Raw genomic sequence first — 144,179 nt, forward strand, 5'->3', positions numbered from 1 at the left:
GCTGCTGGCACATTTTGGAAATGGAGGCTGTCTGACGAGGCACAGCGCTCCAGATCTCTTACTTACCAATGGCATAAAGGGCTTAAAATGTTATAATGGGACCTCCGGTGTCCACCAAAGCAGTTCATAGGAGAGACTGTAGGATTTCACAGTTTCTCCTCCTTCCTGAAGCAGTACCCCTGGGTTATTGCACTTATTAAATTAGGAGCTGTAAAGCAACTGGGTAAATAATAAATTGCTAGAAGGAAATAAAAAAAATGCCACCCATTTCAGTTATTAGTCCAGATGAGTGAATTAGGTGTTGAAACAGCAGCTTTGAAGTTCGACTCATTAAATCACACACCAATTCAGCACTTATTAGGTCTCCAGTCAGATATATAAAAACATCGGGAAGATAGGTTTGCTGTTAGCAATAGCCATTACTTTTTCTGCTGTGAGCAGCCTGCGAGTCTCATGCTGTTTACTGAGTTGTGAGAGAAGAATTTAAAGCACCAGCTCCTGGTGCCATGTGAGAGTTTGGGAGTTGTGGGATTTGTTTCTGAAGAAGGAGTTTGGAAAGTGGGTGATAACTACACAAGCATTGATAAAGAGTCAGGAAGGCATAGAAAATGAGCTGGGAGGAGACTTTCTGGTCTATCTGTCTGTCCCAGAGGAGGATCAACCAGGATGCTCACATGCCATCAGCCACCACTGCAGTGTCTACCTGAAGAAGTTGAGCTCTTCAACTCCGCAACACAGACCCACACTTCAGAGGCTTCCCCCCATATCTCAATCCATCCATCCGTCCATCCTGGATATCCTCTTCCTCAGGCATCTCCTACATACCTTCCCCATAACCCTTATCTCCTCCCCACACTCGCCTCCTGCCAGCTGGCACTGTCTGAGTGATGGGCCAGCAGCTGGGATGCTCACATGCCATCAGCCACCAGCTGGGCGATACATGCCCCAGACCAAAAGGCACTGGGATAGAGCTTGTCAAAAAGTAACAAAAGACGTTCCTTGAGCACAATACTTACCTTAAAACACTGCCTGATTTTTATTTAGCCTGACTTCTTTAGTGAATTTGCATCCTAATGGGTTAAATTAAAATTGGAGATCTCCACTGGAGCTTAGTGTTCAGACATGGCAATGTTGGCACTATGTATTGAAAAGTCCTAAGTGAAGTCTTCAAAGTTATGAGATTAAAAGAATAATACATTTTGCATTCTTCATATTTGCCTTATGTTAGGAAATATAAGGTCATGATTTCCAGCTTTTTTCACAGCCACAATATTTAGAAATCTATTTTTAAAGTGAAAATTTGGATTCTCAGTTAATAACCTGATTCCAGGAGCAAAAAGCTGTAAGTGAAATACGGTGCAGGACTGAACAATCCAGAAGTAGCAATGGCAAGTGTGTGCCTGGGAATTCCCAGTGCTCACACAGTTATAGGACCAAAGGTTTAACCAAATGTTCGGACCACGAACCCAACCCTCTCTCTGGGAGTTTAGTATTTCATCTCCTAACCCAAATATTTCAGCTGGCACATTGCATTTCTTTAGGACTGAAGCAACTGGGCATATCTATGGCCTAAGCTGCCTTTCAACTTGTAGCTAAAACAGGGAGAGACCTTCTGAGATAAATAATACATAGAATATACTCTCACCCACAGCCACCTCTTGCTGAAACCATGTCCTTTCTGTAGTTGATCTGTAATTCAAGGAAGAATAAAGCTGACTCATCTCACGGACTTTTTTTTTGAGGTTTAAAGTGGTTGCTGGTTAAAGGTGTGCCATAAAGGCAAGTTACTTGCGTCCTTTCAACACTGTGGCTTGGAGAGGGCAGTGGCAGTAGGATGTGGTTGACTCACAGACCCCCAAGCTCCCGAGCACCGGAGTGCAGAAGCAACGTCTGGCTGGTGTTGCCTTCACCATAGCTTCTGAGCACCTGGAAGGCTTTAACCCGTTCTTCACACATTGATGTACACACTTAGGATCATAGGATAATTCAGGTTGGAAGAGAATTGAGAGCAGGGTCAGCTAGGAGGTCAGACCAGGTTACTCTGGCCTTTATCAAGTCTGGGCTTGAAAACTTTGCTTATGCTCCCTTTAGAAAAGTCAGGGCCACATTCCTAAGGGATGTGACCAGGTCTCACAGGAAGGCAGTGACAGAGTCACGAATTTCGCATGGGTGTTAATCCCTCTTGGCAAGGACACAGGGGCCACAGTTCCAAGTTTTCCTCCATAACCCAGAGGATATGGTTGCTTGCATCTTTCTAATGATGAAAGCCAAGGCTTTCACTTAATCATCTGGATCCAGGAGCTGTGGTTTTACAAAGAAGTGCATGTTATGAGACACCTGATTAAAATGAAAAGCACAAGCTGACACCGTGGACTTACCCCGACAGCTTCCTGCATCTCTTGATTTTATGCCGACCCCCTTTTGGGCAGGAAAGGCTGTGAGGGGGCACTGGTGACTCCAGCAGGACACAAAGTTTGTTATTAGGTGATTTTTTTATTTGTCTTGCTAACCATCCAAGAAATGTCTGTAAGGAGAATGAAGTCATGCTTCGCCTGCCAGTGCTCCCCACGAGTGATCTGCTGCAATAATCAGCAGAGTCTGTTATATTGGGCATTATTTTCCCAGTTTTTGCCCACTGCACAGGTCCCAGTAGCTGCATGCCTGATGCTGGTGGGATTTAGGCTGCCGGCATGCAGCATTGCAGGCATGCCCTGACCCTTCTCATGCACAGTAGTGTCATGAGCCACGGGAGAAGGCACAAAGCCCAACCCTTCCTGATGCCCCATGATGGCTGCATCCCTGGGGGTGCCCTCCATCCCTGCACCATGCATGCTAACCCCATGCCTCTGCCTGACCCCTTGCTGGCTAAGACCTCCACCGCCATCTCTTCTCCTTCCCTTCCTCCCCTGTTCCGCTCAGCACACAGCAGCCTCCTCCTGTTGTCATAACAACAAGCATCAGCCCGTGGCAGCCATGCCAGCCCTTCCAGCAAAAACACCTCCTCATGGGAGAAAGCACCGGCTCCCGGCCCCAACCATCTGGCTGCGGTGGGGAAGAGGCCGAGCTCACCCCCAGGCAGAGGGATGGGGGGCTGCCTCACCCCACCCACACATTTTGCCTCGGGTTGTGTTTCCCCAGCACTCGGTGTTGGACACAGAGACACACATAACGAGCTGTCCCCGAGCCGGTCTCTGCAGCACAGCCTCACCTCATGCGTTGGCTTGCTGACACTGCCTCGCTCCCTCTGCGCTTGGCCACATCCTTCCCTCTCTCTGTCCGAGCCACAGCAAGGGGGTGTGGGGCAGATGCAGAAAGGGCCGTGTTCCTGCCCAGCACCCCACGGTGAGGCAGCATGTACATCTGCAGTGCACATCTGTGACCTGCCCCAGCAATCCCTCCTCCCCGTCAGCTCACCAGAGTCCCAATATTCCCAGAGCCGAGTCCCCTGACCCTCTCAGCCCTCAGGTCTCCTTTCCTGCCTGTATGACACAACCCCAATATGTGGCACCCTGAGGCATAGGCAGGATCAAACAAGACCAGCTCAGTGCAGATTAAGGAGTCCCATAGGCTCCCTGTGGCTTAGGACATGCTTCTCTGAGGGGGACCAGGACCACAGGCACAGCCAGAGCTGCTCCTGAAGGCACCAGGGGCACTGGGCATCCATCCTGTGTTCTGGAAAATCCATCAAATCCAAGGCCTCAAAGGCATTTCTCCTTTTGGAAGCCTGTGGCCAGCAACAGATTAAAGCCACTCAAGACCAGCCTGTTCAGAGCAAGGGGATGCTGCTACACCCAGAGATATGTAGGAAACAGAGCACTAAGATAAAGCAACGAAGATCTGAGGTTTACCTACTCCTTATTCATTCCTCACAAGCTTTGTGTGAGTTCCATTCAACCCAGACCCTCCATGCCAGGACCGAAGACCAACACCCTCCTTAGTGGCTCTCAGCCTCTCTTTCCCAGCTCTTTTCCAGCAAACTCTGCCAGCTCCGCCCCTGAGGGGAGCGTTCACAGCCCTTTGCACTGATGTTGGTGTGGAAAAGCAAAACCAGAAACCAACCAAAAACTTTCTGGCAGGGCTGGATCTTGGTGTGGACAGTTGCCTGTGCCCACCTCCACCCCGTCTCAGCTTCAGTCCTGCTGCATCTCCCTGGAGGCATTACTTCATCCCCGTCCCCACTCCTTTCCCCTCTGTTACTCCTCCCACGCCGGCAGCTCCCTTTGGTGCAGCTCTGTGCAAGACTGCGGAGTGACTGAAAGCAGGTAAACTGATTTTTTTTTTTTTTTTACCAAAGCCATCCAGCTCACTCTCCACACAAGCTCATCAGCTCTTCCCAGTAGTGATGCTGGGCTACATCTTCCATCACGGTGCAGCTAAAACCCACCCCTCAGCTGGGTAATCTGGCTCCTTCTTCAGCCAAGAGCCCTATGAGAGGTCAAGGAGTGAAGATTTCTGAAGGTGCTTTTATGCCTGTGATGCACATAAAGGCCTGGTTATAACAGGGATTCATCTTCCCAGGTTCTCAAGTCAAGCTCCCGAACTGCTGGGAGGCTGAGGCTGAACCTGGGGAGAAGGAAAGACCATTTCACCATGAGACTCGGGTATTTCAAAAGAACAGCAGAAATTTTAGCCTCCCAGAGAGAGGCACTGGTTTGAACTTCCTGCAGCATTGTCACAACCTTCCCCGCTTCTCACGGCTATCGGTAACTGCGTTTCCCAGGGGGTAACCAGCCTGTAACATCAGCCAAAGGATTCTTAATATTTTGATACTACGTTTGGCTTCCCAGGGGAGGAAATGTCTGGTCTCTGTGTCTAGAAAACAAAGACTCTTTAGGGGGAAGGAATTTCTTGGGACATCTGATTAATTGGAGCCACTCTGGAGATTCGTGTAAACCAAATTGGTTCCAGGTTTGGGAGATTAGCAGGGTTTAGCTGCAGTGTTCTCCAGACAGCTCTGGCCGCCTTTAAAGCGTCTCTGTTTTTAAGCATTGGAGAAACTATTTTTTTAAAACGAAAAATCATTCCTCCATTCAGTGGCTAAAGCACACACTGGAGGGACTGGCAGTGTATCTGGAACAAACGTCACCATCCCGCGGCCTCCGGCCAAGACTTGTTGCCTTCAACCACCATAAAGGAAAATACAAGGTGTTATTAGGGTAGTAAAGGACCCAGTCTTCCCCAAGCCCTGACTCTCACACATCTCCCTCGGCCCACAGAGGCTCTTTGGATGCATGGACCAAAATGCTAGATCCACTTCTACTGCACCTAGCAGACTCTTGGAGAAGGGACAACAGCAAGAGTTGAGCAGATGGATGCAGAGCATAGCACCCACCACCTGAAGCTTTCTAAGCCTTTCCAACTCAGGAGAACCCCTGGGGAGATGTTACCCAAAGTTGTGCATCTTTAGGCCTTGCTGTTGCGTATACTTTAACCACCGGAGTTTTCTCATAGCCTTACGAGGAGGCCACGATAGCTGTCTGTGGTTGGGGAAACTGAGGCACAGAGCAGGGACCTGCTCCCCCAGCTGAGTGCTGGGGACTGGTACACTCCTTCCTCCTGAGTGAGGAATAAATTAAAAAACAGTAATTGCTGCAAAGCCAGCCAGATCTCGGAGAGGAGGAAGGCAGAGGTTTGCACTCTGCCACCAACACCTCTCCCTCCTCTTCATGCAGAAATGTGGCTTTTGTGAGACTAAATGGAGACCAGATGAGCTTCCCCACCCTTTCCCTCATCTCTCTCATCCAGCACAGCCACCGTGCTCAGAAACCAGTGCCGGAGAAGCCAACTATTCAGGCTATGGGCTCTGATGTTTGGACAGGGAGCAGCTGGTTCTGCTGGCTGATGCAGCCCCAGCTGCATGGTCACAGACAGAAATCGGGTAGAGATTTCCTTCCTTGACCTGTTTTGCAAAGCCTCCCTCCACCAGCCCCCCTGCTTTAGTCTCTGAACTTGTCTGCAAACGTCCATCAAAAGCTGGTCAGACCGCTGGAGGCGATGGGGTGAAGATGAGCAGGTGGGAAGTTGCCCGGAAGGATTTACTGACACATAAAGGGAACGGATGGGCTGAGGGCAGCCTGCTTCATTGGAAGGACAATTAGCAGGGGGAAATTACAGGCTTTCCTTTTTTTTTCTTTTTTTTTTTTTTGTCTAATGGTCATGCTCATTTGCAGGTTCCCTCTCTGCTCCACAATACCCTCTTTAGGGTTGCTTTCCCTCGGCTGGCCCTGTGGCGGGGATGGCCCAGGCAGCAGGGCAGGCAGCACCCTGGCACGCTACTGGGGCAGAGGAGGGACGGGGTGGGGAGGAACACCCAGACGTGCCCTGGAGGGGGAAGGACGGTCTGGAGGGATGTGACAAGGGGGGAGTGAGGAAAGCAGCCCCCTTGGCTTTCTGGCAGGGCATGCTATTTCACCTGGCAGCGGAAAGCCCGGCAAGACCCCCATAGCGTATGCAGCCACCGTGGGATGCTGTGCAGCATCCCAGGTTTTGGGGGATCCAGCAAGGAAAGACACCTCTTAAAAAATCAAACCCAGCGACGCTTCCTGCAGATGGTCTCTGATCAGTGCACTGAATTCAGTCCGGCCTCTGCAGAGGAGCATCCACCACGTGCCTTTGCTTCACTATCTCTGCACTGCAAGGAGGAAATACTGAAAAAAAAATGTTCGTGGCATTTCTGTTACGGCAGCGCTTTACATGCAACTGGGGTGTTTCAGCGGCGATTGCTTGGGAGAGGTGGCTGCAACTTAACACGGGTTTATCCGAATTTGCCTCCATCGTTTTACAACCCAGGTCCCTGACTGTGCTAAATAAAATGAAAATTAAAGACTGCCAGTCATGCAAGTAGTAATATGTTGGGACTTTAAAATTTATTCCAACATGCTATTTTTTTAAAAATACGCTCAGACTGAGCAGACAATCTGAGCTGTAGTAAAGGCAATATTATACTTGTAAAAACTTCTCATTCACAGTACAGATGTCATTTACAATAAGGGTCACAAACATCAAATACTGAGTATTTTTTCTTCTTCTTTTTGTTTTTTTTTGTTTTGTTTTGTTTTTTTTGTGGTTTTTGTTTGGTTTTTTTTTTTTACATCAGACTGTGCTTTTACCTGCATTTTTTTGCACTGATATAACCATACAGACATTGCAAGATGCAAGTGTAGAAACTCGAGTTAAAATAAAATTACAGGCAAAACTACCAAATTACATTGTATGCTGTACATATTTACAGTACCTTTTTTGGAATGTATTGCCATTTTAAGAACATATAGAAACTTTCTACAGACTATTCCACTTACAGAATACATACACCTTTTAGAAAAAAAGGCAAATATTTATCTTACATGAGACCATGTATATTAAATTTGCGTACACATTATTATTATTATTATTTTTTACATTACATTTACTAAAGTGATCGTAAGTGCCATCATATCTCAGTAATGAAAACAGATTGGTTTTATGCCATCAGGACTGATTTTTTTTATTTTTTTTTTTATTTTTTGTAAATAATTTACAATATGGTTTTATTTGTAAATACTGTGCAATAGATGGAAATATTAAAAAAAAAAGAAAAGCACATGATGAAACCAAGTCAGCAAATGAAAAGCTATTGTAAGAACAGCAGAAAAGGGCTAGATCAAATTGTCCAGGATTTTGCATGAAAATTGGAATAATTTTAATGACTTTCGCGTGACCAAGTATATTGCTTGTTCAGGTGCTGTTTCTGTGGATTTAAAACAAAAACCAGGTAAAACTGAAAGCTGGCTTAAGAGAAAACCAACTCTTTTGCAGATTTTTTGGTGGAGGTGAAAGAAAAGCGATGGGGAGGTGGCCAGTTGTGCCTGACATCGCTCCGATGGAGCTGATGGCCAAGGACTGGAAGGGTGCTTGGACGTTTTACTCCGGTTGACTGCAGGTGGGCATCACCCAGCTCTGCCAGCAGGCATCTCCTGCCGCCTCCAGCTCCAGGGCTCGGCGAGTGAGCGGGCAGCGGGACCGACCGGGCGCTCGCAGCAAACCCCGGCAGCTTTGACGGGGCTTGAGCGAGAGCGGGGTTTGGGACTGATGGGTGGCTTTTATCGGCAAGCCCGAGCACTGGCCGAGGAGTGTAACTTTATAGACACCAGGGCTGAAAATGTCACCCCTTAGGAGCAGGTGATGAAATACATTTCCCAGTCATAAGCTGTAAAGTCACAGCTACTTCATCATTACTTTTAAGAGTTTCCTGCTGCAGTTCCTGGGTATCCAGCCAACAACCTGTGAATAATTAGAGCTGGCAGAGATCTGCTTCAAGGCACGGGGTCATTTTTGGGAGCCAGCTGCCCCCCTCTCCTCCTCCCATGGTCTGCTCAGTTCTGCAAGACACTGAGCTCTGTAACCTTGATAAAAGAAGCTAAATTCATGCTTAAGCACAATGAAGTTACTGAAACTCCAGAAATGCTTAAGCTTAAGCCAACATACAAGTGCTTTATTAGCTCTGGATATAAGGCTTGGTACTTAACGTGACTGCTTCAAGGAGTTTTTTAAGAACATGGGCCAAGTCCTCCATGCAGAATGATTTCTTGGATGCCAGAGCATCCGTTTGCCATTGAGTACCTGCATTCATGGGAGCTACACAAACAGCATACCAGGGAAGGAAAGATCAGAGTAGGGTTTTGGCTGATTAACCAGCTGCATAACAAAGAGCAGCAGCCAGTCTCTGGAGGCCATGTGCCTTCATGGACTATAAATTTAAGAACCTCTGCCATAAGAAAAGCAGGGGATTTTATTTCCACCTGCTGATGAAAAGGAAGGGCTGGGCTCTGGTTTTTAATTTGCCTATTTGCATTATTAATACATTCTCTTGCAAATAATACTGCTAACTGCTCTGCAAAGCATCTGTACAGATACAAACTTAGCCACCTCTGCAGCCCTTGTGGAAAGTAAATCAGGATTTATCATCCCTATTTTGCAGACAAAACAGACACCCAGAGTGATATTAAAAGCTGTGACCTGCAAACAGCTTTCACCAAGTGTGACACAGGGAAGCCAACGGGTGCTCCAGATAGGAAAGGCAGCCACCAATGATGGCTGGATCTACACCCCTGCTGTAAATAACGTGCAACTCTATGAAAAACAGTGGAGCTGCATCACTGTGCTCCTTGGGTGAGTATGAGGCAGAGGGGAGACACGATTTGCACAAGGTCATGCTATGATTTCACAGCAGGGCTGGGGCTGCCCCTCGAGGATGCCTGCCCTGCCCGCAGACGGAGATGCTGGTGCCGGCGCGGAGGAGGACACCCTTCCCGCGGAGCTCTGAGCTGTCAGTGTGATAATTAGCCCTTAAATATCAATATATTTTTTTTGTGATCCTTTTTTGCCTATCCAGTAGGCCATATTGCGCCCGTTAGGTATAGCATGAAGCACCATTTCACCCCAGCCAGAGCCTCCCCTGCCGTGCCTGCAGCCACTCTGCTGAGAAGCCGAACTGGGTCAAGACTCAGCACAGCCTTGGGGTTTTTTTGCCCATCTCCTGAGTTTTCAGCAGTCTCTGCATGCGCCCGCTCTGTGGCTGCCAGGTGGTGGGTATGGGATCCGAGCAGGGCATGACCCAGGGAGCACCTCACTGCTGCACGGCCCTTTCCCAAACTCCTCTCCCTGCTCTTTTTTGGCTGCGGGCGAAGGCTTCCAGATGGTCGCACACACCGCTGCCCCACGCAGCGCCAGCTGCCAGCCCGGGTGCTCTGCAGCTGAGATGCAGAAAGCTTCAACTCATCTTGAGCTGCTGGAAAAGCTTTAAAAAATAATAATAATAATAACAATAATAATAATAATAATAAAATAATAAACCACAACAACAAAAGCAAGAAACCAATGTAATGACTTCTGGGTTTTGTTTGGCTTTTTTTTTTTTTCCTCTGTCCAGAAATGACAGAGGGGGGAAAAAAAAACCATGTAAAGTATCAACAGGTCAAGGATTAAAATACAGTTACAGAAAGTAGCCGAGCAAATTTGATCTAGCCCAAAGCTCATGTCAAATGCACCTAACAAAACCAGGACGCTGAGTGCACAACTGCTGCATTATTTTTCTTTATGTACAATTTATATATATATATATATAAATTAAATACAAAAAGCTACCTTGGAATAATGTTAAGAGTGTGACAAGGGCAAGGGGGGGAAAAGTGGCAGAAGCCAAGAAAGTCAAAACTGTCGCTAGATTTGGTGGATGCTTTCCAGGGATGCTCACACCAACCCTGGCTGAGCAGTCCACTCCGGGTCATCTTGATATTAAGCACATGCTTAAAGCCTGAGTAGGATTTAAGCTGGTGCTTAAGAGTTTCACTGAACAGAGTTGCTATGCTGAACTGAACTCTCAGCCCCTGCTGCTGCCATGGGATCTGGCCGGGTTTGAAAGCAGGACCAGCTTCCAGGCTTGGGGCCAAAGAGGGGGAGATGGGAAAAAGGGAAACTTGATAAAAGTGCTAATTAAGGTATAAATGGGTTCTGGACTTTGTTTTGGTCAGTGTCACAGCCTTAATGTTATTTCCGTGATATCTTCTTTTGTACTTAATTCCCTTTACAAGAAAAGCAAAAAAAAAAATCACAGAAGATTACTAAAAAATTTATATTATTTGCCCGTGAAACGGGAACAGTTCATAGCTCATCAAGTCTGGAAAGGAAATATGTTCTCATTCAGGGTTTTATTTGATTTCTTTTAATTTTTTTTTTATTTTTTATTTTTTTTTAAAAAGTGTATTACGTACCCGATAAACTGGAACAGCTCTGAAAGAAGAAAGAACTGGTCCACTGGTTAAATATTTATATCTTTTTTTTTTTTTGTTAAAATAAAAAAAAAAGAGGTTTGTACAGATTCCATAGACCAGAAAACCCTCTGAAGTAGTAAAGAGCCTGCTGTCTGCTAGGGCAAACATGTATCGAACATTTGTATTTTAAAAAGTGTGTTAACGTGACAGAGAGGAATGGCTCCATCAGATCTCTCTGTATTTGGTATCATATCTATTGGCAGTAGAGGCCATTGCTCTGCTACGGATGGTTATAGTTAAAAATTTGCTCTGGAAAAAGTTACTGTGCATGCATAACAAGCTGATTGCAAACATTAACCACTCAGCATCATAACTTTTTTCTTCCAAAACACCAAAAAAGGGCCCATCTGCACAATAAGGACTATGTTTGCGACGTTCCGCTTAAATAAATAAATAAAATTAAAATAAGACACAGAGTCACTCGTGAGTTACAGAGTTGCAGGCATGCGAGCGAGCAGAGCACAAACTACTCCAGCATCCCTAGAGCTCAATGAAGCCAAACCAGCCAGGACCGAGCAGGGATGGGGTGGAGGGAGCTTGTCCGCAACTAAAAAATTACGGAGGAAAAATAGTTGTAAGGCTGAGTTTACTTCCACTTATAAACCAAGGGAGGGTGTTTACAGAGGGCTTCCAAACCCCAGAAAAGAGGGGCTCTCAGGCACAGGCATGACTTTGCCGGGGCGATGTGGGGGCATCGCGGAGCGGCCGTGCGCGCAGGGAGTGGGCGCGGGATGGAAGGATTAAAGCAAGCAGGAGGCCGGCTCGTCCAGCGAGAGACACCATTCCTGGCACTGGGTCTACATTCGATACATTCCTATGTTCTTGAAGTTAAATCTTTGAAGAAGAACCTTTTTTTTGTCCCTTTTTAGAAAAGTGCTTTGATGGGTTCTGCAGGAGGGAGGGATGCTCAAGATTCATTTTCTCTTTTGAGTGACAATTTCTCTGCTGGGAACGAACCTCCCCCTACTCAAGGAAGTGCTAGTTTCATTTACAAGTTCAGGGTAAACACATTTTTCAAATGTAAAGCAGTCTCAACTGTTTAAAGCACAACCATAGGCAATCAGAGGGATGCAAGAAAAAAAAAACAAGCACTTTGCGAGAATTAAATAAAGCATGTAATAAATATGAATCATAAACTTCTGTACACAGGAGCAAGGGTTTGGTTTTTTTTTTTAATCATTTAATCAATATAAAAAAGTTTTTCTGTTTTGTTTTTGTTTTCAGTGCATCTTCTTCCTCTTAAAATGCTTAACCCTTTCCTTTCTGCATCTCTCAGGCCCATAATTACGCACACCTAAATGGCAAAAAAGACAAGGTCTAACAAACCCCTTTCCAAAAAACTCTAAAAAAATATTCACAGCCTCAAACAGTTTTGTACATTTCAAGCAACAAAAGGTATAGAAAAAGGCACAAGTAACTGCATACATGTGGAGATAATACCAGACTGGGACAAAGAAAACCAGGAATCTTCCATGGGTTTGGTCATTCACTAGAGTGCTTCTTATAGCGATGATTATACTAAAGGAAATAGTGTTGAAAATGTCTGTTGATTTTACATAGGAAGCCTAAAGGTGGAACTGATGGTGGAGGCTTAAGTACTTCCCGTGTTTTCATCCACCTTTTTTTGAGTTTGACCTAAATCTGCGTGCTCTAGGTGTGGACTGCTCTTCCTGGAGGTTCCCCCTTGGCGACTGGGCTCTCCGGAGAGGTTTCTCCTCCGGACGGAGAACGGCTGGGCGTGCGAATGGCTCGATGAGGGCTCTGAGAGGCAGCCAGTGCTGCTGCTTCGGTCCAATGGCTGGGAGGGGAGATCTGAGATGAAAGTGCAGGATGATTCAAAAGAAGTGCTCGAGCTGCCAGATTGCTTCTTGCCCGGTTTTTTCAAGGGTTCTTCCCCGCTTGTCGAAGGCTTTGGAGAGTGCTCGTCGGTTGTGCTGGGGCTGGCTGGGGATGCCGAGCAGCCTGCCTGCTCCGCGTGGCTAGACTCAGCGAACATTTTTACCCTGTATTCCTCCTGGTCTGTCTTTTGCTGAAGCTCACTAGTCCTCATTTTCTCTTCTAAGTAACCACTGCTCGTAAGCTCTGGGGACAGTGTGTATTTAGAAACCTTTGCAACCGGGGAGACGGATGCCGACGACGGCTCCCGCGGGACCTGCGGTTCCTCGTCCCTCTTGGGAGCCCGGCTGAACTCTGTGAAGCTGCTGCCACCAGAGGCAAAGTATCCCGCTTGCAGGGACATGACTGAACTGGGCACCAGGCTGGGATGGGTGCTTGGCCTCGCCTGGACCATCTGGATGCCCCCAATGGGAATCATAGGATACGGGGTCCTCGTGAGCTGCTGCGAATGCAACGGGAGATGGCTGAAGACATTCTCCTCCCCTTGGCTGGGAGCGTGGACATGTATTTCATGAGGTGCCTGCAAGGGTCTGGAGTAGACAGGCTGCGTGACGCCAGGTGAGCATGTTGGGCTTCGTGGTTCTATCTTCTGCACCGGAGAGGGAAAAGAAACAGCTGAATCAGTGCAACGTACAAGTTACAGCATTAGCATCATTAATGCACACTATAAGGATTGGTTTTGTTAACATTTTATTCTAATTTGAGGGAGATCAATGAATTGAGGAAGATTTGGACTCCCAAACACAACCCACAGTATTTGCCTTCTGGGTACAAATATGCCCACGGTCTGTTGGGGCACAGATTCAGGGCTTTGGTTCAGGCTTGTGTCATTATAAAATCATAGAATGGTTTGGGTTGGAAGGGACCTTTAAAGGTCAGCTAGTCCAACCCCCCTGCACTGAGCAGGGACATCTTCAACTCGATCAGGTTGCTCAGAGCCCCGTCCAACCTGACCTTGAATGTTTCCAGGGATGGGGCATCTACGACCTCTCTGGGCAACCTGTGCCAGTGTTTCACCACCCCCATCGTAAAAAATTTCTTCCTTATATCTAGTCTGAATCTACTCTCTTTTAGCTTAAAACCATTACCCCTTGTCCTCTTGTCAGAGTTGCCTCTGAAACCCTGGCAGAGGATGCCAGTGTTTCCTGCCATCCGAGCTGCTTTGGATCCCTTTCAGTACATGGGGTTTCTGAGAGCCCAGAATAATGTTATTTATTTTTACTGTACTTTCTTAAAGCAGGATTACATCCTTACAGCTGCTAATTGCAAGGATGTTTTGGACCGAGTGAGAGACAGCATTAACTCTCATTTGACACAAAGCACACCCATCAGTGTGGTCCCCACCACCACCCTCATGGTGTGGTCTGTAGAAATCAAGGGTTAATACCCTACCATTTTACCTTTTCCTCTTTCTCTCTCGGTGCTTCACATAGTTTCCTAATGTACATCATGGAGAGATATGTGGCTAAACAGAAATGGATTAATTAGTGATGAGGTTATAACTAAACCCCTAAACAGGACTCCCAAGAAGAGGAAGCAACAGAAACTGAAATCAACTTTCCATTAAGATGGGGTTAGCTATAAAATTTGAGGATTCACTGGAGGGCATATTTCTTTGTAGGATTATGGAGAATTGCCTGACCCTGCGAGCTGGATCTCTATGAAGAGGCGACAGAGGAAAGCAGCAAAAGATAACAGAAGAGAGAGAGCAAGAGCCACTGAAGATAGTGTATACTTGGTCAGCAGTTACAAGCCCAAACACTTGCTAAATCTCACTTATCCACATGAAGTCTCGGCAGAATCACTATAGGGATGCAGGGAAACCCCCAAACAAATCATCTTGATGGTACAACAGCCACCAGAAGGAGAGACTACCTACTGCAAGAACCAGCAGAAAGAGAAATGGTCATGGTCAGGCCTGATGTAGAGACTTGGCAGAAAGCCTTACACTGAAGCTAAGCTAAGATCGTCTCCAAGTTTCTAAGCAATGCATAGGGCACCAGTTTTGAGCACAGAGCTCCGTTTGGGATCTGATAAATCCACCTCTGATCTTTCTGTCTCTTGTAGCCTTACTGGGAACGTAATTTTGCAACAAAAGCCTAGCTGTCCATCTCGCTGATAAATGGAAAGTTTCCTGTTCAGGTCTTTGTTGTTGCTTTGGAGGCACATGAGAAAAGCAACAGTGGTGACTTTAGGTGCATAAAAGGAGCAGGAAAATGGAGCAAAAAGGTATGTGTGTGAGCGTAAGTTAAAAGGTGTGAATGGGCAGATAAGCAGGGGTATACAATATTGTCTCCTACTGTGGTCTAGGGAGCTTAGGGGATTTGCTACAAGTAGTGGCAGTGGGCAGTTTTCCTGACAGAGATGCTTTCAGTTGAAGGACTGGGGTTTCCACAGCCCTGAGATTCACCACAAGAAGTTAATTGACAGGAAAGGGAAATAGTATTAAAGTAAGCAAAAGTTTGGACCTAAAACAAAGGATGGTCTCTGAGAAGGTAAGACAAACACTCATAGTGGAAAGCAGAAGGAAGGCAGCACCAAAAGACAGTACATTATCATAGACATGGAAGAAACGCACACTGGGCAGCGTGGCTTTTCTGGAGAAGACCTGGGTCAGCATCTGCCGTGACAGGTTCTCCAGGGGTTGTATAAAGGCCTCTCTCTTCCCAGTGCAGTCCCTAAGGGCTCGAGTCTCTCCTCACACCAGTTTCACAGCAGAGCAACTCCAGCAACTGAATCTCATGTTCATCAGCACAAATTATAGGAGAGCCAGGCTCTTCAGTAGAAATGGGAAACGTTCCACCAAACCCGACGTCTAATTTGCCTGTAGCAGTGGGAGGAACATGCAATTTTCCTTTACCCATAGGATTTGATATGTCCAGCAGAGAGATTAAATAATTTTCTGGACCCAGTAGTAAACACCTCTCTGTGCTGAAGAGAGAAGCGAGATGAAATCAGAGATGTCCAAACAAACATTTCTCAGCAGTTAATCTAACAGAGTTGGCTGCGTGTGTACATAGCCCAGAGTGCAATGGCTAGTTCAGATCTGGTTCAGGTCGCTGACCAGTGAAAAATGGTCACAGCTTCACCCCAGCTGGTGAAATCTCAGAAATGGGTATGAAATTCCCAGGAAAAAAAGCCTCTTAGTGACAACTAGTCATTGTTACGCAGTCATCCTTACTGCTTGTCTCAGCAGGAGACTGGTTGTGTCAGGAGTGTAAATAATCCCTTGGAGAAGGGACAACTTTATTTCTCTTCAACTGAGATGGGCAGGACCAAAATGGGTGCAAAACCCATTGCTGTCCACTGTCACTTTTCTCTGGGTTACCTGTGACATCGGTCACAGTCAGAGTCACTGTGCACTTCTGCATTGCAACCTTCATTAAAAAACATATCAGAGAAGGTACTGCAGGGACTAGAAGGCAAGAGGGGCTTGAACTTACCAGCTTGGACTCGTAGAGCTGTACGTTTTTGCCAAAGAACCTGTGAGGTAGAGGCATCGAAGATAATATCCCATGTTGGGCTTGATATGAGCTTTGAACTTTGTCATCTGCTGCTGATTTGCTAGTACCAGGCAAGTCCTCTTTCCCGGGGGATGGATACCTAGACGATTCTGAACAGCCTGGAGACAAGACTTTCTTCAGCGATAAATATCTGACTGATGACATCTCTCTGCTTGGCGACGAGTGCCTCACAGGGGAGACTTCTCCTTCTGGTGGAAGGTATGTTCTTGGGGACAGCTCTCTTCTGGGGGAAAGATGCCTGCTGGGCGACAGCTCAAGTCTTGGTGACACACATCTCAGTGGAGATGCCTCCCTCCTGGGAGAGACGCGCTGGCAAGGAGACAACCCTCTCCCTGGAGACAGGCACCTTAGAGAAGACAGTTCTCCAGTTGGTGAAAACCGTTTCGGTGAAGTTTCATTTTTGGTTAATAGGTGCTTTCTTGTTAGCATTGGTCTGCTGCTGCCACCACCTCTGCCAGAGTCCTGGCTCGGAGACCACCTTTTTCTTGGGGACGTGTCTTTTGAGGTTGACAGGTCCATAACTAAGGACATCTGTGGTCTTGTGACAGACTCTTTTTCAGCAGAAGCCAATTGTTCAGTGGAGGTCAAAGCTGGTCTGTGGAGACTCAAGAAGCTGTGGCACACAGCAATGTCACTGCTGTCTGCTGACCACTTTGTCTCCAGCCCTGAGGAGGAGGCCTGCTGGCCTTCACCTACTTTATGGCTGCTGGAAACAGTTTCTTGGGCTAAGGACAATGCTATTTCAGTGCCTTCCTCTTGAGAAGATGGAGAGCCACCTGAAGAGTGCAGCAGGAGGGTAGTATGTTTGCCTTCCGGCAACTTTAAAGGTGGCTCATCTTGGCTCTCCTCTTCCTCCTCATCTTCCTCATCTTCATTTTCATCATCATCGTCAGATTCCTCTAGGTCTGAAAACTGGTGTTCCTCAATTGGCTCAGATCCCTCCCGCCCCTCAGAGTCCTGGAATAGGTCTTCACTGGTTCCTGAAGGGATGGGCAAACACAAAACAGAGAGTGTAAAACATACATACAGGGACTATTTTTGTGCTAAATCTGATCAAAAGTTCTAAGGGGACAAAAGGCGAGAGGACCCGGCTATCTCTTAGATCTGATCATCTCATGCTTTGAAGCCTACAGTCTTGCCCTCTGTGCCAACTCTGCTCCTGATGATCCTGGTAGATCCCAGTGAATCCCACCATTGGGACCTCCCGCTCTACCCTAATTTTGGTTCCAGCCATTGCTATCAACACACGCAGCCATCGGTCCCTGCTTCTGCTGTACACCTTCACACACCCTGCCTGCCTTTCTCTAGAAATGCAAAAAAGGATCTTAATAGATGAGGAGAACAGCAGCACTATCATTCTTTGGTGGGCTTTTTATGACTATTTGTTGCAATGGTGCCTACAAAATATCTACAGCTGCCAAAGTATGGGAAAGTTGCTGGGATGACTGGTCCCATCCTCCACAGGTTGGGCCTTTTCCTGCCTAGATTACGTGACAGTTAAACATTAGCAAGACAGGACTTTTAATAAAAAGCAAACAATACGGTTGAAAGAACCTCTGTGGATTTTCCCTTATTTTGATAAATTCTAGCTATGATGCAGATGTTTCTTTGTGGCAGAGGTTTTTGCTGTCTGTCTGTGGAAGGCCTTGCACAGGGATGCTTTATTAATAAGAGCTTGTAAACAGTGAGGAGTATACAAAAAGCAAATTCTAAAGGATTTGAAATATATCAACAGGTAAAAATACAGCATCTCTCTTCTACTTTAAGGGCCAGCAGAAGCTTTCTGAGATCAGTACCAAGCTCCCAAGGAGATCACTGCCGGCTCGTCCGCTGCTCTGCTCTGCACTGAGAAAAATCTGCATTTCCCCATGCCAGATGTGCCGTGATCCTGGCAGAAACGCAAGCTCAGCCTGAAGAGGTCCATCGGGAACAGCCACTGGATGTCACTATAGCTCAACAAAATTGCACTGTCAGGAGGCTTTCCTGCAAGTCCCCACTGCTCTGGAGGGGCTAATCAAATACCAGTTTCTCAAACTCTGTTTGTGCCAAGCACCAAGACGACGGGTGCAGAGCTGCTGCGACACGCTTGGTCCCTGGCTTTGGAAGGAGAGTGCCTGGATGCTGCTTTGACACCTGCGTGAAGCCAGGTAACTAATTGCAACACTGCTGGGCTCTTTTCCCTGTCAGTTCAGCCTAGGACACTGTTTCTCCTCTGATGAACACTGAAACAGTTTTCCATTTAGAGCTGCCATCTGTCAGCAGGACGAGCTGGAGGGGAAATTAAACGGAGCTAATGCTGAGGCTGGACCACACCTGCCTGCAGCAGGCAGGGTGGTTTTCAGAAGGGAACATGGCCACACAGTGAGAAGTCACTGTGATCTATGGATAAAAAGTCTAATTTTGTTTACTTTGAATAACAGGGCCTTGCTAGTAAATGCTCATCAAGTATTTGGCATTACCAGTGAAATAAGAAATGTATTTTACCATGGCTGATTATCCATCCAAGAGTCAGCCTGAAATGCATCTCATTTGCTCCCCACCCCGTTTCAAAAGGATCTGTTAACTAGTCCATAAAGCAAGACCTACTGCAGAACTCGTACAGCATCGAATCAAAGTCAGCAGCTCTCCACCAAGAGGCTGACTTGCATTGTGAAATGCTTGTATAATGATGGTGTTTGCTGGACCCAGGATCCAGTGGCGGGTTGTTTGCAAACTCCCAAAGGAACTGAGTTCAGAGCAAATATTATTCCAAATGACCAGTTCTCCCAGCTGTAGGGTGAACTGTGCATATTTTCTGCTTGGAAAAGGAATGCATTTTACTACCAGAGCTATGAGCTAGTCCCTGTCTCTGGTTTTGGGGTTTGACATCTATGGGCTTCGGGATGGACAGGCAACTATAGCCTCAGCCTCCGCTGCGTGGCTCCGAGAGCCTTGTCCTGTGTGGTCTCCTTTTTTGGCCCCAGTCACGCGATGGACAGGCACTGGCCAGGATAGAGAGCAAGTATGGAGTGAGGGAAACGTGAAGTCAGCTCCGCACTGGGGAGTTGTTTGCATTTGCCACCGAGGGAAACATTTCAGAGAGTCCTGGGACAGCCCAAAGGGAATTTGCTTTGGCCTCCTAACACGCTTCTTGCAGGCAGAAAGAGAGCTCAGACCTGAGCTCTGCCGTCTTGCTACTGAAATGCATTTTGCTGAGCTATTGGGCAGAGAAAGGGCAAGTCAGGAGAAGACAGAGAGGGAGGGAGAGATGGAAGAAGGAAGGAGAGAGGGAGCTAGTGAAAATGTGCCCCATCGACGCCTTTGTCTCAGGGTTGCATTTCATTACAAGTGTGTTATTCTAAGGTTATTCTACCAAACTGGTTCAATCACACCAAGCAAAACCAATGCAGCAGTGAAGAATTATACTCCAATCTCCTTTTATAGTAACACCCCTTACTTTCTCCTGCCTCTTAAAGAGAAATAAAAACAATCAAATGAAATATAAGTCTAGTTTAAAATAATCCAGGGAGTTTTAGGAACTGCTGCTCCCTCCCCCCCTGCCCCCAAAGGAAAGCACGGCAATCTTCCTGCGCTGGTTTGTGTCACATGGAAATAGTAATCTTTTTTTTTTTTTTTTAAATTAAAATAGTCCCTGCTAGGCTCTGTTCTGAGCCTCTTCGCAAAGAAGAGAGAAGACACTCTGTGGTTACGCAGGGGAAGGCTCTTTGCAATTCACTATTCTGAGAACAGGGGATGCATGATACAGCTGTGATCTCTGATTTCTCATGCACCTTTCTGCCATTTTTACCTTATTTTCTCATCCATCCAAATAGCCCCAACCATTACAGTACAAAATATGATTTTCTGACCACCTTCTTGGCTGCTTTATTTAGTATTTACTTGGCATTTGTGAGCAATAGGCCTCCTTACTCATGAGGCAGAATATCTGAAATTTCAGCCGAAGTCCAGTGTTAGCTTTAACCAGGTGAAAAAGAAGCTGGAAGGAAAGAAAGGAAACGTCCTCCGATACCACACCTTCCCATTTTCACCTTTCTGCATTCCTTCCTGGCAGACCATCCCCTTTACACAAACACAAATGGTCTTCATCAATGGGAGGAAATGGGGACTGTATATTTTTTGTAATTCTAAAATTACACGGATTGCTTGCATAATGCAATAAAGTCCAGACAGCGCAACACATTCCAGCCGTGCAGCCAACAGCAACAATGGGAGAGGAGTCCCTTCCGAAAGCTAATGGGTTCCTGTCCTCTGCAGTCCAGGTAGGGCCCTTCCTTGCTGGGTTTAGCAGGTGTCCAACCACCATGTGTTCAGCCACAAGCATTCAGGGACCAATGATGTAATGATGGTCAAAAAAAGAGTCCCCCAGCTGGTGGTCCCACCCTTTCCACTGAGTGCTCTCCCAGCTGACCTGGGGATGCAAGGAAGACCTTTCTTCGGCTTTTGTTTAGACCTGCTCTTTCCATGGGGCCAAAGGCTGAGACCAGCTCAGCCTCATCACCTGTCAGACGTCTGTTTTCGCAAGCAGAGTGCTCCCATCAGCTTACAGCCTGGACGGGCTTTCACACCACTTGCACAACACACTGCTGAGTGCACTATTATTAACCCTGTATAAGCCCGGGGATGAATGACTGCAGGAAATCATGAATGAAAGCATTCCCCTGGACTGGTGAAGTGAGCCTTTGTAGTTCTGTCCTCAGAAGCCTGCGATTACGTGTAACATAAACAGGACTTCTGATATGCAGGTTTTCAAAAGTGACGCTCAATTAATATGAGTCATTAGTTCTAATTGACTACAATGGAAAGGTTTAAAATAACAGTTGTTCTTTTCGGAGTCACGCAACCAACATATCAGGAGTCACCTTCCTCTTTCCCTATCTAGCTTTGATCTGCAGAAGCATCACTGATGGGTGGTATAACAACAGGGAGAGCCTTCTGGAGACCATCAGCTAATGAATTATTTTAAGTGAGTTACCGGGCTGAAGGAGTTCTCCAGCAATCCAGCACAGGAGCAGCCTCCCGTTGCTCACACCACACCAACTCACACCCTTGGCGCAGCTACTGCAAAATCCCTGACTAGGTTTTCTTTTGGCCATGCCCTCCTTTGGAAAGGCCATGGCCAAGTACAGCACGTCTCTGCCTGATTGAAAGGTTGCTCTGAAGAGCTGGAGAAAAGCCAAGAGTTCAAGCAGATTTAAAAGGAAGAAAGCCATCCCTTGAGGCAGAGCAGCACACTGTCAGCCAGGTCAGGTATCTTTAGCCTTGGTTAGATGTTTATTCTGCATGGCCTGGGAGAGCCCTTCGTCCATCTTTGTACATGTCAGGAAAGGCACTGTGAAAGGGGGCACGGGTGTCTGGTAATGCCATAGGGCTCTTTCTTTCTCCCATGTCCTCGTCCCCTGAGTGCCCAGTGACTACACCTGGCCTGAACCAGAACCTAAGCCTGAAATGGCATGGTACCACTGCACTGGGGCATCACTGGGGTTTGGGACTGGTTAACCAGTGGGACTTCTCAGATATCTCCTACAGGTTCTCTGCTGGCAAGTTGAGCCATGGTCTGTTCAGGTCAAGGACAGTCGCATCAGCCCTCCAAGCCACATTTGTCCCAGGACAGTGACACAAGCCCTGCAGCCCCATCAGATCACTCTGCATCTGCACCTCTGTGCCTCCAAAACAGGGTGGCCACATCCAGCCTCCTCTGCAGGAATGTTAATTCCCAAACTGTGCTCAGCATTTTTTTGGAAGTGTGGTAGATGGCCTCAACCACTGTTGATTGCTCCTGCAGCTTATGTTGAGATGATGGTGTGCCAGTGCCTGCAAATGTCCCCAGCACAGTTTAATTAACCAACGTGGAGAAACCCCAAGGATACAGCACGCTGCAGGGGACAGCATTTCTGAGATTCAATATCCAAAAACTGAGACTTAAAGCACCTCAGAGGGTCCCAGCGGCCAGGGCTGCCCGGCAGGCACAGCCTCCCCAGCCCTGTGAACCACCTGCACCGCGAGCTCCCTCTGCGGCATGAAGGGCTGCAGCCTGCAGCAGAGCCAGCTCCATTCCCACCATGGGCTACGCAGGGAAACACACTTAGTGATTTTTAATTACCTAGGAAGCAGGAAGCACGTGACACTGCCCACGTCCCAGGAACCAGCCCCTTTCCCAATAAAGCCTCTGATGGACTTGACCTCAGCAGGGGACCGGGGTGATAAGCGCTGTTTGTTGTTCCTGCCGAGTTAACATTCCCTGGCTCACAGCGCCGTCTCCAGAACTTGCTCAGCTGATGTTCACTTTATAAAAATAACCGTGGCGCCATGTGTTTTATGAAGTTCATTTTAACCCATTGTCAACAAACCCTTGCGGGCTGTGGCAGAATGAATCCCAGGGATGGGGGAATCAAAATTGTTTGGGGTGAGACAGGGGGATGAAACAGGAAACAGGGAAAAAAAAAAATGCTAAAGACAGCCACAAGAGCTGCTTTCATACTGAGATTTCTGGGGTGGCAGCCAGGAAGGGTCAATGGTGTCATGACCAGCCTGCAACGCAATGCAAACAGAAAACACCACCCTGCTCTGTGGCACTACGTGTTTTATCCAGGAATAAACACGCTGTGACAGAGACAGACCTGTGCTCCCAGAGTGTCTCTTCCCTCTATAGCTGGAATGTGCAGTGTTTCCTATAAACGCAAACAATCCGCTGACCGCAAAGGCAGATGACCCAAAATTTCATGCGGACTTGAGATCTGCTACCCCTAAGGCTTCCTCCCCATTATTCCTGCGCTGCGGCTCCAGCCACGAAAACTCAGGGTCTTGCTAAAGGAAACAGAATAACAATTGTAAAAACATCTAACTGTTCCCTGGAGACACATAACCTAACCCTTCACAGCTGTCGGAGCACAGCCTCCAATAATTTGGGTAAACTATCTTTTTCTAGCTCAAACAGCTAAGTATACATGAGACTTCCCCATGTTCTTTCATGTCCCAGCTTGGAGATCTTTCTCACCTTTCCCTGAACATATCTGATGGAGACAGGAGTGCTTATGGTCACCATACTCCTGCCTGATGCTACCCAGCCTCCCAGGAGGAGATCTGCTTCTCGGGATGATTTCAGGAAAATTCAGCTGCAGATACTATAAACCAGGGCGGAAATTACTAAATAAGAGAGTCATGCGTCCTTCTCAAAGAACAGACAGACTCCTGATTTTACAGAGCCTTGGATAGACTTTGTGTGTGTGTGTTTGTGCATAAGTAGGTGAAAGAAGTAAGCAGGTGAGTCACGGTAAATGTATCTTCTTGTAAAGCACCCAGAATAAAACCATTAAATGTCAAAGCACCATGTTATTTTAGTTTTGCTGGCTCTTTCCCTACTGAGAAATCTTCCAGATCATTTCTGACCTGGGTGATTCGCCTTCATCCTACACATCGAAAAGACCCGTGAGAGTGAGGGATGAGGGAAGCCGTTGCCCCCATGCTGCTCACACCCCACCTGGTATGCTGAGGTCTCCAGCAGTGGTGCAGGGTCCAGGCTGGGTCTGCCTGCAGAGACGGGAGCCGCTCATGCATGCACCAGTCCCTCCAAACGCAGCCCAGGTTTGCACTGGTAATTTGGGGTCTCCTAGGATCAGCCAAATACAGTAAGATGGGCAGGTCCCTAGAAGATGATCCTTATGGAAACATCCTTCTCTGGAGGCCCTTCCAGGAGGAAGGTATCCCCTGAATCATTAATTGCTGGAGTGCATCCTGTCTGCAAGAACATCACCACAGCCTGCACGGGCCAAGCACCGAAGGGTCACCCCTGCGCTCATGCTTAGCACTTCAGCTCCTGTAAAATATGCTGTCAGATCCTAACCAGGGATGCCAGGACTGATTTTTCTCCTTCACCCACTAGACTGTGCTTGCAGCAGCAAAGTGGGGGTTCACAGCCTCATGCAATGCATCCTCGGGTGTGGGTCTCGTTTTGCTGCTTCGGAGACTCCCTCTACGGCCAGGAGAGACCCAGGCTCTTCCAGAGCACGGCAATCAGGCTCCTGCACTCCCTGCTAGAGATACCCTGAAATACCAAGAAGCACCTTCTCACGCCACGGATCCACTATTTATTATTATGTATATAGCCCTCATGCAGAGCTCTGGGCCAAACGCAGGATGCTCCCTACCCATCTGTTTACTCTTGCCTCTGTCTGCAGCCAGCCAAAATACTTCAGACAAACATGCACAACCCCCAGCAGGGAGACACGGGCTCACAGACTGTCCCACGGATGCAGACTCCCAGGATGGCCCCGTAACCCATCCCATGCAAGCAGAAATCCTGGCTTGGGTGCTGGAAGGAGCCTGGGGTGAACAAAGCTGCTCCACATCTTTGAAAGGATGATCTGCGGAGCACATCTCCTGCCGGAATGGATATTGCCCTCTCTTAGCAGCAATAGCAGGTTTATAATGTGAAAGATTTTACCTTCTTCGGCTTCCAGATCCACCAGTGAAGATACCAACACGCCCATCTCCTGACATTTTTTGCTGTGGGCCTTTGACTTCATATGTTTAGTCAGATTCCCTGAAAAGAAGCAGAAAACATATTTTGGTCAATATGGCTCTTTTTTTCTTTTTTTTTTTTTTAATTTTGCAAGCTCAGCAGTAACAAGTTAATTGGCTCTGAACCAGACAAAGGAGGCCTCTGACTCTCCCCAAACCACTATCCATTGCAAATACGCCGTGACACAAGGCGTAAGTCCCTTTTGTTCCTTTGCTACTGCACTGGGGTGGAAGAGGAGGTGCTGGCAGGGTTGTGCAACCTTTCAGGTGTTGTGCAACCTGAAAAAACAGTTGGGGTACACATTTGGGTTTGGGGGGAAGAAAAGTCCTGGATTCCTTTCAGCTGTGATGGTGCAGCAAAGAAAAATGGTAGGAAAGTAGGGAAGAGAAACACATTTCAATCTAGCATCACCTCCCACCTCATCCCAGCACACAGGGTCACCTGCCTGGAGGTGAGGAGCTCCTTAGCACCATGGGGCAGACTGGTACTACCAAAATGGGTGCTTGAGATGCCAGCAACGGGGAAAAACCCTACAATTACCCTCTCTCCCCAGCAGGATGGCTCAGATGCTCTGGCATGCACCAAAGTGCCAGGCAAAAGTTCTCTGCTCCCTGGAGCAGGAGGAGTCATGCATACCCTCTGAAGCCCCAGGGTCTGGCAGCACTGGGAAAACCTGCTGAAGAGGCTTCCTTGGGGCCGGGATGGAAAGAGCAGCCCCTGCAAGGGGGAGTCTGGGATGTGGGGGCATCGGTTACTGCTCTGAGACAGTGTGATGGGATAACTCGTGGGCATGCCAGCCTCACAGGACACCTCTCTAATTCTAACTCCCAAATTACAGGCAGGTTAATTAGACAGTTATTAACCCTGCTTCTATCCAAGGGAAACGCTGAACAAAGGGTAACCTTTATTGAGGGGGAAAAGGTAGGTAGGTGGAACTTAGAGAAAAATAAAGGGTCGGAGAAATAAAGAAAAAAAGTCCCATTTTTCCCTTTCCTCTCCCACACCTCTTTATGGCCTGTGCTGATGATGAGAGAAACCTGGGCCCTTGCTGAAGCTCCACCAAGGGCTGTTTAATCTCCCAGCAAAGCCCAGGAGCCAGCTGAGCACTCCAAATTCACTGCAGCAATATGATGTGCCATCAGCCTTCCTGTTAGCTAACGCTTGAGAGTAGTGCTGAACACGAGGCTTGTTTTTCTCACCAAAAAAAAAAAAAGAAAAAAAAAAAATTGAGGAAAATGAATTCTCACATTTTATTATAACCTTCAGCTGAGGACTGAGGTCCCTCAGCTGGTATCCTGCAATCCACAGAGTCCCCCGGTCCCTGAGCTGGGTGGGAGTATAGAGGGCCTCTATCAAGCTCTCCTCCCGCTGCTCCGGGTAGTATAAAGAAATAAGCAACTATTCATTGGAGCAGAGAATTACCCGTGACGCCCTCACATCTCAGAAGAGTGCCATAACCATCTAGCTACCAAGTTAGTTTCTCTTTAGCCCATGAATTATTTATTTAGCCCATTTTATACAAAATGGAATAGCTCCAACAGGACAGACCAAGAGAGACAAAGGCTGACTATATACCCTTGTGTATCTGGCACCCATCTAGGATGTGGATTCAAAGGATATTTAATAATTTAAATGCAGCAAAACAGCTCCAATAAGAGAGATTTATTATTTTTAAACTTCATGCCTAAATACCCTTAGCCCCATGCTTAGGACACTCAGGTATGAGGATGAGGCTAGCTTGGCTCAGGTCCTTGCTCCGAATCAGACCTCTCTTTCTCCACTTTGGACCAGGAGTTTTGCTGTGGACCCAAAGACACCCAGTCAGACAAGACCATGCTCTCATGGACACCTCTGGTTCCAGTGAATCACCATTGTTTTAAAGTGAAAAACTGTTTCACCGAAAAGTATCCAATGAGTCCAAACTGTGGCCTCATGGAACTGGAATTTAATTTTGGACCTAACTAGCAAAAAGACAAACTGACTCAGTCTGTTGAAATCAAACCCTGCTGCTGCTGCCTGTCCATCATGGCACATCACATCTTGGCTGGCAAAAATGATCCATCTTTGCTCAGTTACCACAGCAAAATCCCTAACTGGATTCCTTCCAATGATAATAAACACAAAAAATAAGTCCAAGTAAATGCCTGGTGTGAGCAGGGGGTTGTTGGTTAACCTATGGTCTGTGGCACCTCAGGAATTCAGCTGTGATCCCATGGTGGGAAGAGTCAGGAGGGGAGGTCCACCAGGCATTTTGGTGCTACCACATCCCCAAAACAAGCTCATAAATTCACTGTGCTACATGCATCTGGCTTTAGCGAAACCAGGAGGGCATAACATTAATTACTTGGGCGGGGGGGGAACGCTGAATGCAATGTTTTGGGCAAGACTGCAGCCACCTCGTATTCAAGGGAAGGACTCTGGTCCTCAGAGGCATATAGCGGCCACCTTGGCTACTTCAGATGTCTGGAGGCTGGTTATACACACAAGTCCTCCCTGCTGCCTTAGCTCCAGTGCTTTTTGCAGCGAACACACTATCCCTTTTGCTGCTGCAGGATCTGGGCAGACATGGGGAGCCCAGTCGGCTGCTTCTGCAGCCTGCAGCTCTCCATCCATCACTTCATTGCACCTCTGCTTTGACTCAGCTCCACCCTGAGCAACGGTTCGGGTTGACAAGCTCTGCCAGAAGCCATCAGTGTCACTTCCTTTTTTATTTTCTTTCACTGGAGGCAACTGTCCTTGTGCAAGGCAAGGCCATGGCTTCTCCTCTTCCTTCCTCACCGAGGCTGCCTGCCCAGGCGTGAGCTGGAAGGCACTGCACAGGCAATGCCAAAAACCCCTGTGCGAATGAGTTTATGCAAAATACCAAAGGACCAATTCATAGCAAGTGTTGCTTTCTCTCCCCTTCTATTTTTTCTACTCTGCTTTCCATCTTCCTTCATTCTCATTTAGTTAGATAAGGTAATACCCACACACGCTGATGAACAAGATAAGCCTGCAAAGCTCTCAGTGCAAATCCCCCTGGTGCACGGTCTATCCATGCACAGCACCCTGCACGCACACCAAGAAGGAATTCCAACAAAATAGGGATGCTGTTATCCTTTTAGGGAAGGGAGACTCATTGGGCCGGATTCTCATCCGACCTAAGTTTGCATCATTTTAAGGAAGTTAAAAGCTCAAGGCTTATTTACACCAGCTGAGAAGCTGAGTTACCATCTTGGGAGCAATTTGGAGGACAATGATATTTATCTTACCAGGGTTCTTCTTACAGTTTGTGTTTTTAGACCCCTTAATTAATGCTGGCAGGATTAAATGCTAAAGTCCTTCGGCAAATTTCCAGTAAAATCAACACCACTTTGCCTAAGTAAAAGCTGGATATGAATCCTACAAGGAAGGACTCACAGCTACTTGTTACCTTACAGAGTTCTGGCTCCCAACTTAAAAAAAAAACAAAACCCACATAGCATTGCTCCTCTGGAAACAGTGGAAAAAACATATTTGAAGGAACAAGAGAGAAACTGGCAGGCAGGGAAGATGGATTTAAATAGCAGAACAGCTATATTGAATCCTAAGCAGGTAAGTGGTCCTCACTAAGGATTGTTCACCAAAAAGTTCCCAGATTTGAAATAAACTGGCTATATTTAAATAAATTCAGGAATCAGTGGAAATTGTGACCCCACCCCAACTATTGCTGCATTGGAGGAGCACACGCAGTATCAGCACAGCTCTCTCATTACGCCTGCTTGTAACTATGTATTACCGGCTGCTTAAGCTCTTCTGATGTTGTGAGGTCTTATTCTGGACTTAAAGCAGCTTAAATACTTGTGTTGTTTTGAGAAAGCTAAAACTCTAGTGTTCCAAAAGCACTTAAAGCAGCTTAATAGGGACTAGAAGTGATTTCCCAGTTAAATTTAAAGAGGGAAATTAATTTTTCAGAATATCTATTATCATATTTTAAAGGTGGCAGAGTTAAAGCAAAACGTAGGGAACAGAAACATTAAGATTCCTGCAAAAATTATCCTGTCTGTATTGGGCATACACCATGCTTTCTATTTCTCCTATTAAATGTGAACAATTTAACAACAACAACAACAAAAACAACAAATGACCAACTGTTAAGTATTTTCATATTCCTCTTTTAAAATAATATGCAAGGAGAGCAACAGCTACTCTATAACTAGCAGACTCCCATTTTGCTGTGAGACGCACTCACACACAGAGAACCAGCCACAGGCCAATACTCTTTGTCCCAGATAAACCCTTGAAATAGGTTTTATGTGTGACTTAAATAATGCACAGGCCCTGATTTAGGTCTCAGCATGGAGATAATGTCCCCAAGTGAGACTCTATGAGAAGGAAAGCTTTAATTTATATAATTTATGGGGCAAAAGATTTCAATTTTTAAAAATTTTCTTATTATCTTTTATACTTATTGACTTAAAGATTAAAGGAGAGAATTTGAACATCTAGCCTGCCTGCCTGTATTGATACAGGCTATAAAATATTAGCCATCTTTGGGATCAAGACTATCAGCTTGCGTTAGCCGAAAACTAATCTTCCAGAAAGGTAACCAGGCTGGATTTGCAGATTTCAAAATACAGAGAATTAGCATATTTCCCATTGAGGTTTGTGCTGAGACTTAATACCTGCACTGTTTAAAAAAATAACAGCTAATATTTCACTTGAATTTGCCAGTCTTTTACTTTCAGCCCTCATTCCTTTTTTTTTACCTTTCCCTGGTAAGTTAAAGAGCCCTTTTGCTCACAGTGTTTCGTCTCCTGTCTGGACCACTGGGTCATTTTCTGTTCCCAGTGACACGTCTCACACCACATTGCGTAAGGGAGCAGGCAGTAAATTCTTGAGGATAACTCCGTCCTCATCTCATCAGAGGTTTGTGACATCCCAAGGAGCGGTGGAACCAAAGCCTCCTCCCAGCAGTGGCTCCAGAGGGATGCTCGGATCCTTTCCCTGTTCCCAGCTGCTAAGGAAGGGCCCCAGGACACACAAGGTGCAGGGACATTTTGCAAATCTATATATCAATCTGCCCTGCTATAACAGCAGTTAATTCTTTTGGAGCTTTCCGCCAGTTGGACCTGCTCTGTAGTTTCCAGAGGAGGCTTAGCAGAGCGCTGAGTCTGCTAGAGCAGTAATAATAATAAACTGTGCAGCCATAACCTTGCCTTTAAGGGCTGAGGGGGTAATGCATTTAATATATTAACATGTTCAATAACCTCAGTGGCTGTCATGTGCTGATTTAAGGAACTGCAAACTAATTTATTAAAGGAAGACTATGGCTGAGGACATGAAGAAGTCTGGTGTCTGGAAACTGTGAGTGGACTAGACTATCAAATGGATATCTTCAGCCAACAGGCACTGATGTCCTTTACACAAGCACCTTTTAAATTAATATGAAGCTCCTTGTCCCTTCTGACCTCCAAGCAAACGTAGCAGCATCGACACAGCAAGCTGCTCCATACACTTTGTCCAGAAATTTTAAGAAATCTTAAGTAATCAGGACGTGAGAGTCTGGTGTGAGTCTGAACGAGAACAGAAAATAGCTGTGGAAAAGGATAATGTCTGCAGAGGAGGGGAATCAATGTGCCAACACTGACCCACATCCCCAAGTCACCCAAGAGAAGGAGTGAAGAAAGGGGCTGTGCTTCCCTCGAGGGTCTGGAGATGAGTGACAAGGGAAGGCTGGTGGTTCCTGCGTCCCCTCTGGGAAGGTGGTCAAGTGAAAAGCTCTCCCTGACCTTCCTGAAAGGGAAAATTGTTAGACTGCAACTTTTTCTTCATTTCCTTCTCAGTAAGAAAAAAATGAAGAAGCTGCTTAACTTCTTTTAAACAACCTCTTGGAGGCCACAGTAACAAACCTCTTAGGAGAGCGCTACTACAGTGGAGGTAGAGACACCTCATTAAAGAGGCACGTTTATATCTGGTCCAGAAATGTAAAATCGAATAAATCTTTACAAACCAAATTTCCAAGACTGCTGTTTCCATCAGCTAAGTGAGCACACAAAAATCTCATTGATTTGCTTTAAAATAACAATAAAAAAATTTCCCTTTAGTTCTGTAACCCAAAGGAACAGCTTCGCTTACAGTGACAGAAATGCACAAAAAGCAGACAAGCAGCATAATTAATGAAAAGGGGAAAACATTTAAAGCTCTTTCTTTTGCGAAAGTTTTCCCAGTTCTTGGAACACAGATATGGATTTTCCAGGATGGGTGGGGGGAGAGCTACATTTTAACCAGATAAAGATCCTCATTAAAATAAATAATAAAAAAAAAACATTTAACTGCTTCCAGCCTACTTGAGAGTTTAGAGCATTAGATCATGCTGGAGAGAATTACCACAGCCAAAATGAAGACAGCTCCACAGATATCCCCCTTGAGTTTACGCTGAAAGCTAAAATTAACTTTGGAAAGCTGTTTTCTAAAAGAGCTTCAACTCAGCTTATATTTTTGCAAGTGCAGTCCGGTAGCGAGAGCTCCAGCTTCTCCATTCTGCAATTAACTGTGGTTGCAAAACTGCACACCAGGAAGGAGGATCCTAATGAATCAGGGCACAAACAAACTTATTCTAGACATCTGCAAAATAAGCTGTGAAACATCCAGTTCTGCAAACTTCCTGGACCTCCGGTTCGCACTCCATCACCAACAGCAATGATTCTGTAACTGGACTTTAACTGATGATTTTATCAGCACACAAGGCTGATCTTTTTCTCACTCTCCAGTAACTCTTCCAAACGTCCTTGTGTCTCCATCAGCAAAGCAAACAGCTTTTACCCAAGTGCTGCAAAGTTATGTGGAATATAAGCATGCCCACAGGACACAGCCAGGGCTCTAACTGTCACCCCCTTCCAGCAAAGAGCCATTTTCATGCAATTCCAAGTTACCATCATGCAACTATTTGTCCTGAAATCACTGATCTGGGGAAGTTCTTCCCCCCTCATGCATCCATAGGCAAACGGCTAGTTTTGCAAGGCAAATAGATTGTTTTGCATTCAAGTCCCAACACTGGGGTTTTTTTTTGAAGGAAGCGTTTCCATGCTACCTTCCTCATGCAAGTTTCCTGCAAAGCTGAAGAAGGGAAGTCCCTTGGAGGCAAGTGTCTATTTGCAGTGTGCAATCGGCACAGTCAGTGCTGACAGTTTGTGTGCTTCAAGGGAGCAGAAATGAAGAGCAAAGCAGCTAGAGAGATGGTGAAAAGGATGGTTTGATTGCAGCATCCTGAATAAAAGCCTAACAGAAGCATGGTGGAAAGCAAGGTGAAGTGACAGAAGAGGTTGAATGAATTCACCTCTCAAAGGAAAACCTCAGAACAAAGTAACAAAAGCAAGAGGGAAAGAGAAAGAAAATGAATCAGAAATAGCTCCAGGCTGGGAGGGAGAGAAAGAACCGTTGTTTGGATCTGCTGCATATGTCTGATGAGAATTTGGCCCAAATTCAGTATCACTTCCCCATGCTCCCATACGCCTAGTGATGACCAACACGTTGTTACCCAGAAATCACCCACCAGCTTTACCAACAAAGCCATCAGCTCCAGGCACTGCCCACCCTGAATCACCCAGTGTCCGGGTCACTTGTCTAGCACAGACATACCCTCCATTGGCACTTCTGGGTAAGCACATGTACCGCAGTCCACGCAGCACCCAGTGCCTCCTCCCCACACCCATGCCGTGCCACTTCCTTGGGTAGCACTGTTTTTTGGGGGTTGATGCTGTTCTTGAGTAATTAACTCTCCCAGCTGTGTCATCTTCTGAGATTTGCAATGATGGAGCTACAGACAACAGACATTTTATATTTATGTCAAACTATAATCAAGAACTGAACTTGACATCTTTATTGCAAGACTCGTTGCAACCAAAGATGGAGGGGAGATTTGTCAAACCCATGGTGCCAGACTCTTATGAGAAGTTAAAGGGACCTGGGCACCTCTGGCACTTTTGAAAACTTTACCCACAGTCTCTTGGAAGAGACTTTTTTTTTGCACGTGGTTTTCAATGTTCCTGATACAGTTCACTCACACACTCACTGAGGCAATGATGAAGGTCACTTGCAAAGAATATCTGGTGGTAGTGAGGTTGTGGATCATTAACGACTAGATGTCCTGGAATGGAGGTCTTTAGAGAAAAAGTCTATTGATATGATATAGAAAATGTCGAAGATACATGCAACTGCGAAGGATGAAAATGTGCAGCGCAAACAGATCTTGAGAGCACTAGCATAAAAAGCCACCCAAAGACTGTCTCCAGGTGCTCAGTCAGGGATGTTTGCCTGTACCCAGGAGATCCTACTTTCATTCTGGGGTGGTTTTGTTTATAAATCCCTGCCAGTGAAGCTGTATTTCAGGATCATTCCCTTTAAGAAGCACAAATAGGATGGTGCAGATGCTCTGCTGCAGGCTGGCACGTGCAGCCAGTGCTCTCCACCGCGCCACGCATCAGCTTAACACAGCACTGGTCCTCTTCTGAAAATTTCAGCCAATTTAAGACTCCCTCATCCCCCTCCCTCCGACTCCTGGGGTTTTCCAGACCCTGGGAAGGCTTTCCCTTCCCCTTCGCCAGCGCCCCCAAGAAGGCTTGTAAGTCAATATACTAAGCAGAGGAGCTAGGAGCTGACTGTCTCTTACCTTTGGTTTTAAAAGCAAAGTTACAGTACTTGCAGACATATGGCCTGACGTCTGTGTGCGTGCGAATGTGTTTCTTCAGCATGCTGGGTTTCTTGCAGCGAATTCCACACTCCTCACATACATACTTCCCTCTTCCACGGCCTCGCACATACACATACTCTTCGTTTGATTTGTACCTATGAGCAACAGGTGTCATGATAAAAAAAAAAAAAAAAAAAGAAGATTCCCACCTCAAAAGTAGTCACAACTTTCCTGGATTAATTCAGCATGTTATTGACACCACCAGTCTCATTTACCATTTGCTAGCTCTGGGTAATTAGGCTAAATTCAAAATATCTTCAAAAGCTTTTGCCCAGATGCCTACTTCCTCTTCTGGAATATGTTCTTATGTCCTACATCTGCTTCTCTGAACAGGCAATTAGCCCAAAGTCTGAGATAAGTCACAGGGTCACCCAAATGTCCTGATATTCCCCATCCTCAAACACAAACTGAGGCAGTCATAATAGTCTGAATAAGATATGTCACAGTCCAGCCTGGCTGCCCGAATAATCTCTCTCTCAGCCTATGCTGTGTTTTAAAATATGCACAGTCTGTCGCTGTACTATGCAAAGTACTGAGAAAATAGATCCTAGCTAAACCTCTTGTGACACAACCTTTCCCACCCATTGGGACAACAGCAAAATTCTTCCGAGAAGACTGTGATGCCACACTGCAAGTTGTGGTCCCTGCACAGACTCCTGCTCAAATGAGACACCCAGAATGGACACAGAGAAGAAAACATCCATTTTTAAAATATATTGCGCTAATACTAAATGTAAACACCGCAGACTCCAGGCTCTTTTATCTTTGGCACAATATCATGACTTAGGTTTACCCAAGAGAATGAGATTGGTCATCCTTCCTTCACATTGTATATTCATTTATTTTCTGTCCACGCATTAGTGCATAAGGAAGGCTACATGATGGGGGTTTGAAAAATATTTGTGAGACTGAGACAAATCATTTAGCCTCCTGCCGTTTAGCAAATGGAGTCTGTAATTTCCTGTGCTTGCAGCACAAGAAGAATAAGGTAACACGAAATTGGTCCCCTCAGATTTTTAAGAGGTCAAATTCTTGAAGTGTGGTACTTCCTGAGACTCATTTTTCTATCCAGTATGAATTATGTCTGGTCTTCAGAAATCTCCAAACATCCACCTTTGAAAATCAGGCCTTCTAAAGCATCTTAATAGGGGATCCAAAGACACACAACACCATCAGTCACCTCTTAGTATCTTCCCAATAAAGCCTATTCCAAACCAGAATGGTGAGAAAACAGCAGCCAGACTGAAGAGAAACTGAATAGAAACAGCAGCACTAGGAATAGCTTGAGCACTTAAATAAGTGAAGGTATAGTAAATCCTAAAAAACCTATGCATTTATAATGCAAAAAAAGAAAAAAAGATCACTTAAAACTGAGTAAAAAATACACAAAGATCATGAATTTAGCCCTGAACTGATAGGATGATAATGGCATGGTCTGCACAGGATGCATCCAAGAAATACATCCCAGTTACCCACAAGCGTGGATTTAAAAGCAGGTAAGTCACACTGCATGAACCTCTTCATCTTCCACCCAGGCAGAATGCACATGGCCTTGGCTCCATTTTGTTTCATTCACTTAGGAAGCGTACAGGTAATTTCAGTTCCACGTGGGTGTTTGGGGGACCTACTACATGCGAATTTCAGAATAATCTTCCTGGGTGCCACCTGGCAGATGTGAGCTCTGGACTAAACCCTTCCTCTCCTGCCAAGTCGTGTCTCTCTGCCTCAAGGTCTTATCTGTAAGAGGCAGGCTGAGCCATTTCTTTGCTTCATAGGAGAGATGTGAGCAGATGCTTCAAAGATGATGAGCTGCTCATGCATTAAGGTGATGAGGTCACAGATCTCCTATGCAGGTTCAGACACAGGCTAGAGAAGAGAGAGGGAAAATGGGTGTCTAGAGAGCCCCAATCTAGCCTGAAATACCAGTAGCAGCACCAGCATAACCAGGTCTTGGTGTCCAACAGCTACGTGTGGGGGAACAACTTGTATTTCTGTCTTTCAGCGTCAGCAGAAGTTCTCCAGACCGTAACCAGGGTCATCTGGTAGCCCAGATACTCTATTCTATCTATCTGCTGTAACTGAAGCTGCAGCAATGCCATCTAACTTGTGCCTTCCCTCCCCCCAAAAAACCCCAACACCAAAAACCCTTCATCACAAGGTTCTCATTATTTGGCCAGAGGGGACTGAGCTGGTATCTGAAGAGCACACATTGACTGCCAGCCTCCACCCCAGTATGTCCAGCTATGTCCGTTTAACCGTACAGATACCAGGGTACACACAATTATTGTTAGGGATGGCCAATGTCGCTTCTTCAGTCAGTCAGTGACTTAACACTAAAGCAGCAAAAGAAGCAAAAGGAACCCAGGAATCCTGATTTCTCTTCTTCTGTTCAAATTTGTATTTGAGGCTTCCTTCTCGCCCTCCTTTCTTTCTGTCATTATGCTGGTAATCACCTTGCCATTTAAAAGATGAAATTGCTCCTTTATCAGCCTTGTACTTGCACTCCCCTTAATTACACTCTCACATGGAAATCTCTAAGCAAGTTCTTTGTGTCCAACAGTCCCTTCGTCAGCCTCATTATAGCTATCGGGGCTGGCTTTTCCTGGATAAAAAGGGACACGTGATTTAATCTGAAATTAGACATTGCAGTTTATCTGACACTCTGTGAGACTGAGCCATCCTTCAACACAGATAAATTTTCTACAGCTCCCTGAGACCGTGTGTAAAACACACAGGGAGAGGAGAGGAGAGAAACAGAAAAAGAAAGGTAACCTAAAGAAATACCAAACCAAAGAAGAAGAAGAAAGCAAGGGAAGTGATACTGCCATAACATAGAGAAGGCTGCTGCAAATGCCATCTGTCTACATTGAAGGCTATAATATGTTTATGGAGATAATTACTTCAGTATGACGCTGGTTTCTCTGTGGATCTAATACGCTCATATGATTTGCATCAGAAAGACAAATCATTGAGAGCTCACTTCACGTGAAGATTTACCCTGGACAAAGGATCTTCCTGCTCTGTAACGTTTGTTGTAACCAGATCCCTCTAATATCCACAGTTGGAGTTTGTGTCAGCAAATCTGGGCTTCTCTTCCAGAGCACTGTGGAATTCATAATCCTGTAGTTAGCAGCTTAGACCTCCTACAGTGTCACAGCTCCCATCTAATAACGAGATGGTTTGAAACCCAGGAGGCTAACTGGCCACTACAAGCTCGGAGACTAATTTAGGAAATAGTTCTTTCAAACAGACACAAAAAAAGATAAAAAATCAGTTATTTGATGCATTTTTTGAAAGGTTATTTGCTGTGTTCTGCTAGCAAATGCATATCTGTTGAATTTTGTGCAACCACTACAAACACTTTTCAGAGAAAGAGGAACTGGCACAGCCATGGCAGCATCAGTGCTACGGTAGGCAGTACCAGATTCAGAGACTTGATGGCCCCAAAACAGGCCATCACTGTCAGGGTTCACAAGAAAACCAACAATAGGAAAACATGAACCTGGAGAAAGCTTTGTCTCAGCTCTTTCCCTTAAACTTAGTTGAAACCTAAATCCATGAAGCATTTATTCCTTTGCAGGCTTTAGGAGGCTTAGTTCTTAATATTTGCTCTTACAAATATCTGACTATCCTTTTTAGCCACAGACACTTTTTTTTTTCCTCAGCACTGTGAGCCACATCCAAAATCTTCATGTGGCTGAAAACCACATGATAAAACCTTGGAGAGCAGAGGGGGAAGGAAGTTTGGTGGTTCACAGTCAGGAAGGGAGAGCAGGTTTCTGGGGCACTCATTGCTTCACTATGAGACACAGTTGGGCTGAATCACCCCTTCTCTCCTGTTTTCTGCAACCGCCAGGAATTTACCTTGCCCTGCAAAGCCTTTGCCGATGTGACCTTGCTGGTCACAGCCTCAGCACAGCAGCTGCACTTATATTATTTGCAAGTCACAGGCAGGCAGCCTGATTTTGTGAATTTCCAGAATTTGAAGCTTGATAATGTGTTATGGTAAAGAACGCCCCTGGTTAGTTTTGCAGCAACTGAACAAGTATTTCCTTGACTGGTTTTGACATTTGTTAAACTCACTTGTTTGTTTGCTTTTTGCATTTCCGGTACATAGTAACAGGAATCAGATATCTGACCCCTTTCCTGAGCCGCTGCATTTAGGTCACAGTCAAGTGAACCGAGTAGCTCCAGTTGTTGCCTTTGGTGTAAGTCTTCTGGTTTTATTGCACATTTTGTCTGTCATCAGGCTGCCCACTCATCTGGCTTGGCTAAATCCTTCGGAAGTTCCTGACACTCTGCCCTGGTATTAACTAATCTAATTTATGTTTTATGCCACCTGCAAAATTTGTCAGATCACTGATAAATGCATAACTATTATAATGTCACTAATTACTAGTAAGTTTATGGCCTTTCTCACAGCTCCCTACTAGACAATTAGACGACTTCTTCCATGGCAACACCTGCAATACCCACTCTGAAACTACATGTGCAGCAGAAGTCATTAGACTTACCCATTGCATACCCTAGGGAAACACAGGGTGAGAGACCCTACAAGACTGCAGCCTATGTTAAGGATCACCACACACAGAGGTGTGTCCTTAAGACCAGACAGTTACTATGAAATCTCCCTTAACTCAAGCCAAGCTACAGCACAACAAACAGAAGGATTTCTTTACAAAATCCAGACCAGACAATGTCATTTCCAGGTTTCTAAAAGCATCTGTCATGGTTTAACCCCAGCCAGCAGCTAAGCACCACGCAGTCGCTCCCTCAATCCCTGCCCTGCTCCCAGTGGGACGGGGAGGAGAATCAGGAAAAAAGGTAAAACTCGTGGGTTGAGATAAGAACAGTTTAATAACTAAAGTAAAATATAATACTAACAATAATAATAATGAAATATAATAATAATAATAATAATAGTAATGAAAAGGAATATAACAAAAAAAGAAGAGGGAAAAAAAGAAAAAAAAAAGGAAGGAAAAAACCAGTGATGCACAATGCAGTTGCTCACCACCTGCTGACCGACGCCTGAGCAGCAATCCGCTCCTCCTGGCCAACTCCCCCCTGTTTATATACTGAGCATGACGTTCTACGGTATGGAATATCCCTTTGGCTAGTTGGGGTCAGCTGTCCTGGCCATGCTCCCTCCCAGCTTCTTGTGTACCTGCTTGCTGGCAGAGCACGGGAAGCTGAAAAGTCCTTGGCTTAAGATAAGCGCTACTTAGCAACAACTAAAACATCGGTGTGTTATCAACATTATTCTCACACTAAATCCAAAACACAGCACTGTACCAGCTACTAGGAAGAAAATTAACTCTATCCCAGCCAAAACCAGGACAGCATCATAAAACCTTCTAGTATCCCAATTTACCAGACAGGGATATTGCACCAAAATAAACAACGAGCTTCTGAAGAATGATACAGCAAGACAGAGAAAGAGCTGGGTATGGATATGGGAGGACCTGGCACTGAAATCCCCTCTTCCCTGTCTGAAGTAATGGATCTTTTGCAAACAGCACTTGCCAATCTCCAGTGAAACTGCGGAAGACAAATGTCTGAGCTGAATGAGAACCCACCACCCAGACTGGACATATGCAAAGAAGCCTGGTATGAAGGTGTTACTATGAACATCATCTTGCCTTTGAATTAGGTATCAGCAGCTCAAGTAAGATTTCACACTGGAAGAATTACACTATCCAAGATGACCATCTCACAGGCAGCAAACCTAGGGCTCCTTCTGCTTGGTAAAACATTGGGGCAGGGACTATTTTCTGCCACAGGTACAACACAGTGCCTGAAGCAATGGGACCCTCATTTTGAGTGGACTTTAATTCAGATAATAAATCAGGATTGATCCAAAGATAAGCAGCTGGTTTGGACTCATGGGGAACCTCACAGAGGCTGAGGGGTATTAAATCTTCCCTTAGCCAGCAACACATGCTGCTGGCATGGGAAAAGTGGCTGGGCAGCCACTGTGCCCATCCCCGCATGCTGCAAAGTCTCCAGGGCACGGGGCTCTTCACCGATGCAGAGGAGCTGGATGGATGTGCCCTATCAAGAGCCCTCCCTCTGTAGAACCATAGAATCAACGAGGTTGGTAAAAACTAACTATGATTGATAGTGGACAGCAGATTAAAATATTACAAACACAGCTCCCTCTCAGGACTGCTGCTGTGATCAGCTTCCTCACACATTTCAGGTTCACGGCTGCTTGTGGCTGCAGCATGGAAGGGCAAAGCAGAGAGACACTGTGACAAACTTGCCAACCACAGACACCTGGTGTCTGATTCGAAAACCTGCAGCTTTGATTATGTCTCTTCCTTACAAGGAGCAACAAGAAACACATGGAAAAACAGCACATCTCATCCCTGAGTTTCTGTGGCCATTCCAAGTTTGTTCACAGAATCATAGAATAGTTTAAGTTGGAAAAGACCTTCAAGATCATCGAATCCAACCGTTAACCTAACAGTGCCAAGTCCACCACAAAACCATGTCCCTAAGTGCCACATCTACACGTCTTTTCAATACCTCCAGGGATGGTGACTCAACCACTGCCCTGGGCAGCCTGTTCCAATGCTTGACAACCCTTTCAGTGAAGAAATTTTTCCCTATATCCAAATCCCCTGGCGCAACTTGAGGCCATTTCCTCTCGTCCTATCACTTGTTACTTGGGAAGAGAGACCGACCCCCACCTCGCTACAGCCTCCTTTCAGGTAGCTGTAGAGAGCGATAAGGTCTCCCCTCAGCCTCCTTTTCTCCAGACTAAACAACCCCAGTTCCCTCAGCCACTCCTCATAAGACTTGTTCTCCAGACCCTTCACCAGCTTCGTTGCCCTTCTCTGGACACGCTCCAGCACCTCAATGTGTTTCTTGTAGCAAGGGTCCCAAAACTGAACACAGCATTCCAGGAGCAGCCTCACCAGGGCCGAGTACAGGGGGACAATCACTGCCCGAGTCCTCCTGGCCACACTATTTCTGACACAAGCCAGGATGCCATTGGCCTTCTTGGCCACCTGGGCACACTGCCAGCTCATCTTCAGCCAGCTGTTGACCAACACCCCCAGGTCCTTTTCCACCGGGCAGCTTTCCAGCCACTCTTCCCCAAGCCTGTAGCGTTGCATGGGGTTGTTGTGACCCAAGTGCAGGACCCAACACTGAGCCTTGTGGAACCTCATACAATTGGCCTGGGCCCATCGCTCCAGCCTGTCCAGATCCCTCTGCAGAGCCTTCCTACCCTCAAGCAGATCAACACTCCCACCCAACTTGGGGTCATCTGCAAACTTACTGAGGGTGCACTCGATCCCCTCATCCAGATCATTGATAAAGATATTAAACAAAACTGGCCCCAATACTGAGCCCTGGGGAACACCACTTCGGACCGGCCGCCAACTGGACTGAACTCCATTCACCACAACTCTCTGGGCCCGGCCAGCCAGCCAGTCTTTACCCAGCGAAGAGTACGCCTGTCCAAGCCATGGGCAGCCAGTTTCTCCAGGAGAATGCTGTGGGAAATGGTGTCAAAGGCTTTACTAAAGTCTAGGTAAACAACATCCACAGCCTTTCCCTCATCCACTAAGCAGGTCACCTTGTCATAGAAGGAGATCAGGTTAGTCAAGCAAGACCTGCCTTTCAGAAACCCATGCTGACTGGGCCTGATCACCTGGTGTCCTGTACGTGCCGTGTGATGGCACTCAAGATGATCTGCTCCATAACCTTCCCCAGCACCGAGGTCAGGCTGACAGGCCTGTAGTTCCCCGGATCCTCCTTCCGGCCCTTCTTGTAGATGGGCATCACATTTGCTAACCTCCAGTCAACTGGGACCTCCCCAATTAGCCAGGACTGCTGGTAAATGATGGCAAGTGGCTTGGTGAGCACTTCCACCATCTCCCTCAGTACCCTTGGGTGGATCCCATCTGGCCCCATAGACTTGTGTGTGTCTAAGTGGTCCAGCAGGTCACTAAGCATTTCCCCTTGGATTATGGGGGCTTCATTCTGCTCCCCTTCCCTGTTTTCCAGCTCAGGGGGCTGGGTACCCCGAGAACAACTGGTCTTACTTTTAAAGACTGAGGCAAAGAAGGCATTAAGTACCTCAGCCTTTTCCTCATCCTTTGTCACTATGTTTCCCCCCGCCATCCAATAAAGGATGGAGATTCTCCTTAGCCCTCCTTTTGTTGCTAATGTATTTATAGAAACATTTTTTATTGTCTTTTACAGCAGTAGTCAGATTAATTTCTAGTTGGGCTTTGGCCCTTCTAATTTTCTCCCTGCATAACCTCACAGCATCTTTGTAGTCCTCCTGAGTTGCCTGCCCCTTCTTCCAAAGGTCATAAACTCTCCTTTTTTTCCTGAGTTCCAGACAAAGCTCTCTGTTCAGCCAGGTCGGTCTTCTTCCCTGCTGGCTCGTTTTTCGGCACATGGGGACGGCCTGCTCCTGCGCCTTTAAGATTTCCTTCTTGAAGATTGTCCAGCCTTCCTGGACTCCTTTGCCCTTCAGGACCGCCTCCCAATGGAATCTGTCAGCCAGGCTCCTAAACAGGCCAAAGTCTGCCCTCTGGAAGTCCAAGGTAGCAGTTCTGCTGACCCCCCTCCTTACTTCTCCAAGAATCGAAACCTATCATTTCATGATCGCATATGATCATATATTCATATATATGGAGGAAAGAAGAAAAGTCTAAACAACCACATGCTCCTATGAGAACAGGTGACACCTGACGGCTTCTATAATTTGTGTTTTTAAAATAAAATAAGATGTGGGTAATAGGATTGGTTTATGAAGAGCAAGAATTGGCAAGAGACAGTATGGACTGGCAGGTAAAGCAATAGATGAGGAAGGAGGAGACAGGAGCAAAATGAGACACCTTCAGATGCAGAACAGTGTAGCTGGACTGGCTAAGAGTCATCGCCATCTCCAGCTACTGCAGGTCTATAAAAGGAAACGCAGCTGGTACTCAGCTGTGAATTTCCCATATTTTGGGATAAACTTCCCTTCCAATCCAGCAGACATGGGATAAATTCACATTGTTACTGGTTACTAACACTAAAGGAGGAAAACTTACAGAATTACCCATACTATCATCCACATTAACTAAACAAATATAATTAAAAGTGTTGCTCAGATTTTCAGGGCCAGGTCCCAGGTGTGATTCAGGTCTTTGCAGAGGAAGTACCCACTAGATCAAGCAAACCAAAGCCAGGATTTACTGCTTTCCCTTCATGGACCACTTGCAGTTGGGACTAACAACTGCAGAAGCGTCCCCTGGACTCTGAAAGTCACCCTGGTGAGATTATGAGCCCACCTCTGTGGAAAAAGGTATGGTGTAAACAAACATGGTTGTGGGCTTCTCCTGTCCATCCTCCCCTGCCCTGTCACACTGAGAGAGGACATCAGTGGGGCTTGGGGGACCTGCTGAAAAGTGAAGGACTCGGCAGGAGGGCAGGAGCAAGGAGACATTCCTCAATTTTTGCAAGTGCTCTGGATGATGCCTTGGCAGTGTGACAGCCCACCAGCATTGGCACCAAAGAGCAGGCCTTGCCATGCTTTCCCATTGAAACGGGACATTACATCTCTGCATAAAGTGAGCAGGATCACATTCTGTCATGGGTAGCTGTGGGGCAGTGCGTTAAAACTCGCCTGTATTTTTTTTTTACGTAGAGATGACAGTGAGGATCGTCTCTAAAACCAAGCCCTTTGTGAAGAAGCCATGCCAAGCCCAGAAGAGGAACTTTTGTTCCAAGCGCAGAGCTGCTTTCCAGGCCCTAGGCTCTGTAAAACTTCTATCATCACCAAGCAATGAATATCGGTAGAAATACATAGGTTGGTAACTCATTTTTGTAGATTTAATTTTACTACATAAAATGGGAACCTCTTCACAAACACACTTTTGTGATCTTCTCTGTGTTACCAGTTCTGGACTTGCTGACATTTCATATTTCTGTCCCATCCACCTACAGAGCAGCACACCAACTATTTGTCACTTATCAGGAAATATCTTTATGAAATAGTTGGAAAGCATTGAAGAAGAATGCATTATTAGCAGATGGAAACCCCATTTGCCTATGTCAGGAGAGGTACCAGTCAAGGACATCCTGCTGCTGTTTTTAAAATCTACCAGAATTAATAATCTTTCTTAGAGAACTGAACAGGTAAAGTTACATGAGCACTGAATATTGTTATTTCTGTATCAAGTCATACCAAAAGCAGATCATACTTTTTCAAAGAAACCCTTTAAAGCATTTTGCACAGGAACGTCTTTAGCCTCACCAAAGTGCAGCACCTCAAAGGGGAAGATGTTGCTTATGATCATCCAGTCTGTTCAGGTAAAAGAGAAGTGATGATCAAAGAACCATCAGGTTTCTTGCATGTAAACCCCTTCTGTGCTGTGTGCCATGAGGTTAGCCATCGACTGGAGGACAGGCACACCATTCACGCAGTCACTAGCACACGTAAAGCACAGGACAGCATGTCTACTCGCATGGAAACCAGTACTCCTTGGCAGTGCTCGTGTCCCACAGAGCAAAACATCCTCTTGGCTTGCCAGCAATGCTGATCACCACGACTGCAAAATGCACGTCAATTCAGCAAGAAACTATAAAGGCAGCTTCAGGAATAAATGCATCCTGCTCGTTTCCTCTCTGGGGGAATCTAAGCATAGATAGGAGGAGGAGGAATTTTATGGCACTGCAAAAAAAAATGATCACACAGGACAGCTCAGGCCTAAGTCACCCTTTCTGCTTTTTATAATATCCCTGGTGGGTCCTCACAGCTCAGATTTTACCTAAGGCAATTTTCCACATTTCTTTGAATGGGAAACAATAAAGTGGGTGTATCCCCACAGTGTGCTCCTTGTGATCACAGCTCTGTCAGCACGACCTCAGTGGCACTGGGGCTGTGTGAGACATGCCAGCTGCTTCAGAAGTGATGCTAGCACCATGGGTGGTCAAGGCACTGTTCAAAAGCAGATCAGTGATTCGCCAGCCTGCCTACAGAAAATGAACACTGGCAGAGCCCATACATCATTGAAAAAAGCCACAGGAGTTGCTTCCTATAGCACCGCCCTGTGAGAAGGCAGCCAGACCACCAGGACGTGGGGAGGTCGGTGTAGAAACATCAAGTCAAAGGAAATCTCTCTTGATGTGATCACATCTGGGACACTGTGTTCAGGTTTTTGCATTTCAAAATTCGAATGGTGCCAGTAAACCAGAAAAAATGGGAGGGAAACAGCACCTCTGGTGAAGGGGATGGATGCAAAGATGAATTTGGGAGGAAAACATACAAAAAGTGAATGATTCAAGCATCGTACTGAACCATAGACAGTAAAAGGTCTAGGGACAGGCTAGATCTGGAAAGATGTACGTGATGGTCAGGATGGAGAGACATTTATTATTGACAGTTATCCTAAGAACTACAGAGTGAAACCAAGAGGTGGAAAATTTAAGCTAAATATGAAAAAAAAAATGGGCAATATCTTCAAGTAGGTTTACCCTGCACAAAACCGTGGCATGGATTTAAGTAGTATAACACTTTCTGCATGATCAGCCTTTAAAGCACCTTTCAGTGGACACAGCTTCTTGCTGCAAATTCACTGGAAGAGCTGATAAAAATGTTGACACCTCTGTAACACACACAGAGCAGTCTCCAGAGGTAGACAAACAGCCAGAGTGAAAGCAATACAGAAAATATGCATAAACAACCCAAATTCACACAAGAAGCTTTTACTAGCATAAAAACACAGGCCAGAGAATGACTTTTAATGGCATTTCTCCATCAGCAAAAGCAAATCCTTTTGCCAGCGGAGCCTATTTTGATTGAAGAAGTGTGGGCTACAGGGACAAGAGGATCTGCAACTGCATGAGCTGGTCTGCACCAGGAGGACTGCTCCACCAACAGCTGTATCTGATCCCTGATCCTGAAGCTAGCCCTCGAGCAGTGTGCTATGTCCAAGACAGACCATGGGACTTCCTTCAATTAAATTAATCCAGCACAGAGCAAGCACAATATCAGCAAACATTGTATATGGATGTAAAACTGCAAAACCAGTGCAGTTTTATATTACTTCTCTGAATGTTATGCTTGACTGAAAGCTTGATTCAATTTTGGGTTGTGGCATCAGACCTCTTCTAGTCTATTAGAAGTAAAATTACAGTTATACTCATTATGGCTCTATCTGCTGTTATAAAACTTCATCCTGTCTACACTTTAATCATTTAATTGTCATTGCAAACCGCTATAAAAACACTTTTATTTCAGAAAAAAAATCAATGTAAATAGTACTACACTGCTTTCTACAAGCTGAAAACCTGGGTCTGATTACTAAAATGCAATTAGAGGTGAAATCAGACTGAAAAAACTAAAGTACATCACACCGCAAGGTGAAAGTATTTCAGTGGAACATGCGTGCATCATCCCTGCCAGGTGGTCAGCTTTAGCCAGCTAAGCATGAAGAAATGTGGAATTATATTGATTGTGTGCACAGACTAATTAGTCCCTTCTGGGCTTCCCTTCCATCAAATCCAATTGCAAGAGCAGAGAGGTAATGCAAAAACTTCCACAGTCTCTCACTTCTTCTTTAATGATTGGGCCCTGTGCCCCTATCTTCAGAAGATGCCACGCAAAAGTCGAACAGTTATTGCAGAGCTCGTGCCATGTAAACATCTCATCCCACCACCACAGTGGCATAAACAGGAAAGAAAAAAGAAAGTAATTAGCTGCTGCAGTGTTTTGCAATGACAGGGACATGATGGCAGCATCACAAAACATCACATCTGCCTTCCACCTCTACGTGCCCATTTCCAAAGATTTCCCTATATGTTATTAGAAGAAATTAATGCTGCATGACTGCTAACACAAGGCTGGGCTTTTTTTCCCAGCTCCAGTCAAACAGGTTAGGTCACAGTAGCAAAGTCCACATGGGTAAGCACGCACACTGTTCCCAGGGCACTGCTCCAACACCACCTTTCCCTTTTGAAGATCAAATACAAACAGAATAAAATACCAGATAAAAAAAAAAAAACAACCACCACAAACTCATACAGCTGATTCATAAAATATTCATAGAGAAAGTCTAGCATGGAAATCCCCATAGATGACCTGTCTCAGTCCCATTTCTTCCTCCTCCACCTCCATCAGAATTGATTAAACAATTTCCGGAGAATCTGACATTAATGACTCCATCTGACTCTAAGTGACTCTCATCTGACACAGATAATTCTTGTTCTCAAAACAGCTCTTTCTGCAACTATTTTTCTAAGTGCTATGAATGATTCTGGATGCCATCGCTGTTTTAATTATAGGCTGCCTTCTTGTCCTTCTGTTGCTTGTCATGTCAAGGAGGAAGGACTGTGTTTAATGGCCTTACTCCAGTGCTTTATTTCTCAGTACTAACTGCGCTCCTTGCAGTACCTGTATTTTTGGAGGCATGTTACGTCTGTAACACTTGTTGGTCTTAAACAGATCATCAAATTCTTGAAGAAACTGTTTTGGATTGAGGTCAGTTACAACTCAAGAATTATTTCAAACTACACTGAGGAAGTTGAATGGAAATATCCAATGTAAGAAGCAAGTGCCTACATCAATACATTCTGCCCACTACTCTTGTTGCACAGTTGTTAGCTCCAGGATCTATCCCCGCCTCTCTATTTTGAAGCTGCTACCAATATACTCTAGAGTTTATCTTAACACAGTTACAAACATTCAAAGAAATTATCGTTATGAGGATTTGGCTTCTGAGATGCATAAACATAAATGCATTTTGTTGGTGCATTTCTGCGTGCCTGTGTAAAGAACCACCCATTTTTGACAAAAGCACACGTTTAGGGTACACACGACACCTCGTTGTTCAGGTTGGATACCATCACATTATATCTACCTCCACATTTATTTCAAGCAGGTTTTTTTCTACACCATTTACTGAAAGGTTGATGCTATTAATTAGCATTTTTTACATTTGCTGACTTTTTCATTTGAGAAGCAGAATTTTCAGTAGCCCAGCAGAAATCCAGCCCTTTTCAAAGTCAAGTCCATTCCTTACAGTAATCTTGATTTGAGCTGGTTATTACTTACATGGGTGAATACTACCAATACTTCAGTCTCTAATTATTCCATTTATTAACTGCTGAAATGAACACACTACAGAATTAAGTAGATCTGTGATGAAACAGTCAGTGGAGTCTCTTGATAGCCATATTCTGGCAAAAAAATCTGCTTTCTGGAGTGACACTTTCCTGTGGGTCAAAGTTTATTCCATTTGTGGATGAATTTTCTCTGGCTTTCAATCCCCTCCTGGTCCGGCTGGGATATACAGAGGATGCTCAACACCTCTGGGCCTGATGCATGGCCTGGTCCAGAAGATTTAATTTTTGAGAATTTCTTCCTAAAGCCACCTGTCTCCTGGACACGGTTGTCTCCTCCTCGAGCTCTCTGCGTGGTGCCTGTCCATTCTGAGGGGTTCACAGTGCTCTACTTGCTCCATTTTTGACCCAGGTTTAGTTTTTGCCGGACGCCATGTCATTAAGATGCAGCACAGGGGAGCGCTGTTATCAGACTGGCCCCAGTCACCTAACACAAGTCAAGGTGAAAAAAGCTTAATATTCCTGCCATGGGACAGGGTGAGTAACCATTGACTCCAGTGACTACGTTACAGAAATGCATTTTCTCTTCCGTCACCACATCTGATACAAGCCTTCTTGTTCTCCAGCCTATTAAAAATGAATAAATATCCCATTTACAACTTAACACCTCAAAGGAACACACTGGTGGGTCTTGGGGACAGGGACAGGTACAGAAAAAAAATCACTGCTGCCCCTATATGCTCTCCATTGCTACATCGCTTAGTTTCAAATTATTAAAAAGTGGTATCTCATCATTTCACTTGAGAAACAAACTCAGCTGACACTTAACAGAAGGCTGGGTTGGAAATTTTTTCTAATATTCTGTCCAAAATTATATTTACATTGTTTCATCCAATTATTGCTTAATCTTCTGCAAGTAATTCCTCTGCTTTTGGAGGTCACTGACCCACAAATGGAGCTGTCCCATCCACGGTCACTGGAATTACTGGTAAGCAGGCAGGAAAAAAAAGAGCCATCTACTGGCTCTTACAATAAATCTGTAGTGTAGCAGCCAATTTTGTAAGGTCCTTAACATAGAAAACATATTTTATGCTCACCCTGAATGCTAATTGCTTTTGTGGTGAGACTTATAAAGCTGATACCTAATGAGGTTGGTTGTTTCTTTGTTAAAAAAAAAAAGCAAAAGCCACGCTGCACATTTTTAGACTAAAACACTGTTGTGATTAAAAAAGCCAAATTTCTGCACATAACGAAAAACAGTAATTAAGACGAACACCACACAAGGGAAATTTAACTGCATTGTTCTGCTACTGCTCTGGAGTGAGGCACTCCGAGCCCGGCTCCCCTGTGTCCTGTTCCTCCTGTGATTATTTACTCTTCTGCAGTGGGAGTATGAAGAGGGGTACAGCGCTGCCGGATTTGAATGGTGCATTTGAAAACCACTTTAGGCTTCACGAAGTGGGACAAGAAGCAGCAAAGAAACAGAGACTAAGATCAACAACATCTACTGTTAATTCATGGTTCCTAAGCTTATTTCACGTACTAGAAATAACCTGCTTGCTAACAGTACTGGAGAGCTACGAGCTGCAACACGAAGAGACCAAGTAAATGGCAAAGAACATCTCAGTAATAAGAAGAAACACTCAGGAGTTAAAAGAATTGAGCAGACCAAACTTATGCATCGATAGCTTCTCAGCCCTAAGTTCAAACCTTTCACCAAAACGATGCCAGAGGTCATTTTACCCGGATCAGTAAGGTGAACGCAGCCTGAACCAGCATTTCCACACTGGTGCAACGGACTGGCCAGGGCTGTTTGCCCATGCTACTGGAGCTTTGTGCAAGTAAGTTCATCAGCCCTACCCCAAACTGGACTGATTTAATCACTCCGGACTTTAGGCACTTCTGTACTGGGTTTCATTTCACGGCTTAGACACGTCTTGGAGACATTAACTGCTGTTATCAAGTCTGCACACCAATCTTGCCTCAGGACTAAAGTATCTTGACTCCATGCCTTATGCACTATTTCTAATTTCGTTATATATTACAAATAAAAAAATCTCTGTATAAGTAAATCATACAATAAAATAAAATATATTTGCACTTAAAGTTGCAAATTCCATTAATTAGAAATCAGGAAATACTACATATAAGTTTGTCCACTTAACCATAAGTCTTACAAGTCTGACTACAACTTAGATGATGATCTTTTAGATTTTGTTGGTAATGTTGACAAGCTTTGGAAGAGATGTGATACGACATTTACAAATTTTTGGGTTTTTTTTAACATTAATAAATGCATTTTATTATGAACATTTCTAATCACTCAAATGGGCAATGAAGAGCCTTTTGGCATTCATTAGAGCGGATGAGACATGAACTGCAGTCAGAGCTACAGAACGTGGTATTTTAATAGCATTAGCAACTTGAAGACACTTCCACTGGCCAAGCGCCCCTGTTCATTGCTAGCATCCTTGGTGCTGACGGCAATGGAAGTCCTGTCTTACAGGATCCTTGTGTTTCCTTACTATTTGGCCAGGCCACCTACTTAAATCCCCTGAGCACTCCGCGTGAGAGAAAGGAATTTTCAGCCATTCTTATTTGAGTAAAACTTGTAAAGTGTTTCACAAGATGAAGAAAAGGTATTTTCTGGTGCAGCTGACTCACTTGAGCAAATTTCAAAAGCTCGCTGCAAGCAGTGGAGATGCTACTCCTTTGTCTCAGAGAAGGTTGCAATATAATACAGGGATCACTGGTTACTTCCAGCTTCCCTTTAGTATCAGCCAACTTTAGTAATGCTAATCATGTTATTAAGATATGCGCAGACAGAATAAGAAGGACTGATTCTTCTATACAAATAAGCCACAAAAATGGCTCAGACTAAACCCGTTCACTGATGGATGTCTGCTTTGTCACATCTGTTTTCCTCTTGTTGTCTCATGGGGCTTCAGCCCGTCTTCTTTACACGTAAGCTTATTTCTGAAAGACTTTCTGAAAGACTTTGGCCAGGATGCTTTTACGGTGACCTCCTACATCTTCATTCCCACTGCTCAGTCAGTGATAGACTTTGGGAGCATCACAGGAGGAATCCGTAAGAACAACAGGAATGGTGAAAGAAAAGAAAACTTTCTCTCAATTTCCTCCGCCTCCACCATTACACACTGGAGAAGTTCTCCTTGGGGAACAGAGTTTCCCTCTCTAGTTTGTATGAAGAGGCTACAGCGCTCAGCTCTCAATGTAGGTGTATGGGGGCTTGGGAGGGGGGTGCTGTTCAGGAACTGGTTTTATCCCCATCCTTTTGTTACTTAGCAATAGAAACCCAAACACTCCTCCTCCAAGTGTAGAAGGCTTCCAGCAGCTCCAGCAAGAGCCCTGCAGGGAGTATTGAATTTCATTCACTTCTTCACCAGTGACATGAATACCCATCCATAAACTGTTGGCACAATAAAACCTGAATGTCTAAGACTGCCTGCCATTAACAATAACAAAAACCCCATCCAAGCGGCGGCCTGGTTACGCTTTGAAATAACAGGAAGTGCCTTGATTTCAAAGAATCTTGGACGTGAACCTGATATCCTGCACATTATGGAATAACTTCTTCAAGACAAACACTTGGTTTCCAAATGTCTTCACAAGACGGCCCAGACAACCCTACTGCCAATCCCATGCGAAGCTTCAGCAGGAGCCAGGGAGCTGGCTGGAAGCAGCAGGGTGTTTTTGCAGGAGAAATGGTCCCCTTTGGAGTCTCAAGCCCTTCAGAAAGACTCAGGCGAGAAGGCACTATGGATGGGACTGGCATCATCATCCAAGTCCTTCAAAGTTTCTTGCAACGTGTGTTTCCCTGGGCTAACCTGCAGCTGACCTCAAGATGTCGGAGCACCTCTCCTTGCTAGCAGGATCCTGGGGGTTTCCTGCCAGCTGACTCTTCTGAGTTACGCACCTTGGCTCTGCTGACCACCGGCTGCTGGAAGGCGGAGGGGAATAGACCGGTTCCACCGAGTCTGACACTTCACTAAGCAAGGTCCAACTCCCCAGTGAAAGCTCTTAATAAGTAATAACAATAAATAATAGTAATAGACTAGATTTATTTCTATAGCATGGAAGCCAAAAAGCCTCTGGCTATATTGAAATGTAGTAAACAAAAGCAAGTCCAGCTGCCTGGTCCCTTTTTTCCCCAAAGGTAACAAAACCGTATACAAAAGCATAGTAAAGACAATCTGAGAACCACTAGTAACAAAAATAGTCAGTAAGTATCACTTTCTGGTCTGTTCTTGCCCTTATCACCGCTGGGTATTGATGGTTGATGAATTTCTGATCTCCAGATATAAATACCACTGACAAAATACCCAAAGCCACTTAGGTTATTATGACATCTCTACATTCTGGACGATCTAATGGATTGGGCTTAGATTATCACCTACAAGTAGACCATCACTTCAACCCTCATTCCACTCTACAGGACCTAGGGGTTGTAATTATTAATGAAATTCTGTACATTATTCTGGTAGATAGAGAAACGCTTCAAGGAAACGCAAGCCTCAGACTCGTCCCAGGCCTTTACCCATCCTTCAAACTGGATCTGAGACAAACTAATTTGTAAGAACTGATTCAATTATTTCTCATTTCCTGTGCTTCCTGTCTCCTGTCAAGGCCAAGCAAGGAAATGAGGACTAATCCCAAGGAGGCCTGAAATACCATCAGTCCAACTGGACAGCAGAAACACCAGGAACTGCATAAGAAAGTTTTGTCCTACCAAATTTCAGACCCATTCTAGACAGGTAAGAGATTCCAGATGAGCTGGAGTGAAGTGTCTTGACCCTCAGGCACCCATCTGGACTAGCAAGATGAGAAGATTTTAAGCCCTATTCGTCTCTAATAATGACAAGGAATCACTGACCCGTGGGGAGGACCTGTGTTGTGAAACACCTGGCAAGAGGCAGTAAGTCATTGGTCCCACTGAATCTATGAACACTGGGATGCTCTTTTAGTGTTTCTACAGCCAAAATATGAGCCCCAATCCAACCTGCCCTCAAGCCAGTGCAAGGGCCTGGACACAGGCTGTAGGCAGGGTTGAGCGGAGGCTTGCTTCAGACGGCATGAACTGGGTCCATGCATCATGAATGGGTCGTTGACCAAGCGATTGGATTCTTGCCAGCTAGGCAGCTCGCTCCTCCAGCCCAGGCACTCTGAAAGGAGTTTGGTGACTACTATTCCCACATCCGTACAAAATCACACATCCGTAAGGACCATCCTCCGTCAGACATGCAGTCTTCAGCTAAGTTTCAACCCTCCTGTGGCTTTCCAGGGCCACCCACCACAGGGTGAGGAGTGTCTCTGAAAGTGCCCCTTCCCATCTCACTGCTCCTCCCTGGGGCATCTTACGACTCAGAATTTCTGACTTCAGCAACTGAAAAAGTTTGCGATTTCCCTCTTCTGCTACTGCTGCAAAAACCAAGACAGCCCAGAGAGAGGGAGCTGGATCCTGCTCTCTCTTGCACATAATCAACGCAATGATTTAGGCAGCTCCAACCACACATGCAAAGCAATTGAAGGAAACAGGGCAGCACAAGGGTAACTAGGGGTAGAGCCTTCATTACCCATGATGATGTGTGAGGAAGTGAGCAGAGCCAAAGTTGTGCTTGCAGGACCTACAGTTCAAAACCCTCATCTTTTAACTTGGAACCGAAGCACATTAGATACCACAATTACTGAGGAAAAAATCTGGAAAACCCATATTGCTATTTTCCCAGTCATTTTTCTGCAACTGAACTTAAAAAAAAAAAAAAGAAAAAGAAAAAAAAACCCACGTCTCCCTTAGGCATCTGCTTTTAGCTGGTGCATTAGATAATTGCTGTGCAGAAGTTTCAGTGTATAATGATTATAATAATAATAATAAAAAATACGATTATGCCAAGAGCACACTCTTCTGTAGCTTAAGCAGTATCTGTGCATGCCCTAAGTAATTTCTTTTAGAAGTCCTAAATATTCTTCAGCCACGGATAGTCTCACTTACATCCTGCTAGTTTTAGAAACCATTTCTACAGATACAGTTTTACAACTTCAGATAAGAGATCTATGACACGCAAATGTTTTCTTAAGCCCCATAGCACGGCGGTTCTCACGGGACCATCATTCAGCAAAAACGGCCGATGCAGGTCTCACCGCTCCAGCGAGGAGCCCCCACTTTTCAAGAATTCAATGCAACCCCCTGCATTCCTGCAAGGGCCACGGGATCGCACTGGTCCGACTGTTCCCAGACATTATGCCACGCTCGTGGGTGAGATCAGAGACACAAGCAGCAAAGCAGCTGGGAAATGAGTAAGGCTGGGATGCAGTCCCTCAATCGCCAGCACGGAGACACACCGGCAGCATGGATTTCTCTCCAAAGAATGCAGAGCTGGTGGGAGGAGGAGACCGGCTCCCAAGTCACTGATGGAAAATGCTGCGGGTCTGGCCACCTCCCCTGTGGGTTGAAAGGGACTGTGAAATAATCCCTCCTTGGAAAGTTTCCCATGGAAATCTCGCAGAGATAACACACAGAGAGAAAAACGTGCCAATGCTTGTGTGTGCAAATGGCGGAAGATCATAAGGTTTCAGGGAGGGGGGGAGTGTTCAAACAGGATGAAAAATATATATAAAAAAAAGTCCCCTGAGACCCCCAAGGTCTGCTGATGACATTGAAGGGCTTTCACTTCGAGTGTCTAGTTCAACATTCAGCCCAAAGCAGTAGTGGCTGAAAGCTGTCACGGCACGGCGGTTTTCTGGTACCTCATAAGAGAAAGAGGCTGGTAATTGCAGCTGAGCTCCTGTGGATTGTGTCTCTGCACTGCAGACTGGCTGCTCTCATTAGCTTCCCTTCACGGGTCAGAACGAGGCCTCTTCAGCCCTGCCAGCCCCCTTCTGCACACAGTGACTTTGCTCCCCAGTGCTGCAGGTCCAGTACCTTGCACACATAAAAGAGGAAAATTTTCCAAGACAGGAACCCTGTTATTTGTCTTAACACGGTGCCTACAAGTCCACTATGCAGGCACTGCACACAGAATAAAAAACTGGTTTGTACCCTATAGAGTTCCTGCCCCAAGGATATATGAAGACACAGCAGATGGACACCGGTGGATAGTATGGGAAAACAACAGGACAGCATTGGACAGTGTGATGTGCTGTGATGTCCTGGCACAGCAGCCTAAATGTTGTCATCATTTCTGTAGACATCTCAGACTAGAGGTGAGTCGAAGGAGGAAAAAAAGGTTGGCAGATGTTTTCAGAGAGCTCTTTCCAGCAGGGAAGAAAGGTTTGAAAACATAATACGTGGGGAGTGGAGAGCATTGTCACCATTCCGAGGCAGGAGATGGCATTTTTGTAATCAAAAAGAGACAACAGGCAGGGTGGTGCTGAGCTGTGGAGAGTCTTGTTAGTGACACCAGCTTGTGTCTGATGTGACAGGGAGTGAGCAGGCAGTGCAAGAGGATGCAATGAGGGCTCTGTGGACAAAGCACTAGGGAAATTACTTTTTCCTTCCATTTTCCAAAACGGACTGAGACAGACCCAGATTGCCACTGTCAGCATGCAGAACAGGATAGTGCAAACTTGGCCTGAATGTACCAGGGAAAAGCCCTGCACAGAGAGAGCTCCCCCAGATAACAGCGTGAAGGTGGTGTTGTCAAGTGCAATCATGCAAAGGTGCTGAGGATGGAGAACTTGCAGCACAGCACGTTTTTTCCAGGTTGAACTTGAGCTGATGCTTAGGCCAGGACTCTCCTCATTTCACCTCAGTCATCTCCAAGCTGCCTACCCAGGCCAAGTTAGCCATGCAGACAGGAATACTCCATAGGCAGGAATACTCTGGTGGCATCGTCCTATTTATAGCTGCTGGTTTTTCACATGTTGATCAGAGAAGAAAAAAGTCAGCCTGCATCACCCGGTGCTGCCTTTCCACAGGGGGATCAGTTATGTGACAACAAGGGCAAGAAGCTTGCAGCCCTCTCCTGCCACTGGAGAAGCTGTTGCCCACGCAGCAGAAAGGCTGGGGTGCTGGGAGCCAGAATAACCCCCAAGGAACAGGGAAGAGATCTCAGGTCCCTCCTTCGAGATGAGCTGCCACCTGGAAGTGGATCTTGAGAAGCTCAACAACACATGGCTTGCAGACAAGGCTCAACCTACTCAGAGTATGTTATACCCAGGGGAGTAAAGACCATTCTCCATGTATTTCAGGAAACCCCTTTCTGCACTAACACTTCAGGATATTTCCCTTTAAAAGAAAATGATTGAGATATCACATAAATCCCTGCCCAAAACTCTTTCTGTCTATATTTTGCATGTGTGCCAGGGAGTCTGTCAAATGTACCGGTATATCATGCTCAGTTTTGCTGAGACCAAAATATATTCATTTTTACCTCCAGAAAGTTACAAAACCAGCCATCCTTGCTTATCCTACGATTGTGGCACTTTTCCCAAGCAGGGAGGGACATGCAGGCTTCTGGGGGTCTCTCATGTACATGTCTTCGTATGGGACACATGGGCTTACTTCCAGCTAAGACTGCTGGAAGACGTGCTGTCTGAAGATGAGGCAACACTAAACCCTGCAAGAATCTGAGGCGACTCCTCCTCAAAACCACTCATCTTCCCCTCTCTTAGATAAACATTGAGTGGTAGGAGGCTGCCAACAACCACCAGCACTCGTGGGATCACCATCCAGCTGGGAGTTCCCTTGACGGGGCCATCTGCAGAGGAACTTGAAGCCATCTGATCCCAGGCACAGTTCACGAACCCACTGCTCCAGATATGACCTCGGCTGCTGGAGGCTTCGGCGGTTCTGGTGACACGACTCACACTTCTTAAGAGACGGCAGGAAGGCCGCAGAGACTGTCTGTGCAAAAATAACTGGCTGCCGTTACTGCTGACACGTCCTCTGCTCTCCAGCATTTCTGGGCTGTGCAGGAAAAGGAGGACTGTGAAGTCCTCTTCTGAAGGAGGGGGGGCAGAGTTAGAAACTATTTTAACTCGCTGCTCTTCACGGCAAGACATAAAAAATCCCTAAGCTTCAGCAGAGAGACCCAAGCGTGTTTTATACCCTGGAGAGTTGCTGTGCTGCACAACAGTGATGCACCATGGCCCAGCAGCGCAGGGTCAGAAATTACCATGACTTTCTCTGCTGGCAAAGTCAAGATGCAGTTTGCAAATGTTCACAGTACAGGACTGGCATCTCCCAGAGCTCTTCTATTTTGTAGGCTGCTGCCACTTGCAAGCACCCTTTGCAACGTATTAGCACTTTCTTAATTTACCATCAGCGTTAATGGTGCAACCATGCAGTAGGGCCACAGTTTTATTTCTTGGATGCTGCGAGAGAGCTTATTAAACTCACACAGTGATATCCACATAAAGGTCCAATTTGCACAGGCACAAATACCCACAGTTCTTAATGACTGCAACGAGCTCTGCCCATTACTCAGCACCCTGGAAGATTAAGCTCTTCTTTGAGTGATGAGCTCAGCTTTCAATTCAACAAATTTAACTCAAGATTCAACACATGAAGAGCTGAATTTATAATAAATTATGTTATTAATGACACTTTGCAGCAAAACTAGCATGTTTCAGCTCTAAAACTCAAAGCCATTCACAACCTGGGTAAATAGACTAATTATCCTTTATTGGTACTGTGACCCTACATTCCCACATACACAGGAGATTTCACTGCAGTTCTCAACATTATACCATTTTGGGAAAGAAGGAAAATAACCACAAACCAAGGCAATAACAGAACCATGCAAAAAACGACTTCCCCCCCTACATTGTACACCGGCTGAGTAAGCACATGCCAAACATTACTTGGCCTTTTTGAATTCTTGTGAAAAACTGATCAATCTTTAGCCTAAACTCCCCAAGGCTCTCTTTTATCTGCTGCATTTCTCTAGCAGCACTGTAACCCCCATGACACTCAACGCAGGGACCTCGTGCAGTACGGCATCCCTCCCCAGTGACCAACTCCAATTACCTGACAGCCTCCAGGTCTCTCACCCCACAGCAGCTCTCCTGCCAAGCAGAGGGCTGTATTTTTAGTAATGAAGGTTCACATTTGGGAAAAGTTCTTATTTTATCAAAACCAGCTTGCAGGCACAGGCTGCTCTGGCACACTTCAGACCAACGCTTTGCAGAGAACCCCACGCTTGGAAGTGCTCTTTGGTCTTGTAAGGGGACTGAAATACATACAGCTGAATCTCAGAAGAGTGGCGTAAGTGCTCAGCCTCTTGCAACCTTGAAAACCACATAATTCTGCCATCAAATAGTTTGTTTAAATAAGAATGGCAAGAAATTCACAAACATTGAAAACCACTGGTTTAACTGCTGATCTAAAACATCTGCAAGAAATATTCGCTCTTTGAAAGCACCGCTACTGTGCTGCTAACCCAACCAAGAGTTACACAAACCAGTTCAATCATGCCCAGGGTCTACAAGAAGCCAAAGCACCCAACAAACAGAAAGGTTTATAAAAACTTGGCTACATGCACCTGATTATTCTCCTATGTTTGACATACCAAGTCCTGAATAAAGTTTAGAGACAAGAGCACCCAAGCATTCAGAAACACATCAACTTCCAAGAAACGGAACCACCATGCACAGATGCCAGGTGAACATCATCAGGAGAGCTAGCCAAGACCCTGTCTGTAATCTCCCCTGCTTCCAGTTTTTAAAAATCTTGTAATTCTTCAGTCTTATCTCTACACCAGCACAAGCAGCAAAACAGAGCAGCAAAAATATCTTATTATGTCACATTGCCTTTTGTCTGAGGTTCCACACACAAAGAAGCATGCAGTTACAGTCAGTCTGGATTCTTATTTTTCAACACATATGCATGAACTTCTCACATGGTTCTAAAGAAGGACACCGCATCCCACCCTCCCTTTTCATTTAATTGATTCTGTGCAACTGCTGGAGGAGCAGCAGCAGGTCCTTCAGGACAGGGAAATGACTTTAAACACTTGCAGTGAGTAATCATAGCTTTTCCCCACTCCTCCATCCTGGAGAAACTGAGCTGGGCTGGCAGCTGCCTTATAGCACTTCATGATCCAGAGATCATGGGACTCAGATTGGCTACAGGTTTAACGATGCATCTGCCTGCACCACGTCCCTAGTGATCTCCTCCTCAAAAAAAGACTAAAACTAAAAAGTAGGTAAACAGGTTTTATCATAAAAAAAACTTGAAGCATAACTTTTAAACAGTGAAAAGCAACTTGGGAAGATGGAATATTTAAAAAAAAAGTTTATATGCAGCCCTGCCCACCACATCCTTGCAGTTGGATCCTTGCCTCCAGCAACTCACTGGCTTTCTGAGCAGCAGCAGACTCTGCCCATTCCCTCTGGTCCTGCTGGTCTTCTTTCCATCTATTCCTGCCACGTCCCACAGCCTCTCAAACCTCTCCCCCCTCAAGCAAGCCCAGCGGCGTCCCATGAGGAGGAATGATCTCACCTTCCTTCCACAGCATTGCACCTCCCTCAGTTGCGCAGATGAACAATGATATTCATAACCATCAAAGATCCAGTTACATCATGGGCTATATCAGGACAAAGCACACAAGCTAAGCTGCTCTCCTTCCAGCAACAAACCGGGAAGAATTGGAAAATCTTTCTGAAATGTAGAGTCTGGCTCTCACAGTCCCACTACTTAAGGACGTAACAGGCTTTACTCAGTTCTTACAAGCATTCTCACCATCAGCATGACTTGTGCGCTCACTTCCAAATTATGCAAAAACATAAAACTTTTCCAAAAGTAAAATTTGGAATCGGAACTGGGAGTGGGGAGTGCTTAATTCCCAGTTTCAGGGACATGGTCCCTCTCTAGGTGAAATACCTAGTCAGTGGATGGATTTCATAGGATTCATGCTCCCAAATGCATGTCAATTTTTGAAAATACGATTTAGGCACACTTTACTCTCGGACCTCTATCATTTCCATCATGCAGAATGTTCCCAAGAATTTCACATCCCATCTGTCATCACTGGGATTCTCTGGTAGTCGATACTAAAGAGAATTGAAAATCAACTGCTACATTTGGAAGATTAAAAAAAAAAAACCTAAAAACCACCGAACAGGAATCAGATTAACATCTGCATTGAGAAGAGACCTGTCTCCTCAAAACTAATGTTTTCATCATTAGAAAGGGACAGAAAAGGAAGTCCCCAAAAGCCAGTTCAGAATTATATTCTCAGAGTCATCTTCCTGCCATCTACCTAGTGGAATACGGATTGAGTAATAGGCAGTCAGGTCTGGGTCTGTCTATTTGAACATCAGGTTTCTAATTGATTGCACAGTACTTGGAATCTATTAAAGGGCTTCTATAAATTACATTTCTGTATAGGACAGGCTGCCTAGATATGCAGATGTTAAGAACTGGCTAATCCTAAGTAAACCTGGTAAAAACGTTTGCTTTCTCAAATTTTCCACTGAATTAATTGTAGAGATTGTGTCACTGAATCAATAAAGTGAAAACTCTATAATCTTGATGTTTGCCACAAGCCCATAAATAGTCTGCTAACAGGGAGAGCTTATTATTCCAGACTTTTGGCCCATATCAAACAGCGGCTCAGAATTAGACATTGTGTCATGCCTGTGAATCCAAGATGCAGAAGGACAGCCCAGGTGATCACAGACTTACTTCAGGACTTCACACAGATTCTTTTACATTATCGTTTTCAAACCCCTGACAAAGGAAAGTGTCCAGCTTGCCTTTTATTAAACTGCAAAAAAATGCTTACTCTTATGAAACTGAGGGCATATACAACCTTGGAAATGCACACACACACGAGTGTTTGTTATTAACTTAGTACCTGCATGCACCCATTCCTATGTTATTTTCCCTATCCTGAGATCATCTCTGACCCTCATCCTCTCTTTCCCTTCACTTCTTTGCTGGCAGCAACTTGTACCATCTTTCTCTCCATCCCACACCCTCCCTCTTTGTTGTGAGAGCTCAGATCTTCCAGCCTGACCCTCTCCTGCTTGGATAATTGCAATCTCTTACCTTCTAACCAATTTCTACCTCTCTCCATCCCTGTTCAGCTGCTAAAATTGTCTGTGATCAAATCACACTCTTCCTTTCCACTGGCTTCCCCTTACCTGTGTGATCAAGGCACTGTGAAATGCTCTTGTGTGTCCCTTCATCTGCTCTTAGATGTCGTGTTTTCTCCTGTCTCTCATGCACAGCTCTGCTCTGCCAACAGCCTTGGACCTATAACGCCCACTCGCACTTTTTGGCCTGAATGCTGTTTGTCCATTTTGTTTTGTAACTCTTTGGTATAAAACACATGCCAGCACATAGGTTACATCCTCAGACTCTCCCCACCTGGGATGACAGGGTCATCTTCCCCATGTTTATCTTCTCCCCCTCTCAGACCCCGTACACTTTGTGCCCTCACTACAGAGAATGACTCCGGAGTAGTGCATGCAAGGTTTCATGAGCAAACCCCAGTCCCAGAAATGAGATGAAGTTGTACGTACCCCCAGGAAAGAGGCAACGCTGCAGACTTGTGGAATGGTCTAACCAGCCCCAAGGAGAGACATGAGGTCTAAAAACGAAACACCCACTACTGTCATCCTTGACTTTGCCCCCATTTTTGCAAAGGGATGACTGAGACAGGGAGAGGCAGGGTGATCTCCAGGGTCACAAGTCTCTGGCAGGGCATGGAAGGGATACCTCAAGCAAGGCAGTGCTCCCTTTCTGCGTCTTTGCTTGCAGTGACCTGAACTCATCTTTCCACTGAAGAAGGAAGGAAAATCATGCTCTGTCCTACCCCAGGAACCAGTTGCTTGTCAGTCTTAAACCCTGCAGAACAGGGGCTGCTTCTTTTTATATATCTGGACTGATCCTTGGATCTACAAGGTGTTATAAGAAAAGTAATGGCTAGAACAAATGCAATTATTAGTAGGTTTTTAATTCATTTAGTGCTACAATGGGAGACTGACAAGCCTGGCAGCTGGAGCACTCTCCATTCCCCAAATAAGATACAGCACAATCCTAGCAAGGCAAGTTTGCCCTAGCCAGGTACCCCAGGCACCTGCGCAACGCATCAAAGACATTTTCTTGCTTGATACTGTTTATTAAGTCTGTATTTTTCATGATTTGAACTGAAAGCAAATGGGAATTCTTGTCTTTGTGTAACACAGAGAGGATAAAAGTCACGGTGAGTGGAATAAGAGGCTGGGAAAACGCTATTGGGAATGCTGGGCTCAGAAAGAGCACCATCCTCCACCCAAGGACCACACTCAGCCTCTCCCCCACCGTAACCATGTCACACTGGGGAAGCCATAGGCTGGCTTGCTACATGCTTACAGGGATCTTTACTTAGGAGGAAAGAAAGCCCTGCAGAAAGTTAGGCATCCTATGCAAGGTCAGATGGGAAACTGGAGATAACATTTTTTAATAATTGGCTGTGGGAAATTATCATCAAGCTGCATTATGAGTGCCTGCCAGCAGGACGTGTCAAGAAAGCGGGCTGGCTGTACAGGCAAAAATAATTTAGGAAAAATAATAAAGAAAACCAGACAACAATCTAGACTAAATCCTTCTGTGTTTGTCAAATTTCCTGGGAAAACAGGAATAAGCTGCAGAATGAACCCAATTTGTCAAGTGAAGTGACGAGATATTCAGGATAGGAAACATTAACAATTCCCACTGAGGAATATTAAGACATTTTAAAGGCATAATATAATCAAGCTTAGCAGTAGGTGAGTTTGTGTGTCCCCTCTCACAAACAAGGAAATTGAAGTGTAGAGAGGAGAATGACTTATCCAAGAGTCACGAGTCCACCATCCCCAAGTCACACTTCTCTGCTCTAACCACCACCGTTCGCTGTCTCTGGGATACGTTCAGGAGGCCAGGGAACAGTATGTTCAGGAACTGCTCAGCATAAACACAGCTGGTATTAAAGGAAAGCTCCAAGCTGTAGGCACATGGGGACATCCTGCATTTCGGAGCCAAGGTGGAGGTGGTGCAGGGATGGCCAGTCATCACCGCATCCAAAGCATGAAGAGCACAGGGGTCCATGCGTTGCAAATATTTTTTCATCCAGCTGTATCAGGGCTAGGATGATAACTGAGAGTGGATCCATGCTTAGTTGACCGAAACATATTTAATGGGTTTTTTTGTACTCGCATCCATAAGGGGAAACCAAAGGAGGTAGCAAAGAGTAGACTGAATGTGAATGATGGTGATTCGGATTGCACAGACCCTTGAGAAATATTTAGGGAAGGTATCAACTCACAGGTTGCATGTACTGTCGTAAAAGCAAGGAAAATACAGAGTGCTTCAAGCCCTGAGCTCTGTCCAAAGATACAACATTTGGGATCTTGCATGAAGCTTCAGTAGCGGTTATACAACCAGAAGCTGCTCCCAACAGAAATTAATAACCTGTTTTAAAGTTAATAACCCGAGGTTACTTCTATATTATACAAGGTTACTTATACAAGAGCTCTTGGCACGCAGCACCATCTGCTGAGTGGCAGGTTCGGGAACTGGCGCCGTTACAGAGCCGTCCCACACTTTCCCTCCAAAAGGAAATCTGTCAGCTCTCCCAGACACACCGGCTCTTATCTAACACATCTCAGCCGCGGCTCGAAGCGAGAAGATACGCTGAGGTGTCCAAAGTCGGAGTCAAGCAAGTTACACCTTTGCTTTGCTGCTCTCTGCACTGACTCTGCCTGCAAACTTCTCACTTTCCTACTCTTCTGTGCGCTGTTTCCTGCCGTCTACCTTGCTGTTCCCGATCCAAGAAAAGATTTCCTGAACAGACCACTGAAAAGAACTGATTTTTCAGTTTGGCTACTCCCTGAGTTACGAGAGGAAAATATTTTTTTTTAATTAAACCCAAAATTAAAAAGAAAAAAAAATCCAAATTTTCATTAGACATATTATGGGGAGAAAAAAGCATTTGCTTCAAGTCAAATCGAACCTTTTCTTCATATTAGCTTTTAAGTGTATTTTAATGTAAGAACGCAATGATTTTCAAAGCAAAAAGCACATATTCCTTTAATTTTGAAAATATTTTTTCTCTAGTTGCTATTTTTCTCTGCTGCTATTCCTGAATGTATCTTTCAAGCAGCCTTTCTCACTGCCTGCAAACCTGTCTCTTCAAACAATTTCTCCTTTCATCTTGTCAGCATCGGTAAAATTCACAAATCCATCCTTCCTTAAATTGCCACCCTGTGTCTTGTCTCCTTCGGATTGTTAGCTTTTTAAGCAGCAAATGTGCTTTGCTTGTGCTATGAAAAAAAAAAACATAGAGTGTAAACGTATGGTGCTCAAAAGAGACCTTATGTTCTTTTAACGGGCATGAGAAAGGAGGCTTGTCCTTCCCCCCGTATGGAGCACGGTGCCTGGGCGCAGCCCCAGTACCCACGAGGACAGATCCTGGTGAGTGTGAGCATCATGACCCTTCGGGCTGTACCCAAACCCCATGGGTATGGACCACTAGGAAGCCAACCTCTTAGAGGGAAATGGAGACCAGCTACTTTGGTGGGGATTTCTGGAGAGCTGCCAGCATCTGACACAACATGTCTTTTTTCATATGAGCATTAACAAAATCAGGATATGCTCTTCACTTTTTCCAGCATCCCCAACACAAGCTGGTTAATTGTTTTCAGATCTGCCTAGGCAGCTGGGCTGGCCCTGGTAGTCTCAAAGTCAGTGACATGAAAGTTCTCCTCTCCATTTGTTGTAAAGTCCTATCTGAAAAACAAATAAAAAATTCTGCATCTAAGAAACACTTTTTTTTTAAAGGTCCTTTACAGAAGTGGGATAAGCACCTGTGCACAAGCTGATGCTTGAGACTTTAAAATCATGTTTCAGAGAGCAGCTTGACACATGCAGGACCAGATTTTCAGAAGGGCTGTGCAGCCGCAGGGCTGCCCAAATGGAGCACAGCAATGCCTGTTCAGCACTTCTCAAGACAGGGAAAATCCAGCAATCAAACCCCACAAGATGCTCAAATTAATGCTGAGTGGTCAGTCTGGCACCACTAACCCTAATGGAAAAGTTTTAACACCAATTTCTCCCTTCCGTGCAAAGCCAACAGTCTCAGGAAAACCCCTTTCACTTAAAAATGCAAATTACAGGAATTCTTTGCTTATATCTAGGAACAGAGTATGGAGTAAAATATTACTATTTAACACCAGCCCTGCTTTGCAGAGATGTATACCCATTTGAGGCACTGCCCTGAGGCTACGAAGTGAGTTCACCTCCAGGATTCAAGCAGGTTTGCGGGTAAACGAAGGAGCACCAGCCGTTAGCTCACGCTGGTGCACGCGGCAGTTGGACGTGCCACAGACATGAGCTTGCTCAGATTCCTCCTTTGCTGCGTGCTCAAGTTAGTGTCTTTGGAATAAACGACTCCTTTCAAAATAAACATGGTGAATTCTTAGAACTCATCTAAGCAGCAAAGGAAATCCCCTGAACGAACCGGGTTCGATGCAGGGGTTTGGAGTTACACGCTGAGAAACTTTGCTTGTTTAACAGAGAGGCTTTCTCTAGGGTAATAAAACTCTTGCATTGCTGTGCCAGGGATTTTCCATTAGGTGTGTGTCAGCGGGTGGTGGGAGCTGCAGTTTCTGTGGCCGGTCATAGAAATGGAGTGAGATCACCCCGGAGAAGCTGACCACAAATCCCAGTGAGTCCACAACGGCAAGAACTGGGAAGAGAGCTAGGGGAAGGGAGGTTTGCATACAGCTAATGGGTCCCCCAAAGGTTTTTTTTTTTTCTCCTTATGGATCCACTAATTAGCAGTCATGTTCGAGTCTGATAAAACAGTCCCAAGGCTTCTCCGTTTTCCTTCAACCCGGGGGAAAGTCTCTCGCTAGACAGGCTAAGTGAGGCAGATGCACGGCTCCATCGTCTCCCTGCCTGCCTCAAACCCCATAAGCAGCCCCGCAGCATGGAGACAACGGGCAGTGCAACACAGCAGCCTCTCCCCCTCCAGCCCTGGGGCTCTCTAGGGAACGCAATGGTCAAACCTCATATAATCCCCCAGTTATTTGGACTTTACTAGGCAGAGGGGCTTTGCCCAGGCTCAAGGGAGCAGTGATTTAAGGTGGGGGTTCAGGACCCCAGTTCAGAAGACCCCATGGCTGGTGAACCTGCAACTCTCTGTTACTTATTGGTGAGGACAAAGAGTGAAGGACTTGGATTCATATCTGAGTCAGACCAAACCAATGACTAGAGCAGCCTGGGTCACAACAGCACTATGAGCGTCTCTCTTAAAGTTAAAAGACACGCTACATTACATCACCATGGGTTCTTCTTGCTCATGTGTGGATTTGTACACATGGGATGGTGTGAAGGGGAGGTATTTTTTAAGGTGTGAATGCAAGGATACTCAGGTCTGCAACCATAAGGTTGCAGCCACAAGGTTTTTTTCCCTAAAGAGGGAAAGAAATGGAACAGTTTTCCGAAGAGAGCCTTCCTTTTGACATAGTTTTCATTTTACATGACACTGGTTTGGGGATGTCAGTTAAGGTTAGTGGTCTTTAACCTTCTGTATCTTGGTATTGCTTTCCCTACTAGTTGCAAGCAACTAGTGCAATAAGCCAACTGATGGGCCCCATGAAAGCACAGAGAGTTTGGCTATGAAATAGAAGAACATATATTGACTGTAACTACCCTACTACTATCAGATTTCATCATGGTAATGCTAAAGCACAGTAAACAGGCAACATTTCCCTGACAAGACCATGATACCATCACAGACCTCACTCTCAAATCAGGTCGATACCAATCTACAGTTTCATGATGTAAGATTTCAGAATGGGCCTGGTGCCTCCAAAGTGCCAGAGTGGATTGATGAAGGTGACACAGAGCCACCAAGGAATCACGGCACTTCTCCTGAAGCAGTGCTGGCCAGCTTGACCTTCAAAGATGATTTTCACTGCACAAAACCACCACAATATCCCTCAGGACAAGTCCAGTGGATATTTTTATTAGCTTCTGCAGGAGTACAAACATTGACCTGGCTGCTTAATGGCATGGTTCTCCCAAACACAACCTAACAAGACTGTGCAGTGTCCAGCCTGTGCATGGGATGTTAAACGACTCCCACCTCCTTTGCAGTCAAGTACATATGGGGTGTGCACGTGGGGTGTGGGGTGAACACTCATTGCAATGGAGGTATATCCAGTCTCATGAAATTTCAGGACTGCAAGTAAAAAGCCACTGCTGAAATTACATATGGAGTGATCTCAAGACTTGCTTTCTAAGAGGAATTTGTTCTTTAAACAGGAGCCCAACAGGAACCTCTGTGGATCCCATCTACAGTTAACTGTGGAAAAGTCAAGGAGGAACCATGCACATCCTTCCTGCGGTCCCCAAGAAACCAGAGACACAATACAAAGGGACTACAGGTCCTCTTCTTCACAGGAGGCCAAGCAAGGGAGGTAGGTGCTGAAATGGCTGGGTAACTCAACAGGAGCTGAACACCTCCACCACCCAGGTCCTCTTGACAGCCACAGTGGCCACTACTCCACATCCTGAGATGGCACCACAGGGGCCGACTGACATCCTTCATGGGAAGAGTGATGAGGGAAGAAACCGAGCCCGAGCACTTCCCAGGCCAGGCATTACTGAGCCTTGATCCTAAACCCAGGTATGAATATACCTCAAGGCTCAAGGAATCTGCAAGCTGCTGTTTCCAAAACACTTCCCAGTGGGTAAACACAAGAAAAGCAACCATCTGCTTTCATAGCTAGGGAGGAGACATCGTCAAATGAGAGAGACTTTGCAAGGGAAGCCAAGCTGCCCCGCACGCTCCGAGAGCCTCTGGTGGGTTCATCAGTTCGTTCCTTAAAAATGGGCAGTGGGTATGATGGAAGTATGAAATCTGGCTTTTCTGGTCTTCTCTGAGAGCCAAGAAATTTGATTCTAGCCAGCAGGCTGGACAGCAGCAGGGAAAGTGGCAGAGCTGGTTCTGGCAGTGCTATAAGCAATGTAGCAATGGGGGAAAGGCAGCTATGGGATTGGGGAAGCCAGAAGACTGTACAGAGGGAAAAGCAAGTGTTGAAAATGGCAGTGAGAAAGGCAAGAGCTCTAAAGAAATAAAAACTGAGGGGAAGAAGGAGCTAAAAGAGCTGCAGCAATTCACCTTTTGTGGGAACACTTGAATTTCTTTATAATCTCCCTCCTTGGTTGAGGCAAAAAGCATGTGATGGCTCCAAAAAATTTGAAACCAACTGCATCCCACTGGAAGGATGGGTCTAGCCAGCAGCAGACCATGTGAAACCAATAAATAAGGCGAAAAATGAGACAAGGAGGAAATTTTTATGGGGGGAAAAAAAAAAAGACAGTGAAATAATGTCTTGAGAATGGATGCGCTTTTCGTAAAACATTTTCAAGAGATGGCCAGGAAAGGGGTCTGATCCATTTAGTATCTTGCACAAAGCACTAGGCACCCTGCGGATTCATCTGCAGGCTTGTTCCTTCACTGCAAGAAAATAGCCTCGCAGACACAAGCTGCTGAGGCTGAACAATCTGACATCAGAAACCTTGTGGGAACTAGGCATGGACCACCAGGTATGCACCAAACACCTTGGGAGAACAGCCTGTCCTGCCTGACCTCTTAGCAGCGTGTATGCCATGTAATCTAGATATAAAATTTCTTTCTGCGACCTGGTGTGTTACATTAGTGCCTGTGCTTGGCATTAAACAGCTACTATATTCTGTCTCACATCCAGAAGGATGGCTGCCTTAAGTCAGTGCTACACAAACTTTAAAATAAAACATAGCATACGTTCAGGATGACTAATACGTTCCCTGATGCTGGCTTACACAGAACATGTTGGAAAAGTTGCTTTATTTTGTGTCTGTCGTTTAGAAAATGTGACTCTGCATCCGTTGTGCTGGGCTCAGGGACACAGCCTCCCCGCGTGAGCGCAGGGACATGGAGACGTGGCTCGTCTCAGTGGGGGAAGTCGGGGAGCAGCCAGCACCGAGCACCCTTGCATCGCTCCCCAAAAAACCTCCGCAGAGCTGTTCTGCGAGGGGCAGGGTGATTTTCATTCACGTTAACGCTGAGCTTCTTTAATCACTTCTGGGAAGGAGTCCAAGAGTCCCCCTGAAACGGCTGCAGCTCTGGGACAACCCAGTCGAGGGGAACGGAGGGTTCTCCTGGGCTTTAAGGCAATAAAACCTGGCGCTCAGTTAGTCCCATGGGTCTTATCTGCTACAGGAGGGTGATGGCAACATACTGAAGCCATCGTATTTCTCAGTCTGTTGCTTTCTTGCCATTCCCTGGCTCCCTCCCTAAATCACTTCAGGTCGTAACCATTACAGGGTGCCACCACTTTAGCTCTTTGCATTCACCACTCACTGCCGACATGTATCTAAACCTGAGCTGGGTGCATAGTGCCTACGTCTGGGTGAGAGGTGAGTTCTCCTGAACAAACAAGGTTTCCTTTCCCAAAGCACTATTTTACTCTTTTGGTTAGCTAGTTAGATCATCTGCTAATGAAATATTTTAAAATAAAAGCAAACTTCAACTGGTAACAGCAGAAAACCACAACCACTGACTAATTAAAGCCTTTTTCTAACACACAAAAAACAAGACCACCCAATGGCAAGACCAGAACCGATGAATCCTGCTAGGGATTTCTTACATCTCTTTGCCCCCCTCTGCAACACACAGGAAGGATGATCTTTAATTGTATTCCACAGACATGCTACTTATTAGCTGATCTTTTATTTTTTAAAAGATAAACAGTAGTATTAGACCAGTGCTGAATTACTAAAGAGTACTCTGAATTACCTGGAGCTGAGAATTTATACATCAAATTTAGATCTTGCATCCATTCTGGTTTGAGCTACTTTGGTTGGGTGGGATTAAAAGCACATAAATATAATCCTTCTTTTCTCCCCCACCCAAAACCCAGGCATCAGAAAAGATCTCCCCAGATCCTCCTTGTAATGGTAACAACCATTAGGAACATCATTTTCAGGAGAAGGCTCTGGAAAGATTTAGAAGATATGGAATACACCTCTGTCACATCAAAGACAGCTACAAGATTTATTCGTGCTCTTCAGCCGTCTTCGCTCAACCACCCGCTCAGAAAAGAGATTGAGGTGCTTGCTAACTTAAAGACAACTCAAAAAAAGAAAATTAATGCAGTCCGGAGTATCTACTGATCTCGAGGGCCAGGTTTTTACAGTGGCTGTAGAAAGTAAGCTGAAATCCAACTATATCTGGCCTTCTGCTCACCTCCACGTGGCACCTTCACTGACTTGCCATCATTGTTATCAGTAACTCCTATACAACTGTGACACGAAAAGAGAAATAAAATGAGACACTTACCCTCCTTCAAAGATCTTGATCCTGACTGGCTCCCCTCTTTTGGTTACAAGAGCCTCCTCTTCTGATTTTCCTCTTTTATCCTCTTCCTTCTCAGCTCTAGTTATATCTTTTCGACCTTCATTAGAAAGGAGCGAAGGCAAATGAACCTATCTCCCCAAAAGAGCAAAACAATCAATGATTACATACAAAATCACTCTAAGAAGACAGACACAGACCAAATAGCCTCAGAAAGAGCCAGCAACCTACCGCACATGCTGCTCCTGACAGCTAAGTGCAGTAATTAGGACATCCTCTTAACAAACAGGGCCTCTGCTTCTGGATTTTGAGCCCTGCTGCTTATGTCATATTTACTGTGACCGCTTACAAGTTTTTAAATCACCCTCTGCATATGGTGGCTCAATATTATCCAGCTCTTGCCAACTGGAAAACTGAGGCATAAAAAGAAGTGTCTTGGCTGGGGTCACTCTGAGCGTGTGGTGGAGCCATGGGTCTCTGTTCCCAAATCCACTGCTCTGTCCTTGGATAATCCTCTCTCTAATATATACATCTACAAAGGTCTAGAGAGGAGGCATCTGTAGAATTCATATATTTAACCTCAACGTTTGGGTTTCCCCCACATACACACACTCACACAAATTAGGACTTCAGCCATTTAAACTTGATATAAATCACTTGACAGTCAAAGCTCTCGGGTGATTTCCTTTCACCGAAACCCTGTTGCCAAGGGCACAGTACAGAGAAAGCCACAAAACCAATGGGAGAAAATAATCCTCAACCTCCCCAGATGTTCCCAGGGTAAAATTTGCTTTTTCACTGTTAAACTTGCCACCCCTTGTTTAGACCAAGGTTTAAGTCATGCACTCTCATCTCATCTAGCATGTTTAATGCTATTTGTTATAGTATATGGACCTAAACATTACAGCTGCCTCTCTAGCTCTATACGATACAAGAGAAGCTCTCCACATCCGGAATGAAACCTTGGGATGTTGCCCCCCCTACCACCTAACAGTACAAATAACAGGGGTCTCCAAACCTCTGAAAGAGAAAAGCAGATTGCCTTTCACCCAGCTTACTTTTTACGCAAGTGCAAGAATATCTTTGAAGTTCAATTGAATTACCCATATCCTCACTTTATATATAATTTATGGAAACAGACTGAAGGCATTTGAGAGACCAGGGTTATTAGAAGGATTTTGGCTTGAACGTAGCCAACAAACTGGCAGAAGTCTAAAGCAGAGCTGGTCACCCTTGACTCTTCACAGTTGCTGGAAAGAGTGGCAGCTCTCAAGGGTGATTCATCTGCCCTACCTTAGACATTTATCTTAAGGGGGGATGAATCACCCAAGAGGTGCCTCTTTGTCTCCCATGGTTATACAGGAAGCCAAAGAGTGACTAGCTCAAACTGAGACATGCAAAATTCAGTGGGATATAACCCAGCCTCCACAGCAGTATGCTGCTAGCACTACCATCAGATTCTCAGCAGGAGGAGGGATGGACTCACTAAAAAGTAGCTTTGCAAAACTGAGGTCAAACATTTCAAATTTGCCCAGTAATTTCAGGAGCACAGCTTAGAGCATTAAATGCACCCAGGACTGCTCTTTGCCCTTGGGGCCAGCTCACACAGATTAGCCCACATCCACACCGTCAGACCCACATACCCTTCCTAGATGCCTCCTGGGAATGGTCCCTGTTCTGTCCTATCTCCCTAAACGTGCCCAGGAATTGCTTGGGAGAGGGCTATCAGCCCAGGACAGAACAGTGCCAGGAACCAGTTTAACAATTTAACAGCAGAAATGGTCTCGAGCTGGTGTCTCTGGGCACGGAGACATCTGTGCTTGGAGGAAATCAGTGGCAGGAGACACACTGAGCACCTTCAAAATTAAACCTTGGCCATTAGGACCTCACCTCCTGATAGAGCTACACACTCGTAACAATGCTAGTGATAACCTTCCCAGTTCGGTTCCTTATTTACTGAGGAATACAAAACAATTGACTTTCTAGATGTAGCATGAGGTTTATTTATTGCAACTTTTGAAAGCACAAAACATAGACAGATGAAAGGCACCAGAGCGAGCCAAAATCATACAGTCACTACTATCCCCTTTTACAATCTTGTTTAATTTACAAAGTGTGCAAGCCCGATACAGTGTAATTAGCCATCCCTACATGCATGCTGGAGCCTACAGTCACTTCAGAATTGATCTGCTCAGTAAATCCCACCGGCAATTTAAAAACCAAGCCAAGTACGTAGACAGTATATACAGTACTACTGCTTGCTGGTAGCTTGCTGCATGCATAATTGTACAAAATATTAGAGCTGTTTTACATTTTCTGTTGTGTTGACTGACAACTCACAGTTACATAAAGAAGAAAATATTTAAGGGAAATAGCTAGAGCAGAGTTAACTGAAGGTTGAACTTTCAACCTTTGATTGATGCTACTGCTACGCAGCTCCTGTTAATCGCATCCTCCTGAGTAACCAGCAACGCTACTTCCTAATCTGTGCCAGTCATAGGTATTTTAAAAACTAAACTGAGGATTTCACTCCCACTGTTCATCTAATCAAAAATTATTTCTCTGCTTGGCATGAGGTCGATTTATCTCCATTGAAATTAACATAATTTCTGCAAACTGCACTCCTTTAAGCAGCAGGTATTAATATTAGATTTAGGCTATACCATTTTCTAGGTGAATTTGGCAGGACAAACTCTTACTTTTGCAAATTGTACCATGAAAACCTTAACTTTCACCACCAGTCAGCTTATAGGGTTTTGTCTAAAAGGTTTTTGAGTCTTTTGAGCAAATGCATGCAGTGAAATATGTATTTTGATGACTAAGGGCTGAACCATTCCTGTCTAGAGCTTAACCTTTAACTTCAGGGTATGAGGGTCTCGTATTTCTGAAACACACACTTGGTGTGCATTTTAGCACCATGTCAAAGAGCAAAGCTCGGAGGAGCACAGGCACTTCTATTAGAGAACGAAATCAAGGATGGTATGACACCGTTCAGATAAAATCCTTTGAAAAAGAGTGCATCAATATCAAGCATTAGTGTGGTTATTGCACTGCACAGGTAATTATCTGCCCCTATGTCCCTAGAAATTCTGTCTTTTGGATTTCTGCAGAAGAATGATGGAAATGCTGAATAGAAATAAAGATTTATTGAATCAAAGTGACTCTACTGTGTATTTTAAGACATATTTATAAGCAGCAGCTGCAGCAGCGATTATGATAAATTTAATATTCAGAGTTCATTTCATGATACAGAAATAAAATGAATAATCCATCGATATAAATTGACTTGAGATGAATATCAAATTGCAAAATCTTTAGAGCAATTCTGTTTGCTAATCTACATGAACATGCTCTGGATTAAAGGGATCTGTATGGTTCAGCATTAACCAAGAGGGGAAAAGTCTGGCCTCAAAATGAGATACATAACACTAGGCAGCTACCAGAAGTGTCTTAAAGACTTCTGTGCCCATATGGCCAATGCCTTTGGTGAGCTCTGCCCCTGTGAAGCCGTTTGCTTTGCTCCCCTTAACTCTAAAGACCAGGTGTAAAATATCCTTAGATACCTGGAAAAGCAGGTAGACAGCTAAGGACATTAGCTAAATGGACCAAACGACACGGATGTTTTAACAAGATTCCATGTCTAGCCTACTGAGGCACTTTTATAAATGTCACTGTATGCCTTTACGCTTCTTTGGGGGCCTAAATACACTTGCAAATCTCCCTTTAATATTTTTAAATACTTTTAAGCATGCCTCTCCATGTTCATTAATGTGAGATCAGTAGATGCACAACCAGACAGAATCCCATTTCCCCAAGGTAATCCTTTTTCATTTATAACATGCAAAATGTAGGGAATTATAACAGCATTTATAAAAAAAAAAAAAGTTGTAAAGCTATTTGAAATATCAAGACAAATGCAAATCAGGTCTAATCCTTTGTGCTTGAACAGTGGCAGTTCATGGTGCGGTGGTGATTCCTACATGCTCTTTTGATTACAAGGCAAGTAGAAACTGGAGAACAGAAATATGGCACATTGCCTTGGAGCAGGCTTGCCTTTTTTTTTTTTTTTTTATTACAGTGGGTTTTAGCTTCTTCATTCTAAAAGTTTCACTGAGAACAAGTGCTTACCAAACTGAGAGAGGGATGAATAAACTCCTATTAAACTAAGAATAGCAATTCCCCGTCCCTCGTCCCCCTCTTCCCATGTATCCAAATGGATGAGGAGAAATATATAGGATTGCATTACCTCTGTCATTTTTGGCTTCCTGGAGCTGGACGGGACAAGCCTGCCTGCCTCTGGACGTGGAGCAGTAGCCATGGTGTAGGTTTCCTTGCTCACCTTCTGCTTGGACCTCAGGAGGGACAGGGCTGCTTTAGTGGATATACCTGGAAGGTTAGGATTATACAAGCTAATACACCAGCTGGCATACACTGAAGACCGTCGATCAACTTGCTGGATATGATTTGGCTTTATGTAGTTTAAATAGCACCAACTGACATTAGTGGTTGTGTGGAGACTGGGGAACTGAAGTACCTTCTTCGTATCTGTACCTTCTCGAGACTTCATTGCACTATGAGTGACCTCAGACAGAGGTGCAGGGCTTGGAGGGTTTGGTGGAGACTGCTCCACCAGTTCTTTGGAGTCTTCTTTCTTCACGGGTTGCAAAGGTGCCTTGCTGAGGAACTGCTTGCCAGCTGGCTGCTTATACTCTTCCAGTGCCTCAAAACTTGGAGAACCTGAATGGGACACAGCTTGCTGCAAAGTACTTGGGATTTCCTTTGGCTCTGACTCCTCCAAGGACAAACTAGGTGGTGTTTCAACCTCGACCCTGCCTTGGCTTTCTGCAAGAAAGTGAGATTTATCCTGCTTTTTCCCTTCCTCCGTTGCACTGGGCGGCTTCACCACTTCCAACTTCTCTTCTGCTTCAGACACTTCCTCCTCTTTCACTCTCTTCTGCTGTTGTGTTTCCATTGTCAGCTCCAAACTACCAGCTGGAGAGAGCATCCTTTTGCTTCCACCAACTGTTGATGGGCCTCCTTCCAGTCCAAGGACGCTGTCTGATGGGGATGTGAGTGGCATATAGCCTTTTCGTTCTGGTAAGGGTAAGGGCACTCTCAGATACGGGCTCTGGAAAATGCTTCTTTGATCCTCTGTGATCATCTGTGCCAGATCGAAACCTAGTCCATGAACATCAGCGCTACAGACCAAGGTACCCTTGGGTTGGCGATCGTCAAATTTTGGGAGGACAATAGAAGAGGAACTGCACTGGGACTGAGTGACCAGAATCTGGGAAAGCGTTGTGTACATCGCACTCCCATAGGACGGCATATTTGTCTGTATGCGAACAGGGACAACAAGCGACACCATTGGGTCTGACCGCGTAGGAACAACGAGCTGAGATGCGGATACAGACACTGAAGGACTTGTTGTGCAGGTCAGAGGGTGTAACCTGCTGTCCGAGCCATATTCTGTGCACGGGGAAAGACTGGAGGCTCCTGCTGCTGGGAATAAACTGGATTTGATCTGCGGTAAATGTCCACCAGCTTCACCTGGCAACTGGAGAGCAAACTGAGACTGAAGAGGCAGAAAAAAGGCTGAAGGGATCGGTGAGGAGCCAGGGTAATGCACCGGCAGGAATGAAGTATGCTGCCTGAACGGCACCTCGGCAGGGTGAGACATTAGCGGAGGAGCGATATGAAGCGGGCCTGGGTGGATGAGCGTTTGCGGGAGAGGCAGTGGTGGGGTCTGAAATATGGAAGGAGGAATCTGAGGCATGGTGAACTGAGCAGAGAGGATGTCAGACATAGTGTGTGCGGCGAAGAGCTCTGCAGACTGCCCTGGCTGTGGCAGGAGATGCTGGTAGGGAAAGATAGAAACTTGTGGGGACATGAACTGCTTTTCATGCAGCGTTAGCTGTGGTACGGGATGATGAAACACTTGCAGAGCTTCTGTGTATGGCTGGGTATATGCTGGCTGAGGGCTGTCTTTTGGCTGACTCTTTTCACTTGGGTAAGTACCATGAGAGGGCAAAGGGGATGAAGATGTCGGCTGATGGGGCAAACTTGTCGAAGGAGATTTACTTGAAGAAGGAATTGGATCTTCTGTCTCTGGCCGGCCTGTTGGGGCTGAGTCTGGCTCATGCTCTGGGTGCCTAGTGAGGGATGCTTGCCTAACTAGAAAGCATTTCCTTCTCTCCTGTGGAGCCGAGGATGCTGAGGGGCTGGAGGTTGAGGCAGGAGTGGACGACAAGCTCCCGTAGTCAAATGATTTACTGCGGGTCTCTGACATCTGGGAAGGATGGGATACATTCGGTGTCTGCTCAGAAGCAGATCTCCGCATTTCCCTGGAATGATGATGGTGGCTTGGTACCATCAACATATGTGAGCCAACACCAGGAGGCTTTGGGTGCGATTCAGAGGGCTGGCTAGTTGACTCTGACTTGCTATGATCTTCACGATCAAACGAGACAGAGTGGCTGGAGCCGTGGGATATGCTGCTTTCCTGACTTGGGCTTCGGGTGAGAGAGACTGATTCAAAACTGGACTCTCCAGAGGACTGAGCCATTTCCGCGAGCCGCAGCCTCTTCTTTTTTGGTGGGAGTTTCTCTGCAGGGAGCTGAGAAAGGGTCTGGCTCCTCTGTGGCCACTGAAATTCCTCCGTTTTCTCTGGCTCTTTCGGAGGAGGCTCTGGCTCCATTTCTGGTCTGTCAGGCTCTTCTGTGACCAGAATCTCTGGGACCTGGATGTTGGGCTGGCGTACCAGCTTGGGCTGCAGGGAGTGAGGCGGTCGGCTGTGCTGGGGTGTCGACTGAGATGAGTACTGCGACAAGGGTTTGTCTTCTCCTTCCAAGCTGCTCACCTGCTCGATAGAGTCAGACTTCTCAAAGGAGCTTGTATGCTGGATGACGGAGATCTCCTTTGAGGTTGTTCTTCTCTCTTTGCCCTCCGTACTCGAAGCCGGTTTGGTATTCCTGGAATGAAAGCTGGCGCTGACATCAGAAGGTGCGGATTTACCCGGATCTGCTGGTGACTTAACGGATTCACGGGTTAGGTTTAAAGCGACATCGGATGATGCCGGGTTTGCAAACTGAGTCCCTGGCCCAGTACTGGAGGAGGGAGTGTCAGACAACTCGAAAGCTGGAGGCTCCTCATCGTCACCGAGACTCTTTTCCTTTCGTCTTTTTCGGAGCGGGGTGAGCTCCAAGCTGCTCCCTAGTTTGTAATGCATCATCTGGGGCCACGTATCAGGATCTCCAACACTTTTCTCAGTCTCTGAAGAGGTATGGGAAGTGGAAGAACGAGGCTTTGAGAGCTGCAGTTCTGAACAGTAGTATTTCTTATGAGCTTCATAATTGTCCCTTTTCTTATACCGAGCACCACATATGTTACACTCATACATGAACCCTTTAACTTTCGGACCCTTCCGTGACTTTTTGGTAAGATCGCTTTCCTTGGTTTCAGGCTCCTCGGGAGGTTTGGAAACAGTTTCTTTGCTTGCAGAGCTAACCTCCTCTGAGACATATTCTACTCCCAAAGGTAGCTCAATAGCTGGTTGTCGTTTTAGCATTCGAGGATGGGAAGAAAACGCTTGACTGCGGCTTAAGACTTCAGGCTCCATGATGTGATCATCAAATGAATAGCTACCTCTAAAGGTATGTGGGGAGCTTATAGTGCATGCAGCAGAAGGCATTGAGTGGCTTCTTAGGAGAGGCACTGTCTCTGTGGCACTGTGGGATTGCTGAAGTGACAACAATGATTGTTCGGGCTTAATTTTTTCACCATGGGATGTCAACACTTTCGATGCATCCAACTGGCTACTGGAACCAGACTTGATATCAAACTGAAATGGTTCTCTATATACACCAGACTTTGGAGATTCAATGCTGCTACGTCTAGATAAAGAGCTTCTTCTAGGCTTAACGCTATCTATTTCACTGGTATCTACAACAGCTTCATTAATTGTAATTAGCTTAGTAATGTGTTCAATAACCTGTGTTCTAGGCACAGATAACGGTACCATACTAGGTTTCTCTTCGGTAGACAGATGCGGAAACCCCTGGGTTGTGTTTGCAGCTAACGCTGCAGTCCTTTGTCCAATTCTACCACATTTCCCAAAAATAATTTCTGCATAAGATTTTGCGTTAGTATTTGGTGGGCTGATCTGCTGCTCTGCACTTTCTGATCTTGAGAAGTAGCCTGACTCGGTACTCCCTTTGCTCCCGGGGCTCAGGAAAGCTTGTTCATCTATGACCTTCTTCCGTTCGCTTAAGCGGAGTGCAAGCTTCTGCTTTATAGTATGGGTATCTTCAGATTTATGGGTCAGAGCATGGTCTGACGATGGCTCCACAAACTGAGTGCTGTCCTCAAGAGACTGAGACATACTGGAATGAGACAATGAACACCGGTCGTGGCTGGAGCCCTGGCTCCCTCCACTCAGCAAACTACTGGACAACAGGGTGTGCTTCTGCCTGGGTGAGAGCTCTACCGAATGGCCCGACATTGCACCCGTTTCCTCCTCCGAATCTGTGCTTTCTCCTTCTGTTGGCTCTTCGAAGTCCTCCCCGCCAATCCTTTCCATTTCCAAGCTCGATGGATACATCTCCGCTCCAATCCCTGAGGCCAGCCCAGCTTTTATTCGATGAGCATGAGATTTCCTATGTTTATACAAATTGCTCTTAGTCTTAAAAGAAAAGCCACATGGAATGCAAGGGTAGGGCCTCTCACCCGTGTGTGACCTGATATGTTTTTGGAGCACACTTGGCTTCGCACAAGGCCTGCTGCAGTACTGGCAAATATATTTGCCTGGCTTCTGAGGTTTCTTTTCTTTCTTGTGCACTTCCTCAGCTTGTTTTAAGGAAACCTGCGAAGGGCGGGGGATGTAGACCTTTTGAACGGACGGCATGTCCTCTCCAGGAATGATCGGTGAATGGGAAGGTAAGAGCTGGCCGTGGTGAGAGTGAAGCCCAGGTGATGAAAAGGAGCCAGAGGGACCTGGTCTTACTGGATCAACTAGCTGCCATGTGGGACCTTCAAGGACATGCTCTGGTTTCCCAGGAGACATAAATGCTGGTGACAGTGCGTGCTGCTGAAGCTGTGAAACGTGGGGAGGATGTTCAAAAGAGGAAGGCTTAGGTTGCTTCTGATGTCCAGTCTTCTCCTGAGACTCCTCTCTTGGAATCGGCAAAGAACCAGAAAAGTGCTGCTGCGATATGATATCTCGGAGAGGGGTTCCTTGCGAAGAAGCAGAGCTGCCCTGGTACGTAGCTGCGGATGAAATACTGGCTTGGAAAGCCTCTCCTTTGGGAAGCCTCTTTCTTGGACTTTCCTCAGCCTTTTTTGTGCTCTTCTGGCTTTGTTCAGGATCCATGACCTTAAAAGGGTCTTTGAATGCTATTTTGGGAAGGTTTTGGCAGGCTTCATTTACGAATAATAAAGGTCTCTTCTGTAGATTCCCTGTTTTGCCTGCATTTGCTACAAAGCTGGAGCCGCCAGGAGATGGTTGTTGATTTAAGATTTTACTAAAGTGTCACTAGTTGCTATTTGATTCAAAAAAAAAAAATGTTTCAAGGTCAATAAAGTTCACATTGGTAACACATGACAAACTACTTCAAAGAGAGAAAACTTTCCAAAACTTTTAGTCCAAATATTTTCCTTGTGAACTTGGTTAAGGCTTTAAACCTTGCCATTTTATTTCAGTTGACAGTGGCAAGCCTTCAAAGTCAAGATGCAACCCACAATGTGTCTCTTGTTTGTTATGCAAACGTTTGAAAACTTGAGACTTTAGTGCTCATCTCATAATGATCTTTTTTTCCTGTGCAAGGAAAATAACACTGAACGGTGTATGTCCCCCTGTGTCTTCCTTCTGTTCCACTTTTGAGTTCAAAAGCCTTGGAAAAGTATTTCCCACATTTCTGTAATTACATCCAAAAGAAAACAAACAGAAAAAATTACTTTAGCATTTGTATTTAAGCAATTAAATGCTGCTACTTCTATAGAGGATAACAGTAAATATTTTGCACAAAAGTAATTCAGAATAACTGATTGAATGTCTACCATTCACGAGACATTACTTTTAATGGTAATCTAAACATAAATTGTACTAAGTCCAACCTCAGGGACTCATGCTCAGGTTAACGCACGCATAACCTGGCTCTGTAGCAGTAACCAAGGACAGTAACTTGAAACATGGACAGTTTTGAAAAATGTATTAAAATGGTTTCAAACTTGAATTCTTTCTAATCTCCTGCAAACATTTATGGTTTTACAACTTTTATAATTATATTTCCCTTCCAAACAGACTACACAGTAAAGCTGACTAAATACATAGCACTGCCTAATGTAGCATATACATTCACTGACAAATAAAAAGCAAATCTTTTCTGCATAAAATCCGCTCTTAAGCTTGCAATAATCTTCAGTGTCATTTGCAACAATAGCAGGTAAAGAGAAAGCACACACACTCTTTTACTGAAATGTTGCCTCTTTAATTTCCTGCCTTTTGTTACCAAACAACGGTGCAAATCCAACTTCTATAGCATGCATGTATTTCATACAGGCAGGATGTCGAAATTGGCTGTCTGTAAAGGGGAACCCTTCTTACAATGAATTTGAATGGGAGGCTCTATTAAACCTACCACCCTTGTCAGCAAATACAGCTATTAATGAGACACTCGGGGAGGAAATACTCTGATTCCACTGAAATAAGACAGCATCACCAAGAGATGGAATGAAAATGGACAGGATACTCCTAAGGAAAATAAGGATGGTGCTTTTTAAGTGAAGCAAATTGATACATGTAATTTACAATGAGAAAAAAACTATTTTCCTTCTTTACGAAGCTATTTGCCTTAGGGCGCAGTGCCTTGCTATGACAGAATTGCATTGGTTTAATTATGGGAAATTGCTCAAAGCCCTGCTGCTTTGATCCTGCCCCATGCAGGGGGAGGGTGCGTGGATGGGGCTGAAGTGCAAACCTGGCAAAAAAGGGAAGCACAAGGGACTGAGATTTTAGCTGCACAATTGCCCAACTTCATCTTGAGGAGCAACAGTGAAGAGCCAGCAGAATAGGTTAGTTGTGTTCAACATGAAGTCCTCCAAGGATTACCCACTCCTTATTCATTCCTACAACCCTGTGGACTCTCCACATTCAATGAGAAAAGAGAGACATGGAGTGCAAGGTAACTTAGTTTAATTTAGCAGAATCTAAAGATACGGTAACACCCTAGGACACATCATGACCAACTAGACTTTACAAAAGTGGTTAAAAACTCTCTGTTCTTTGGACAGGATTGATTTCACCTAACCTTAGATGGCCAAAAGTCAGGGTTCAAGTCCTTAGACATAACTCCCTATACTGTCACTGAGAGAGGCAGGTGCCAATGAGGGACCCAACGGCGGCAGTGCATCCCACATTAAGGTCTCAGTTCAGTGAGATTGATTGCCCTGAGATGTCATCTCTTATTGATTGGATTAGCGGCTTACTTGGCCAGCTGTGACACCCACATCTTAGGTAAATGTACAGAAAATCAGTCCTATCCTTAAACTTCACCTTCCTTTTCCCCAAATATAGATTCTGCTCCCCTCCAGCATGAGCTTCACATCTTCCCAGGACCTGCAGAGCACCTGCACTTGCCCCAACTTGCTAAGAATGGTGCCTTATGTTTATGGGCTCATTGCTACGAGGAGTAATTAATTACATTTTGAAACCCCTTTTTAGAGAGTGCTGGCTCCTCGATGCTGACTAACACCGACCGTGGTCTGGGCTAGACTTAGAGCACTGTACTTACAGCACAGGACTTACTCAAGATCAAAGATAGTTGTGGAGATGATTTATCATGTTGATTTTTGCCCAAGATGCTGTTCTTTGCCCCACTCATGACACACAGAGCGTATTAACTTGGTAGAAGTGGATTTAAGCAGAGACTTTTTCAGCAAGCACAAAGTGAACACTGCCTCCCACAAGCTCAAGCACTCACATTTAAGAACTGCCAACTCAAGAATGCCTGAAAAACATTTTAATACTGTGTTTTCTCCTATAGGCTCCATATCCACTCCTAAGTGTATAATAATTAGGGTTGTGAGGAAGCGTCCTGAGATGACTCAATATCATTCCAAATGTTCAGATCATCCTCAGCCTCCTCTGATGAACACATGGGCCCCAGCTGATTTTGTTAGGATCTCTGCACAAAAGTTAACATTTAAAGAATTGGTCAACAAACAATCACACCTGCTGCCTACAGCAGCGAGCACAGCCATTCTGGGGCAATTCAGGCTACTTTCTACATATTTTCTCCATTACTGGAAATGGCCCCTGGAATTGCAATGGCAGAAGATAATTCTCCTAGCTGGATGCAGTTACTCCAGATTGATACCTCTCCAAGGCAAATTCAACAGTGCAAAATAAAGTGGCAGAAATAACAAAGTCCACCTAGCTAAAAATTGTAGGAGGGTTTCTCCCCTGTGAACTTAGGGGCATGGTAGAAGAAGGGAATGAGAGCTTCCAAAAAGCTGCTTGCAGATGCCTAACACTGCTCTGCCCAGCTCAGATACAACATAAAGTAGCTAAGGAGTGTCTCACTGCATTACATCAGATAAGAGATCTTGCTCCCACTGCTCTCTCTTTTGCCCGATGCATCCCTCCAGCTGGCAGAGAGGAGGGGGCTGGCGCGGGTTAGCCCTCCACAGAGTTCCTCTGCACACAGACAGCTTCCTACTGGCTCCTTCTGGAAACGCAATGGGACTAACGCGGGTGGGAAAACCTGCTCTTTTTTTTCTTCCTCATTTTCCTTCCAGTTTCTATTCTCTTTACCTCGGTCAAAATCTATCTTCAGACTTCAGCCTTTTAATATTCATTACGCTTTCCCAATTCTCCCATTTTTTCTCAGAAAAGGTACATCTTTTGCTTTTACTTTCATCTTTGCCTCCTCATGACCTGAGTAGCTTCTTCTCTCTGTCATGTGTTATGCCTCTACTATTTTTGCTTATCACTTTCACTTAGCATGTATTCTGCACTGCGCGCTCTGTAGAACAGCACAACAGCAGCTAACGCAGAGCAAGGCAGTGCATGGCATTGGCACAACTTCAGCAAATCTTTAAGAAAAAAGTCACATGGATTTTATGGCACATGGTTTCCAGCTGCTAACATTGCATGTCTGTGGCCAAATCCAAAGTACAGGCACTAAAACTGGGGATTCCAGCTATTATTTCCATTCAAATATAATTTCTTAGGGTTTTACTTGAAATGCAATGGAGTGAACGTGAACAGAAATGCCTGTTTCATTCGCCATGACAGAAACAAAGACTGCCACCCTGATGAAACAAATCAATGACAAAATTCCTTCTGATTTTAATGGGACCAGAATTTTACCCTAAAGCCTGAGATAAAATGCTTAGAAGTGCTCTTTTAGAAAGTCACAGTTGTTGGTATTTTGAATTACCTTATTATGGCTGAAATGAATTCCTGCAAAGAGGCCCAGGCACACAGTCTCTTCCAATCAAACCTCACCTGAGTCCTCCTAAAGGGTTTGAAGGAAGAGCTAACCAGTGTCAAGCCTTAGGTTGGTCCCTCTGTGCCTGGGACTATCACCACATATATGCAGCCATGCATCCAAACAAGCTTTTTACCATTGGATTTGGGATTGAGACCCCCCCCATAAGTGGGAAGAGAAATGCTGCAGGCTGCACTTGATACCTGAGCTCCAGGTGGGAACACCACTGAAAAGACATTTGAAGGCATCAGGCCTTTCTCTACGTTGTGGTTGGCCTCCAGAATTCATTCCTTTCAAGTGACACGTGGAAAACTGCAGTGCTTGGCTTTCTGTTGCTTGCCTTTTGTTTCCAGGACACTGAAACATCTCGTTACAGTGGATTCTTAAAGCCCCGTTGGTGGCAAAACTCTGCTGTTTGCAATACTCAAGCAGATGGAAGGATTTTCTCTGCTGTTTGGTCCTGTCCCAGCCAGATCGAGATCCAGTGTGATTAGTGGGAAGCTTTTACAACTCTGCCTTTTCTATACTATTCCAACTATAACAGCATTTTCTTCTATACACCAAATTTTAGCCTGTTTTTAAAGATGGCAGGCTTATGTGAGAATGCCTGGTGTGCTACTAGAAAATCCGCCTGTTTATTCCTCATGATAACTTTTAAGCCATTTGGCCAATTTTAACCAAATTTAACCCTTGACCAACATATCTGACATATGTTAAATATATTTTAAAATCTTACGAGTTTTGTGAAAGTGAGTGAACAAGGCAAAGCACAAGTTCCTATTTCTGCTCCGCTGAGGGACAGGTACAGCTCCCTTCTTACTGGCAGCCACTAAAATGTCCTGTCTACGGAAAAGCCACATTCAGCATTTACTCCTTTTTAATTTACAGATGAATCAATCTGGAGAGACACATCTGTGGGAAACCAGATGCCTTTTTTCAGTAGCTCACAATGTTCCTCAGTTCTTAGAAAAAAACTGCAAGTCCACGCTTTATAGAAGCAGATAAGGTGATAGGCAAAGAACAGGGTGGTAGGGCACTCTGCTACCTGGAGACCATGGTCTTTGCAACTAGATCCCAAATGTAGCTTTGAACGAAAGGGCAGATGCCACCTTAGACATTCAAAGTGATTTATGACTGAGAGGGATTTACAATGCAAACAGTGGGCAGCAGTAGTAGATCTCCTGTCATTACCTCTTGTAACTACAGTCAGTAATATAAAATGCTACTGCAGCACTGGGAGGACTCGCCAGGCAAAAGTTTCTCGAATATATTGAAGAAAAAGCAAAGTAAAGCAGACAAACAGAAAAGAAAGTCCTGGTCCCAGATTGAGTCCACTGCAAAGGGCAGTGCACACATCCAGGATAAATCACTAGGGAAAAAACAGAGATTACTTACAGTGGACTTGGTAGTCTGTAATTTTGACGATGTCTCTCTTTTGTTTGCCCACGATTTAATTCAGTCTGTAAAAGAAACAGCACGTTGAAATCATAATGCGTGTATATTAAAATGCCATCTCAGCAGTGAGCATGCAGGACTTACATCAGGTGCCCTGATGGAGAGGATTGCTTGGTAACCGAAACAGTACACAAACTCAGTCCCAACAGCTGGAGAAGCCCTTGGTGACTGCATTCACCTCCTTCAGCATGATTACCCTGATGGTGACGTGCACGCTCATAGAAAACACATCACCATGGGGTATTTCTCCTCCTGGACGAGGCTGCAAGGGAAACCACAGCCTGGCTGGTGTCAGCCACAGGCAGATGCAGTGCAGATGAGAAAAAAGCTCCACACCCTGGCACGGATTTCAGGTCTGCTCAGATATTGAGTATTCAGATCAGCACGCAGGTGCTGCAGCCCTTCCTCCAAAGCTCGTATTTAGTCCTGAGTTTTGCATTTAGACCACCTTTAGCTTTAAGTAAACCATTCAGTTCCTCCATACTTACCTTCCACAAAGCTCCTAACACGATTGAATTGATCTGCACATGGGTCAAGTTTAGATGAAGGAAAGTGACTTTCCAAAACAAGATCAACTTTAAAAAACGACCCTGAGTATGGACTGTGCTCCGAGTGTACTTTACACGCAAAGAAAAAGACATTTCCTTCACAGACAACAAGCATCGCAATTCCACAGGAGTATGTATAGTTCCTCCAAGCTGATGTCCCCATCACAAATCCTATGTCCACTGGCACCTGTGCGACCCACTCTGCAGCAGAGGGGTTTGAACCTGACACCAGAGCTCAGCTCAGAGAATAACACATCAGGACTAAACACCTCTCTCTTCCTTTCCTACGTGGTCACAGCATTTCTGAACCACTGAAGGAACAAAGGGTGGCAGCACATATTGCTTACTAAAGCACCTCCAGAACACAATTCTGATTGCACAGAAACCCTGGTTTTCATAAGCAGTTTAAGGTCTCTCAGGCTTTGTGACGAATTTATGAAAGCTTCAAGGGGCTTCATGTTCAGAGACAGTAACTCCTTCCACAACTGGCTGCTTCAGGACAATCTGACTTTATGGCTCACGTGCCAAATATTCCCAAAGTTTTGAGCTTCACTCCTGCCACCTTCTTCAACCTGCCTTCAACCCCAGCTTACTGTCACCTTGTCTTTTTATCAAATTGTGTCCAATTCTGGACTGCACCTTCCTTATCACTCCAGCCTCCTGCTACCACAGACCTGATCATGCTAGTCAGATCTCCGCCTCCCTATCCTTTTCCTCCCCCTGAAAACACAGTGCTGCAAGCCCTGGTGCCACCTCCTTGTGCCAATACCAGCTGTGTAAAGATGAGGTTGCAGCAGGAAGCCACCTCACCAGCCCACTTCTCCAGACAGCAGAACCCTTGGGCATGTGCCAGGACATCCCGATGGACACATGCACCTCTGTACACAGACACTAATTCTGTCCAGACAGTTAGGGACATACAAACACCTAAAGAAGAATGAGTTTGGAAACTAAACACTTTGGCAAGAAGCCTCCTCTCACCTGAGGAGCATGCCCAACCACAGCCATGAGAAAAAGGTCATTTTTTCATCACTTAGGTTTTCATTCCAGTTTTGCCATCCAGACTCCCATAATCTGTAAGTTCAGGAAGAACAAGCAGCGGATGGATGGCACCGCAGTGCCTGAATGCAGCCATGTCTCCTCCCAAAACCCAAGCTCAAAGTGGAAACAAGTTTGGTGAAGTGTCATAAATTCCATTTGAACCTTGCAGCCACCACAAACCCTGGCACAAGGAGCCCTCGTTTGGCTGGGAAGAGGGCTGAAATTCCGCCTCCCTTGGGGCCATGCCTCCTAAAATCCAGCCAAGTCTCATACAACAACTCAAACCACTTAAATCCTGTTGGTATCTGCAATCAGCTGGTGCCTCCATGCTGTGTTATGAATGCAGCATCCATAAGAGAAGAGGTGCTCCCTGCACCGTCGTGAAGCACGTGGTGATGAAATGCAAGACTTGACTCTCCTGCCCCTTAGGAAGCTGGATCCCACGTCCCATGTCCCAAGTTACTGTCCCAGCCCATCACCAGCGTGGTGTATTTTGTCTTTCCAGATAGGGCTGTCCCATGCTGCAGCCAGGAGCACAGCGGTCAGGAGTCAAAGAGAGGAGAAACAAATGGGACCTTTACCCTGCAGCTGTGTGTGACGGTGGAGAGAGAAGCATGCCCTGGGTCCTGCTCCCACCTTCAGCCCAGCGCTCAGAGTTGTGCTCTGTGGGTGAAGAGCCATGAGCTGGACAGACTCATTGCTGAACTTCATGCACGAGGAGACCATGGGGTCACACAGGTTTGGACCCAGCAATCAGCTATTTCCACAAGCCACAATTTATCCACCTCCGAGTCCCAATGATGTGCTCAGTGTCACATACCACGAGCAGCTTACATGCTAAGAAAGGAAAGAGGGGATGCGCTCACAGGCGGAGGTGAGATGGATGTGAGCAAAGTGGGGCAGATGCACATGGGCACCGCTGCAGGAAGAGATGTACAGCAGCAGTTAATGCTGATGGGCTCTGCAAAAGCTCCTAACGTCCCCTTGCCCGTCTCTAGTGCATACAGCATCGTCATGTCCATGGTGCCTGCTCTGGGCAGCCAGTCCTCAGGCCACCCCAAGTAAGAAATCGCCCAAACCACTGCCAACAATGGCATCATGCCAATTATGAGAGCAGTTTCTAGACTGAAGGGGGTAAGAAGCTGTGGGGCTCTTCAGTCCTTCTCCCCTCTTCCCCAAGGGGCCACGAACAAGCAGCGCTCCTCTTTCCTCTCCAACATCTGCTTCTGCTGGAGAAAGGAGGACTCTGCTTTAGCGGGAGCTGAAGTTCTTCTGAGCGGACGTATGGGGCCAATGTGGGGCAAGCACAGCCCCGTGCATGGGGGCAAGGGGACCTCCATGCTGACCCCCAGCTCACCTTCCCCCCATGCTCTGGGGCAAATGCTGCTTCCCTAAGTGGGTACAGCTGATTGAAAAAGTAGTGACAGAAAGAAAAAGCGCATCCTCTATTGCTCAGAGCAACCCTTGGGACTGGCAAAAGATCGCTCCCTCTGTGCTCCTCCGGCTCGATGATAAAACGAGTGTATCCGTATGAAGTGTGAATATCGCTCAGGCAGTTCACCTCCATCCACAGCCCCCTCCCCTCTAACCCTGCTTCCAGCTGGTGTCCCACACCGTACTTACCCCACCGCATGCCCCCGGTCTGCTGGCAGAGCCAGGCAAGGAGGCAGCGGGAAAGGCAAAGCAGGGAGGAGAAGGGACAAGAGCCGCAGGGGGAAAGGCTGCAGGCATGAAAGGGCTGCCCAGCGCTGTCGGTGAGGATGAGTGTACAATTACAAAGGTACGGGGATGGCTGTCCCGGGGAAGCACCCGCCACGGCGCAGGCGAGCAGGAAGGGCAGCACAGCGGGAGGCTGGATGTGCTCCCCAGGGGAAGCCGCTTGCTTGACGCGTCTGAACTTCGCCGCTGCCTGACCTGCTCGGCGCATTCAAACCCTGCCCGGCTGAAATGCACCTGCCAGATCTCCCTTCTATCCAGGGGCAGACGCACAGAGCAAGTTTTATTCTTTCTCGGTGGCAGCTGATTGTTAGAAAATAAATAAATTTTTCTTTTTTTTTTTTAGGAAGCAGCAGCTTTTTGTTTTAAATCTACAAACTCAGGCATCTACCAACATGATTCACATGTTTGATTCTTAAACCAATTTCACACGTGCAACGTCTGCCGAATTGCTGTGGGCTTGCCGAGGGGAGAAGGCAATCCAGTGCTAAATTCAAGTGACTTGGGTTCAATTCCCACTTCGGTTACACATTTCCTGTGTGAAACTGGGCAAGTCATATCATCTACGGTCCGCGTTAGTCCCCATTTCTAAAACGGGGATACTTCCTTATTTCACAGATGTGTTGTGAGTCATCCATTAATGTCTGTGAGGCCCTCGGATACTACGGGAAGGGAGAGACCCACAGAGATAAACAGGGATCCATATAACTAGAAACAGACAGGAAGACATCCAGGAGACTTTCTCTGCTCATTAAGAAGTCTAGGAGTGAATGCTGCTCTTATTAACTTTTACTTATACCCCACACGGTTTCAGCAACTTCCCTTCTCACCTCTCCACCTTTTCACAAGGAAAGCAGACAAACAAAAGCAACTCTGCATTTTGCCAGCAAGGCATGTGCAAAGGGTTAATCTATTTTCATAACTTAAAACAGTTTTTCCAGAAAAGCATTCGAGTCGGAACAGAGTAATTATTGCAAAATCTGCATATTTTAGAGCTAAATATTCCCAGAAATATCACCATTGAAACTAGAGGAAAAAAAAGGAACAAGCCCTGTGCAGCCTGGTGAGCATCACCACCAGAAAGCCAGAGATGGAGCAAGGGTCTCTGCACCATGAACTCAGATATGGCAAACAGCAGCTGAGAGCTCCCTTCCTCCTGGTCACACTCACAAAACGCAGAAGACACAGCAGTTTCATCCTACCTTAGAGGCCAATACTCAGCTCTGCCCCATCCAGTGCAAACCTTTGGCACAGTTTTAAGGCAGACCCAGCTCTTGCACACAGCCTTGCATGTGCCGCCTGGACCAGCTCACGGCTGCTCCATTTCCATCATTAAGTGCAACTGGGATTTGAAGTCAGGCTCCTGCAGACAGGAAGGGCATGCCAATATACCACTCTTATATTCCAGCGGGTTTGTTGGGGTTTTTTTATATTTGTAATGAAACTAATCCTGTTTTCTTGCAAACAAAACTCAAGAAAACCAAGTTCTCTCGCAATGTTTAAGATGACCCTCAAGAACCATTCAACGCTTGTGACTGTGAAGAGGGATTATGTGCATCACCATCACATCTCCTCCAGAGGATTGTAAAAATCTCTGCTGCTTTCACTTCGCACACGTTCATTGGTGCAAGAAAGTCATTAGTAAACTAATATTTTGAAACTACTACTGCATAATGATTCTGTCAAAATTCATCTGAATTGAACACTCCAGACCTGCCAAACCAAGAGTGGGAAGCCAGCTATTGGTGAGATGGTGATCCTTTCCAAGGTAATGTGTCTTGCATACAGCTAAAGCAGTAATTGCCTTTCCCCGATAATATGTTCTCCTTGCTGAGACTTATGGTTAAACTCATGTATTGAGAAGCCTTCCAAAACGTTTCTACATAGTTTCAAACCACAGGAGTGAAAAAAAAGAAAGGGACAACTACAGTTCAGATGGAGTTTATGATTTCTGCTCAATCTCATAATTGCAGGGTGAATCAGTAGGGAACGAGGTTTTAGTCAATACCACAGTCCCCGGTCTCATGGCCAGCAAGCTTTGTAGAGAACAGCTGAAAATGGTTTCCCTTGACCCTCCCCTGACTTATTGATGAACCTTGCCTCAGCGACTGCCTTGCCTTTCTTCCATGGATGCACACAGCCATGTCTGGACAGTCTTGCTGAGTGCAAGAGTTGCTGCACACTGGCTTCTCACTTCTCCATTTGCCTTGTGCAAAAGCCGACCAGCCGATGGATAGTGGAGGTATAAGGCAAAACCCAGGCAGATACAGGGAGTGTCCCAGATTACTTTCCTGTGTGAGAAGCAGAATCTTGCTTCAAGATGAAGCTCTCTGTTCTGCAGAGAGCACACAGAAAGCCTAGAGGCTGAGATGGAGTGAGGTCCTTCCATGTCACTGGCCCTCAGGGTCACAAAATTGATCCTGGCTCCTTTTATTTACTGGTATAAGAGTAGCCTCAGTTGCTCCGAAGTTGGAAAGTGGAGGTTTGTATCTGCAGCTAGTCACTACCCTGCTTCACCTGCCCTGAGGAACTGACTCCTCTCACTGTCTGGTGAGCTCAAGGGTTGGGACGGAGCAGAAGGAAGTGCACTACAGGAGGCTGAACAAAGACAGATGAACCACAATGGAGGTCAGGCTGCCAAAATGTTGAGAAACAGATAACAGGCCAACTTTCAGACATCATATGCAATGCTGTCTCATAGCATGGGGCTCCAGTTTGAAAAGAAGAGTAAGCAGCCGCTGGGACGAAGAGGGGGTCCCAGCCAGACCCACTGCACCCTTGCAGCCAGGTTGGTCTGCAGACCTGCAGCAAGTCAGAGAGAGCACAGGCCATGAAGTTGCCGTTTTGCATGCGTAGGAGTCTGGGTTTACTGCACACATCTTGTCAAGCCCTATGCAAATACATACCAGACCCAGAACCCCGCCGCGCTGCGGGCGGAGTGCATCATCTGTATTTGAGAACCAAAATTAATATCACAGTAACACAGCAGTGATTTTAGCATTCAATGTGAAAAATGGACCCCAAATCATCTACCAAAATGGAAACAAGTTTGTCCCAGCATTTTTCATATTGTGTTTTACCCTGCAATGATACACAGCAGGTCCCAGGTCCTGGCTCCTACTCACACATCTGGACTGTGCTGTCCATAAGGGACCAATTTGGAACCTCGTCTTTCATTGACTTCAGGAGAACAATTAATGGAGTAAGGGGTTACCCAGCAGGCAAGCCTGCAGCTACATAAATTAGATGGTCAGTTAATCACTATGCAAAACAGTACTGAATGACAGAAGAGAGGCAGCAGCAGCAAGGAAGCCATGACTGTGTGTAATAATGAGATTAATTCCCGTTCCTTGCAGAGTATTCTCCAGTGTTCTATACACACAGATTTTACCACCCATGATTTAGACCCCACACCGGACTACGTAACTCCTATATGGTTTTGCTTCATAAGGACACAGAGAAAGCTCTGCGAAAAGGTTGCAACTGTGCTCTTTTCAGACTGGAGCTAGTAATAACTCGCTTAGCCTTCCACAGCTCTCCACAGCAGGGGTAATGCCAGGCACAAGCCTGCATGTCCTAGCTTCTTGCATGATGCTCACCAGCTGAATTAATATCATTTCCTTTCCAATTTATTTTGCATTTCATGGGCTTCCTGGGTGTAGTATTCCCCTCAGGCTTCACTAAAGAAAAAAAATTGAAAAAAACCCCCAAACAAGTGTCATGGGCTTGTTAGCTGTATTGTTTAACTCAGCCTCTGGTTTTCTGACAGTTGATTACTGCAGGAGTTGAAGCCATTCCACAATAGGGAAAATGAGGAATTTTGGTGTATTTCATAAATATAAGAAGGGAGGGCTACTTGTGGCTGATTGCAAAAGTGACCAGAAATGAAGGACTGACGGAGTGTTCAGGTAGCGAGGCGCTGCCTTGACCAAGTGCGAGCATGGGCTGCATACCTTCCAGCCCCATGGAGACCTCATCCTTCTGCCGTGGTCCAGACAAGTTTGCCCTAAGGATGTACTTGCAGTACACAGATGGGTCAGTGATGTTGCCTGCAGGGCACAGCAGGTTTGTAGGACTGAACAAAACCAAATGAGGAATTTGAAGACAATGAAAACAATAAAAAGAAACTTTTAACATACCAATTCCATCTCTGCTCCTTGATAATTTTACTCTGCGAGCTATTACACAAACTGCTTTTTGTCTCATTAACAATAAAGCAGAACCAATTAGGCAAAATGCAATAAAACTTAAACAAAATAAAATTAAAACAGACACCAAGATTATTGTATAACCTTACTAAAAAGACAAAGTGATCTTTCAAGCTGACATCACAAAAAGCTTCCAGTTCGCTTTGAATACAGAAGTGAGGAGAAGAAATGCTACAGAAAACGCCTTTATACAAACAACATCTCTCATTGGGAGTGGAGGTCGCCAGTGGCTGCAAGCTGCATTATCATTTATCCCCACGCAGAATTACGGTCCAAGCCCACAATAAGGCTCCTTCTCTTTATGCAGGCATAGCAAAATGGGGCAATGAAGCATCCGCTCCTGAATGCATTTGCACCTTTGTGTATATCTACATACACATCAAACTTTGCAACAACACAGAACGCTCAATCAACTCATTGCTTTAATTGACAAAACAGAAACAAATGCTAAGGTTTCACTGGTTTTGGTTTGCCAGCCTTTCAATGTCAGCACATACTTACACCCAAACTGATGCCCTTTTCTCCAGTGACTTCATTTTTTTTCTTGATGAATTCATTAGTGCAAGATTACATTTGAGTTTCAGTTTTCTGCCCTTCAGATACACATTAGGTCTGAAAAAACAGGTATTCTTTAAGCAGCATGTTCATGAGATGGTAGAACTGGGCTGCAAACAGTGCCTTGTAAACGCACTGTGCCCCAGCCCCGAGCCTGCAAGGTGAGCAGCTCAGAGGTGGCAAACAGAAACCCTGATCTAACACCTGAAGACAACACGACGGTCTGCCTCATGATCCAGCCACCTCCACCCACCCTCACCCTCACCGCACACACGTTTCCAAGGCCCTGCGGACAGAAGGGCATCTTTGCATTGGTTCCTGTAATCCATTGCTGTTGGCAGATGGAGATGCTCTGACAGCCGCTACTGGCTGACACACGGGAAACAAACCAGAAACCAGCCAAGCTGGAAGCAGGAGCAGCTCCTGCCCAAGCCAAGGCTCCGCCGTTGGCAGATGTAGCATCTCGCATCCTGTCTGGATGGCACAGAGGGGGACCTCTGCCATAATTCACCAACGGGTGGCAGGTTCATTTCTGTAATATATTACTGACAGCCCAACTCTGGTGTTCATACTTTGTTTTGGCTAGCGCATACGCAGTTACTTTTTCTTTTTCCTTTTAATGTTTTCTGGTTTATACAAAAAAAAAATCATTAAATACGGGGTTTTGTCATTTCCCTCTCTGAGAAAACAAAGTAAATTTACAGGGTTTTAGCAAAGTCTTGGGATGTGCCAAGGGCTGCATCCTTCCAGAGTTTAAATACCAGTCACTGGTAAAGGTGAGAGGCGTTTGAAAGGCAGCCAGGAAAATCTGGAGTATCACATTCGACATATACAATACTGAAATAAGCCAAAAGCACGCAGGCCACAACCTCCAGAGCTCCTTGCAGAGGCGACTGACTGGCCTGCTCACCACAGCACTCCCCCACAGCTTCAGCAAAACTAACACATGCTCAGCAGAAACTTTCCACAGAAAACATGAAAAGCTTTGCCCTCTCAGCTTGCTGATTTTTTTCTCCCCCCTCAAGCAAAGAGGAGAGGGATCAAGGCTGATAAAGTAGCCCTGTCATGAAGCTTGCCATTGCTCTGGCTTTAGAAAACACGGTGCTGCCACAGGACCAAAGCGGAGGAGCTCATTGCTGAATCAACCCCGCAGTCCTGCCTTGCTAAGCCATCGTCCCAGGGAGCTACGAGCGCAGAAGGGAGGAGACAGGAGGAAAGCACTGATCATACACGAAGGGAGCAGAAAGAAGTCACTTTTGCCCAATAAACTGCAACATCAAGGTGTGTGGGAATGAACCTATCTGTCCTTAATTCTAGCCCCCTCCCCTCAGAAAAACCCAAACACCAAAACCACCATAAAATAGAGCAAATGCACAGCCACACTGCGCACCTGCACGACATCCCTGGTGATGGGAAGCAGACAGCAGTGGGCAACCTCCCCTGCCTGCCCGGCTTCAGTAAAGGTTGTGTCCTGCTGCCTCCAGCAAAAGGATTGAATTATAACCTGGTGAGCACAAGAGCCAGACAGAGCCAAAGGATCTGAGTTTTGCATTGCAGGCTCTTGCTATTGCTTTTGTAACTCTGGTAGGAGCTCCGTCGGAACAGACCCATTTCTCATGCCGCCCAGAAGTCGTGCTACTTCCATGCTACCCAGGGTGAGTTACTCAGTCTGCATAACTGCAGTTTGCCCAAAGGCTCCGAGCCAGAAGAAAGCAGCTCTCTTCTCCACACAGCAAAAAGCAAGCTTATATTTTTTGCCTCGCTTCCCCAGATCATGGCATGCCAGGCGGGTAATCCCTGCTGCTGCGAAAAGTTTGCATCACTTCAGGTCATGACCTCACCAGATCTCACTGGCTACATAGACGTTGGTATTTTGCTAGGAGGTCTGCAGGGAAATCCAGGCAGAGATTCAGCAGATGGCTGCCCTACCCACGAGGAGCAGCTACATCGGTGCCCCTAGGCTGGGAGGTTGATGGAAGTTTGTGATTGAAATCTGAGGACTGATCATTAAAGAGCCTATTAGCCCTTCTGGGCAACCACAGCCTGAAATTCCCACACTGTTGGACAGGAGGTTTTTCTTTCCTTGCTGCCCTGCAATACCGTGCAAGGTTGCTGCATTCTCTCACCCAGCTGGCCCTCTCCCCATGCACAGTATTCCAGCATTGGAAGCAATGCATTGAGTTAACCAAGTTCCTAAGTGCTCTAAAATCCAGTAAGGATAGAAGATACTATAGAGATACAAATACATTATTAATTCTCTGAATTAGGATGATGCAAAAGCAGGATGTAGATGGGGGAATTACTGCATCTGTCTGCAGCCCCTGACAAGAAAAAAAGTAATCAGTAGAGAGCTCTTCCAAAGTAGTGCGTTACTTTCTGGACACAGCATCAATACAATGCTGTATTATACCAGTCTGCATCTTATTTAACCAAACACAAAGAGGAGATGCTGAAAGATTTCCGTTTAAGTGACAGTGAAAAAAACCCCTGGAATCTCAGTGAAAATAATTCAGCAAGGAAACTTCCCCCACTGATTCAGGACCAAAGACAATGGGGTTTTTCCTATCCTCAATGAAAAGAAAGCCAGAAAGAGAAGAAAATGGTCCTTTTATTCCCTACAGGCAAAAACAGACCTTCTGATCCTATCACCAGGCTGGCAATCTCCTATTTACAGAAACAGTTTTGACTCATTGGGAGCGTACATTGAAATTCATTTATATTTTGTCACATAACAGAAATGGCGAAAAAAAATAGAAATCCATATTACACACACTGAGCAAGTGCCTGCCTGTCCCCAATGCCACCCTCATCTTGAAATCTTCCTTGATAAAGAATTTGCTGTGTTTTCGTTACGTGGCAGGGGAATTGCTAGAAGAGTCAGTTTAATTAACACAACTTTTCTCAAGATAAATATTTTCTCAGACAACACGGAGCTGCTGAAACACTGTGCATTGGCAGCTGGGCAGATGGAAGCAGATCTTACCAGTGAACTCAGAACCAGCTGCAATAGGTGGTGCAGCTCGTTCAATTTCCTCTCCCTAGCAATGTGCCGCAAACCTCACTTTGAAAGGATAATATATACACTGCAGATGTCTGTGCACACACACACACACACATGTATATGTACATTAGCGATTCCACATTACAAGCTGCACAGCGCCTTGCAAACAGCTACGAAGGGAGTGCAGACACATCACCATTGGAAGACCCTGGTGTTCCTCACACCAACGGCATGGAGGTTCAGAGGGAAATGTCATGTTTTAGAGCTCTCATACTGCCAGTAAAGGCCAAGCCAAGTCACAAAAAGCAGAAATAATTTTAAATCAAGATATACATTTTGTTTAACAGGAAAGAAAGAAAAAACATGACTGAGTTTGGAGGGAATGTTGTTAGCTTTGTAGGAAGAAAAGAATCAAGTCTGGACAGTGTTTGCTTCCTTGTCATCACAAGCTCTACAAAACTCCCTTGTATGCACATACAAAAATACACCGTATGCCAGTGAAACGAAGCGGCATTTAATGAGAACCAGAATGTGTTTTGGTTAATTTCAGGTAATTGGCCTCTTATTAACAGATACTTCTTGTAGATGAATGCAAATATTTACGTAGGGACCCCATCGGCTGTGTGTCCACCTATTCCTGTTTTTCCCCTCATAAACCCACTCCTCAGGAATCCACAGCACCAGCACTCACTGGGGGAATGAGAGAAAACCCAGAGCAGGATTTTGCATGTCTTCGCCACCCCAGACAGGATCTCCTCCACACCAGAGAGTCTCCCCTCTTCTAGATCCGATTGGATTAAAGTATCAATCAAACATTCCCCATCCCTGACTCCTACACAGGGATGCGGCTAGACCAAATATTCGCTCTAGCATCTGCTGCTTTGAATGGAATGTTGTGGCTCTATTGGAGAGCTGAGGTGGTTTTGGATGGGGAAGCTGCTCTCCACTTTGATGGAACAAATTTACTGAGCATACAGCAATGCAGCAGGACAAAGAACAGTTCTATACCAAAATGAAGACCTGTAGACTTCTGTCTATGCCTGAGATGTAACAGGCATTCCTAGTTTTAAAAGCCAATTTAAAAACCAAGAAGCCTGGTGCTACCTTGCCCCTTCCTTGCTCTGAGTCTCCAGGCTGCTTCAGACAATGCCACTTCCTTACTTTTTCCTTCCCTTTATCTCTGTAAAGATTTGAGAGCTCCAAACAGGAACACACCTCAGGATGCAGACCTGGAGTAGAACGCCATACGAGTCCAGCACAACATCTAGTCCGACAGCTTTAGGTCACGCGTGGACTTGGAGTGAAGAACGAGCAGGAGGATCCGCCCCAGAAGAATCTGCTCTATGAGACTTCCAGCCTCATCCCACTCCCAATCAACTGTGCAAAACCATCTGAACTTCACAGCATAGAAATAGCCTTGGTGATCTTCGTTTGGGGCCACCTGAATACATCAAAGGAAGAGCTAAACGTGTGAGATTTCTCTTTGCTACATCCATCAGTTTACTTTTGTAAGGCAGTTACTTTGACAACCTGGTATTCATGAGAAGCAACTCAATTTTTGTGACTTTTGGTAGTATTTAATTGGCTACTGAAATCTGTCCGGTGAAGGTACCTGCAGATGGAGCTGGTGAATTGAGAGGTGACATTGAGGGTCACCATTTTTGTCAAAAGCAGATGGGAAGTTACAGAACTTACCCCAAATCAAAGGGAAAGGGATCTTATGTATGGTCTAACCTTCTGGCAATATTTCAGCAGAAACTGTATGTGCTGCTATCATATCCACAGACCGGATAAATTATCCTAACATATCAAAGCCATAAGCAAAATGACATCTTAATGTAGATCAGGAGAACGAGACCACTTCAGTGACACAAAGCTCCACTTTCTAATCCTAATAGACTTACGGAATTTGCTTCTAATAGCTAATGAATTAAGAATCAACCGATTATGTGTACATTTATTATTATGCTTCTAATGAAATAAAGTGCGAGCTTCTGTTTAATTAGAAATGAGCTCACGCTGGTGACCAGAGACACCTTTAAAATATCTTTCAGCACTTCACAACTGAGCACATCAGGGCTTTGAGTTGGAATGGCACTAAGGAAATGATATGGAGGTCAAATACTAAAGATTTCAAGGTAAATAAATATTTCTCAAAGCCTGGTCCCACATCCCTAGCAAAGAAGGTGGATATATCTGTGTGCATAGCCATCCAGGAAATCTGAGATCATATTCCTTCTGCTTAGCACAGGGCTCAACAGAAACTAGCTAGGCTTTCAAACGTTTATTTGGTGACATTTTTAAAAGAATTTAAATGTCTTTGGCAAGAAAAAATGGATGAAGATTTTCATTAACCCTTCCAACCTAACTTTTTTCTTTAAAAGCAGGTTACCTTTTTCTAAGAAATTAAAATAACAGATCTTAAACCTGCAGAGAACCTACATCCAGAAATTACTCGTGTGCCTCAGCTACTGATCCAAAAAGCCTCCTGCTTTGCAAAGCCTCAGGAGGAAGAACGCTTCAAAAGATCTCACCTAAGATGAAATCTCTACCTGATTAAACAGCTAACAGATCACAAAAAACCCTCATTATTTTAATGCAAGCAAGAAATTCTTTGGTCAAAGATCACAACTAGCTACACATCTGAACTTTAGATTAAGTGGCTACTTTAAACAAAACACTTAAAAACATCAAGTTGACGTCTGTTGGCAAAATGGGTCTCCAGCCAGCATTCATCTCTTCTCCTGACTATGCCGTAGCAGCATGAGAAATAACAAGAGAAGGTTATGAGAGTACTGACACCCCAATTTTTGCCCAGATGCTTTGGTCAGATCTAGTAATCCTCATGTTTGGATTCGCAATGGGCTCTCCTGGCGTATCTCAGAGTAGCAACAATTTTTTGCAAAATACCATCTGCAAAGCACAGCACTAAACCTCTAACCAGCAACTCTTTATTCAAAGGGCTACTGAAAACGAGCCATGACTACCTCCACCTTAACAGAAAGACCACTTCGATTATTCATAGCAAGCTATTTTTGCTGGGTCCAGGGACAGACGGCTGCCTGTTAAAACGACCCTGTACAGAAGCACCAAGTGTTGTAATAAGACTGCTGTCTCTACCTTCCCCTCAATGTGCAAAACAATGTTTGTAGACGAGGCAAGTCTGAAATTGCCTCCAGCTTCTTTAGGAAAGGTTAAAAAAAAAAGTATTAAAAAAAAGAAAATCTACTAAGGAGCCAGCATTCCTGCTTTATGCCTGAGCATTAGCAGGCAAAAAAAAAAAAGAATAGCTACAGGCCTTGACAGGAATGAAGCAGACCTTCATTTACTGGTGTAGGTCTGTTTTATGGCTGCTGTCTCTGCAGACACTACCCACTGGTTTAGGCAGCAGATAGCAGAGGCTGTCTTTTGTCTGCTCGGCAGCTGAACAGGACAGTTATGTCAGTACAAGTATAAAACAGTGCGGGACAGGTTCAAAAAAGGTGTTGGACGAGGTTTCTGCATGCCCCTGAACAGACAGTTCCAGTCACATCTTGTTAAGGAGGGGAACCCGGAGATCGCTCGTTAATGTAACAAACAGCGAGGCCAGGTCCGGAGGAAGAGTTCATGTCTTTAAATAGACGAGTTGGTATAGTCGGAAACACCCAGACGAGCTTTCAGCCACCCCAGCCCTGTTGCAGGTCAATGCTACAACTTCTGCAAGAGCAAGTCATTAAAAGAAGTGAGCGGCTCTCGCCCCGCCGGGGTGGGAAAATGAGGTGCAGCAGGAGAAAAGTCCCCCCAGCACGGTGTAAAAGGGCAGGTAGCTACTAGATCTTCTCCTTTCCCTGCTGCTCACCCCTTGCTCGGCAAGTCAGTCTGCAAGATGGGTAATTCTCTCTGCACATTTCCTTTTGGTTGCAATCGCGGGCCCCGGGTGCGTGGGGTGTGGTGCCCTGCAGCGCGGGGCAGGATGTGGTCCCACACCTCCTGTGCACTCTGGCTTACTGGTGCGCAACATACAGCACCCCAGTTGCAGCCCAGCACCCTGAGGGCTCGGAAACCCTGCAGAAAGACAGGGCGTGAAGGTTCGCTAGATTTCCCCCCAACTCCTCCACCACTTCGTTAGCTGGCCACAAGCCGCCCAGGAGTTTCACTCCTCCACTTCCAGGCTGCAGCTAGTGACGAGGACCTCTATGCACGCCTCCCAACACGCTTGCTGCATCGCCCACAGCTCCTCCATCATGCAGGGCTGCAGACCAGAAGGTGGTGCTGCAAGAAAGGTGTAGATGCAACAGCCTGACCTGAGCTGGGGTGGAAGATGCTGAATCATCCTTCAGGCTTCATAAAGCCCCATCGCCTACCAGACCTGCTCACCTGAAACCAAGAGGGTCCAAAGCTGAAGGAACCCAAGCAATTAATTGGCCATCTGGGTAGGAGCCCTCTTCTGAGGAACCTAAAATTACGACCTTGGTTTTCTGCTTTGCAAAATTTTCTTCTTTGAGTCTTTTGCATTCATTCATGAACAACAGGATTGTGGGGGAGGAGAGCCGTAAATATGGCTCTGCTCTGGTTGCAGAGAGAGGATGCTTGGGCAGACAAGTAGCAATCTGATCACGCACCCAAAAAGAGAGAAACATGCCTTTTTTTTTTTAGCCCCCCTTTTTTTTTTCTCTCCTAAAAGTCAGTTTGGAAGATACTGTTCCTTCCCACAGCAAAAGTAAGTGGCATTCTTATAACCAAACCTAGAGTTTAAGAGAAGGGTCCCAGAAATAAAAAAATGACCATCCAAAAAAGAGGGAAGTTCAAGCCTAGATGCAAAAGTGTTAAATTAAAAATACATGAACTGCATGATAATTGCACAAGAGCTTGTTTTCACAGTGAGCTTCTGCACAGCTCACAAACCAAATACTATGACCTGCGGTGGCTCCATGGGCTATTCTGTGATGCCAAGTCCTAACAGCAATGAACTGGTGTGCAGTTAGTCCAGCATTTGTCTTGGGAATTCCTATTCTTAGCCCTAGACTGAAGAGCAAACAACATTCATGCTCACATTTATGGGACACTACAGATAGAGAATTTCAGGAAAACAACTATACTGTAGTCAAGGCGCTTGATTTTTTGGAATAAGCATTTCCAGGAAGATTAAAAGGCTGATTTTCAAAATGTGATGCCACAATCTCACACAGTCTTCAGAGATCCTCAAATGTTAAGACAGCATGATAAATGATAAAGCCTGACCTCCTGCCAAACACAGGCTGCAGAACCTCTCAGACATTTCTGCATCAAGCTCATTACTTGTCCTTGAGCTTCAATATCTCTTATGAAAATAGAAAACTGTCTTGATTTAAAGACTACAAATGGTGGTAGAAGCAGCAGTTCTCAGTCAAGATGTTCCAGTGATCGATTTCTTCTCTGCTAAGATTCTGTTCCTTTTTTCTAGGCTTACTTTGTCTAGCTTCATTGCCCAAACCCTGCATCTATAAAATTAAATACCAGATTTTTTTGTTGTTGTTGTTTTTGCTCTTCAAGGAGAAATACCCTGACTATCAAAAGCCAAGAACAGATCTTTGTGGGCCCTTCCTAAAATCAGCTATATATGTTGTAATTCTCCACCTACAATTACTACTTGAGATCTATTTGGGTAAGAGAAACATATTTTAAATTTTAGACCTTACACAAGCCAAAACATAGAGAATTCTTGGAAACATGCTTCTTTTCAATCAGCCTTCTATACATCTTACACAAACTTTCTAGCTGCAACTGGTTTTGCGGTCTGCAGAGGCTGACTGTGACACTGTGGAACGGCTTTTGATGAGCAGCAATGGTCAGGAGCCAGAAACCATCATAATTTTCTCTGGTCATGGAGACCCTACGGTGCTGAAGGTCAAAGGGAAATAAAAGAGGTATTTCTATTCTTTGCAAACTAGTTGACATTCCAGTACCCACATCTGGCTATCCGCCAACGGCAAAATTCATATTATTTTTTCTGTAGCACCAAGATTTTTAAAATGTTATTCTTAAATACTGCAAACTAGAAAAAAAAGAGTTTTTTTTTTCTTAGCAACTGCAGAGCTTAATAATCACAGAGTGCACAGTACCCGAGACTCAAAGTTCAACGCAACGCAACCATCAGCCCCTGCAGTTTCCCTATTAGCTTCCCAGTGCACAGCTTGAGGACTGGGTACGCGGGCTGTTGTTTTTAAAGCTATGTTCCAGTTACTTAAAGCAACAATATATCTGCAGGGCTATTATAGCAATTTAAAAAGTAAACCTAACAGGGAAGCAAATTTGGTAGCTGTTCCATCTGGTTGGCAGATTGAACGGAGCCTAGCTGCACTTGCTATTTTAGGAGGGACTCGGAGCAAGGTCAGCCATTAAGACCAGCTCCGGAGCCGCTTCCCCCAGCAGCATGGAGGAACAGGTTTACTAGAAGACACTGTATAAATATTTTGCTGAGCTGCAAAAGGAGGAAGCTTCCCCGGCCCCGGGCTGACATGTGTCATGATGTGTTCCCAGGCACAATACTCAATGAATGCTATTATACGAAAGGGTGTTTATTTCACATTGCAAAGCGGTTGCCAGAACACACAATCATGCGTCTTACCCGATGGCCCTGCAGGCTGCCACGGAGAAACTCCTCTCTGAAAGAGAATGAGATGATTATGTTGGGATTAACACTTTGGCGGCGGCAGCGGGACTTCCCCCAGTCCCTGCACTGCTTCAACCCCTGACCAAGCAGCACCGGGGGCACAAACGTTGCCATTGACGCCCCCCCACATCGCAGTGAGCTAAGTAAAATTCTTAATTTCAGCACAGACAGGTGAGATCGGGGCTTTTCCCACTTCTTCACTGGTTTCATTTTCTCGCCCGCTTCATCATCTCGGCTTTGATGCTCTGCAGATGATCTTGTTCCCTTCACCGCAAGGCAATGCAAGGAACAAATTTGTCTGAAAAGGCTGCACTGTAGTACTGGGCAGATCTAATCGACAGTTGAAGGGTTTTTATTTCCCTGGGGTATTTCATTTTCACTCCAATTGTCATTTTCTTAATGAAGACAAATGACGGAAACACCAGGTTAAAAAACCTGCATCCTTGCAAGTAAAAACAATGCGCCTCTGCTCAGCCTCAGCAAAGGTCCTGCCTTGCACACTTTTGTCTTGATAACAATTCTGATTTTCTTTAACTGTTTTTGCACTGGAGTGACTGCTGTCTTTGAGGCAGCCATTCCTGAAATGCACAGTAAATAAGATCAGAATTAGGTCTAATTTGACCCTCTGCTCCTATCCCTACTGCCAGTTCGAAACTTAACGAATTTATTGAGCAGCATGTTTTATCCCAGGATCCCAAGTCCAACACCAGTGAATCCTAGATAGCCTCACAAAAATAGAAATGCATCATTCCTGTGTTACAGCTGAAACACAGGAACCTGGAGAAGTGTTGCATGACAAGCCGGTATCAGAGCTGAGCCCAGACGTCCTGTTTTGCCTCCTTTTATCATGATAAGCTTCTCTTTTTCCATTCTAAAGAACCACACTGTAAGCAAGCAATGATATTTTCCTCCCACTTCCCATGCAGCAATCTTTCCCTTGAATTTTGTAGTGAGGCCGCATCACTTCTTCCAGGAGGGCAAGAGGATCACTGTCTACTTCACTGCAACGTGCTGCAGGTTAATGCCACCACAGAAAGCTCTAGGAAGCAAGAGGTCTTGAGGGTGCTGTCAAGGTCTGAAAGGCATATTCATATGAGAAGGAGAGGACGTGGAAGATCACAGACTAGCACCCAATCCTCTGACACTGAGAAGGCTTTGACCTCAAAGAGAACAGGATCAGACTGTGGGTTTATGTACATCATCATACAACCTTTCATTTCTGTGATCTGTGTTCCTGTTGTTTAGCAATGAGACATGCGCATCTCCGCATGGCCAGGATGTTTTGGCCATCTGTGGTACACAAGGATACCAGTACCGTCATCGCTTTAAGTAATAACTCTCCTCTGTGTCTTCCCATGAAGTATTAACATTCTGTAATACATTTGCACCACAGCAGAGGTCTGGAGGAGAAGAAAAGTCACGTTTGCAACTTCTGTGTGACAGGCTCTTCTCTTGTGTGCACCAAATTTGGTACAATGTCACCCTGAAACATGACTGGGCATCTCAGGTGCAAACAGGTCTTCTTCAACTTGTGTTTCCCTTTGCCGAGGTGCACCAGCGAGAGGACAGGACACACTGGCTGGTTCTTGCAAGAGGAAGGAGCCAAGTACAACCTGGCTTCTAGCAGGGAGCTTGTTAGCACTGGACGCATTGCTGGCAGCACAAGAGCAAGTTTTCTGCTTGGAGTAAAGGTGATTTTACGTCTTCCACAATCCTAGATCGTTCATGTGAACACCCTACAGGAAGCAGCACTTTCTCTTTTATCCCCTAAATCTGTTAGGCCCACGGTGGAAAATCCATGGCCATTGGGTCATCTACTGCCTATGAGGCCTGCTGCCATGGATCATGACCAGACACAGCCAAGCCTACTGCTGCTCTGCTCCAAATCTACAGGAAGAGCAAATGACGGCATTGTCTTCAGCGTGGCAATTATTTGTTCAGTATTGCTGTCCCAAAGCTGGTAGGCTGGAGATCACAGTTGTCGAGATATTTGGCCTTTCAAAGACACTTGACTCAAGACAACAACCTTGAGATCCTGCCACTCTCATGGACATACAAGAACCGCTGTTATTGACAGTCATTTGAATAGTCTACTCAGGGGACTCGAGCCATTTCTGCTCCCTTCAATTCTTTTAGTTCTTTCTCCTTATTTCACATTCATCCCTAAATCATCTCTAAGTGTGCACTAATCCCAGGAGATGACACATCTTGGCATTGGACAAGAGGCCAAAGGTTGTCTTTGTGAGCTGCTCACAGGGTTGGCTGGGCAAGGGTGACCATGAAGTAGCTCAGCAAAGAAGATTTGTTCTTCTTAAGGTTAAAAAGAACAAACCTGTCCCACGTGCTGGGAGCTACAGCTAAGAAGCTGTTCCCCCCAAGATGCTGAGATATTCAGTGACAGTGTGGGAAGGCAGAGTCATCTTCTGCTCTCTAGATGCTTCTGCAATGCCTTCCTCCACCTCACCCGATATCTCTGGCTCTTGTGCTTCTTCCCTGTAACTCTGAGCACATGCAACAAGTTTTAAATCTCCACCTTATTTCCCAGAGGAACCATCTCTTTCCTCATTACTTCCCTTTCATTATTTCTTATTCGATGTGACAATGCCATCAACTCTCCAAAGCACTGTGGGACACTGTCCACATACAGAATGTGTTATATTAGCTACCAGACACCTCCAGGAGAAAGAGCTTGTCCAGTGTATAACGCAACACTTCAGCCTTAGGGGAAAAGCCAGCAACCGTAGAGCTAATCAGAAAAGTCCTCGCAGCCACTTAGACCTTCATGTACTATCAGCAACTCACCTACGTTGTTTCACCCCAGGGTAAAACTAGTAAAGCTCATCTTCTTTCTATGAATCATCCTAAGAAAACAGCCCCAATTAAAATATAAAACATTGCTGCCACAACACCAGCTTGTGCGGGAACTTATTTTTAGAAGCAGCTTAAAATAGAGTGTGTGTTACCTTGTCAAAAAACATCACCTCTCTATTTCGGTAAAGGATGACATAAGAGCAGTGATACACACTCCTGTGCAGAGAGGCACTTCACACCCTGCACCAGGACTTCTGCATGCCACCAAGCTGAGAGAAAACACTGAAAAAAAAGGAGAGGAGGAAGTGCAAAATTGGTCTTAACACCTCACTGCCAACGTAATAAGATGCCAGGGCTTAAAGAGAGGAATGTAAAGGGATGAGACAAAGAAGATTTTGGAAATATCAGCATATTTCCCCCTAAAAAGTGAAAGAAAAAGCTGCGTGTAACTTTGGGGAAGGGTTTTGGTTTCTGACAGCCAACCCTGGGTCTGAAATGGACTCTGATGCAATACAGACTCTTGATTTGAAACACCATTGCCGCTGTGAAACCAGGCCTTGATGAAAAGACTTGAGATCGTATCCTGATCTGGCACCTCCAATACACCCTTCTGCACCAGTAAAGTAATGGAAAAGGAAAGGAAAACAGCCCTTGGCAGCAGCGTGCATCCCTGCATACATGCACCCCCAGCACCAACACCGTGGGTTGTGCCCTTTCCCCAAAATAGGCTCCAGCTAACTCCTGACACAAGGACTTGAGAGGACATCACATCCTCAGGTGCCCACCAAAAACCCTTGCGGATAATAAAATCTGTGTCAAGAGCCCATACGTCTCCACAGGCCACGCTGTGTCCACTCTGCACCTCCTTGTGCTCTTTGCCCTTTCGTGAAAGCACACGGGGAAAATTCATCGACGAAGACACTGTTGAATCCTAGCAAGATCAAATGCAAAGGATGCACCTCAAAAACACCAGAGATTCATGGCACTGTGAAACCAAGTAAGAAAAGAAAAGCCGAATTAAAACAAAAGGGAAAACAGTAGTCACATGAGATTTGAAAGTGATGAGGAAGAGACTCTGCAGAGAAGCCTCTGCCAGTGCACACAGCCACTCCTTGTGGCTCCAAGACATCAAACCTTCCCATTTAACTGATGAAGACGTAGAGTAATGGCCATAGCGTCCACACAGCTATTTTCACAGGGAAAATCTTCTGGTCTTTCAGACTTGTAAAACTCAAAGCCATCTTAATATTTTGATTGAAGCTTTCCAAGGAATAAATATGAAATGAGAATAGAGGGATGAATCTGATGGAAAATTACCTCATTTGACAGATACTGTTCTGCAACCTTCACTATACACGGATACATATGGGCAAGCACATATGCAATGCCATACAGTTTTGTTTTGTGAAAATCTGAACAGCTTTTCAGAAATGGAAAACAGTAAGAGAAAGAAGCAGTAAAAAAAGTGATGGGAAAAGTCAGTGGCATATGCAAGTGAGAAAAGATACGGCTTTTGGTGAGACATACAAGTGGAAAATTACAGAAGGATTGTTCCAGAGGGAAAAAGCCACGTGTAGGACAGGGCAAGGATGCTACGCAGACACGGGGTTTTGGTCATACTAGAAGATCAGGAGCAGAACTAGGCTGCTGCCAGAGGGGAGATTTGGTACAATTCTCAAAAAAGAAGCTGCAAGAAGAGAAGAAACATGTTTGAAGACATTAGCACAGGGGTAGCTGGGCCACCTACAGATGGGCAATATGGGAAAGGTGACAGGAGGGAGATTTACTGACGACAAAAGATGTAAGAGGAGATGGAGAACTAATGGATGGTTCTAAATGCTGGATGTAATATAATTCTCCCTAAAAGCCCAGCCAGCCAGAGATTTATTTATTTATTATACATTGCACCGTGTGAAACAAGTAAAAAATATTACTAAAACTCATAAAGGTTTTAAACAAAGCTCTTTAGACATGTTTTTATTTCACATAAACAAAAGGCAGACAGATAAATTAATCCTAATTAATCTGATTAGGATTATTGCAGCAATAAGAACCATTTACAGGTACCATAAGCTTTTTTTCCCCTCTCTCCAAAAAGAATTCCCTTTGTGCACCTGCTTTTAACACCACCATACTAGATAGCACATCCAAATATAATTCCATTATGGTCGGGAGAGATTTCATCCACTCAGTGAAATGCAATGAATAAATACAAAATCATTCACATTATGTACTCTCTACAGTGATATTTAAGGCTTTTTCCCCCAGAGTAAATCAGTTTTATGTAGTTAGAGTCCTTGAAAATATCAAATTGCAAGTCTTTGTTCAGAGAACTTCATTTCTTCTCAAGTTCTTGTAACTTTGGGAAAGACATACGGGTCACAGAGAAGGGGACTAGAAATCAGCGTTTCTCATCCAGGCTCACTCTATGAACCTAACACAATACTGGCCTCCTGTGCCTCAGTTTCCCTCTTTGCAACATGGGAATAGTATTTCTGGCCCTATGACACAGATACTGGAGATCCTAATTCACTATCACATCTCTGAAGTTTGAGGAGAAAAGCAAGTAGAAATTATTTTTCCTATTTAAGATTAAATTTCCAGAAACAGATGTCACAGAGGAGATGAGGTTTGAAATCGAGAGCTATTCTGGCAAACACGTATACATTTACGTGCAGCTAACAACAAAACCCAGCTTTATACTCCTCCTGAGAGAGAAACAAGAAACTAATTCTCGTCAGAGTTCATTTGCAACTGATTACCTTTGGGGTCCGTCCACTGTTTTTGTTTTCATTTCTTATTTGTTAAACACCAACAGTTACAGGGACATAAACAGTGGCTGTCCACTATATTTTTGGTCACCGTGGGCAGCATCTGGCTCTGCCCCTTTGCGTTATAAATATAAGCTTGGTCTATAAAGCTTCATTTATCAGACCCCATAAATTCATAAATCCTGGAATACTACACCCTTTGCCATCTCCACCAAAATGAACCTATGTGATAGGTGATACAGAAACGCAGTGTTTGAGCCAGAGGGCAAAAATCCAAGCAAAGGACGTAGACCATCTACTTGGACACATAACTGCTGCCACCCCCAGCAGGTCCAACACATCCCCACCATCACCCACAACTGCCTCCTCAGTTTGTAAGCCATGCAACAAACTCTGCTTTCCTTCCCTCGGGGACTCAGCCCCAAACACTCCTTAATAAACAAGTATTTGCTGAGCAAAAGGGCAGCTACGAGGTGCGAATGGAAGGCGGGTTTTCCATTGAGAATGAAGGAAAAAAGAAAACTGTTACAAATACATAGGAAAAAGTCGACTTGCTGATTTTCGAAGAAAGCATAGCTTCTACTCCTTCAAACTCCCTGCACATAACTGGTCTTGTTCAGGCATCGGTACGTTAAAGAAACTTATTTCTCATTACAAAACTTCAAAGGGCCTGATGAAATCTCTTGCTTGGGATACAAATCTCATCATCCCAGGGACTTGTGTTGCCTTTTGTACCTTTTGCAAGGCCAATGCAGCATTGCAGGATGCTGCCACCGTGCACGCTGCCAAAGGGAAAGATGTACCGAGTGGGTGTCCAAGGAGTCCTAGCTCTAGCACAATTCGGTATCTTTATAATTGATTTGAATGATGGAACATAGTATGCTTACTAAAATTGCTGCTGATACCAGGCTGGGACAGGCTGCAAGTACTTCGGAGGCCAGGATTAGGATTCAAAATGATCTTGATAAATTGTAGAAATGGTCTGGAAAAAAAAAAAAAGAGAAAAAGAAAAAGACAATTCAGGAATGATGGGTGAACAGTGCTAAGACAGGAATAATCAATGACACGGTCACAAGGGAAATAAATATCAGCTCACAAAGGTTATTTTTTTGGGAAAAGGATCTCAGGATTACCATGGATCACAAACTGAACAGGAGCTGAACACAGTCACGTTACTGCAATAAAATCAAACATCACACTGTGATACATAGAGAGGTGTACTGTTCACCAGATACACGAAGGGAACTTTTCATTTATGTGGCAGTACTGAAGTTCTGATATTGGACACTGCATTTCAATAAAGTTGTAGAGAAAGTCCCAACGCAGACAGCAAGAATGATCAGAGATCGAGAAAGCACAGACTGGAAAATCAGTGAAAAAAATCACATTCATCTGGACTAAAGAGTAAAGATGAAAGGGAGGCATCATAATGGTCTTCAAACACATCAAGAGGGCCACAACAGAAAGGAATAAACTATCTTCCTGGCTTGTCAAGAGTAGCACAAGATGTCATAGTCTTAAATTGCACCAAGGAACACAGGTTAGACACTAGGAAGAGTTTCCTGACTAAGGGAAGAAAAGCACTGAGATAGAAATTCAAGGACAGCTGTGAGCTCTCCAACACTTGGATCAGAAAAGTTAAGGCACTGTCCATCAGGAAGAGGTGTGGAGGAGGTGGCTTCACCTTGAAGTCTTAATTTTCTTTGTTTCAAAGGGTAAAAAAAAAAACTTAGGAAGCAACCCAATGACTGCCCAGCTGAATCTACATAACCCAACTGTTAATTAACTACATTATGACAGTTGAGGCCATGGCCCCATCCACCACATGATCCACACAGGCAGCCCATCTTCCCCAACTGCTGTCTGTCTATGCAGACCAGGTAGGGGAAAGAAGTATTATTATGTCAATATTGTGGAGAAGAAACAGAGACTTGAAGAGACCAAGTCACATGCCAGTGTCATCCAGAAGATCTGCCACAACAAAAGAAGAGCCCTGTCCAGTGGCATAATCTCAAAATGACCCTTCTACTTAGGGAAATGGAGAGGTCTCGCTCAAATATGTGCAAATGCCCTGCTTGTGGCAGTACATAATAGGACCTTAAAACAGGTTTATTTTTGAACAAATCTGCCTTCCCACATGGCATGCAAAATATTCGTTCGCAGGTGAAAGACTGCAACATAAATGCTCAGAGCACTAATTTCTCATTAGAAGTAACCTGCACAGAATAACGATGGGGCTGGAGGGCAGGAGTTGATGGCTGATGAGTGAAAGCAAGTATTTTTAGCAATTTTCATTGAGTACAAAAATAGATTTATAATAAGCTGCTCTCCCAGTCTGGCAGGTTGCTGACAGCTGCAGCAGAGGCTGCAACAGGTACCTCACCTGGGCTGGCAAAGGGTCTCGCAGCTTCCTTCGGGTGGCAGGGGGACAGTTTGGTCCAGCCTCGCCACCCAGCCACCAAATCTTCCCTCTGCACACCCGGTGAACAGGCAGTCTCTGGTCTGTGCAGAGATCTTCACCAATGATCTCAAGAGACCAAAAGGGGCTCATTGAAGCCACTGATACCCCCCAGCATCACCAAGCCCTTGTTGCCACCTGGCTGTAGATAAGCTAGGGAAGTTCAGTGCCAGAATAGGCATTACAGATGCTTTTAACAGAAGTGAATTTTCCTTTTAATAGGGAAGTGAAAAAAATAATAATAATAAAGAAAGCATTTCAGGAGCACACAGTGATGCTAGCCAGTACAAAACTGCCCTGGCTTTAGCAGAGCTTTACTGTCGCGTCACTCCTCTACCTCCGAGGCTTCTCCAGGGCATCTCTAATCACAAAGAGCAGCTGAAATGCCAATGGGAAGAAATGCTGGCCTTGCTGATGCATAAACATCTAAACAGATTTCCTGACAAGCTGAAGCTCCAGCCTTTACCCCCATTTAGTTTGGGAGCATGCTATGAAATAGTAGGCAGACTTCTACTGATAAGCTACATCAATCTTAACTGGGAGGCATCTGCCCCTTCTGGGTTTTGAACAAAGAATATCAGTTTAATAGGAAAAAGTAAAAAAAAAAAAAAAAAAAAAGCAGCAGTCCAGACACTTGAGATAAAGTAGCTGTTATCACCCTCTCTAACAAGACTGCATGCTTTCTATCTCCAGGCAATGAATCTGTGAAAGCAGTTTGAACACAAGTTGAAAATTCATGTCCCAGCCAAGCTGTCCTCACTAACCCAGAGGAGGGTCAGGGCTCCTATGACCTTTCACTATGCATTTCTGGAAGACGGTGGCCCTACCAGATACACCGGGCAGCTCACTGCTCCGGCCATCCTCTTCAGACAGGGAAAGACCTTGCTGCTTCTCCTTTCTTGGTCAATAAAACCTTGCAAAACCATTTAGATGAAAAATCTCTATTTTGGGTTGAAAACAACTTTGTAAATCACACAACTAGTCTAGCATGGAGACGTCTGGCAAGTCTCCTTTGCAATGACTCTGAACAGTGTGATAACATACTGTTTAGCTCTGCTTTCTGACGAAGTAGTGGGTTTCTGCATTGGTGCTGGCAGGATTTCATCCTGTCTCCCCCCACCAGTGCTGCATCCCAAGCAGACTTGCAGGACAAGATGCAGCCAATTAAATGAGCAACTGAAAGCATCCAGGGTCTTGATTCAGCAGCTGAGAACAGGTACTAGCAAAGCTGCGGTTCTCAGGAGGTAACACAGCACTGAGGAACTCAATTTCTGTAGTGGCTATTCACTCACTAAGAAGAAAAAAAAATAAAATCCACCATTTATGTGCTATTTCACCCTGCTGACAGGAAAGAGCTGGAAAGGGCCATTGCTTCTGAGCTTAATTACATCCGATGCTTCTAAGGGTGAGGGAAAAGAGTATTTCATGAGCCAAAACCAAAAAAGTTAATATATTATACTGCAGCAAGAACACAGCATCTTCAAAGCTTTCCCTCCCCACACCCTGAAGTGTGAAATCAGAGATTTTTTTTTTTTTCCTCAGTAATGCTTTTTGCTCATTTCCTGCCTGGCCTCATACTCTTACAACAATGAATCAGGATTAATTAACATCAATGTCAAGATTAAGATCATGCCTAACCAGGACTTTCTTGTCATCTTCTAGGGAATTAAACTAAAGCCCACATAATGATGGACTGACCACACTGCCAGGTTGGGCTAACTCTGTTCACCCATGGGGAGCTGGTGCTTTCAGGTGAAACCAGCCTGCCACTTAGCATGAATATCTTGCTTTGGGGAAACTCAGACAATCTCCCCAAGCTGGTTCTTTGTTTTCCATGCACCTCTTCTAAACCCACCATCACCAATTACTTTCACATTCCCAGGCAGGAAGCAAGAAGCCATGCAGAAGCCTGAAGCTGTGGTCTGAGGTGAACAAGATGGACTTTTAGCATAAGATACTGCAAGACACAAACAAGTATAAAAAGGAAAAACAAGTCCAGCAGTCTATGGTGCTCTGAAATCAGTGGTTAGCAGCTGAGAAGGAAATTTCTGTGGATTCTCCTCCAAATATACACCTTTGACCTTATCAGGCTCCATATTCTCATAAGGTCGCTCACTATCAAACCAACGATGAACTTCCAGGCAGCTTTTTGTAAGACCAAGGAGACCAGAAGGTCTTGTCTTTCTCATTTTCTGGGCATTTGCTCAGCAGGCTACTGCAAGTTCAAACCAAGTGTTTCAGCAAAAAGGTGGTATGAAAGGGTGGGATGCAACCCCATTAGTCACCTTCCTGTAGGGGACAGGACGTGCCTCCTCAGACAGGCGGCTTGAACCTCTCCAGCCTGGCAGGGATCCATGAAACTGCCTCTCCAGCCCAGACAATGCAGCGGATAGCTGCAGCATCACAAGCATGGTGATGTCTTGACTTGAAGACCCTCAGGAGATCTGCAGCCCCCCCCTTTCCCAAGTTTTGTATACACATTATAAACACAATGTTCTCAAAAGAAATCTGCTGTCAAGCATGACGTAGTGTCTATGGCAGTTTCTACAGCTATTCAATCTTCTTTCCCACAGCCGTATCTACAGCGTATCAAGAACAACAGAAAAATTATTCATGTGGTACATTTCTGGTGCTCGTTGGTTTTATTTTACTTCAGTATGGTATTTTAGAAGTTTTTCAAGATGTTAAAAAGCATGACCTTTGCCTTTAGAAATCATTAAGAGAAGCAAAGAGAGTCACAGGTATGGGGAAGTGTTAGGCACTTTAACTTTTTGACACTTCTGCAGAATAAAAGTACTCTGCTGAACTAAAGGAAGTGGAGTGAGGCTATGAACTGAGATTGAACCAGCAGTTCATGAGACTTAAGTTTAGGATATAATCAGTTATAGAAAAGAGTGTAAAAAAGAAAACAATCTCTTTGCAGAACACTGGCCTCCATCTCTGAGCAGAAAGCATCATATAGGCAGTTATTTCAGTAAAAAATAAGATGGCCAAACATATGTACTAATGACTCATTAAGATAAAAACCTTTGCTTAATCTTCCCAGCAGTGTGAAATGAAAAATTTCACTTTTCAGCCTCCAAAATACAAATAACCAGGGTCCTCCTGAGAGCGAGCAACCAGAAAGCTCACACCACCCTTCCCACCCCATCAGCAGCGAGGGGAGAGTTCACACCTCCTGCAGTTCCCTGCAATGGTCGGTGCAGTCACACTGAGGTCCAAAGCAGAAACCACAACCTTCGGGGGCTTTAAGGCTTTAGCAGCCTGATAAAGCTACCCTGCGACAAGATGAGCTCTCTTTGCTGCAGCGTGGCCAACAGGAGCGCATCTCCACATTGCACACGCTGAAATGCCACAGTATTTTCATCTCACTGGTCAAGAAGCTCCCACATATTAGCAATTTCTATGCTACCGCTCGCTTTCTTCAACCTTCTCATCTGAAGGACAACACAACAGTGTAACCTTGAGCACAGCGTCCAAGACTAATTGTAATTTTTAAATTCCACTCATGTCACAGACCCAATTTGTACAAAGCGCAGCTGGGGTTTTTTGCCTTATGAGAGAGAAAAAAAAAAGTAGCAATTCTCTTCTGTGCACAGTTCTGCTGTACTTTTGCTGGATGACACACTGAAGAACCACAACTGCACAGCCCAAAGGAGACAAACGGCTGATGCAAACGGAAAACAATGCAGCGAAAGGAAGTCATTCTGTAAGGCAATTACTTTGTTCTTTCAGGGGCTTTTTGGGGTATCTTCTTTCCATAGAAAGTTTCCACTACAGTTATTTAAATGAAACTTGTGTATATTTTTGTCCTCAAACCTATGAGGCTGCATAGCAGGAGCTTTGCTGAAAATCAGTAAAACAACATATAGTTGTGCACAGGTCCAGGTTCTTTGGTCAGAAACAGAGAGAAAACACAAGGAATGCCTCAAAACAATTAGCGAGTCATTTTCTTAAACTAAAACCTGGAAAGACCTCAAGATATCATTTAGCAAAGCCACTGGAGATGTTTTAGGGGGAACAGAACTGTCTGCAAGCTTGCGAAAAGTGAGAGTCCAAAGGTACCTGCACAGGCACATACATCTTCATGGGATGGGGCGAAGCAGGGAAAGGGAAGAGTTGAATGAACATTAGGAAATGCCTCCACCAAGAGTCATCCTATCACTTGAAACATCTCAAGGCTGGACAAACATCCTCACAATATCGGGCTGGAAACACTCCTTTCCAGGATGCTGATTTTCATTATCATCATCTCCATTTTGGGCTCCAGTGGACTCGGACATGGGGGAAAACACCACGCAAGAGGAGGGCAGCCTGGGTCAGAGCTTCAAACCTGAGCCTGAGCCTCCAAGTGATTTTGGGATGTCTGTGCCAGTCTCCGGTGCGCTGCCGGCCTTCCCCCGAGCGTGCAGATGGCTGAATATTAAAGCAGCTTTTGCTTCCTGGCACTGTGCAGCAATGCGGTGGCACGAACACAGCATATAAAAGACGATTTCTGCAGAAGATTTACAATCCACCTTTAAACCCTCTAAAGGGGTTAAATAACGTGGTGAGCACGGGTTTCTTGTGGAAAAATGACTCACAGGAAGGATGGCAACAATGCACTGCTATAAAATATTAAACATAATAGGTCTCTCTGCCCCGGGACTGAAAGAATAAAAAACAAGGTAAGTGGACCTGTGTTTTTCTCCTGGTTCTCAAAGTCACTAATGGCCCTCTGGGTCTGTGAACAGATGTCAACAGCATACTGCAGGTACCGCAATTTACTCACTGCAAATTATTGCCTGGCATTTAATTAAAATTTTATTGTGGCGATTCCCATCAGCTCTCTCCACAGCACCAAACGGAACAGACTGAAGAGAAAAGTGGATCTTTCGGAGCAAATAAGCCCAGTTCATCAATAAAATACTGCAGCTCCGAAAGAGGAAAAGAAAGTGTGTGGTAAGAGGTTTGGTTATCTGACGTTTTTTCCCTGCGCGGGGGCCCCGCAGTGCTGTTCCCGGCACTGACGCCTGATCTGAACCAGCCTGAATTCGGCTGTGGGAGAAGGCCAGCGCTTGGATCGTGTTTTTCGGCTTGGACTCATCGCGGGTCACGCAGCATCCCTTTAGGAGCGGAGCGTGGAAGAACCGGACTCAACAGTTCACTGGTCCAGCTTGGGAAGAAAGCATTTTTACTACAAGAAGTTCCTTATTCACCATTTCATTTCCCACATCACAGACCTTTTAGGAACAATCCCAGCTTGGTGGGAGGATCTGTCTGCCTAATGGAGACTCCACAATCATTTGTGCTTTTTTTGCCCTAAAACAATGAATTCTTGCTCCCATTATAGCAGTGGGAGGCATAAGGGAGCTGGAGGGACAGACGTACCTAGTGCTTTCAGTAGATAAAGCAGAGGGACGGGGTCTGCTCGGTCCCAGACTGCTGCTCCGTGCACTCCACTGTGCCCAGATCTTGCATAGTTTCAGCTGGGGGCTGGACGGGAGCACAAGATCACCTTTCTCCTGTCCTGCACATTTTTGTGGTGGCTTCATTAAAAGCCAGTAACTACAAGCACAAGTGAAGGAGACTCAGCAGCTCTGGGGCTTACACACAAGCTCCCATCTATCCCAGAGGTTCTGTAAATGATCAGGTGTGCAGAGGTCCCATAAGCGCCATTGGCTGTAAGGGAAGAAGAACATCCCACGAGTATCTCATGAGATATCTCCTTCTGGGTCACAGATACAGTGATCCCAAATCTGTGAGCAAAACAACACAGCCAAGGAAGGAAACAGTCACATCCATGAAAGCTGATGCTTGATAGCACCAAATTATCCTAAACCTCAGTGTCCTTCTACCAGCCAAGGCCACCCTTGATCCTTCAAAAAGAGGGGGGAAAAGCCAAAAAACAAGACAAATCATCCTCAGCTGCTTGTGCATTTAGAAAAACTGCCCTCCTGATGCCTGCAGGCATCTGCTGGAAGCCCTGAAGCACAAGACCCAAGGAAAGCAGAGTTTTCATGCCGAGCTGCAAATGATATGAGATGCTAAGAAAAAACAATGGCATCCAGAGGAAAAAGAGGCTTATGCACACACCAGCTCCAGGGCCAGGACAGATTAACACTGTCATCTGCCCTACAGCTCACAGTACTGGGGAAAACACAGCTCTTCCGGCTTAAAACTAAGGGTCTCTGAAGACCTGAAATACCCAGGGGCAAAGTAGATATTAGCTCCGCTCCAGAGTCTCAGGGGTTAACACAGGCACAGCTGAGCTGCTCTAAACAAAGCTGCAAACCTCCCCCTTTAAAGGTATCTGTTGATGCTTTACCTCCCCATGCAACTACTCTGGGAAGTCAGGGGAGACAGAGCTAGAATGATGGATGCAAAATTAAAAGCTCAATAAATAATTAATCGCTGAGGTCATCAAATTGTATGAATCTGTCCGTCTCGCTCTCCACTCTCCTGTTAATCAGAGGAGTCTCTGTTTCAATGGTGGGTGAAGTGGTCCTGGAAGAACCATAATTTCTGCACACCGCTGCCATGAAGCTTGTACTGGGTGCCATATAAATCAATAGTAATAAATCATTTGCTGAATGCTATAAAGACTTTAAGAGTGTTAAGCAAACAGAATGCCTCCAGAGATCCCAAAATAAAGTGAGAGGCGAGTTTGAGTAACTTATTAAGGTAATTATTAAAATGCATAATCGCAAAACATCAAATATGTATAGCATAGAAAAAACCTCCTTTCCTCTTTCCGGTATCAGCCTCTCCACAAATACCAATGAAAAAGAATACTATTAAGTACCACAAATAAAATACAGGGCACACATGAAAGCTAGCAAACCCACCTCACCGCCTGGCCGTCGTAACCCTTTCTCTTCCCCTCGTCTTCTCCCTCTGAGTTTTGCCTTTAACGGTAAGCTCCCTCAAGCTGGGACCACGCGGCCAGTTTTTCTGATATGTGTAATTTCTAGTATGTGATGGTGTTATTCTGATTATAAATAAGTGCTTAACGACAATGAACATGAATGCCCAGAATGGAAGAAGTTTATCCCACAGTCAAAGTGTTGCAAAGCTTGTTGCATCCTCCAGAGACAGGCTGCTGAACAAAGTGAACTGATGTGGTCCAGCGTGTCAGGTCCTTGCGCTCCGACCAGCAGCAATGGCATGGTCCAGTCTCTGGACTGGGTCAGATCAGCTGCTTGACAAGGAATAATGGCACCCCCCCCAGTACATGAAGCACAAACAGAGGACAAATATTAGGTTTATTTCTACATCTAAGGAGGAATTGAGGAAATTTAACAGCTCAAACTGTAGTTTATTGAGGGTTAATAGCTAATGTTTGCACAAAATGCCAGTGCTTCACAGCCTCACAAAGGCTCAGGACCTCTCTGCTTTGTGCTGCACCGACAAGATGAGTTTTAAAAGGTCTCTGGAAGTTTCTTCCCCATTTGTGAACAGTGTTGTTACCATATCCATGCAGAAATGTCACATTATCTGTGAGGAATACCATGCTTCTTGGTTAAGCACAGCCTGTGCATATCACTCTATTACTGTCTCATACGTTACAGTAAGAGAAGACTGCCCAGCACTGACAGTGAGCTGGCAGCAGCAGATGAATGTCCTCACCGCTCTCTTTGGACATGGGACGACAACAGCCTCGGGTCCATGGGCTGCAGTGGCATGGGAAGTGCGCGCTCCAGCTGCACACCATCCTCTCCCTGCAGTTCCAGACTGTATGCTTTTCTCCCCAAATCCTGCCTGCACGTCAGGCGTGCTTCACAGCACACAAAGGTGTAGCACAGAAACTCCTGCGCATGCGGAGCCAGGGTGAGACCCCGAGAGCAGGCTCACGGCTGGGGTGGCTCCTCCACCAGCGGCAGCCCCAGGGGCTCTCCTACCCGCTGTCCTCCCCCCATGCCACAGCACACAGGAGATGCTCCCGCATCTTGGCACCGCAGCACGTCGGCATCCCAAATCCAGCCTCGGCCATGCGGTGAAGCCACGCCGGTCTACTCTTTGTGGCCACAGTAGACTAGGACACCCGTAAACGTATCTAAAAAACCCCTCTCATGATAAATGACCTGCATCTGTAACTTCTCATATTTCTCTAAGACAGGGCCCAGACTATCACTGCTCTGCAGGCAGATCCCATCTATCTTCAAACTTTTTTTCCTCTTCAAAAGAAAATCTGACTTATTTTATTTTTTTTTTCCTGAAACACCATCATACAACGCAGCATCAGAGTCCAAACACCAAACTGCCCCTTTTCCAGCATACTGGGTGCTCTTCTCTGTCATTTCACTTTAGCTGTTTCTCGACTCCGTTAGAAACACAGCCAGTAAAAACCTCCTGAAAACACTGTTCCCAATTAAAGTGAGCCCTTAAGAAACCAGTATTGCAGCCACTTGCTTAATATATTTCTCCCTAGAAGAACTTACAGTGTTTCCTTGATGAACCCCTAAGCACAACAGTTTCCACAGTGATTACAGAAAAAAACAGCGGTGCCAGAAATAACATTGTTAAATGAAAAACATCCCTTGCACTCGCTCTCACACACGCACACACCCATCGAGCGCAAATGGGCTCGCCGGCACCAGGGATGATTCCTCATGGTGACAGCCTAAGTACCGAGTAGCCACCCCAGTGCAAATGCAAACGGAGATCGAAATTGAGTCAAAATATCGGTTTTTCAGTAGGTGTCTTGGTGATAGCACACGGGCAGGTACCCTCTACACACAGGCATGCAACAGTGTACCCTTGAATAGAGATATAATCCGTGACCATATTCCAAAAGCAGCTTCCCAAGCACAATATTCAAAATATTTTACCTAGCAAGGCAGGACAAAATGACCACTCCAGATGGTGTGTCCTGCCTTGTGAAAGGCAGTTTTAGTTCTGACACAGACCTGGTGCAAAAGCAGGAAAGAAAAGTACCGAGTATCAGAGCTTCTCTAAACCACCCCCGCTCAGCACTCACATTCATTCAGTTATTTGAGGTCTAAGGCATGCAAAGCTGCAGTTTCCATTCGTGTGAAACTGTGTGTGTATTTTCAGGACGCTGCCATGCTCCTCTTCCCCGCTCTGGGCTGCGGGCAGCCTGCTCTCTGCATGCCGGCAGACGGAGGCTGCGGGCAGCACCGTCTCCACCGCTGCTGTGACTGGACTGACATCTCTGACTTTCCTCATTTATCTACCAAAATAGAGGGAAGGCTTTCAGCAAACACCTTTCCAAAGTTATTTTCTGCAACAAATGCCCTCACCAGCTTCAAACTCTTTATTGGCTTATTGCTCTCAAGAAAAGAACAAAATGAACTTTTTTTTTTTAAACCTAAACTTTTTGCTCACCACCAGGGCACCAGTTCCTGCCCTCTCCCCACACCCCTCACAAGCATCTTTTCTCCTTTTTAGCTCTCTGTCCCTGTGTCCTTTCAGAGTCCTCACTAGCCAGGAGCCTTGTTTCACCTGCGAAGAACTCAACACACTTAATCTGCGTAAAAAAAGGACCACGTTTATCACTTTGCTTTGCATTAGAAATTATTAAAGTACATGACCAACCTACTGTTCACTTAGGAAGGTATTGCTCTAGTTTAAGATGGCAAAAATGGGTTCAAAAAGAAAAAAACCCTAAACAGCAATGTCCGGCTTAGATTTTTTTTGTGATAGGTTTTGTGCTTGACACGACTGACACATCCACAACCAGAAGCCTCCCAGGACAGGCTAGATACATCCCTGACTGCCAGCGAAGACTTATGTCCAGTTCAGAAGAAATGGGATTTGAGGATTTCTGTTATATTCACACACTTCACTTCTGCCTTTACACCTGTTTACTTAAAAAAATTTAACTGCTGGTTTAACATTTTGGCATACCACCTCCTATCTTCTGAATAATTCCGAATTCTGATTAATGCAAATACAAACGCAAAGTATTTCCTAACTTTGCAGCAAATCCCCACAGGTGGATGACAGATCAAAACACGAAGGCAGCAGACCATGTCTACGGCAATGAATTACAGGCAGAATCAAAAAGCAACTATATTCCATGGAGACTACATGGCAACCAACACCTCATCTGGGACTTTCCCTTAACTTCTTTAAAGACCTAAAACCTGCATAATACATAATAAAACCAACACTGCAGGCTTTTTCTTCAGCAGAAAAACAGCACAGCGCTGCCTTAGGGTTATGAAAAAATTCTTCAGTTTGGCAGTAATGGTTTTAGCCTACCTCGCTTTACTGTTTCTGAATGCAAACGGCGCCATTCAAAGCAGGTTTGCAAAAGCAGCAAGGGTTCGGTTTTAATAAATGCTCCTTGAATTAAAAAGGATTACCTTAGTAATGATACAAACCACGGCAGTAAACTCATTAGACAGTGAGTCATTACTCTAGGATGCTATCAGATGTGAAGATCCAGCCCGTGCTGCTGGCGGGTCTACTCGTACAGTGCGAGGAAGATCTTAGGTGATTCTTGGATCTTTTTTACCCATTTCAGCAGGTTTTTTGAGTGGCTGCTGGGCCATCAGTGCTGAAAAGCAATAGCTTCCCCAGCCAGGAGTGCTCGTGAACCATAACTGTGAATCTTTACCATAGTATGTTTTCGTAGTTATTTGTAGTCCTTCACTGTAGCATGAAGCACTTAGAATATTATTTAAAATAGTATCAATTTACTTTTATTTAGCATTTTTCACACTGGTGGAAAAAACTCTGTGGTGTTTTACAAACTGCTGCGGAGGGAGTGTGGCATTGCTCCTGGGAGGGAGGGAGAATATTTTTAACCCCATTTTACAGAAGTGGGAACTGAGGCACGCACTTTTCCATAGAAGGATATTGGCCAGAAACACTTCTGAATTCTTGCAGGATAACTTCCAGCAGAGATCCTCACTTCCAGAAGAAACGTACACTTATTCCAGACTACAGTGGTCATACTGTTGTGTCCCGGCCAATTTTCTCACGTAAACAGAGTGGTGAAACAGTGGGGAAGAGTGGTTTCTCTTCAGGTTTTGTTAATTTTAGCCTGAGAAAGTCATGAAGGAAATACCTGAGCACTATGGGCAAGTTTGTGGGAGGTAATTAAACACCCAGCTCGACTTCCCTTCCAACTCAGAAAAGCTTCACATTCTTCTGTAGATATCTACAACTCTATTTTTGCACTTGGTTCTAGCCTGACCTTTCGCTGCACTGTTTTGTTCTGAACTTAAACACTCTGCATCTTAAAAATGAAGGCATTTTTCTTTTAAACACGACCAAAACTTTATTTTCCTCTTTAAAATGTGCAAAGACCCAACGCATTTTTGGTGGGTTCAAATACACACAAGAACATTTTGTCCTGCCCCTACCAGCCCTGACATCCCCCCAACAGAAACCTCCCAGTTCAGACCAGCACTCCAGCTGGGATGCCAAGAGACCTCAAATTCACGTAAAGAAATCCCTTAGCTGTTTTCACATGTACAAAGAATAACTGCTGCAAACAGCTTTTCTAAGGAGAGCCACTCCAGAAACACCATGCAACGCTTTTCCTCCCGAAGGACGCGTCCCCTTAAGGAACAGGCATTACCTCTCCATCCTTCCTCATGCCCAGCCAGCTAATCACCCTTAACTTCTTGCTCTGCAGCTGATATAACCCGGCGTGGCTGTAGTGCCTCCAAGGGAGTTTACCAGATTTACACCCCTGTGGCAATAGGATGGCAACTGCAAATTGCCAGCCCGTTACTGAGTCACAGCTGACCCAGCCCAGCAGCTGCTCTGTTTTACAGGTGGCGGGTGCCATCCCAGTGCTTTCTGAAACATGTGAACTTTCTGAAACTTTTTTATTTTTAATTTCTATTCAACTCATGTTAGCCCCATCTTCAGTTTTTCTATAGTTTTAATTTATGTTAGTAAATCTCCCCAGAAGGGAACAAACCCCAAAAAACTGAATAAAGGGCAGGAGGGAACACAGGAAACCCGTGGGCAGCTATTTAAAGAGGCAGCGATGCCTCATGGAAAACTCTGACACACATTCCCGTTACTGACAAACCGGCTGCTTTGGCCCCGGGTCACTCGCTGCATCCCTTGGGGTCCTCACTGCCTCACCCTGCACAGCAGGGAATGGGGAAAGCCTTTCTATCCGACACCTTTTCCTGGGCATCTCTCAGCAGCTTGGGGCAGGAGGAACCAGCCAAAAGTCCAGGGCCCGGGGTGTTCCTCCTAAACCCCTTGAAAGCTCCTAGAAGCTCTCCCAGTTTCACAACCTATTTTGTGAACCCTGTGCCCCGCTACCTAAATAACAACCACTCATTCACCTTCACCAGATGAAATAGCTGGAGATGGCATGCCATCATTTCCAGCGGCGACGCAGACCTGTAAGGCATTCAACCTACAACTTACCTTACTACATTACTTTTGGGGAGCACGTGTCCAGTCACATACTTATCTAGTCGGCCTTTTACCCCAAGACCATACTCTACCCTGAACTGGGAATGCAACCAGCTCACAACACAACACCCCTTGGGTCCCTTCGTCACTGCCAGCTCACGGTTCATTACAATATTGACGATAGACAGGGCTATCAAGAGAATAATCATACACCTGAAGATGAAGAAGGCCAGTCCATGTATACCTGAGACTTAAATCTACTAGTAATTCTTATGAAAAGTGACAGTAGGTAATTATAGAATTAATGGTTGTGTCTGTTTTTTGTGCCTTTTGAATTCTGCAAAGTAGTGAAGTGCCCTTCAGGAGAGACCATTCAAGCAATGCAGAAGTTAGATTTCAATCTGAACGTAGGAGCGTGGCAGTAAAGACTTCAGGGAACTACTAGACTTAAAACCAGGTTTGCTGGGAAAAGGGCCAGGCTCAATTTTATTGGATTCTCCTGAGGTTTCCCCTCTAAACTGCACCATCAAATGAGGGCTCAGCAAACCCCTCCAGGTCTCGATGCATCTGAGAGCAACATTAGCGGAGAAAACCAAATCCTGTGTCTGAGTTCAGCTGGATCTAGCCAATTTTTTTTACACAACTTGCCTTCCTGCCTAAAATCTGTAGGTCTAATGGAGAAGCAGAGCAAAATAACTGAAACCCCAAAGCCTCCCAGGGCTGCAAAGCCTGAATAACGGTTTAATGAGCAGGCGACCCTCCAAAGTCTGAGGAAGGAACAAGGGAAGGTCTGCATAAGTGGCATGCAAAAGACAACTTAGGATCTGGAGACTGAGGAGCTGCTGAAACTGAAAACCTCATTTGCACAAAAAAGATTTTTATATCGTCAATGTATAATAAGGTTTCCCACAACGCTGAAGATGCTCTACTCTTGAGTTTCTACCAGTGGCTGACCCCCCTGCTCGCTCCTACAGTGATGCCCTACAAGCACTTTGTACCATCTCGCATAGGCACACGGGCTTCAAGGCAATGAGGAACAAGTAGTCCTTGCTTACAGCAAGTCCATTTTGGGAAGGTAGGAAAACTTGATCTCACTCATGTTTTCCTCTTAGTTATCCCTGCTTAAAAGCCGCTGAGCAGTTCCCAGAAGGAAAGTGTCCCCAAACCGAAATTTCCATACAACTGGGAAAAAAAAGGTTACAAAAATACCATCTAAGTGTATTTCAATGGATGTTACTGTTCCTCTTAGGGAAAAGGCTTCTCAGAAGATTTCCACGCAGTAAGCGCTCAGGGACACTCATCTCATTCAGCTCTGCACAGCTGATTTCCTCACCTTACCCTGCTGCACGTGCAACCCCTGTTCACCTTCTCAGAAAGCTCAGAAAAGTGGGCAGTAAGCGAAAACCAGCGCTACGTGAGCTAGTCACAGCCTGGACTTCCTAGGGAGGAAGGGGGGTTGGGCTTGTTTCAGGGCTTTGCAAATAAAATGAGGGAACGTAGAGGATAAGGAAGATTTATTGCACATTTACTTTCACCAAATATTTTTTGAATGACTGAATAATCCCCTAGTCCCTTTAACGCAGGCCCTCCCTGACACACAATGCGTCTTTTGATGCTCATTAAAAGGTTCACCTTATGCAGGCATGTAATTAGAGCTGGGCAGGATAAAAATCTCCATTCTGATTACTGCACCGATTATAGAGACCGAGATCGCAGCTGACTGTGCAAAGCCGGCCTGGGAAAGACCATTTGCTTGAATTCAAGTCATGGCACAGCGGGAGCACTAGTCACAACTGTCCTCTTGCAAGGTGGTCTCGGCAGAGCCCAGGAGAGGGAGCACCAGTGAGAGATCGGCCCGGATTAACAAGCGAAAGGTGGGAAGAATTCAGCAAGTGTAATGGGCAGAATGGAAAACAGAATAAATACTTCCCTGCATCCCAACCGGCCCTACTGACTGCAGATCCCAGCAGGGCTATAAAGATCTACTAACAAGCAGCCTTTTTAGGTCAGAGACAATTGTGTTGAATGTATATTTTAAATAAATTGCTTTCCTTTACAGAGGGTTATTTTTTTTTCCTGAGTTTGAACCCCCTTGCCAAGAAACCAAATGCTTTAAAGTGCTTTAGAAACGGCAAGTCTGCTGAAACACTTTTTGCATTCAACATGTGCAGCCAAATGCGGCCAGAAGTTATGACGGCAGAGCTCCTCCGAGCACAGAGTCAGCAGGAACCTCGGTGATTAGGGGAGACGGAGGAAACCGGAGGAAAGCCAGCTTTCCTAACACAGAAGGAGCTACCCGATGTGGCCATGGGACTTTGCCAGTGACGTACAGCAAGGGAGTTCCCAGGAGCCCCTCATTAATGACCTGCCACCCAATCAACAGGATGGCGGCGGTGATTTCCCCAGCCGGGACACACTTCCCGGCTCTCTCCGATTACTGCTAAACCACCCATGTCAGCGATGCCTTATCCCTGCAGCTCGGGAAAGGTTTCTCAACAGCACTTTTGTTGTTAACTTCAGAATAAATATTATTTTCGAAACCGTTTCTCCAGGGACTCACCCCACCGGATCCCCGTAGTAGTCCCCCACATCCGATCACGCTCACACACACTGCAAACTACGCAAGCTGAACACTGAGCTATTCTATTTGACGGCTGCCGTATATTTTTCAAGAGCAAACTCCAAACATTTCTGAGTTTGCTCGCCCCCCGGTCTGCTCTCTCCTCCGCCCCAGCTGCGAGAGCGTGCTTTTGCTCAGTCGGGAAAACCAAATGAGCAGAGCCTGCCGTCCTGTCTCTCCTATTTCTGCCACTTGTGCACCTAGGGCAGCCACTCATCAGGGCAGAGGGGAAAGAAATCTTGTGAGGGTCCCTTGTTAAGATGCTAAAAGAGCAGTAGAGAAGCTGCAGCGGGGCATAAAAATGTTTCTGAAATGGATGATGTCTGACACGGAGAAATTCAAAGCGCCCATTGTGGATTAGGATGAAAATGGTCAGTCACAGTGAGTAAGTCCCCTTCCTTTACGCTGCAAGAGCTTCCCCAGGAGAGCAGAGGGCTCCTCAAAGGCATTTCTCAGGGGCTGCACCACACTTCTGCTTGTGCTGAGTGTGTCCCAGAGGACACAAAGCCCAGACCTGCTGCAAGCAGTTTGGTGGTAACACATTCATTAATTAATCAACTAGTAACTTCTGGGAGTTTTTTCTTTGATGCACAGTTTATACAAGTCCTCTACAGATTTTGTTTTTCTTTCCTTAATAAGGACTGCAGTGAATCCTTCACCAGTCCGAGAAGCCCGACGGCAAGCCTTAGAGGCAGAAGGCTTGTCTTCTCAGAAGCAAGTCAGGACAGCACGTTATGAACCCCCACCATCTCATACACCAGTATCTCTGCATCCTCCACTGAAGGATACTTCTCTAGGGATGAAAGAAATCATATTTCCAGGACCCCTTCAGTTAGACCTGTCTGCTAAGAAGGGGAAGGCAGGACGGGGATGGGGACGACGAGCCTCACTGAACAGGCTTTGGAGCCTCTTGACACCTGTGAGCCAAGTGAGAACCACAACGTCCCACCCCCCCACAAATCCCGCCTGTTCTTATTGGGGAAACGCAGTCTGACGGCATTGTGAACGCTCTCCTACAAGAATCAGAATGAAAAGTTCCTGAACTACTGAGATTGTGAGAAAAACATGACAGTCCCCAACAAGCACAAACAGCTGCCTAGGGGATCGCTGAAGCCGAATAAAATAAGAGAGATGGGAGTTACGATGAAGAGGCTATCAGGACATCCAGACAGCGAAGGTTAAAACTGGCTCTGCGCACTGACACTAATAATCTTTCAATACCACGGAAACTAAAAGCCCCTAAGCTACAGGTTATCCTCTAGCAGTGCAGCAGGGTTTGGATTGTATTGCTCACACGATAAATCACCATGTCAGCTGCCCCGGCCATTTCCACTCGCCAGAGTGTAACTGGGTAGAAGTGCCAGGCGCTTTCATGATGGTTGGCCAATTAGCTAAAGAACGAGGAGGGAAAAAAATAAAATAATGCACGGTGCCTTTTTCCGGAATAACAATCCACACATTTGCATAGAGCAGCTCAGCGCGTGTCTGCATTTCTGATCACACCTCTGGGTGCATCAAAAGCGTTATTAATTTCCATCGAGGAGGATTAGGAAGCTAAAATCATTAGCACTCATTCACTCAGACTTAATGCATTTTTAAAGCTGCCCCATTTTGTGCTGATGTGCAGGTGCTAATCAGCAGCGAGAAACACTTAAAAGGGATAAAACAGCCAAAGGGTCAGCCCCAGGTACAGGCCCTCCTTCTCTGCATCCAGCAGGTTCGACCTCCTCACCTGCCTGCAGATGCCCAGCAGATATTTTGGACTCTGGGTTGGGAAAGTCAGTTTGCTAGGAGCTCACGCAGGGATTTTACTCGCACAGCTTCTCGCTCGCATCACGTGTCGCCCGAGAACAACCCCTCCGCTCCCCACTTGCTTTCCTGTACAAGTGATAAGGAGGAAATCCGTCCCAGACAGACGGACAGACAGACAGCTCACCCCTGCCACATGGTGCAGCCAGTGAAAGTCCCCAGCTCTCAGGACCTTAATTAGAGGTGGCCGCCAATTAAGAGTGGAGCTGCAGTTTATGCCTGTGCCAGTGCAAGCACCCGGGCTGTCTGGCGGCGGATCAAGAGAAACAACCCCTCCGTGTTTACAGTATACAGTAGCCCGACATCCAGTAACTCCTGGTTACTCATTGCAGTGACCTCATCAGCGAGACATGCCCGTGTGTTACAAGTGCTCGTAATTACGCCTCATCGGCTGCTCTTCCCTCTCAGCACTGACCACGGCTGATACAAGAAAAATAAATTTAAAAATATACATTAAAGCACCCACGCTCACACCCCCCCCCCCCCCCCCAGCAGTGAGTGCCTGGAATGAAGCGATCAGATTTGTTACCTGCACATGCCCCCCGCACTGCAGCCGCGGCTCTCCCATGACTCTGCCCGGTGAGAGGTAGGGACCCTGGGACTCCAGGGGGATCTTCTGCCGGGCTGCAATAGAAAAGGTTAGTTTAAAGCTCCTTATTTGGGCAGTGATGTAAAGGGAAGTTGTTCAGGCAGCGCCACCCCCTTTTTCCATTCACTACACATTGTTTCCTGTTGTCAAGCAGCTGCTGTGGCTTTCGGCACAGACAAGGGAATCCTTCAGCCCCCGGCTGGCTCCGGGTGTTGCAGAAGGCGCTGCCGAGGCAGCCCGCTGCCCGATCCCGGCTGCCCACACACGGGGCGGGGGGGAGCAAAACTCATCCGGGCTGGAGCACAGGAGCGGGTCGGAGATGGTGGCCCCCACCCCGCCCCGCACACGCCAGCGCTTTCCATCACAAAAGCGGCTTCTTGCCTGCAGTAGCCGGAGCCGTCGGAGGGCGGAGGGAGACCGGTTGCCCCGGGGCTGGGGGGGGGGGGGGAAGGAGGGAGCCCCGGCCCGGCGGAGGCAGCGCGCTGCCGCCACGGCGCTGCCAGCGCGGCTCGCCCTCCCCGCCGCCTCCCTCCTCTCTCCATCCCTCCCTCGCCGCCTTCCTCCCCCACACCCTCCTCCTCCTCCTCGTCCCCACCCCCCCCCGCGCTGATCCAGGCGCTCCCCCACCGGCGCTGCCCGCGGCAGCCTCCCCGGCGCGGCGCATCGCATGGCGGGGGGAGCCCGCTCCGCTCCGCGGCAGCCGAGCGGCAGGAGCCGAGAGCAGCCCCACCGCGCCGCCGGCAGCCCTTCCCTCGGGCTGGGAGCGGGGGGGGGGGACACACACACAGCCCCGGCCGCCCCGCTGCGGGGGGGGGGGGGGGGCGGGATGCTATCCCGGAGGGGGGGGGGAGGGCGGGATGCTATCCCGGGGCGGGGGGGGAGGGCGGGATGCTATCCCGGAGGGGAGGCGTGAGCATCCCCCCGCGGCTGCAGGAAGGACCGGCGGGGCTGCCCACGCAGGGCCGTGGCGGGGGCAGCCGGGGGCAGCCCGCTCCCGCCGGGGTTTCCAGCGGAGGGAAACTCCGAGCTGAGCAGCCACGTCCACCCGGCGCGGCCGAGGGCGGGCGCGGAGCGCGGTCCGCGGGCGCGGAGTTGCTTCCCAGCGCTCAGCACCGCCACCTCCGCGGCCACAGCGGGAGTCGGGGCTTTGCACCCGTTCAAACTGCCTGATTTATCCCCAAAACGCACCTCGGTTTTTTTTTTTTTGTTTTCTTTTTGTCTTTTTTTTTTTTTTTAAGTTATCACTGCCGTAACAAACTGAAAGCCGGAGCCCTTGCGCTAAAAGCGGGAGACGAAGTGCTCCTTCATACGGCTGCAGGCAAGGCAAAATGATCAGGCAGGCGAGATCCACAGAGCGTGTCCCTCTTCCACGTGGTGATGGCAAAAGGGCTCCGGTGGTGTTTGTCCTGCTCCCAAGCGGGATCCCGGCTCCGGGCAGCCCGAGATGAGCTCAGAGGACAGAGCGAGATAACGCCGGGTTTTCAGCAGGCAGCTGGGAAGAAGCAGGCTGGGGTTTTTTTAGAAGAAAGCAGAAGAGTAGCCTTGCATCCCAGGCTGTGTTTACATTTAAAATATATGTGCATATTCAGCAAAACACTTCGTGCTTTTTCTGTAGTCATTAAAAGTGCTACTGTAGATAGGGTTTTACTGGCAAAAATGTCAACTCTTGCCAAGATTACTTATTTTGCTCAGCTCATCAGCATAGGCTTGATAACTGATTGCCACTATATGGTGTATCTGGTAAAACATTCTGTGGTGAAAGCAGCTATACTCCATAGCTGGCACGGCCATCCTAGTAAAAATGCATCTCAGCCCTCCTTTTCTAATGCAGGCTACACAAAAAAAAATCACTAGTTAAAAAGAAAAAAAAAACCACACACCCCCAGAAAACAACTATTACCAAGCTTATGTTCCTATCTGACTCCAGACTTTATAAAGTTAGGGTTAAGCCAAAAATAAGTCACCTGATGATGAAGTAAGGATGATGTGAGGTCTCTATAATGGAAAGAATTACGCTGGCAGCCAAAGGAGAGACTTAGCAGGGTGTGCTTTTTGGGGTGAACATCAACAGAGTTGTCATTTCACTCAGAAAACAGCATGTTGCTTTTCAGGAGAATTAATGATTGGAAACCTGCTACTGAAACACCAGTCTGGCCCATCTCCAACTAGCCACGCACCAAACTCCATGTAAACTGCATCCCCAAAATGCTTTTGGTGCTAAAACTGAGAAAATACCATGTAACACATGCACTTTCTATGAGCATATTATTTCCTCAATAGCCCAGTTTCACACCCAATTTCAGCTTTGTTCATTCCGGACAGAAATGAGAATTAGAGCGTGATGTAAAAATGCTTCATAGTTTTATTTGTTTAATTTTGCTCCCATGCTGCCATGGTCTCCCCCCGCTCTCTCAGCGTGAGTCACTTTGGTGTAAGCAGGTGCAGTTGCTTAAGGTCTTTAAGGAATTGTACGGATGCAGTCAGACACTGGATATGCTAACGGGCCCACAAGGACTCTCAACCAGTGCATGTGGAGCAGCCTCTACCGTCCCAAACCTCACTTGATAAACACTGAAATTGGGTGTGTTTCCCCCTCAAGCGAACTTTCACATCAGGCTGGCTGCAATTACAAAGCTGCTCCATCCCAGTCGCTGGGGTTACAGCCCCAGCTGCACATCCAGTTTGCTCCGGGCCACAGAGAGCAGATCGCAGCCGGAACTCTGCACGGAACGACTCCGGTTTGTTGGGCCAAAATCAGTAAAAGCAGGTTTGTCACTTAAAGGCCAGCTAATGCAACCCAGACTGAGCAGGGGGACTGTGGCGATAGAAGGGACTGGATATGGCAAGGCATCCACTTTCTTAATCAAATTGGACTTGAGTATTTGGACGGACACGTAATAAATGAAATATAGCTCACAGGAGCATGGACAGAAACGCAAGGACCCCTAATCAGAAGCAAAAGCGCCGCCAAAGTCTCTCATTTACTCCATGCCACAGTGAGGAAAAATCAGTTACATCTCAGTTATTGTGTAAGCGCCTCAGATTCCAGCAGCAGCCTCACGATGGTTATGGTTTTAGTACACCAGACAGAGATCGTCTCCTCCTGACACATCTACGATCTTCCTTCCTTTCTTTACACATGGGGATGAACTGAGAACTGATGGTGAGAAGCACTTAATAAAATACCACCTTCCAGTCTGAAAGGGCAAGGGCACCCAGCCTGCCTGTGAGAGGCTTCAGCACCTCTGCTATGGTAAACTCTCTCTCCTTTGAAGAGACAGCCCCAGGAATTCAGGAAAACAGTAGCAAGGTGCTAATGTTGCTTTTAAAGTGCACCACACAGTACTAAACATGGGCATATTTAAGATTTTCATTTAAAAAAATGCTATAGATTTTTTTTATTTCTTTTTAACCAGCATCCTTTACTCTGCCCATCACACCAAACACTCAAACACCCTCTTCCCAGTTATGGAGGTTGATCTCTGTGCTCCAACACCCAAAAAGGTCAAGGTGTTTTTCCCCTGAATGGTACAAACGTGGCCATTCAAGGCAACCAGCACAAAGGTGTTTGCCTGGTGGTGGTGGCTTTTCTCAGGTGGAAGAGTGCGGTTTTGCTTAAACAGGAAAACGAAGGGGTTAAGTTCAGGCCACGGTGGGTAGTTTTGTGGAAATCCTTTGTTAAAAACCAGCATTTATTCAGGAAAGGGACTGTCCTCAGGTCGAGGATGGTTAAAACAACCACATCTCACTGCCCATTTAAAGGTCAGACTCTTTTCCTCCCCTCAGTGTTTAGGCTGGTTACGCTGCCTCCCCATCCTTCACCCACCCCTGTTCACCGCAGCGTGGCCCAGGGTGTGCACAAATCACCCGCTGCCTGAAAAGGCCTTTTTGAAACTGTTCCCACCTCTTTTTTTTTTTGAGCGCTATTAGTTTTTCCACCATCTCTGCTGCTGCGCAGGAGTTCCCAACGCTGTGCTCCTTGGAGCACCCTCCGGTGCTGTGCACACTTCCAGCTGGTCCCTAACTCATCCCTCTTTTCCCTGCTGCTAAAATGCATTAACAGAAGACGAAAGCACGGTCAAGACTTCCAGCTTTTCCATATACGCGACTGCTAGAGCTGCTGTTTGAGTAAATGAATGGGAAAGGAGGTTCCCCCTGAAGAATCCCTTTGCTACAGCGTGGGAATCGGGGATTTTCATATCAATTCTCCTACTGATTTGCTATACAACTATCAACAACTCACTTCACCTTTCTGTGTCAAAGTATTCCCATGTGGGGAAACTGTCTAGGGACTTACAAATGCTGTTGGTTTTGGTTTTTTTTTTAAAGCCCCTATGTCCAAGTATAAGCAATTGCGCTCCTGATTGAAGAGGGGACCGGGAATACAGTTTCCGTGTCATTCTTCCCCTCGGGAAAGCTGGAGCAGCAGAAACCTGTGAATCGAATGCATTTCAGACGTATTTAACAACCTTTTACAACCTGAACTGTAAATCCCTAAAAGTGAAATGAGATCTTCAGAAGTTTTAGGCTCCGTCAGTGCCACCGACAAGCCCTGAGCTCCCCCCGCTTTTGGAAATCCCACCAGGCACCTTTCCTGATGTGTGTTTATTTTGAACAGTCTGACCCCAGCAGCCCAGGTCCCTTTTCAGCCATCACATCAGCAGTCAGGAGCTTAATGCCCGCTGAAGGGCAGTGCCTGTTCGGCTGCCTGGGAGCCTCGGTCTCCCCGGCTGTGGCTCAGCTCTCCCCAGCTCGCCTCCGTCCTGGGCCTCAGGCACCGCAGGAGCTCTGCGTCTCACTTTCCACATCTGCAAAATGGGAATAACAGCGTTCCTTAACTCAAAAGGTCCCCGTGCTCGTTAAACAGTTCAAAAGCATGCGGGAGAATCTTTAATTATCCCAACAATCACTGCAAAGTTTCATTATTATTCCAACACTTACATTAAAGACACATGTCCTGGTAAGTAGCAGGCATGAGGAATCATTATGCTAATTTTAGACAGAGCATCTGCTCAATGTTAAATCTGAAACTTTGTCTCGAAGAAATAATTTAAATTATTTTTCTTCAGAATTGACATTTGTCAAACAATATGTTGCGAATAGAAGTCGCAGCCAACTATGAGTAATCCAAGCGGGCACACGTACTCCGCCACGGTGAAAAGCACTCAGGGAGAGAGGTTGCTGCATTTTGGCATGGCAGGAATTAATGAGTAAAATAGCCAGGCTGACGTGCTTCCTGCCTCCGAGCTGTCTCTGCCAGCTTCTGCCGGTGGCACAGACCCTCGCCTTGGGGCTGTGTGTTCTCCATCTGCCTGCGCCCCTTCCTTCTACCTTCACTCCCAGCAGCCGGGGGTTACCCAGCCTGCCAGCTCCCTGCCTGCCTCCCGCGTTCTGCTCAGCATCTCCCAGGGAGAAGGTCGATCGGAAACCTGGGACCTCTCCCTTCAGCCATATGTGTACCTATAGAGACCAAATGGCCTTAAGCAATGCTTATTGCACCACTGGAATAAACTACATACGTGTCTTCATGCACCATCTTACCCTATTTTTATTTTTTTGCACAAGCACCTGAGCAGCTTCCCACTCGCCTAACCCAGTTTTGGGGACAGGAGATAGCATCTTCAGAGCTATCAGCCTGGACTCCCTCGGTTGCCAGCCCTGTTTGCGCTGGGGGAAGGGACACAGCTACCTTCCAGCGCATTTTTTCCCTTCCCTTCTGTTTTTCTGTACAACCTTCCTATTAATTTTAGGCCAGTCGTTTCCAGTGTGCCTGGGGAGCCCTGGGGATCCGGAGGCAGCTTCTAAGGGTTTTGTGAGTTGTAACTAAGAAAAGCAAACCCAGCGCCTGGAAGCTTAAATTTGCTATGCAAATGACTGCACCCCACTGTAAAAATGTAAGATTTACAAATCAAAAAAAAGGTTGGAAACCACTGACATAGACCAATATACGGTTAATACCCCAATAACCACATCAACACATGTGAAACAAGGTATTACAGAGTAGATCCACATCTAGCAGAATGGGTGTCTATACGTAACAAGTGTTAATTTAAAAATTAAATAAGCATTTTTACCATATATTTTGAATTACACTGTATACACAGGAGTCATCTCCCCCCCAAAATAGTGCAAAAATAAAAGTTCCATTTTACTTTTAAGAACTGAGGTTAAATGGTCACAAATTGCCATTGTAGTGTCTACTGCATAAGGTCTTTTGAATTCTACCTAGTAGAGCTCCTAAGTTCCATTAGAAATTGCTCATCTCAAATATCCTAAATGCCTGTTTGTAAAATCAGCCACTGATCCCCGAGCCATCTCCTTTTTGGCAGTACCGTATGTGTATAGTCCACAACTATCTGTCTGCCTTTTAGACAAAAGATGCCATAGAAATAGCTATCAAAATTCAGTCATGCTGCCTAAAACCTGTTACTCCTTAATTTTGACCCTGACAATACTTTTGAAGTAATCACAATCATTTCTGACTGTGAAATTATCAATTGTCCCATGCAAATATCCTGCTTAGATTCATTTTCTCTTAAACACAGTACGGCAAAGGATGAACTCCCGAGCAGGGAGAATGCTATGCCCATAACCCCCGAGGCCTCCAGGAGGCAGGGAGTAAAAGCCATACGCAGCGACCAGCAGTGAGATGGGGCTTCCAAGCACCAAACAGGAAACCAAGCAAAAGAAATTAATAACTAACAAAAGTGTAAATAAAATACTCAAAGGGTGGGGGAGGTAATAGAGAAAAAAAAAATAACACACACCCTGGAGAAAGCCTGTGCGTAAAAGGAAACACAGGGCTTGACCTTCCACCAGTGTCAATCCCTTCACGCCCAGTTTACTCCAGTGCAAGTGAGAACTGAGTAACACCCAAAACTTTTTTGCTCCATCCTCCCTCATCATGTGCCTCACTGCCCGGTCACACCAAACCATCAACCACCAGCAGCAGAGAGCAGTCCAGCCAAGGCAGCCTGATCCGGGATGTCCATCCCTGTTGGGAAAAACAGCGTGGCACATCGCCGAGCTGCTCGAGTGAGCAAAGTGAAGCCAGTGCCACACAGGCTGTCCGAGCTCACAGGAAGCGCGTGCTTTGCTGGGCGAGCTGTGTTATTTGAATGCCATGCTCAGGGAGCATGACGGGCTTTGAGTTTTCGGAGGAGCTCCAGGTTTTAAGTCACACCTCCCAACCCACTGGTGCTCAGACATGGGTACTCCACTTGCAGCTTGCGCATCTTGGTGTGTCTCAGCAGATTGCCAGCATGCTGCATTTCATGTGCAGTGGTGTAATTACAGCCGAGATTAACCCAAATGCTGCCATCACTTGTGTTTTAGAGCAAAACTCCATGTAAAGAAATAGCTGGCTGCTTCTGCCACCGGTCCAGGGCAGCATCCCGCTGTACGTGCAGCCGCAGGCTCCCGTCCTGCAGGAGAGGCAGAGGAGGCAGCGGCAGCCGCGGGCAGTGTGCCCCATCTTGGACCTTTGGCACTTGCTCGCACACTGCTGCCGTAACAGTCTGCTCGCAGGTTACCCTGCTCAGCCCAATTTACCTCGCTGGCACGCGAGCAGGGGGAAAGCCGGGGCACTGCCCGGTGAGGCTGAGGGGCTCTCCGTTCAGTTGCAGGATTTTTTCATTTGCTCCAGCTGAACTGACAGGTTGATTTACTATTTTTAAAAATTTCCCCTGGGCACCCTGACCTTTGGATGGGTGCTCTTTCAATATCATTAGTATGTACACAGATAAACAGGAAAGCTTTCCCAACAATTTGCCCATTCATTTCAATGGAGCAATTCTGAGGTTGAATTTGGGCCCAGATTCTCAGTGGTGTTTAAATAGGACAGTTTATGCTGCACATGGCCGTGGACTCACCCAGGAAGAAGTAAAATAACGAAGGACACAAGAAACATTGAATAATACATCCTCATTAGAGAAAAACTAGATTAATCCTGAAGTGCAGTCTTAGATGGGGCTACATCATGAGATGGATGAGTACAAGGCCTGGATGGGGCTGGACAGTGACAGCTCTTATTTTCTTCTAGAGACAAGACACTCATGCATTCCCTAAAACTGCCTCCTCTGCTAGGACCTAAGGATAAACAAACAACTTCTAATACAGTTCTTCCAAATGCAGTATATTGAGCAGCAATTAGAAACTCTTAAAACTTTTAAGGCAGTAACATCTGCAGTGTGTGTTTGGACCGAAACTCCACAAATACCCATATACTATGAAGCCAGGTAATAACGCATCAGTGAATTTTCTTGGAAGAATTATTTCCCATGACGAGAGCTCTTCCAGAAGCTTCTGCTGCTCTTTGCATTAATTGCATTACCTCATTTCTGTTTCTCACTAAAGAAACTTGCAACACTTTGTCAGCTCATATTCTCTCTTTCAAGTCAGAATTAGCAATAGAAAACCAAAATAGTTTTATTAGTGGACTGTGTCCTTTTAACAAACTTCAATAATAAAACTTCATAAGTTTTGCATCTGTGGCTAAACGCAACAGGACCTTGGGGGGGGTGTGTGCATGTGGCCACTAACAGACAGCATCTTTTGATGGAAGCTCAAGGGAGAGCAGGCAGCAGCCTGACAACACCGAAAAAGGGAAAAAAAAGCATCATTCAGGCAACAACCATAACTTTATAGTTAAGAGTCAGTTGAGTTTTTTGCATTTGTAAAGCAGGAATTTCAGTTCTTTGATGTATAAGAAAATGCACGCAGCACAGCTTCTCCAAATTTACAGCATTTGTTCTTTAAGTGTAGAAATATGCATCCACTGAATAATAATGTTAGAACTGGTGCAAAACTAGTTTCTGCAGCAAGCTTGTCTTTGTCCTAAGCGACCTCACAGCACAGTAACATTGGCTCTGAAATACTTTGTGCAAAGTTAAAATTCAGTAAAATCTTAAATGTAGACTACGCTAGGAAAAATATAGTTAAGCAAAATTATGAATGACTTGTACCTAATCAACATGCTCACCTACGTTACCTCGGCTACTTAATACAACATCTCTGAAGCAGGGCTGTTATGAGACAAGAATTAACAAATCTCTTATTTATTGCGGCCATGCGTTCACCGCTGGCTGAAATGAATGGTCAGGGGCAGCAGAGTATGGCAGCAGTTCCCACTGCTCACTTGCCACTGCTTGTTAAAATCTTTGTGGCTGCTTGGTAGTTTGAACATTGGGGACTTTAAGGCTCCCAGCAGCCTTGCCTCTTTGTCTGGCATCTTTGTGTGCTGCTTCATAGCACAAAGGAAGCCTTTAAAATACAGAGAAAAAGGGGGCTGGGGGTTTTAACCCTGCACACCTTTTCCCAATCTGCTATTCTTGGCAGCACAGGCCTCTAAGCTATTGCTAATAAAAATATATTAATGCCTGTCTTCTGCAGCATACTTCCTGGCTGGAATTTATCTCACCCAACTTCAGATTTCTACAAAGTAAATACCTCCACACCTCCTTTTATGGAGGAAGTCCTAGAGTTGATTCACTTCGTTGCAAGATACACATCTAAAGTAGTAGGTGAATCACGCCCTGGAACATTTTTTTCTCTCTACTGACTGCAAAGGGAGAGTGGATGACTTCTCAACTGGAGAGAGATGAGAGGAGTCCCAACCCTGCTGCTCGCACTGCTGCGGAACTCCGGTAGTGTGCTCTTAAAAGGATGTGTGTATGTGAGTGCATGAGTGTGCATTATTTTACACTTCATCAAACCACTAGAAATGTCACCTGACTACCTTCACTGTGGTTATTATGTATTATTCATACATTCAGTTGTATGTAATTCACTAATGAACACCATACAAAAAAAATATACATTTTAGACAAGGAAATTCATCAAAAAGACCCTTCCAAATAAGATGCAGTAACTTAGAACTTATAAACTTAGGAAATAAAGACTTCGCGTCACATACAAAAATAAATTCAAATAAACACATATGAAATGAAGGTATCAAAAAACCCCTAACACTCTGAGCCAATACATTGCAGGAAATCATAAAATCACCACTGCAGTGTTTGTGGTTCCAGAAGCTGAGCTGCCATTCTTGGTCAAACCAAGGTCTATCCACTCCTGTACCCCTTCTCCAGAGGTGGCCAGAAGGTACGTGGCTGTACCACCAAACTGCACCCAAGAAGATAAAGCAAGGGAAGAGAAGGACAGGTCTTGTCCACCAGTTGATTGAACTTCATCAGTATCACGATGAAAACCCAGAACTGCAAACAGTTTGCACAAACAGGGGAAAATGGCTGCAAAGCGCTTGGGCCACTTGAAAGTCTACGTGCAGCCAGTAATTAGTTGACATGTCCCCACATGGCCAAGTGACCTTTTACAACAACGAAGACCGTGTCTGTGTATGTGGCTACAACCTAACTGGGGCTGGAATATTTTCAGGTGAAGTTCAACCTCCACTAAGCCCCTTCGAGTAGTGTACAGGCTACTCTGGCACTTGGGGATGGATCCGACCCATCTGTGGACGGCTGCTCCTCCCAGCGCAGCGCCAGGGACGGGGCAGGACATTTCCAATTTAGACAAGAGTTGGCTAATGTCCTTCCAAACTCAGTTTTGACATCTTGAAAGTAAACAGTCCACAGGCAAAATCCCAGCTCTCTTAATGCAACTGTTTATTGCGGGTTTTTTTTAGGCTGGCTATCCTGTAAACAACATGGCCACACAACTTGTTAAGGACTAAGGGAGTTTTCACAACCACCAGGACAGCCCCTGATAAACTTACTTTGCATGAGAAGATATTTTTCTCTGATTTTTATTGTTTCTGCTATCCTATATTCTCTTTCCTGCATTCAGGGTCACACAAGCAACTGAAAGATTATGAATTGGCCATAGAGACGATTTGGGGATTTATTCCTGAAAAAGACGATACGGCAATGGTCTGGGAAATGAGAATGCAGATTTCTGGGAATCCAGACAACGGCACTGAAACTCCAGAAAACTGAAATGCAGCCTTCAGCATGGGGATTACCTGGATTCCTAACCAAGCAGTACACACCAGTCCTGCAAGCCACCACCCCCAGGGCAAAGGAAACAACTGAACGCAGGTGCTGCTCTGCCATCGGAGCCTCCTGCTCAGAGCAGGTTCTGTGAGAGGAAGATGGGGAAAGTTCACACAGGTTTATATCTGTAGTAGGGATGCCGGCAGACAGCTTTTCTTTGTGTGTGCACATGCATGGATGTCTTACTTCAGAGATTTGCCTGCTCAGCCTTGGGATGCAATGAAGATCTTTCACATTTTTTAATTCGAAAAATGAAACCAGGAGGAAGACCCTCTCACTTGGCTTGAATTAATTTAGTGTTTAAAGTGTTCAGCTACAATGAGGGAAGCTCCGATGAGGTCCAATTTTCTCCATCCAGGTGAGCATCTTAATAACCTGGCAGGTTTGAGGGGGATCATAACCCTCTCCACATTGGGAACCGGATCTATCTTATGTAAACAATTAGTTATTAATTGGAGAAAAAAGTCGACTGGGGTTTTCCGTGTATCAAAACAACCAGCAAGGACAAGGCTGTCCCACACGCAGGACCAGCTAATCCTGACTCTGCAGGGGACTTCCCGGGAGACTCTGTCATGGATTTCTTTCCAGATCTGAGAAAATCATGGTCAGAAATGGGCTATTCCTGCACAAAGTTTCTGTTTGTGTGAATCCCAGTTTTCCTGCTCTCTGGTGCTCAGGAGAGCACGGCCACGTTTCTCCTCTGTGCCTGTGAACACACCGAGTGTCCAAGCTTGGGGACAGGCAAGCCGCACTGATCCTCACCCTCACAGCACACAGTGTCCTGTCCTACACTTTCTCTGTATAAAAATGCAAACTTTCAAAGCTGTGATTATTTTTAAAGAATTTTTTTTTTACAACTACTCTAAGTTCATTCTCCAGTGTAGCATTGTGTCAAGGGTATAAAATTAGCCAACAGATTATCTTTGGTTATTTTACTGAGCAGAGAAAGAGAAACTAAATACTTGGTAGTCCTCTCTCTTTGCCTCTAGATTGCCTCTTTTGTCACATGAGGTAAGAAGGACAAATCTTGATGCTTTGTTTTAGTTTAGACTTTTTTTTCGTGAAGTGGAAAGAGAGAAAAGCATTTTCTGCATCTGAGCTCCCATACCCTAGGCAAAACCGGAGCCAGTCTTGGCCCACACAGTAGCTGGGTGATGCTTCAACAATTTGCTATTACACCAGCTTTTGTGAACTTAGGGCTCATGTATCCATGCACATCCTGCTCATTTTGGAGGATGAAGCTTTTAAAACTCATATGCTCACCCTTGTTAGGTTTCCCATTGTAACTCCCCAAAACAGTGTTACACAATACGAAAAAGCTGCTGCATTCCCCTTCTGCAGCCCCTTAGAGACCCCAACCAAGCAACAAATCGCAAAGCCTAAATGTAAAATCAATGCTTCGAACTCAGGGGGTCTGGGAAAGAAACACGGAGAGGCAGTGCTGCCTCAAAAAGCATATTTGAGCTGTCAAGTGCATATGGTGGCCAAATAAAAGGGTAAATTTCTATAAGCGCATTTCTGAAGCGCTTGATGATTTACTTCTAGATGCAGAGAGACAGGACAGGCACACAGTGAATTTCAAGGCAGAACAGGGCTGTTGTAAATCAGATTGTCATTTTTCCTATCTTCTAAAAAGAATCTCAGAGAGGATAATTTAAACAGCAAGGTACGTTTCCCACTCTCTCAATTTTCTTCTCTCCCTCATGGCTATATGGCAGAAGTTATGTTATTGCTTACCTCCAAGGCAGAAGAATAGAAAAGGACTTCTGCTGGAGATAAGCCAATGCTCTATGCTGGGTATCAGCAGAAGATGGAGAAAATCTTTGAGCTTTAGGTGATGTCCAGGTGTTTTTGCATCTGCTTTGGCATCTTTGACTGGCTTTGGCATCTGATATGGTGTGCACATTCAGGAAAGCAATCCAGACATGCCATGCTTCAAGCTGCTTAGCCTTGCAGATGCCTAAACTTGACTAGAGGCCATGTAGCACCTAAAATATCCCTGGGGGCTCACATTCAGGCACCCACACATGCTCAGAAATGCCCCAAGCTTTGGAGCTGGACACTTTGCTCATATCTAATCTATGTCTTGATCCAAAGGGAGGGCATCTGCTCGAACACCACCCACTAGGCATGGGCAGCCCCCAAATCCAGCACGAAGCACAAAAGGTGCTCTCTGATACGGACAAGAGAGGTGCTGTACGAGAACTGCTGATGGGCCGTCACCTCCTTCCCAGAATAAGTTTTATGATGTTATCTTGGACTAGAGGTTTGCTGTTCCCCTTAGACACCTCTTCCTGCTCCCCTTACCTCCCATGAGGAAAGATGGGAGACATCACCTTTTGGTGGAGACTGCCATGCAAGCTTGTGCCAGAACATGGCCATGACCGTCTTGGCCACTTCTGTAGGCTATATTAAGTTATGCCATAAAAATCTCACCTGCACACCCACAAAGGAGAACAAAGAGTCCATGGCAGGCAGGGGAATCAAATAACGCCCTGCTCAGCTACTCCCAGGCCCATCCCAGGAGCCATCAACCCATCCCAGGCCTATCTCCACAAGCCCAGAGGAGCACAGGGCACAATGGCAGGTGGAGACCCAAATTATGGGCTCAGAGGAAGGGACACCCTGCCTAGCTCCTCCCAGGGCTGTCCCAGGAGAGCTACAGCCCCAGGGTACAGTTGTGAAACCCATCGAGATGAGTCAACTGGAGCTCCTTCGGGACTGAGGGGGTGTGGGACACGTAGGATGCAGGGTAAGAGCATTTGGGGATTGTACAAGACCTACAATAGGATATTTAGGGAAGGAACCACAGCTGGGGAAGGGAGGGATCAAGATGGTTTTGGGAGGAACATATGCGGTAAAATAGAGGGATAAGGAGATAAAAAGGGCCACCCCTGTGTAAACAGTGCTGGTCAGTATGCTTGTCCAGCCATGCCCTGTGCATGATGAGTGCAGTCTGTCCTATCTTCTATTAAACTTAATTTCTAACTACTTTCCTGGGTGAGGGACTCTATTCTGCGTGCCTGTGTGTACGGGGTCTGTGTGCAGCAGCTGGACTGGGACCAGGGGTCGGTGTGTGATCCCTAGCAAACACCAAGCTGGACTAGTTGGGAAGTAGGTGAAGGCCCTGGGAGCCAGAGGGTGCGTGTGTCTCTCTACAGGTGAGACCGCAGGAAAAATTGGCTGCCAGAGGGACTGGGGTGTCCTGGCCAGCTGCCAGAGGGGTGTGTGTGGAGACGTTAGTGTGTGAGCGCGTCAGTACCAGCAACTGGAGTTGCTGCAGCTGAGGCTGCAGTGCTGCACAGGACTATGGTCAACTGCAACACCTAAGCATTGGAGTTTCTTTGGTACAGTGTGCTTTTAGAATGGCAAAACTGTTTTGGTACCTCTGTGTCACCCATTACAACCAACAGCTCTGAGAGAGTGACGTAAAAATTACTTCCTTGGTCATCCATCCAGGAGATCTGAAAGCATAACCTCCTCCACAAAGCTGTATTCTGCCACCAGCTCAGAAGTCCTAAGCTTCCTTCCCTGACTCTGCTTAGATGTTTAAAAGACTAGCTTGGAAATTTTTCTTTTATATATATTATTTTACAGATTCAATTCAGCAGAGAAAGCTCCTAAAATTTTCCTTCAAGGACTTAAATCTAAGTAATTACAGGCTACAGTCACACAGTATATGCTGGCTGGTAGAGCTCTCTTCACTGCCAGAAAAGCAGGTCAATTATAAGCAATGAACCCACATTATCAGGAGAGAAAGCTGGTTTGAATTCTGGTCAATTAGTGCTAAAACTGTCTTGGAAGAGAAAGGTAAATTGAGCTAATAGAGCTATGCAGCGAGACCTACATATCTCAGCACCGAGCACAGACAGAAAAGGCTTAATTTCTGAGATGGCAGAAATTAATGAAGTTTTGGCATAAAATCAACTTCAAACTTGCAGAGTGAAGTTAGTGAGGTTCCCATCCTGTCTCTTCTCACCTCCAATTTAGGGTCTCAATTAAAAAAACATGCCTACTTAGGGAGGGTGCTGAAACACATAATTAACTTCAAGGATGTTCTTACATACTTTCCCAGACCGAGGTTCGCGACAAAGTGTAAAGAGCTGCGGTGTGTAAGGGCTTTCTGGACTTCTGCCATTCCCATGACTGCCACAGCCAGGGAGGAAGAGGAGGAGGAGCAAGCATGAAGCAGGCTTCCTCGGGTGCTCCTTGCAGAGGGCTGCCTCTCAAATAGCCCAGAGACCTGAGACCAGTAGCTTGAGTCCGGGGGTTTGTGGGAATCCTCCACCACCCCCCCGTTTTGAGCATGAATTATTGGAAGTAACACAAGCTTTAAGGAAAAGGTTAAAAAGAGATCATTAGCTTGAAAACTTTCTTTTCACCAGCTGGTAAATCTGCACATCACCTTCCAGAGGCCACGTCGGTAGAAAGGGAGAGCCAGGCATCTCCCAGGTCTCTGTTCACTACCGCTCGTGCAAGGCACACAAAGGTGACTTGCACTTTCAGGGTTTATTGTCCGATGGCAGCAACCAGTGGGATGCAGCAGCACAGCCAAGCCCAGAGGGCTGACAGAGAGGGGAAATTGAGTAGGCAGTTCCCAGGACACGGAGGGAAAGCAGCAGATGGAATGCTGAGACTTTACTGCCCCAGATTGCCTCCTGCAAGCCAGGAAGGGGCTGTAGCTTCAGCGCTCCTCATGCCCTGTCCCATGTCACAGCAAGAGCATGAGAAGCAGAGACATGGAGCCTGGCTCTCAAGAGGCTATGCACCAGTGACGGGGTCACTGGACTATTATTTTTAATCCCTGACTTGCCCCTGTGTGCCCCAGGTATAAGGGGAACATCCTTCATAGGCACATTAACACAGCATGGTTGAGGTGGGAAGGGAGTTCTGGCTATCGTCTGGTCCAACCTCCTGCTCAAGCAGGGCCACCTAGAGCAGGTTGCCCAGGACTGTTATCTGACATTGAAGTGCGCAGGACTTCCCTGCCCCAGAGCTTGCTGGTACTGGGCAAGTCTGAGCATCACGAAGCGCCTGGCATGGACATGGAGAATCTGGTCCTAGGCATCCATCTCTGTACTATGATATGCATTGCACTGTGTTCACCATGTGAGTGCCGCCATGCCCTCACAAACCTTCATCCTTCCACTGCTGGAGCCAGGAGAGGCTGGTATGACCCAGACCAAGGAAAACTTGAGATCAGAGGCAAGAAGCACATGTTGGGTCCACCATATCCCAAGGCTGTCCCACAAACCCAACTCCACCATATGAGAAGGTGCT

The 144,179-nt window shown here is 45.7% G+C and overlaps 1 protein-coding gene across 1 annotated transcript; it reads right to left on the bottom strand.

The window, feature by feature from the left end:
• Positions 1-12,355: 12,355 nt before the first annotated feature.
• HIVEP3 (HIVEP zinc finger 3) lies at positions 12,356-79,224 on the bottom strand. Its single transcript, XM_050909864.1, has 6 exons — positions 74,104-79,224; positions 69,843-69,988; positions 33,376-33,551; positions 24,669-24,767; positions 16,148-17,208; positions 12,356-13,293 (listed from the first exon to the last, which is right to left on the bottom strand). Exons 1-6 carry the CDS (start codon positions 79,222-79,224, stop codon positions 12,400-12,402), a joined length of 7,497 nt encoding a protein of 2,498 aa, XP_050765821.1. The 3' UTR covers positions 12,356-12,399.
• Positions 79,225-144,179: the final 64,955 nt, after the last annotated feature.

The sequence above is a fragment of the Gymnogyps californianus genome, chromosome 22 (assembly GCF_018139145.2).
Source record: "Gymnogyps californianus isolate 813 chromosome 22, ASM1813914v2, whole genome shotgun sequence".
Taxonomy (NCBI): Eukaryota; Metazoa; Chordata; class Aves; order Accipitriformes; family Cathartidae; genus Gymnogyps; species Gymnogyps californianus.

What these genes read in the sequence shown, in the direction of transcription:
- HIVEP3 (XM_050909864.1), bottom strand. Translation starts at nt 79,224, where the DNA reads ATGGATCCTGAACAAAGCCAGAAGAGCACAAAAAAGGCTGAGGAAAGT. An exon ending in CTTTGCTTTTAAAACCAAAG is followed by an intron (nt 24,768 to 33,375) that starts GTAAGAGACAGT and finishes GCTTCTTTTCAG; the next exon opens with GGAATCTGACTAAACATATG. An exon ending in AGCTCTACGAGTCCAAGCTG is followed by an intron (nt 13,294 to 16,147) that starts GTAAGTTCAAGC and finishes TCTCCGGTGCAG; the next exon opens with AAGATAGAACCACGAAGCCC.